At 39.1% G+C, this 144,179-nt stretch overlaps 6 protein-coding genes and 1 long non-coding RNA gene across 14 annotated transcripts; 5 read left to right on the forward strand and 2 right to left on the reverse strand.

Moving 5' to 3' along the window:
* Positions 1–742: 742 nt before the first annotated feature.
* Positions 743–6,675, reverse strand: LOC116423216. The gene is made up of 3 exons (XR_004233724.1): positions 6,396–6,675; positions 2,997–3,088; positions 743–2,210 (listed from the first exon to the last, which is right to left on the reverse strand). It is a non-coding gene; the product is annotated as an uncharacterized LOC116423216 (long non-coding RNA).
* Positions 6,676–20,787: 14,112 nt separating this feature from the next.
* POU5F1 (POU class 5 homeobox 1) lies at positions 20,788–30,451 on the forward strand. Its single transcript, XM_003770524.2, has 5 exons — positions 20,788–21,257; positions 24,916–25,036; positions 25,351–25,481; positions 26,554–26,715; positions 28,647–30,451. Exons 1-5 carry the CDS (start codon positions 20,898–20,900, stop codon positions 28,905–28,907), a joined length of 1,035 nt encoding a protein of 344 aa, XP_003770572.1. The 5' UTR covers positions 20,788–20,897; the 3' UTR covers positions 28,908–30,451.
* Positions 30,452–39,463: 9,012 nt separating this feature from the next.
* On the reverse strand, positions 39,464–46,351 carry TCF19 (transcription factor 19). Its single transcript, XM_023504013.2, is given in 5 exon segments — positions 39,464–40,961; positions 42,023–42,581; positions 44,287–44,407; positions 44,409–44,483; positions 44,486–46,351. Coding segments are annotated over 5 exon segments (1,119 nt in total). The 5' UTR covers positions 44,621–46,351; the 3' UTR covers positions 39,464–40,732.
* An 83-nt stretch (positions 46,352–46,434) lies between these two features.
* On the forward strand, positions 46,435–63,007 carry CCHCR1 (coiled-coil alpha-helical rod protein 1). Of its 8 annotated transcripts, none has more exons than XM_031965194.1 (18): positions 46,435–46,564; positions 47,697–47,763; positions 47,856–48,072; positions 49,232–49,535; positions 52,939–53,102; positions 53,206–53,341; positions 53,543–53,653; positions 53,902–54,051; positions 58,468–58,578; positions 58,652–58,758; positions 58,923–59,035; positions 59,258–59,306; positions 59,484–59,617; positions 59,784–59,972; positions 60,137–60,238; positions 62,195–62,346; positions 62,497–62,620; positions 62,758–63,007. In XM_031965194.1, the coding sequence occupies exons 2-18, from the start codon at positions 47,703–47,705 to the stop codon at positions 62,874–62,876; spliced, it is 2,343 nt and encodes a 780-aa protein (XP_031821054.1). In that variant the 5' UTR covers positions 46,435–46,564; positions 47,697–47,702; the 3' UTR covers positions 62,877–63,007. The 8 variants fall into 8 exon arrangements, 6 of the variants coding, with proteins under 6 accessions (XP_031821054.1, XP_031821049.1, XP_031821048.1 ...); XM_031965189.1 differs by lacking the exon at positions 46,435–46,564 and adding an exon at positions 46,580–47,185 and having other exon boundaries at positions 62,198–62,346; XM_031965188.1 differs by lacking the exon at positions 46,435–46,564 and adding an exon at positions 46,581–47,185.
* A 143-nt stretch (positions 63,008–63,150) lies between these two features.
* On the forward strand, positions 63,151–65,829 carry PSORS1C2 (psoriasis susceptibility 1 candidate 2). Its single transcript, XM_031965195.1, has 2 exons — positions 63,151–64,687; positions 65,114–65,829. Exons 1-2 carry the CDS (start codon positions 64,636–64,638, stop codon positions 65,464–65,466), a joined length of 405 nt encoding a protein of 134 aa, XP_031821055.1. The 5' UTR covers positions 63,151–64,635; the 3' UTR covers positions 65,467–65,829.
* A 49,096-nt stretch (positions 65,830–114,925) lies between these two features.
* Positions 114,926–119,211, forward strand: CDSN (corneodesmosin). Its single transcript, XM_031965196.1, has 2 exons — positions 114,926–115,087; positions 116,734–119,211. Exons 1-2 carry the CDS (start codon positions 114,997–114,999, stop codon positions 118,479–118,481), a joined length of 1,839 nt encoding a protein of 612 aa, XP_031821056.1. The 5' UTR covers positions 114,926–114,996; the 3' UTR covers positions 118,482–119,211.
* A 1,698-nt stretch (positions 119,212–120,909) lies between these two features.
* Positions 120,910–124,297, forward strand: C4H6orf15 (chromosome 4 C6orf15 homolog). The gene is given in 6 exon segments (XM_031965198.1): positions 120,910–120,976; positions 122,289–122,369; positions 122,372–122,614; positions 122,617–122,655; positions 122,658–122,857; positions 122,859–124,297. Coding segments are annotated over 6 exon segments (723 nt in total). The 3' UTR covers positions 122,952–124,297.
* Positions 124,298–144,179: the final 19,882 nt, after the last annotated feature.

The raw sequence follows: 144,179 nt of genomic DNA on the forward strand, positions 1-144,179 counted from the left end.
CACACACACAGCTCACCCTTCTAATATGTAAATGATTTTTATCATATTGTCTATGGAGAACTTACACATTGCTCAAAGTCAGTTAACAGACTTACACATTGTTTGTCAAGTTCACTATCAGAATTATCTCCTTCCAGCACCCTCCAGCCTCTTTTCTGGAGGATCATCACCTTAATAGCATCCTCTCGATGCAATAATTTCGATAGCGAACGTTGAACTATTCTGGTTATTAATGTAATTATACAGAGTAAACATAATGGTAACAATATAATACCACTGTTTGCAATTAGTCCATACCATAAAAGTTGTTTCCACCAGCTACCATCAAATCAGGACCACCAACTATTAGAAAAAGGGGATTTCCACTCCTGTGCAGGCACATGAACTATTCTGCAATATTTTTTTTACCACTTGCCAATTATCATCAATTTGCATGCAACAAGGGGATAAATTTAATTTTCCACAGACTCCTCCTTCATCTGCTAGCAAATAATCTAAAACTAGTCGATGCTGTAAAACAGTTTCTTGTGTTTGAGTGACTTGATCAGCTAGCAATCAAAAGCCTGAGAAGTGTGGTTAGTTGTTATCTCCAGAACTGCTTGTAATCTAATTAGCCTATTTAATATATATATATATATATATATATATATATATATATATATATTAGTGTCCTATACCCTCAGCTTCCATCCTGAGCCCATGTAGCTGGCCCATACTCTTTGATGATTCTTTCTGGGAGCCATGTATTTCCCCATCCATTAGCATCACCTGTTTGAATCAGAGAAGTATCTATACTAGTCGTATTCCTAATTGTTTGTCACCATCTTCTGGAAGGAAGAAAAACTTGGGCCTTATTGTACTTGCATAACAACTCCCAGTCCAATTTCTTGGGAGGTGAATATATGCCATCTGGCCACAAATCCAATAAATCCCTTAAAGCTGGGCTTTTCTCATGCCAGAAGATAAAAACTCCTGTTGAGGGTGGGAAATATATAATATCCCATGGGCCTAACAGTCCCCCTTTCATGGTTTTTGAATTACACTTCCAAAGTTGCTTTTCAGGCATCTAAGTGCAATTACAATCATTTTCCCCAGTAAAATCTATATTACTCCAAAAGTTACCAAACATTTTTCTAATAGTTCCATTACTATTTTCCCACTTCCATCTCATTACAGTACTAGCAGTACCTGACTTTGTACTATTTAATCTTAAACATCTCCATAAATCTCAGGGTGTTTGAAAAGTTGGTTTCTTTCTAAATTCCCTCAAGCATTCTTCACTACCTTTTACTGCATGTTGATGAGAACATTTAATCACTGACCCATCGTCACAAACAATACTTGTTTTATTCTATCTATTTTTATATTTACTACAATCTATAATAGCTACCTTCTCTGGCCGGTGGGTAAAAGTCCATTCGCATTTACTTTCTCCCATCCAAGGCCCTTGTGCCTGTTTGATTTAAACAATGTCCTCCTGGGACAGCATTAGTTAGTTTCCACTGATGTTCCTCCTGATCTGACCAAAATCCTGTACCATCATGTACAACTGATCTATTACTCAATATCCAGGCTGGAAATAAAGGGACAAGTACTCAGGGCCATCGTGTGAATTGTTTGGGTCCCCCACATATCCAGCAGTCAGTCAATTTAAAGCTAGTGGCTATTGTTTGGATGAGGGTTTGAAAGGTATTTTCATACCCCACTGCTCTTGAGGTACCAGTACAAAAGGTGTACCCGCATAAAATCATACATGCATATACAAGACACAGTCTCCAACCCCTTGGGTTTGGTTCACACCCCCATTCTTCCTAATGGTATATATAATATCCCTAATTCCTAACAATACAGTTCAGCAAAATGCAATATCTAGTACAAACAAGAAAAGTTCCAAGAGAGTTCCCCAAATGAGACAAATCAAAAAAATTTTACATGCACAATTCATCAGTCTTTGCTGTTTCCTGTAATTTCAGCTGCACTTTCAAGGTTCCTGGATCAGTCTCTACTGCCCACTTTGGCGCATCCACAGGACCTTTGACTCGAGTGTGATGTGTCCAACCTTTCTTTTTGGTGCGTATCACCGTATCTGAAGTCAACAGGATCGGGAACAGTCCTTCCCAGCTCAGGGTCAGCTTGCCCTCCTTCCACGTCTGAACCAGGACCCAGTCTCCAGGATAGAACTTATGCACTGTGAATCCTAAGGGAGGAGTCTGAGCAATAAGCCCTTTTAGTTATAAAGTTTTCAGATGTTACAGTACCCACATGACTTATTTCCTTAAAAACAAATCCTTGGTCTCAAACATTGGATCCAAGGAAGAATTTTGAATCCCTTTTGGATAAAAGTGACTATACAATACTCATAGGGTGATAATCCCACATCCCTCTGGGGTTTTGTTCTAATTCTTAATAAAGCAAGGGGAAGGCACTTAGTCCAGGGCAATTGTATCTCAGCCAATTTAGTCAGTTGCTGTTTAATTTCCTTATTCATCCTTTCCACTTTACCTGATGAGGGTGGATGCCATGGGGTATGTAAGTCCCAGGATATTTCTAGAGCTCAGGCCACAGATCAGAGGATTTTAACTGTGAAATGGGTGCCTTGTTCCGAATCTACCTGCTCCACCAACCCATACCCTGGAATGATATATGCTGAAGGAGAACTTTTACAACTGCCGAGGCAGTTGCCCAGGCAAGGGGAAGGGCTTCCACCCATGAGGTCAGATGGTCCACTACGACCAACAGATATTTGAGACGCCCCACTAATGGCAGCTTGGTAAAGTCCACCTGAATGCTTTGGAAAGGCCTGATACCAGGGGGCCTTCCTCCTTTCTGGACTTGTCATTGGGTCGCCCTATTCGTCCTCTGACAAACAGGACACCCGCTGACCAGTTGCCTGCTATTGTGTACAAGCCGGTGCCACCAACTTAGCACAACATCACACAGGTCTTGGACACCTCAATGACTGCCCTGATGTAAATGTGGGAATACATGTCTCATACCTGCTGTGGTCAGTACCTCTCGCCGTCAGGGAGGAGCCACTGCCCCTCTTTATCCTCCTGAGTGTCAAGGTTCTGGGTTTCTTGCTTCTCTTCTGGGTAAGGGAAGGTGGAAGCATTGGAGGCAGAAATACCAGAATTAGCACCATCATCTCCCCCATACTTACAGATTCTCTTTTCCAGCCCGTTTCCCCTCCTCATCTGCAAAGCAGTTTCCCCTTGTCTCAAATGAATCTCCTCTTTGATCCCCCTGCACATGAATCACTGCAACATTCTTAGATAACATAAGAGTAGTCAAAATTTCTGTGACCGATGCCCTATGTGCCAATCCCTTACCTTTACTATTTACCATTCCCCTTTCTTCTCATATTTTCCCAAATATATGAACAATTCCCCAGGCATATTTTGAATATATATATATATATATATATATATATATATATATATATATGATTCCATTCTTTCCTTCAAGCAATTTTAGTGCTTAATTTAATGCATATAATTCACAAATTTGAGCTGACCACTCTTTTGGCAAGGATCCAGCTTGAACCAGAGTCAAGCCCTCCCCATCAACAATAGCATAACCATTTTTCCTTTTCCCCACTCGTGAGGACCTGTCTATGAACCATTGAGCGCCCTCCTGCAAATCTTCCCTAATCTTAGTTTGGTAATCAATCACATTTAGACAATCATGGTCAAGGGACATGTTTGCTCCAGGGGAAACAGATAAGAACATGGCTGGATTAAGGTCATAGTCTGGTGAGAGTACCAAACCATCTCTTTCCAATAAAATGGCTTCATATTTTAAAATCCTTGAATCAGCCCCCTCCCGGCCCTTTGATTCAGAATTGATCGAACTTGGTGCCGGACACTCACTATTAAACCGCCCCCAAAGGTTAACTTCTGACTTTCTTCTACCAAAAGTGCTGTGGCTGCCACTGCTTTAATACAAATAGGTCATCCCTTTGCCACTGGGTCTAACAATTTTTGACAAAAAGGCTACTGGGTGTCTCTGCCCTCCCCTTAATTGTGCCAATACTCCTAAAGCCACCCTGTTTACCATATTTACATATAAATGAAAAGGCTTTTCTAACGATGGCAAAAGTAATACAGGGGCTGACATCAACACCTGTGTAAATTGTTCAAAACTGTTCTCCTTCTGGATCCCATTGCACTATATCTGTTTCTCTTCTAACAAATGAGTATATAAAGACTTGTTAATAATACATTTTCATCAATCCAGGTTCTACAATACCCCACCAATCCTAGAAATTTTCCGGAGGCTCTTTTTCGTCCTAGGCTTAGGAATTCCAAGAATCTCCTCCACCCGTACAGGGTCTAATCTCTTTTTCCCTTCACTTATACAATGACAAATATTTTACCTCACGTTTCACAAATTGCAATTTGTCTTAAGAAATTCTCAGTCCCTGGGTCCCTAAATAATTTAACAAACTGATAGTGACTTGGACAAGGTCACTCTTTTTCCTCCCTGCCACAAGAGGATCATCAACATATTGTAACACTTTTAACAATAAGAAATTTATCCCAGAATGCTTACACAATTCTTATATACCCAAGCAGATGGTCCATAAATTGAATATTATATCAATCATTTTGCCTTTTTTTTTAAATACCCAATACATAGAAAAATCCCAAACTACATATTATCCATAACAAAAACATTACCAAAAGGACAGAGGCAAAAACTATTATCCTTGGAGTCCCTTTTAAATAACTGGCATCAATACAGTTAATTAAATCTTCCTATTTTTACATAAAAGAATCTGAAAAGTCCTTAAAAACATCAATTAAACCTTTTTGAAATAACCCTTTCAAAGTATATATCACATTTCTGATTATATTCTTTAAACACAAAAACCATTATGTATCTATAGAAACAAATGTTCAATCAATTAACATCTTGTAAGAGCAATGTGTTCCCTTTAAATCAGTTTGCTTTCTTCAGCCAAAAGCGGCTCAAGCTTTCCACTGCTCTCTCCCCCTGCAAAAACACATCCCGTCTCACAGCTGTCTCTCAGTGACCCTTCTGACTAGATGCTCCATTTAAACTATTAATTGCTTTTGTAAATCAATCTCTCTTTTCCCTTGTCTTTAAATCACCTTTTTTTAAACTTTAAACTCTAAGATTCACAATTAATTTTGAACCAAATTTCATAAAACTTATAATATAGTTTACAAATGACCCAATACTTTTAAAAAGCAATATACCATTTAAGTAGGGAGATACAACATGACTCCCCCAAGGTAAACTACTGGCATTTTGTTTAATAACAATAATTTTGAATTTCAATTTGAAGTCCAACCAAATAATAAAAAAAGAAAAGTTTTTCTCTTCAGTTGTAAAGGCCACAATATTCAAACAATTTTTAAGATTTTTACCCAGAATAAATCTAACCTGTGCAAGGCAACAGTAAAAATTATTTCCCCCGATTTCAATTTTATTTCAATTTCAAAATTATAGTAACTCTTTAAAATATAATAAATTCCCAAAACTCTTAATCAAATGTTGCTGACAATTATCCAGTTTAGTCTTCTTAAACTCTCTGTTCTCTAATTTCATGAAAGCAAACTTACTAGTAATGATTTTTCTTTCTTCTCCTGGCACAATTTTTTACAAACACGCTTAGTTTTCCCACAGGTCCAAGAGGTCAGAGAACAACCTCCCTCCCCCCTGCCCCCCCCAGGTGTTCAGCTATTTACCTCTCTTAATCTATTTTTATCCCTCCCTTTCAATATCTGCAGTTTCTTGTTTCCAACATACTAATTTAAAATTATTTTAAAATTAACCCATACTTTAGTTCATGATATTTTCTGAAATCTACCTAGATATTCCATTCAAACTTCTTTTCTTTAGTAAACCAGGAAAGAGTTAAGCACCAAATCCTTGCTTTACCTTGAATATTTTTTTTCCTTCTCTTCCTCCTCCCCCTTCTCCCCACAAAGCTGAAGCTGTTAGCTAGAGGTAGAGGGAGAGAGAAAAAGATTTTTCAAACTTCTTTTCTTACCTAACCCACTGCCTGCAACACAGAGGCTGGATTCTTATCTCTTATGTGCTCGCTAACTTTTAACACAGAACAGAATGCAAAGCAGACAAACATACACACACAGACAGACCCAGAGCTCTATTTTTCTTGAATTTCCTAGCTAATGTCCTGACATAAATCTTTGGACTGCTTCTGTCCCATTTTACAACTTGGTCTCAAACCAAGTTGTCAGCGTAGGTCCTTCGTTACCCTCAAGTCCCCAGTCACCTGAGAGAGGCCTCCTTAGAAAGTCCTTTACCGTTGGGTCAATAGCAGTCCACTAAAGCAATTTTTAGGAGGGCTAGTCCCTCGGGTCTCCCTTGACCCAGCCAATAGATCCCAGACTTTCCAAGCTCACCTCGAGAACACATGTTTCTTTTCAGACTGCCGCCGCGGCCCGTCAGGACTCTATTTCTCCTTTTCATCTTCAATTCTGCTTTTCACTGAGTATCTCTGCCTCTGGTCGTTTGTCAGAGAGGGAGGGAGGCTACACACTCAGAGCCAGAGACGACGGAAAAACTAGCCGTGGGCGCGCCTATCCCCATTTGGGGTGGGCAGCCATCTCCCCCAAAGACTCATCCCAGACTGAGCCCCCAAAACTGTGAGGGATAGAAATCCTATCCAAAAATGATTACTCAGAGACCTCCCAAAGTAAAAAGCAGAAAAGTTGTTTATTTAGTTAATTCTCATGAGAATGAGCAATTCCACTGCAAGGGAAAGAGAGAGAGCTTATGATAGAAGAGCTAAAGAAGGGGATAAGGTATACAGTTTTTATAGGTTTTAGATACAAAGGATTACATCATGAGTTGGAGAACATTAAGAGATAGGTTCCCCCTCCCCCCCCCTTAATTGGATGTTATTCATGCCAAAAACAGCAGATTCCTAGTTCAGGGAGGAACCATACATCAGGCAACTAATTGGCCAGATGTTGGTAACTTGAACAGTGATAAATGTCATCATTCGAGGTTAAATACATATGTCTAAAATCTAAGTACATGTTGGCTACCACTCAACATACTCACACAGGTCACAGAGACCTAGAGAAACTAAAAATACAAAAGAGGAAGTTAAATGTCCTTGGAAGTTCAGCTGCTGGAAGTTCTTCAACTACACACACACACACACACACACACACACACACACAGTATGGAAACTCATGTCCCCAGAGCAGCTTTGGACTCTGGACTGTAAGTCTAGAGAATATTGGTAGATTTTTTAGCCAACAGTTTACAAAATGCATTTGCTATTACTCATCTGAGTTTTTTCTCTTTCTTACTGAATGAAGTTATTTTTCTGTTACTTTAGGACTTTTTTTCCCCCCCTTTAAGGCAATGGGGGTTAAGTGACTAAGTGACTTGCTCAGGGTTAGTAAGAATCCGAGATCAAATTTGAACTCAGGTCTTCCTGACTCTGGGGTGTTCTATCCACTGTACCACTTAATTGTCCTTCCTCTGAAGTAGTCTTTTTTTTTTTTTTTTTAAATTAAAGTAATGGGGGCAACTAGTTGTCACAGTGGATAGAACATCAGCCCTGGACTCAGGAGGACTTGAATTCAAATCCAGTCTCAGACACTTAACTCTCCCTGGATGCTTGTCCCTGGACAAGTCACTTGATTCCAATCATATCACCACAAAACAAAACATATAATTTGGATTAAAAAAAAAAACCCACCATAAAAAATAATCTAAGGTAACAGCATTATGCTCTTTAGGTAAAACAATAGCCTGGTATATATAATATAGTATAAAGTTTACCAGATCTGCTCCTGTAGCTGAACACTAAAATAGTTGTTACACTATTTCAATCTAAAGACTGATTAGGAAGTAGAAGGCAAGGCATCCCTGTTGATATTTCCTTCTCTTTAGCTATAAATAATTACTACATGGCAACAATCCCAGGAAGATCTTCACATAACAGATTTCCCACTATCAGTTCTCAGGATATCTATAGACCTTTTGCTTCTTCAGTCAGACAAGGTTCTACTCATTCTATTGAGCTTTCATTCAAGTGCAGGGTCCGCCAGCTAAAGGCAGTTATCTCAGCAGGTTCAGCCTGAACCAGCTACTGTTATTTCCTATACTTCTGGTCTCCTCTTGGGTCACACAACTATTAAGTGTCAAATGTCTGAGGTCAGATACTTCTCTCTCTAGGTGACTGCAATATTGATCTCCAACTTCTCACCTTAAAATCTGTCTCCTTCTTTGCATTCTAATATCTAAATCTAGGTCCTCCTTATGACCAGAACTTTCTCTGTAGTTGTTTGGCCTTGGTTTTCAAAGAGGAACAATGATATCATAGGTGATAGCTTGTCTTTTGAATGAATTGGATATCAGTGAGGAAGAGTTGCACAAAGTTGTCAGCCTCACTCTCTTCCAGTCATTAAAATCCAGTGGCAAGGGGCAGCTAGATGTCACAGTGGATAGAGCACTGGCCCTGAAATCAAATCTGGCCTCAGATACTTAACTAGCTGTGTAATCATGGGCAAATCACTTAACCCCAATTGCTTCACCAAAAAACAAAACAAACTAAAAAAAAATCCAGTCTCAAGACAAAGGTTAAGATGCGGTGAATAACCTTGGCATCTTGGATGACTAACTAAGCTCTAACTCACATTGAAAAAAAAATTCAAACTCCATGCTTCTATCTGATAACAGATTCACAAACAATATACAATTTTTTCATAGCTCCCAAATAGTTCTTCGATTTAGATAGTTTCTCAGCTACAACAATCATATATAAATGAACTATTGGAGAATATGTATTATTTTGCTCTTGGGATGCTTTCAAACACACGAAGTGAATAGGTTTAACTCAAAATTGTGTTAACTTGCTTTTCCCAAAGTCTTTTTTTCTTTCCCTTTTATATCTATGTTTGAAAGGGGCAGTATCTTATATACTCATTTTAAAATGCTTCATTGAGACAGTTAGATGGCACAGTGAATAGAGTCTTCACCCTGAAATCAGGAGAACCTGAATTCAAATTCAGCCTCAGACACTTAATATGTATTGGTGGTATGACCCTGGACAAGTTACTTAACCCCAAGCTTCAGGCCCTGTCCCATCAAATCAGGTTAAAATGCTTCATTGACACTTTTTAATTTCTTTTTTTTTGGGGGGGGGGGGGGGGGAAAGTATCACCACTACAAGCCCTCCCATTTCCATCCCCTCCAAAAAGAAAGACAAATGCTACCTATGTGACAAATATGTGTAGTCAAGAAAAGCAAAATCACAATTTGGCCATATCTAAAAAATGTATGTCTCAATTTGTCCATTACTTCTTTGTCAAGGGGTGGGAAGAATGCTTCACCATTGTTTTCTAGAAATTTGTGGTGTTGAAGTCCTTAAATCTTCCTAAATTTTTTTTTCCTTTAGATTATTGTAGTTACACACCCAGGGCAGCATCCCCATTGTAACACTGCTTTGCACCTAATACAGCTGTTTTCTTTCTTGCTTGGATTTTCTTCCTGTCTATCTCTTTACTATATTGCTGTATAGGTTCTATTTTATATCTGCAACTGCCTTTGGCGGTTTCCTACTAGCTGCCATGTGATCTTTCTCCATCAGATCTTTTAGGTTAATGCCTCAGTGTTCTAGCACGAATGGGTGTGGGAGGATAGGAAAGATAAATGGAGGGAAATGGATGATGGTCTAGATTGGCAAGAATGTAGAATACCTAAAGATTTTGGAATCTTCTTTATAGAGGATTTAATTAAGCCATTGATGTAATGATAAGTTCAAAATGAGTGATAAGGTCAAGAACAACACCTTGGATGACACCCACAATAAAGGAATGGGGCAAAGAAGATAAATCATCATAGGAAACTCAGAAAGACTAGTCAGAGATCAAAGAGTATAGCTCTAATTTGTGAGAACTCAGAAAGATTCAGCAAGTCCTTTCAGAAATAAAGAGCTTCTTTTCAACCATGAGGTGATTCAAAGCAATTCCAATAGATCTGTGAATGGAAAGTCATCCAGAGAGAGAACTATTTAGATTGAATGTTGATCAAAAGAGTATTGTTGCCTTTTAGTTATTTGCTTGTTTTTTTTTTCCCTTTCTAGTGTTTTTTCTCTTTTGATCTAATTTTTTTTTTCTTTGCACAATGAGTATGGAGATGTGTTGGGAGGAACTGCTTATATTTTACTTATATTGGATTGCTTGCTGACTTGGGGAGGGAGAAAGGGAGAAGAAAGTGGAAAAAATTTGGAACATAGGGTTTTGCGAAGATCACTGTTAAAAATTACCTTTGCACGTATTTGGAAAAATTAAATGCTATACAAAGTAAAAAAAAAAAAGAAAGAAAGAAAGAAAGAAAGAAAGAAAGAAAGAAAAGAAAAGAAAAGAATGAAGAGCTTTTGCAAGACCAGGGATCATGGAAATTTAATGGGCTGGCACGTTGCAGGGGTGGGCGGGGAGGAGGGGATAGTATTTTTCAATGTCCCCAGGTTTGCAGTTCCTTAGGCTTCAGTCCCGACCTTTTGGTCAGTAGCGAGATGAAGTAAGGAAAAGTTGGTTATCACAGACTCATACTTCTCTTAGGTGTGGCCAGGAGTTGGGGATGGAGGTGCTGTCCCCTGCAATAGAAAGCAGGAGAATATAACATTTGATTGAAGTTTCTTTGTGGATTTTGAATAGAGTGACACAAAAACAGATAAACCATGAAAATGGTCTGGAAATAGCCAGAGGAGGCAGAGAGGAGCCCATTCCAGGAAACTAGAACAGATTGAGTTTAAAAAGAATCTAATATCTTTTTTTCACACTTGCTTTCCAAAAATGCTGTGCTAGGGGAAATCACACCTAGGTTTTAAATCTCAGGTAAAAAAAAAAAAAAATCAACCTCTGAAACAAAGCTATTAAATTCTTTAATTGAAAACAGTATTTCATTTAACATCTATTTGCATTTTCTAAGGAATCTGCAAGTTCTAATAAATTACACAGCCATTAAGTTAATTGTTGAATACAATTAGATGGTTGAGGTTAAGAAGGACCTAAAAAAAAAAAGCTAGGGGGTGGATGGAGAGGAAGCATTGTAATTTCTGATTATACTCTAATACTAAGATAAAAGAAAAGGAAAATGATAAATGCTGAAAGTGACGTGGAAAAACAGGTACGCTAACTTGGAACTGAAAATAATGAAAAAATTATTTTCCTACATAGGGAGGTAATGTGCTATAGTAGAGAGGAAGTCTCAGAGTCAGAAAGATCTAGGTTCAACGAGATGAGACAAGAAACTTTCATTCAAAAAGACTTGAGTTTGAATCCTGCTTCAGCATTTAGTAGCTATTAAAAAAAAAAAAAAGACTTCAGGTAAGCCAATACACTTTTTGATACCTCGATTTTTTCATCTGTAAAAGTGAGATAATAATAGCACCAACCTTACAGGGTTTTTGAGAGGATATGAAAAGTGCTTTGCAAATCTTTAATCATTATATAAATTATTACCATTATTATTAATTTTTACTTTTCAGGACTAACATATAATTCTTGCTATAGCAACTTCTCTACTACCAGTACAGCCAGAGAGAGTAAGCAGCATAGGAGTCTGGAAGGGTGGCTCATTTGTTTCCATCAGAGCAGCTAATACATTTTCCAGCTCCAATATCTATCCCAGATAAACTCAGAAATTAAAAGAGATGATCTTAAAAGACAGAGCAACCAGTCAACTGGGTCATATGCTACAAAAAGGTTAAGAAATGAGAGAGAGTTGACAGTAAAAAAGAAATCAAATACCTGAGTTTAAGGAACCTCTTACTATTAAAGACAATTGTGACAGGGACCAGAAGTAATCTACATCACATCAATGTTTGATGAAAGTAGATCAGAGACCAGGGACACTTTGGGATATACCCCCTGGAGAGAAGGGGCAATGGGGAAAAACACCATCATCTCTTTTCTTCTTCCTTAGAAAGATGGTGATGGAAGACCTTGAAATGGAGTAGGCTTAAAATCTGGCTGCCTTTTGTCCCAGGTTGAGTTTAGAGGACTTTTAGAGGACAAATTTAGATTTGATGATAGTCCTTTCCATCTTGTCCAACACTGTGACTCTATTTAGGATTTTATCGGCAAAGATACTAAAGTGGTTTGCCATTTCCTTTTTTTAGCTCATTTTATAGTTGAGGAATTGAGGCAAATAGGGTGAAGTGATTTTCCCAAGGTCACAGAGCTAGTGTCTGAGGCAAGATTTGAATTCAGGAAAATGAGTCTTTCTGACTCCAGGCCTTTTATGCTATTCACTGGGCCATGTAGTTACCCCATAACAGATAATATACATCATAATAAATAATAGGATCACAAAATTGGAAGAGACCTCAGAGAGGATCTGGTTCAATTTACTGATTTCATATATGAAGAAAGGGTACCACGATGTCCTCAGATTTCCTCTCTTGGCTTTTACAGATTCTGACAATAAATATTCGTTGACTGACTGACATCTGGCCTCCATCTCTCCAGAGAATTAAAAATAATAATGCACATTATATAAATAACAACTTATATACAATACATATGTGTGGGTATACACAGGGGTAAGAAAAGTTTAGCTAGACATCCCTTCCGGTCCCACCGGCCTAGAAAGGTCTGTAAAACGCTATCTGCAGTGGCTCCTGCTAAAATTCCCTGCAGTCACGAAAGGGGGAAGCGGGGAGATAAAACACAGAAGCCTAGTTCCTCTTTCTCTACTCATATAAAATAATGCAAACCTGGGCTAGTCACTTAATCTCTCAATATGCCCAGGAAAATCTCTGGCCGTTAAGAGCGGTAGAGGGAATTAATCTATTCTGATAAAGCGTTCACACTGACACAGTTTCCCACACCAAAACAATAGCAGATCTGAAACAAGCTTTGGGCTGTATTAGTTTTAGCCAGGCCTCGCTGCCTTGAGGACAGAGTCTCTGGGAGGGCGAGATTAGCGGGACTTTAAGGTCACCCAACCCCACAATTCAAAAAAAAATTTTTTTTTTGTTAAGTGACTTGCCCAGGTTCACACAGCTAGTGTGCAGGGCTGGTGCTGTATCCATTGTGCAACCTATTTCTCCCCCGCACCCCCCCCCCTCCCGTTTAATTTTTAAAATTGCTTAAGAATGTAGTTTTTCCTGGAGGAAGTTTAAATTAAACAGGTGCTCCAGTGGGCTGCATAATCTACACTTCTCTTCCCTACATACCCCAGACCTGAAGAAAAGCTAGACTCTGACCCGTGGGATCCTAGACTTCCCTGGAACAGCTGGGAAGGTGAATGGAGGGAAATAGGAGAGGTCGGGAAGGGGTGCCGCCCTGGGGGTGGGCAGCTGTAACCCAATGAGAGATTCCCGTAGGCGGGATGAGAGCATGCTGCAGTCCCGAACCTAACACAAGCCAGCCTTTCCGGGCCTCCTGCTCCTCTGGCTCCCCGGGGTGCTAAAGTTTGCTATCACCCCGGAATCTAGGAGAAATGGGTGACCGGCTACTCAAGTTTTCTGAGTATCCAGCCGCAGCCCTGCTGCGGTTGTTACTGTTATTGTTAGAGCTGGCAGTGTAGCCCTAGCTGGTGGACACCCTCGGGCGGTGGGTGTGTCGGGACTGCTGGACTTGCCCCATGTTTGCCCGGCCTGCATTGCCCTATCCCCAATTTTTTTCTTGCTGAGGCAACTGGGGTTAAGTGACTTGCCCAGGGTCACAGAGCTAGGAAGTGTTAAGTGTCTGAGATCACAATTGAACTCAGCTTCTCCTGACTTCAGGGTTGGTGCTCTAAACACTCCAATCCCCAATTCTTAACCAAGATCATTAACTCCAGGTCATTTTCAAAGGGTCCACCCTCCACTACTCTAGTATTAGGTTCTCTCCTCCACTTTCCCCACTCACGTGTAATTTCCTTTGGTATCTGGCACCGCCTAGACTGGATGTCTATAAAGTAACCGATAGAAATTTTCCATCGTTTTCTGACTACAAATCTGATTTGCTACTGACTAGGACAGATTTATGGCCAAGATTTGTCCCACCTTTCCAACTTGAAAATTACACACATAACACATACATTCCACGTAATGGTTTGGGGCAAATTTCTGAGCCCGGATTTATCTACAAGATACCCTTCTTCTGGTTTTCAGTGGACGAATCCTTCACAGTCTCAGGCTAGGTCTTACCTCAGTGCTGTGGCACCCAGCCAGGGGCAAATCTCTTACTCGGTGCTGGGCTACTTTGTTGGCTAACCGTTTGTGTGGTGCTGCAAGGAGGGCCAGAAGGCAGAATCCCTGATCCCCACTAGTCCCAAGTACAAGGGTCTCGGGAAGTCCTGGAAGACTGATTAGAAGCCTGATCATGACCCAGCGCTTTACTATCAACCTGAAAATCATGGGAACCAGAGACGGTGAGCCGTAGAGAGATGGAAGATAAAAGCTTTCTCTAAGATTATAAGGGTAAGGTTTGGGAGCAAAAACAAACAAACAAAAGGCCATGCTAGGTTCTTTCCAGTCCCCCCCTCCCCCTTTGATCACTTCAGTCTTGTGATGTAAAGAGGAGTGGAAAAGGCTCTAGAATCTCAGAGTTAAATTCAAGCTCTATCTCTTATTATTTGTTATCTATGTTGACCTTGAATGAGTCACTTCAAATTCTCTGTACCTCAGTTTCCTCATCTGCAAAATCAGGGCTTAGATTGGGTGACTTCTGGTATGTAAAGTGATGGTGTTGGACCAACTGGTATCTGAAGGTCCTTCCAGTTCTAGATAAACTCCTAATAAACCTTTTTAGCTCTAATCTTATGAACCCTGACTCCCATTCATGTATGACATAGGGATACAGTCCCCAAGAGACAGAACTTAATGGCATATCTCCCCCATGCCCTTCAGACTTCTTTTGTTAAAATACAATGTAGAGGCTATCCAGTTCATATGAAAAATAATCTCCATATCATAGTAAACACATTGACCTTGAATAAGTACTTCCAGTATGGGCCGCTCCATACCTAAATGTTAAGAAGTTTTCCTTACATGGAGCTGAAATTACCTTCCCTGAAATTTTCAGCCATTACTTGGTACTGGAAATGGGTGGGAGTGTTGGTGGTTAAAAACAAATCTAATTCCTTCTCCTTGTGACAGTACTTTAAACACTACATTCCCCTCTGTCTTCTTGTGTTCTCTTGGCTAACCATCCACCATTTATTTAGCAGGCTCTTCTTACAGATTTTTTTTTTAATACTATTACCATGCTGCTTGACCTCCTCTGTTTATCACAGATCTTTAGGTCTTGTCTAAACTTATTTTTACAGGAAGGAAACTGAGGCCCCGTAAGGTAAAGTCAATATAAAAATTGACCATAATATCTCAGATCTGACCAGAATCTGAGCCCTGGATTTCCATTAATTCAGTTCATTTAATTATTATTTTTAGCTGTTAAGTCACATTGTTGACTAAGTAAATTTTCAGTCTACTGAAAGCCCTTTTTCTCTATAGGAGTTATTTATTAATAATTGAAGTGAAATAAGGCAGTCTTTGAAATACACCTACTTTTGTCCCAAAGTCAAAATATCAATCTAGGACTGTAAGTAAAACCCTGGGGAAATAATTACTGGGAGGTGAGGTTTTTCTGTTTTAACAGGGTGGAGTCCGGAATGGGGAGGTTCCAAAATCTCTCACATTCTCCAGGCCAAGGCAATTTGTTGAGTTCCAAGGAAACCAAAGAGCGCCTTTGTTTTCTGGTGGTATGGTTATGATGGACAGGAATTCATATCCTTGAACTTGGTGATATTCAAATGAAACAGAAGCCATGATAAAGAGAGAGGAAGAGTGCAAGGATTACCAGAGGAGAACAGGCCTAGGGCAGGACTTTTTGGAGAAAACCTGCCTTCATCCTCTTGGGAAATACTTTGAAGTTGGGGGTATTGATAGAGCAGAAAACAGGTACTAGAAATTGGGACTCCTGAATAACTGGAGGGAAGAAAATACAGCAAATGTTTTCTGTCCACTTTTTGAAATTCCCAATCTCATTAATCACCCCCCAAAATTACCAAATCTACAAGTCAAAGCTGCGCTTTACTGCTTATAGTTATCTGGATCCTGGTATTCTTTTACCAATCTTCTCAGCTCACATTTTTTTTTTTTTAATGCTTTGTTCACGTTGGTTTTTCCCCCCCTTTTGTATTGAGGTTTTATCTATCATTTTTGATGGGGAGCTCTTGAGGGTGAAGACTGTGTTTAGGAGTTCCTTAACTCAGTAGTTGTTTCTCTTTTTATTGATTCCCCCATCTTTGCTTCCTGACTTTGGGAGAATTCAGTTCAAGGTGGTAACTGATTGACTTTATTACTTCTCCAAAAAAGCAATATGTTTAGGAGTCCAGCCCCTGCTTTGAACATTGAGGTCCAGTAGCCTGTAAGACAAGGGATTTGGGGGACTGAAAATCTGATATCTAACTTGAAATCTCTTCTTCCTACAGTTCCTCCATCTGTGTGGGTGACTCACTATGGAGCCTTCAGTAAAAAAAAAAAAGTCAATCCTATAATACCAAGCATTCAATTTTTACTTCCCAGACATCACTCTGCTATGGCTTTTGAAGCCAATGAACAAAGGTACCTAGTAATCTCAACCTGTCCAACCACAAGGGGATGGAACCTATCAGAATTTTGTGAATGTTGAGATCCCCTCTGGAGAAAAACCCAGATATGCTTGTCTTGTGAAATACCAGGGAATAAATGGTACTTTCATCAGGACCTGGGGTGAGGTCACAGGGGCTCAGTCCTTGTGAGAGGATTAGTGCCCATCAAATCCCTTTTTCCTTTCAGTCACACCATCCTAAACTTCCTCCAGTCTGGATCATTTTGGTATACCTGACCTCTGTACTGGTCCTTGTGGGAATTACATGTGTCTTTATTTGGAAAAGTTGGAGAAGAGAACAGGTTTTATAATCAAGGAGAATGTTTGAAGGATGGGTGGTGGGTAAGAGTCTCTGTTTGCTATTCATCAGTCTTTGACCTGCATTTCTGCCACCCCTTCCCAGGTTTTTTCTTTCGAAGTTTCCACCTAGACTGCCCTTTCCCATTTTCTTCCTTCTCCTTCTAGGATTGACTCTAAAACTCTATGTCATTTTATGTCCTTCTTTCCTAATTTACTCCTTATCTTTCCTTTCTTCCCTATTACCTCCTATTGAAGTGGACCAAGGAGATCAATATTTGTCTCTGCCAGATGAGTGAGAGGTAGGGGAAGGAAAAAGGGAAAACCATCATTTCAGAAGCAGAGCTAGAAGAGAACTCAGATCAAGGACAAGAAGATTAAGGCCCAGAAAGGGAGATTGACTTGTTACCAAGACTCTAACACTAACACTATTCTCTTCTGTTCCATTTCCATCATGTTCTCTTTTTCTACTGATTTATATAAAACACTTTCTAAGGCACTGTGTCCATTGGGAGCTGCTTCCTCTTCCTCTTTCTTCTCTTCTTCTCTAGACAGTCAAGAGAGAGAAGAAATGGAATGGGAGAGTGGAATGATCCTTTGATCGCATTTCCTTAGCTTGTTTTAATTGTTTTTTTTTTCCACACAGCAAAATCTTATCTTTCATCTGTCATTGTGTTTTGTTTTTTTTCTTCAGTCCCTAGTCTGTTACTACAGAGCTGAATCCTCTTTTTGAGTAAGATGATTGGGAGGAGGGGAACATTTCTGGGTCAAAGGATATGTGCTGCTGGGTTGGGCCATTAAGTCATAGGGGAATAAATCTGATATGAACTGGTATGGGGAGGATCTAAGGAGTTCTTTTTAATAGATAGTGGCTGATCAGTTTCTTCTTTTCTCTTGCCTTTCAGACACACTGATGGAAGCTCAAGGGTCAGTAGAACCAGGTTTTCCCACCCGGATCCTTGACCCAGCTGTCTTGTACTGACCCCAACTTGTTTCCTTCCCATTACCCATACTGACCTGGTATTTCTTCCCCTTTGACTAGGAAGTCTGTGGGATTGAAGGGCAAAGAGTACACCAGTTTAGGCTTTCTTCTCCAGATCCTTGATTTCCATTCCTTGATCTGAGTCAGCTGCTTCTCCCCAAGAGCTGCTTGACTCCAAGGCTTGATGGAGGAAAGAATGTCCTCTCCCAAGAAGGTGCAAAATAAATCTCTCCACCGCCTTACGAAAATGGGCCAGCCAACTGACCTGTCAGTGTTTGTTTCCTAGTCTTTTTTTCTGAGGCTAATCACTTGCTCTTTCTATCAAAAAGGCTTTGTGTGAGGCTCATATGCAGGCATGCATAAAAGTGATTTTAGCACCTGTGAGATTATATAATATAGGGCAAAGAATTACTTAGTCTAGAAGTCATGGCATACTGGTACTCCCTCTCCTCTGTCTTGTTTTCTTCATTTCTAAGATTCCTTCCAAGTCTTATTATAATTACATAATCAATTATTGTGAACTTCTGGGGACAGAGAATTGAATGTTCTATAAAGGTAAGAGCCAAGACTGAGACCTGATCTCCTCACCTTGCCGAGGCCCGCAGCTCACCCCGCCCCCCTTCCTTCCCTTCTCCACTGGAAGATTGATCTGCAGACTTGCAGAACTGATGCATGACAAAGGGATTTAGATGGCTGTGGGGGAAAGGGAGGTGAAAATGGCTGGGGAGGGGCCCCAGCTCCTTCCTTTGCTTGGATTCTTCCACTAACTCCTTTCCTCCTTCATATATCCATCTTAAGACCTAGGGAAAGGAAAAAGTGAGGTGAATATGACCCCAACTTTATAACTACCCCAGTAACCTTCAGAGGCATCCTAATCTTCATTCTTAGAGTAACTAATACTTTATTAAAACAAGATTTAGGGATCAAACCACACACCCTAGTATGCATGAGTGTGTAATCAAAGGAGACAGCCAGATGTGTGTGTGTGTGTGTTTGTGTGTGTGTAAAAGAAGAGGCTGCATAGCCAGGGAAATACCTGTCAGTATAAGAAACCTATATAAATACACAGAAACAAATGTAGAGACAGAAACATGAAGACACTGACAGGAGTCTGTTACCCTGTAGGCAAGATAAATTCCCACAGGTGGACCTGTAACACCAGACAGACAGAGGAGGCACAAATACACAAGTACCGGGAGATTCATAGATTCCCAACACCCAGGGAGAAGCTGATACAAAAGTCAAGCAAGATACAATACAACCCAGAATCTGACTGACAAAACAATGTTTTAGTGGAAAAGAGGTCCTAAGTCAGCAAAATAGCAAATTCATTTTCTTTCTTTAAATAATAAACATTTTACTTGAAAATTTGAATTTTGAAGTTTATTGTTCTCAACTTGACACACACTTTGTGGTTCCCCTCCCACACATTTTTCTCTCTCTAGGCCCAAAACTCAGTCACACAAAAGTATAAATTACCCATAATAATTTAATAATGTGTGAGCTGTCTTTAGGGAGTTAACCTAGAAACCTAGGTACCAAAGGAATTACATTCTAAGAGTGGATTCTATCTAAAGAAATATTTGGGGAGGAAGAGTTACTTCCTAGTACTAAAAACCTCTACATTTCCTTTTGAGCTTCAGTAAAAGTATCACCTTCAAAGTACATCAGGAACTTTGGGTGAAATTTCATAAAAGAGGAATCTGACGTGCAGAGATGAAGAAACCCTTGAGAGGTGAGGCACCCCCCTGTTCCAGAACTTCTTAATTATCTGGCCAGATCCAGAAGTGAAAAGACCAAACAAACCCAAATCAGCTTGTCCCCTGAGTAAAACAATCTAAAACTGACCTATCCAACAGCTAACTTCTCTCTTTAGAAAAGAAAAGGGAGAAAAAACTAAATTAAAGGGAGAAGGACTCTGGACTCCTGAAATGGAACAGTTTGGGGAAAAGGCCCAAAAGAACAGCCTATAGGAAAGAACTTGGACCCTTTGGGTATCTGGGGGTGGGGAAATGTGGGGAGAAAATCCCGAGAAGTGGGGGAGAGCTGGACAATTGTGTCGGAGTCCCCGAGGTAGATGCAGGGTATGGGGGTAGTTGAAGCTGGGGGGCAGGAAGCTGGCCCCAGGGGAGCCATCAGGGCTCATTGAAGGGCTGAGCACTTGTTTAGGGTTAGGGCTGTCGCCTCAGGGGATCAGGATTGTCCAGCCAAAACCATTGTCCTCCCTTCCCCCGCCTTCCCCAGCCAGCCCCTTTGAACCTGACTCCAGAGATTCCGCCCTCCCCCCTTCTCCCCGCCTCTCCTCTGCAGCCTGGGGCTGGATATCTGAACTGGGGAGGGAAAAGAAGGCGAAACTGGGGTGGGGTGTCAGACAGCAGTTTCCCTGAGGGGTTGAGCTGACTGGGACCTGACTTTGGCTGGGTACCTGAACAGAATTGGGTGAGGATCTGAGCCCCACAGAAGCTTATGTTCTGTCCCTAAGTAGAGAATTGGGGGTGAGAGGAATGGAATGACATCTAGGGTACTGAAAGAAGGTGACGTTTGTTGAGAGAGCAGTCCCATGGCTAGTGAGTAGGTAGACCTTTAATCCATGAAGTAACTATAAGATATCTACTTGCTTAGTGCCTGAGAGGTAGAGAGGAGTCATGAAGGGAACATTTACTTGAAAGATGCGGTTAAGTGTGGCTTTTTGAGTACATCGTTGAAGAAACAACTGTGGGGCGGGAAGGGAAGAATGGACAAGATACAATTCAGATTAAGTATTGGATCGAGAAAAGAAAAACGAAGAAAACCTATTGCGGAAGACTAGTGAATAGTGTAGGAACGCAACAGAAGTGTCCAGGTTGACTTTAGGCGGAGTCTCGCTTCATGCCTCAGTTTCTCCCCCTCCCCCCTACCTGGGGCGGGGGCGAGGGCGGGGCTAGAGGTCAAGGCCGGGGTGGGTGGGATTGTGGAGGGTGGGGTCGGTTTGTCCCCTTTGCTCTCAGTCCTTAAAACCCCGGGTCGGGGTCCCCTGCATCCGAATGGCCGGACATCTGGCTCCTGAATATTTCTCGCCACCCCCGGGCGGTGGCGGGGCTGGTGGGTCCGAGCCTACGTGGAATTGGTCGGCCTTTCAAGGCCCACTCGGTGGGGTTGGAACGGGGCCGGGACCCGACGGGTGGGGCATGGCCCCATACCACCCTTTGTACGATATGTGGGGAGGGGGTGTCTACTGTGAACCTCAGCCCAATGTGGGAGTGATGGCTCAGCCTGCTCAGGAGATCGCAGTCCCCGACGGCGATGCAGGACCGGGGGTAGAGAGTCCTTCCGAGGGCAGCTCCCCAGAGTCCCGTACCACTGCTCGAGTCACCAAGATTGAGCCGGTGGAGAGTGGAGACGAGGTGAGACTGGTGATGAGGAAAGGTAGGAACTTGGCCTTCTCGGTGAGGTCGAGGCCGGATGAGGCCAGAAAGGAACCCACCTTCCTCTGCCATATCGAAAAGAAACTCCAGGCATGGATCTGGGGGTCCCGAAAAATACTAAGCCTGGGAAGTGGTAAGATAAAATTATATTAGATCTTTTTAGTAATTGGGACGAAAAGACAGGGCTTGAAAATTTGGGATAAGATGACTGAAACTAGAGGCGCGGAGGAAGGAAAAATGAGTACTGAGTTGCTGAAGGGAGCCTGATTGTCGGTGTAATATTTGATTAGACAGTTTCTCCCGTTTTTCGGGTCCATTTTGATGTTCCCTTTTTAGTCTAGTTTGTACCTAGGTAATTGCATTTGGGTTCCTAGGAGGTACTACTCTTACATCATCTTTATCCCCTTTCCAGTCTCCTGCAGACCCTGAGACTGGGTTGGGTGGTGGTGTATCCCAGTTTGTGGCCCCAGGCTTAACCACCTTATCTGCTCAGATTGATAGAACACCCATTCTCCTGAGGTATTGTTCCCTGGAAATGGTGGGTGGGACTGTCTGGTATCTTATTTTGGGTGGAGAATCCAGATGTCTGAGAATGATGTGGATGCTAATTATGAGGGGAGTCTGTTACCAAACTCTGAGGACTTTTGTTTGGTGGAGGTATAGATGGAGAACTGGCTCTGACACCATCATTGTTACTTTGCAAATTGCTTAACTTCTGGGTATCAGTTTCCTTATCTGTAAAATGAGTGCTTTGAAATAAATTCTAAGCTTCACGTCCAATTCTTAAGATTTTATAAACTATGCCATACAAGCATTCGTGGAATTACCGACTATGGGTTATATATCAAGTTGGGGGAGCTATAAACATTGAACATTTATGAGATCTTACCGAGCCAGACATTGGAAATAAGAAAATAAAGCATCTGTCTTCAAACTTACAATCACATTCTCCATTGTAGGTGAGGCCTGGATGGATATGAAATGAAAGACATAAATATTAAGGAGAAATTCAGATAAAGTGCTATGAGAAAGTTTAAAGGGAACCGGAAATGCATAATACAGAAGGTATCACTTGATAGATCTTGAAGGAAGGGAAGGATTTCTTTTAAAATGGCCAAGGAGTTTGGTTGAATTCATTTCAAATATGGGGACAGTGTGATTAAATACTTGGCAGGAAAGAATGAACCTAGTATTCCAGTTTGGCTGGAATGCGGGAGTGGAGGGAGAAATAAATTTGCTGGCTGAAGCCAGAGTGGGGGTTCTAGAGTGCCAGGATAAGAAATGTATGTTGTGTTGAATAGACACTAGGGGAATTTCTGAGGGCTTTGGAACAATGGAGAGTAACCCGATGAGAGTAGAAAAGATTATTTTGACTGGAACTGTGTGAATGATGAACTGACTTGCAGATGAAGTCAGGGAAGAATGGAGGTGTACCCATTTGGTGGGAAGGAGACCGGACATAATACAAAGGACCATGGGCCTTGTTCTTAAGGAACTTGCCCATCTAGTTGGAGAGACTAAGGCTAGTCATTTAAAACAAATATGAAGAACAATGATTTAAATCTTTTACGCTTTATTTTGTACATGCAAAGGATTTTGGAGAGAAACAAGCTGGGGGAGGGTTTTATGGTGGGGATTGAGCTAGACTTTACCAAGACTTGGATGGAGGGAAAGGGAAGGAGGAGGCTTAAGGCATACCTGCTGTGGAATAGGCTGAGCAAAAGTTGTCAAAGAAATTAAAGAGGGGGTGCTATACTACTGGAGTTGGAAATGTGGTTAGATATATGGGGAAGTAAGTAGACTTGTGAAATATCTTAAAAATGCCCAGCCAAGGACTTGGAGTAAAGGGAGTAATAAAGAATATGCTATTTTAGGAAAGTTAATCTGGCCTCAACATGCAGAATCCATTATAGTGGAATGAAAACTTGGAAGCAAGAAATCAGTTGTCATTTTATGTTATATATAATACGATATAGAATAATTATTGCAACTTGGCTATTTCATTATGGCCCCTCTTTCTTAGGTCCAACTTTTTTTTGTCATTACACTTCTTCCTATCCTAAAAGACTAGGAAGGAGATTTCTTCCCCAGGGTTGACACCCCACACAAACTTGTACCTAATTGCTAGCTATCTCACATGTTGCCATTCCCTCTGGCATTTTCAATCTCCACCTTTCTACTGGCTTCTTCCTTTCTGCCTACAAAGTTATCAGATCTTGTCTGGTTTTATAATCTGTTTAAAAAGTGATGTTCGTTGTTAAATTTCTCCAAATGGGAATGAAGTGGAAGAAGTAAATTTATACATGTTTACTATCTACACTACCACTCACCACTAATCTACTGCATGCTGGCCTTTTCACCCCCCAATAAGTTTTTTTCTGTTCATTCTATTGAAATAAGAATCTTCATATTAATCAATAATATCAATAACCTCTTAATAAAGTTTTTTTTTTTTTCTTGTATCCTTAGTTCAGAATCTCAATATTTGTTGAATTGAATTCAACCTGTCAGCTAAGTGGCAGCAGTAGAGTGTCAGACCTGGAGTAAGGAAGACCAGATAATTTCTTGTATGATTCTGAGCAAGTTACTTGGCTGCCTCAGATAAATAAATACAAAAAGAACTGTTCCACTCCCAGCTTTTCATTTGTCACCTGGGTAACTCAAAATCTAACTCCAGCCTTGTTCTCAGATCTCAATTTTGCTTTAATGTCCATTTGCTTATGGGAATTTTTTTTTTCAATGTTCCCTCTACCTGTCAAATTGAGCCTATTCTTTTTTTCCTTTCCCCAATCTAATTTTTAATATGACTTTTCAAGTTGTATTAATGGTATTGCCATCCCCTGAATTTCACTTTCCACATCCAGGCGCCCATCTACTTTGGGGATCTTTTTATTTTTGCTGCGATGGCCTCTTTAGCTTTCATTTGGACTGTAAAAATAGGCTATTACCTAATCTTCTCCTGTTCCCCTCAAGTGTATCTGACTCTAACCTACCTTTCCTTCCAGCTCAACTGTTTTTGTTTGAATTTTTTTCTTTTGCCTGGAATTTTCACCCCCATGTTGGCATGTTGAATGGATGGAGAAGAAGCAATCTGACCTGGTACAATAGAGGCAGCAATATGCTGCATTAGGAGTCAAAAGGGCCTGGCTTTAATCTAACCTGATATCAATTTTGTGAGAATCCCTCTCTGGGCCTCTAAGCCTTGTTTGTAAAATGAAGGGAGTCAGCCTCGATTATTTCTAGAATTTCCAAGGCATTCTGTTTTGTGTTATGATTATATCTCTATATTCCTGTACCTCAAGGAAGATATTGTATGTTGATTTATTTGTTAAATGGATGAATAGGAGTCGGTGACAGATTTGGTATTAATTCGGGTGCTTTTTACAAGGCATTTAATAAATGTTAAGTGAATGTGCATATAGGTGATTAAAGAAAGGGGGGGAAATTTCTTAAAGCTTGTTCATAAGGAGTTGGGGTAAGAGATACTAGGGAGTTAATTTATTTACTTGCTGAGGTTAATGATATAGAAAGGAAAAATAAATTTATCCCCATCAATTTCAGTTTTGGTATGAGTGCTACCTCTATTTGTTTCAGGCTTTTTTCTGTTTTCTGAAATTTCCTGTTCAAAATTCCACAGCAGGCACAAGAAACTCCTTCACCAGAAGAACTGGAGCAGTTTGCCAAGGAGCTAAAGCGGAAAAGGATCACTCTGGGTTATACCCAGGCTGATGTGGGCATCACCTTGGGGGCTCTCTTTGGTGGGTCCTTTTCTATACATGTCACCCAGAGGACTCCTTTCTCCATTTATGACTAGGGACAGAACTTTTTGGATCTAAGAGGTGGGGGGGAGAGCTAGATTCTGGGTGTCCTAAAGAAGGGAGAACAAGATTGTGGGTCACCTCTGAAGTTTAGAAGAAACTAAGAATTGGAAAGACAAGTTGGGGAAATGAGGATTTGGGGTCTAGAATGAGAGCAGCAGTTGGAAGGTTGGATACTAAAGTCTGTGAAGGGGATAGGTCTACCTTGATCATAGTGCCCTTACAGTACCAACTCATCCTTCTCCAAACTCCAGGCAAGGTTTTTAGCCAGACCACCATCTGTCGGTTTGAGGCACTACAACTCAGCTTCAAGAACATGTGTAAGCTCCGACCTCTGCTACAGAAGTGGCTAGAAGCAGCTGATGACAATGACCACCTTCAGGAGGTAAGGGGTAGAACTATAAGGAATGAGGGGGAGTGGGGATGAAGGTGAAATAGGCCTGGAAAATTGTGAATCATTTCTCTTTAAAGTCATGAATATAGTGCTTTTTTAAAGTCTTTACAAAGCTCCTTTCCTCACGAAACAACCTTGTGAAGTGGGTGATAGCATTATTATCCCCATTTTATAGACAAGAAAAATAATGGCTTGAAATTTGCTTATAGACACTCTATAATAGTATCCTAACTAGAATTTGAACTTAGATCTCCTGAATCCAAGTTTGCTTATCATTTTTTCTACTATACCCATGAACTTTTTTAGACTTAATGTATGCCAGTTTCCAGTTTCTTTGTCTTCATTTTTTTCTACTACATACCCCTACCACTGCATATCCAATTTCAGTCTTTCGTCTCATAAATTTGGACAATTTGTTAATTTGTTTTTTACAATTATATGTAAAAACCAATTTTTAAACATTCAGTTTTACAACATTTTGAGTTTGAAAGTTTTATCCCTCCTTTTCTTCCTTCCTCCTTCCTAAAACAGTAAGCAATTTGATGTGTGTTATTTATGTGCAGTTATATAAAACATTTTCATATTAGGATTATAAAAGTAAAGGAAAACACAAAGAGAAAATAGTATGCTTTGATTTGCATTCAGAGTATGGATGTGTATAACATTTTGCATCATGAGTCTTTAGAAATTTGGGTTTTGATCATTGTATTGCTGACAATAGCTAGTTGATCATCACACATTGTTGCTGTTACTATGTATAATATTCTTCTACTCATTTCACTTTTCATCAATTTTTCAGATTTTTCTGAAATTGGCCTATTCGTTTTATGCATAATAGTATAATTTTATTTTTTGACAAACCTTTGAGATTCGGCTTTCCTATCTGTAAAATGGGAATAAGACTTATATCTTAATGTGAACTCTTATTACTGATAATAAATGTTATTACTGCTTTTATTATGTGATAGGAGTTTGCTTCTTCAGAACATTTATTCCTTCTAGAAAAGAGGAATCTAATTTATGTTTTTTTATTTTGATGTATTTCCATCCCTTCTTACCTCAGTTGTGTAAGGCTGAGACAGTCCTTCAACAAGCCAGAAAGAGGAAGCGTACAAGCATTGAGAATGGAGTTCGGGGAAACTTGGAGACCATGTTTCTCCAGTGCCCCAAGCCCACACTTCAACAGATCAGTAATATTGCTGAGGAGCTGGGCCTTGAGAAAGATGTGAGTGCTGCTAACTTTTCCATAAGACACCTACAGATACTTCATCCCCTTCTTGGTTCTGTTCTGGACTCTTCTCTATATTCTTCCTTCACTGACTATACCATCTCTTTCCCTCATTGACTTTTTGAATCTTTTTCACCTTGACCTCCTATTACTGCTAACTTATCATTTTTCTGCCACCTGTCCTTTTTTTTTTTTTTTTTTTTTTCCTTGCTGAGGCAATTGGGATTAAGTGATTTGCCCAGAGTCACCACAGGTAGGAGATGCTAAGTGTCTGTGGCCACATTTGAACTCGGATCCTCCTGACTTCAGGGCTGGTGCTCTATCTACTGCACAACCTAGCTGCCCCCACTGGTCATTTTTAATCCGTGGATTAAGCCTCTCAATCAAATTCCATTCCTTCCTCTCTTTTGGTAGTTGGTAGCCCAAGGGTAGCTCAAGCTAGAAGTGACAAACTGATTCCACTAGGAATGTGAGAGAAAGGAGATTGAAATCTATGCCAAAGGGTCATCATATATCTCTAGCAATTAGAAAAGGATCTTAGAGTTGAGCTAGTCTGATTTCTTACCAAGGAAGAAAATGAGATGCTAGAGCAGTGAACTGACTTGTCCCAGAGTTCACACAATGGCAGAGCTAAAAACAAACCCAGTCTCCTAATATCTGGTCCAACAGTTTTATGGTAAAAACTATCAGTGTGCTTGAGGAATGAGTGGAATATAGTACATAGGAATATTAAAATAGCCGGCAGGAAAGACTCCATAGTGAAAGTAGAGATTTTAAATTGGGCTCTTCAATTTGGAACTATGCTCAAAAAGTTATCAAACTGTGTATACCCTTTGATCCAGTAGTATTACTACTGGGCTTATATCCCAAAGAGATCATAAAGAAGGGAAAGGGACCTGTATGTGCAAGAATGTTTGTGGCAGCCCTCTTTGTAGTGGCTAGAAACTGGAAACTGAGTGGATGCCCATCAGTTAGAGAATGGCTGAATAAATTGTGGTATATGAATATTATGGAATATTATTGTTCTGTAAGAAATGACTAATAGGATGATTTCAGAAAGGCCTGGAGAGACTTACACGAACTGGTGCTGAGTGAAACAAGCAGGGCCAAGAGATCATTATATACTTCAACAACAATACTATATGATGACCCATTCTGATGGACTTGGCCATCCTCAGCAATGAGATCAACCAAATCATTTCCAATGGAGCTGTAATGAACTGAACCAGCTACGCCCAGCAAAAGAACTCTGGAAGATGACTAAAAATCATTACATTGAATTCCCAATCCCTATATTTTGCCCACCTGCATTTTTGATTTCCTTCACAAGCTAATTGTACAATATTTCAGAGTCTGATTCTTTTTGTACAGCAAAATAACAGTTTGGTCATATACTTATTGGGTATCTAATTTATATTTTAATATATTTAACATCTACTGGTCATCCTGCCATCTGGGGGTGGGGGGAAAGAGGGGAAAAATTGGAACAAGAGGTTAGTAGATAAAGGACTGGATTCAGTTAGACTAATGTTCATGAGTTCAAATATAGCCTCAGCCATTTGCTAACTGTCTCTGGAGAAGTCACTTGATCCTGTTTGCCTCAGTTCCTCATCCGTAAAATGAGTTTGCCAAGAAAACCCAAATGGGGATCACTAAGAATCAGACACAAATTGATAGTTAATTCCTTCTATGATCACTGACCTAGTTCTTTTTTAAGCCCTACCCATTTTTCAAGATGCTCATTTTTGATTAAAAGAAGATATGAAGTGGGTTCACCTATAGGCTTAACCAATGTGTCCCTAAGGTATTTCATCTTTAAGTTGACTTCAAAGTTGTCCTCTTTCCCACAAACATCCATCATTCCATAAGTGTGTCTCTTATTCAATATATTTCTCTCATTTACACTTATTCTCTCTTCCTATTTTTAGGTTGTACGGGTTTGGTTCTGTAATCGTCGTCAAAAGGGCAAGCGGAGCAATAGCAACTCGCCCCGAGAAGATTTTGAGGCAGCTGGCTCCTTCGCTGGAGGACCTGTGCCTTTTCCCCTTGCTCCAGGCCCTCCATTCAGTCATCCCAGTTATGGGGGCCCTCATTTCACCACTCTCTATTCCCCAGCCCCCTTCACAGAGGGGGATGCATTTTCCCCTCTCCCTGTTAACACTCTGGGCTCAACCATGCATTCAAGCTAAAAGGTTAAGCCTATCTTTGGGCAGAGAAGGTGAGAGAATAGAGATGAGGAATCCAACAAATTCTTTTAAAGTCTGGAAGTTAGTTGGTAGGTTGAGCTCTCTTATCTTTGGAGCATTTAGGAACAGGGAAGAATGGGATTAATATTTCAGAAATTATTAACAGATTTTTGAGGGGAATGGGTAAGGGAGAAGTTGTGAATGTTTGCTTGTTTGTTAGTTCCACATCTCTTTCATCTCCCAACTCTTAAATAAAGCAATCTAAAGCAAGTCTAATAGAATCAAAACACTTCAAATATTTAAAGACCTGTCTTAGGTCTCCCCTATGTCTCCTCCAAATTAAACATTTCTAATTGCCTCAACCATTTATTTACATTATAGTGACCATTTATATTGGAGCTCAAAATCTGCAAAGAGCTTTTCTATTTGTTATCTTATTTGATCCCCACAACAATCCTATAAGGTAGTGCTGCTGTTCTATATTACAGAGAAGAAACTAAGGCAAGAGAAATTAAATGACTTGCTCTGGGTGTCTCGAGGTAAAATTTTAAACTCTAGTCTTAACAGTCCATACGTTAAACTGCTTGTGTCATATTACATGGTCATCATGTACTTCATCATCTTAGTTTTTGTACAATGGAGCACCACAAACTGAACATTATACATTCGAATGTGACCAAGACAAAGCAGCTGGATGCAGTGGATTGGGACTGGATCCAGGAAGACTCAAATCTGGGCCGGGATATTTAATGAGCTGTGTGACTTTTGCAAATCTCTTAACCTCTGCCTCAGTTTCTTCCATCTGTAAAATGAAAGGTTGCAATGAGGATCAAATAATCCTGTTTATCAATTGCTTAGTATAGTGTTAATGTACAGTTACTATTAAGATTGTATCAATAGCTTTTTCTGCTGCTTTCATATAATTTGTTTATATGGAGCTTTATGGGTTGATAAAGATCCCCAGATCCACCCTCTTTTAAAGTTAAATTTTTCTTAATATAGATGTGGCATTTATTGAGTTCAAGTTACCTAGGTTCAGAGTCTGGAGGTCAGTCTCACTTTACTATAATCATTAAATTGCCAAGTCTTGTCAGTACTATTAAGATAATGCACTATTAAAATTGGATTATGGAACTAAATCCAGAAGTACTTTTGGGCATCCAATGTAACTCCTCATTTTTTTTTTTTTTACCAAACTAGCCTTCATACACAACTGTAGTTTCAAAGCTCAGCGGAAACTTCCTATAAGACTTCATGTCAGCTGCTTTAAAAAGGAAGGAAAATTGTTGACTATAGGCTAGACATTATTAAATGCCTTACGAATATCTCCTCTGAGATATTTTCAGTACATCATGTAACAAGAAAGATGCAAAAAGATTTATTAAGAAGTCTTGACATTGTACCAGGAGAGTAAAATCATTGCACTGACTTTGAACATTCCAGGCCCAGTCTTTATTATAGTAGAGATAGAGCACTAAGGAAACAAATGAGAAACAGCTGAATTGAAAAGTATGGAGGAGACTTATGCTTCTGAATTTGTGAGGGCATGGAAGAATGCAAGGGGGGTGGAGGGGAGAAAAGGGGAACTCTATTCAAAATCTACATCCCTCTTCCAGCAACTGTAAGATAACTTGAAGGGTTATTTGTGCATGAATGAAGGCATTATTACTGAAAGGAAAATAAGGATTTTGCAAGCAATAATCAGTATATTATATCTTTACCATTTTAGATGATACCAGGAACACTGCATTACAAAAACATTATCATAGAGTAGAACAAAAACTAAAGCATCGCCTTATAAATCCCTTTCCAATAAGGGATCTCCCCACCATAGTTCAAAATTATCTCAAGATCTATGAAAAAATCCCCTAAACATAAAAGTAGGAATAAAAGACATTTATCCTCAGCAAACATTTGCTACTGTTATGGAGAGTCATTGTGAGTCTCAAAGAGGAATTCACTATGGATGTTCTTGCAGATGGTATTACTGGTATAAAGCATTGTTCTCAAACTTCAAAATGTTGCAAATTTTGGATCTAATGAAAGATTAATAGTCACGCAAAAATTTGGTTTCAGAAAAGATCAAGTGGCTATCAAAAAATCATGGTTACTATGTTTATTTGTATGGACTTTTGCAATGTAAGTAAAAACCTATTTTTTTTTAATTATGAGAGGAAATAAGGTTAAATGACATGTCCAGAATCACCAAGCTAACAAAGGGTGGTGTCTTTTAAGCAAACTTGGGTCTTTATTCTATCCACTGCACCATCTATCTGTCTTAACAGTCAAAGGATTTGAATCCAGGTTTTTGTGACTCCAAAAATAGCATTTTATTTGCTGTTCCAAAGGGCTTGCTAAAATCCAGGCACCATTATTTGCTGTTAATGATCTAGAACCTTGCTTAGGCTCACCAAGATAACATGGACAAAGACTGGGCTTTGAATTCTGGTCCTTTAATTTCAAATCCAACATTTCTATATCATTTCTAATGATATATCTAATTGCTAAATTAAGTGGATTTAACCATTTCTTGTCTTCCTCTAAATTCCAATTAGTTTTAAATTTGGCAGAACTAATTTAATTGTCAATGATAAGTTTGAGATAATTGGGAGAATAGCCAAAAGTTATTCGAAAAAAAGGGAGAGAGGCAGGATTAGAGGAATTTGGATATCTTGTGTGGAAGTTTGGAGTAAATGAGTTGCTCAGGCATGAGCAATGAGGGAAAAACCTTACTGGATTTGTTGAATTCAGGATGGTGGGTGAGTGGTAATAGTGTATTTTAGAGAGGCCTTTACCTCTACTCTGCTAAAAGACTGAATTTTAGACTGTTCATGTGCCTTGACCTACCATGTAAATAAATGAAAGTTACCTGTGTATACATAATCCAAAGCCCATATTTAGCTCTGGCTATAAAACTCTTATAAAAATAACTAAAGCCTTTTCATGCAATAAATAGCACAAGTCAGCAGAAAAGCACCAAAGAATTTACAACATTGCCCAATAAAGATTAAACACTCCTCCATAACTCAACAGATTTTTTGTTTTGTTTGGGGGGGGGTTGAGGCAACTGGGGTTAAGTGATTTGCCCAGAACTTGGGCCCTCCTGACTTCAGGGTTGATGCTCTATCCAGTGTGCCACCTAGCTGTCCCACTCCATAGGGTTTTTGAGCAATGACATTTGGATTTTGTAAACAGGAATTCTTCATTTGCAAGGTAGGTCAAGCAAGGCACATGAACCCAAAAACAAAATAAATTCAGAAAACAGCAGAGGTACAGAAATTAATTATTGATGCATGCTTTTTTTTTTTTGTTTGTTATACATGTGGTTATAAACTTTTTTTTTAGTATACATTTCTTTGAGAGTCATGTTGGGAGAGGAAAAAATCATGAGTAAAAACATGAACATCCTTTTAGTACCGATTTACATTCAATCTCCATAGTTATATTTCTGGATGCTGATGGTGTTTTCTATCCAAAGTTTATTGAGATTGCCTTGGATCACTGAACTGCTGAGAACTAAGTCTTTCATAACTGATCATGGCATAGTCTTGCTGTTACTCTGTACAATGTATTTCTGGTTCTGCTTGTTTTACTCAGCATCAGTTTGTGTAAAGAACTTTTCTAAAGTCAACCTTTTCATCATTTTTTATAAATAATAATCTATTACTTTCATATTTCATAACTTATTTAACAATTCCCCTACTGGTGAGCATTACTCATTTTCCAGTTCTTTGCCACCATAAAAAGAGCTGCTACAAACATTTTTGCACATGTGGATCCTTTTTCCTCTATAAAATGCTTGGGATACAGACCCAGTGGTGTGGCACTGCTGGGTCAAAGCATAATTTTTGAATAATCAAGAAAATCAATAAAAATGAAAACAGCAATAGTGAACTATTTCTTTGAAGAAAAAAATCCTTGTCATGGGCAGGGCAATACAAAGATTATGTTACTGAAAATTGCATAAAGATAAAATTTTTAAAATTAACGCTTTTTATTTACATGGATAATTTTTCCAACACTGACAAGGGTTTGGAATGGCTTGAACTATTATAAATTTGAGTCAATTCTCTAAATATTTTAGAAATGAGGCCTTTATCAGAACCTTTCGATCTAAAAATGTTTTCCCAATTTACTGCTTCCTTTCTAATCTTGTCTGTATTAGTTTTGTTTGTACAAAAGCTTTTCAATTTGATATAATCAAAATTATCTATTTTGTGATCAATAATGATCTCTAGTTCTTTGGTCACAAATTCCTTCCTCCCCCACAAATCTGAGAGGTAAACTATCCTATGTCCTTCTAATTTGTTTATAATATCATTCTTTTTGTCTAGATCATGAACCCATTTCAACCTTATCTTGGTATACAGTATTAGGTATGAGTCTATGCCTACTTTTTGCCATACTAGTTTATAATTTTCCCAGCAGTTTTTGTCAAATAGTGAATTCTTATCCCAAAAGCTGGGGCCTTTCGGTTTGTCAAATACTAGGTTGTTATAGTCATTGACTATCTTGTTCTGTGAAGCTAATCTATTCCACTGATCAACTGCTCTATTTCTTACCCAGTACCAAATGGTTTTGATGACTGCTGCTTTATAATATAATTTTAGATCTGGTTGCAGCTAGGCCACCTTCATTTGCTTTTTTCTTCATTAATTCCTTTGAAATTCTTGACCTTTTGTTTTTCCAGATGAATTTTGTTATTTTTCTAGGTCAGTAAAATAGTTTCTTGGGAGTCTGATTGGTTTAGCACTAAATAAATAGATTAGTTTAGGGAGTATTGTCATGTTTATTATATTGGCTCAATCTATCCATGAGCACTTGATAATTTTCCAATTGCTTAGATCTGACTTTATTTGTGTGGAAAGTATTTTGTAGTTTTCCTTATATGGTTTTTTATGACTTTCCCTTGGCAGATAGATTCCCAAATATTTTATACTATTGACAGTTAATTTTAAATGGAATTTCTCTTTGTATCTCTTACTGTTGGATTTTGTTAGTGATGTATAAGAATGCTGATGATTTGGATTTATTTTGTATCCTGCAACTTTGCTGAAGTTGTGGATTGCTTCTAATAGTTTTTGAATCTAATAGTTGATTCTCTAAGTATCTGCATCATATTTGCAAAGAGTGATAATTTGGTTTCCTCATTACCTACTTGTATTCCTTTAATCTCTTCTCTTACTGCCAAAGCTAGCATTTCTAATACAATATTGAATAGTAATGGTGATAGTGGGCAACCTTGTTTCACCCCTGATCTTATTGGGAATGCTTCCAGTTTATCCCCATTACATATGATGCTTGCTGATGGTTTTAAATAGATGCTACTGACTGTTTTAAGGAAAAATCCATTTATTCCTATACTCTCTAATGTTTTTATTAGAAATGGGTGTTGGATTTTATGAAATGCTTTTTCGGCATCTATTGAGATAATCGTATGTTTTTTGTTAATTTGGTTATTGGTGTAGTCAATTATGTTAATAGTTTTCCTAATATTGAACCAGCCCTGCATTCCTGGTATAAATCCTACTTGGCCGTGGTGTATTATCCTGGGGTTGATTTTCTGTAATCTCTTTGCTAATATTTTATTTAAGATTTTTGAATCAATATTAATTAGGGAGATTGGTCTATAATTTTCTTTCTCTGTCTTCATCCTATCTGGTTTAAGTATCAATACCACATCTGTGCCATAAAAGGAATTTGGTAGGAGTCCTTCATTCCCTATTTTTCATAAAGGTAATTTTTACTTAGGAATCACACACTTTTCAAAGGCCATACTAAAATATTTGTCAAGTAAATCCAAGTACATTCTAGATATTTTGTTAAGTTCTAGATATTTTCATCATTCTAAAGTCATTCACTAAGCATTTATTACACACTTACTATGTGGTAGGTACTGTGTTAAGGGCTGAGGATATCCTTCATTCTCAAAGAGGACCATGACATCAGGAAGGTGATGCCATGACATGCAGGTGAGTTGGATTTAATTGAAGGAGGGCAACTGGGGATACAAATATAAGCAAAAAGAAAGAAGGTGCCTTCCCTCAAGGAGCTTATATTCTCATGGAGAGAGAAGACACAAATGATAATTAAAAAGGGAAAGTACCCAATATTTGGGTTCAAATTTTGTCTCAGGCACAGGCTGGCTATGCGATTGTGAATGAGTCATTTTCTGAGGTGTCTCCCAGTCAGTTTTCAAAGACAGAATTAATTGAAGCAACTGGGAATATTTAGACTGAAATGAGATTGTTTTCAAGAACACAAAAGGGCTGCCTGTTAGTCCTAAGAAGAATCTGGAGCAATGAAAAGTAGAAGCTGCCATGGATCAGATGTACGCTTGATGCCAGGAAAAATTCCTTAAGTAATATCTAAAACCAGAATGGGCTGCTTCCATAAAAAGACAGAGCGGGGATGGTCCCTTGTCCAAAATGGTATAATGAAGATTCCTTAATTGTTCGGTTATTGGTGGTGTCTGACTTTGATCCCACAGACCAAACCACACCAAACACACTATTGTTTACTATCTCCAGAAGTCTGTCCAAGTTTATGTTCCTTGACAGTCATCTCGTTCTCTGCTGTCCCTTTGTCTTTTTCCCTTCGATCTCCCAATATTATTATTAGCTTCAGCTTCACTATTTGACCTATTCTGACCTAATCCAGAACAGTCTTGAATTAATTTCTTTAAAAGTATTAACTGATTTAATCTCCCTGATATGCAAGGAACTCCTAAAATCTTCTCTAGAACCACAATTTAAAAGCACTGATTCTGTGTGGTTCAGCTTACCTTAAAATTCAACTCTCACTGCTTCTGGAAAAACCATAGCTTTGACTAGACAAAATTTGCCATAACTTTCTTTCCAAGAAACAAGCATTTTTAAATTTCATGACTGCACTGATCACCTCTATGGTCTTTGAGCCCAAGAATATAAAATTAGACACTGTTTCCATTTCTTCTCCCTTGACTTGTCAGGAAGTAAGCGGACCAGTTGCCAAGATATTAGATATTTAAGGTTCAAGCCAATTATAATATCCTCCTCTTCTGCATCAAGAGGTTTCTTAATTTTTCTTTTTTTTTTTCTTTTGCCATCAGAATGGTTTCATATATCAACTGTGAGAGTCTTGATTGGCTCTCCTCAACAATGTGTAATTCAAGGCAATTTCAATAGACTTGTGATGAAAGGTGCCATCTACATCCAGAGAGTGAACTATGAAGACTGATTGTGGATGTGGAAGGGGGGTTAGACTTGTTTTGCTAGGAACAGTGAGTGGGAAGTCACAGAAGCAGCTTTCTATTTTATATGAAGAAAAACTTCCTAATAATCAAAGCTATATAGAAACTAGATGAGTTGACTTAAAGAGGTAATGAATTTCCTACATGAACACTTTTTCTTACAGAAGCTAGATGACTACTTGTGAGATTCTGAGAAATATATGGTTCACAAGGGAGAGTGTGGGGAATTGTAGGAATGGTTCACAACATCCCTTCCCTCTTGTGGAAAACCAACTCAGATGTTCCCACTGTTGATCAATAGGGAGTCAGAATTGACTGGAGTTGAAGAGGACCTTAGGCAAAACATAGTATTTACACCGTTTTGTTATTGTTTGTTTGCTTGTTTTTTTTTCCTTGTTTTTTCCTCCTTTGATTTTTCCTGTGCATGATGAATATGGAAATATGTTTAGAATAATTGCACATGTTTAATCTATACCGGATTGTTTGCTGTCTTGGGGAGGGGGAAAGGAAGAAAAGAGAGAAAAATTTAGAACACAAGGTTTTTCAAAGGTGATTTTTTTTTTAAACTGAGGCAATTGGGGTAAGTGACTTGCCTAGGGTCATACAGCTAGGAAGTGTTAAGTGTCTGAGAGTATATTTGAACTGAGGTCCTCCTAACTTCAGGACTAGTACTCTATCCACTGCGCCATGTAGCTGCCCCCAAAAGATGAATGTTGAAAACTTATCTTTACAAGTATTTGGAAACATAAAATACTATTACAAGAAAAAAAAGAGAATGGTATCATCTGCATATTTGAGATTGTTTATTCCAGCCTGTTATTTCATATGATGTACTCTGCATGTACATCTCCAACAAGGAGAGATAAGGTTTTCTTAAAGGACTAATGCGAAGAAATGGAAGAAAACAATAGAATGGTAAAGACAAGAGATCTCTTCAAGAAAATTCGAGCTATCAAGGAGGTGTTTCATGCAAAAATGGTAGGGATTTAACCTAAGTAGAAGAGACTAAGATGAGGTGGCAAGAATATATACAACTACCATGAGGGTGGTTATTGATTTAGAGACACACAAATTATGTTAATTTCATATGCTAGCAAGAATATGCTTAAAATTCTGCAAACTAGGCTTCAGCAATGTGATCTACTTCTGCTTCACTGATTACACTAAAAGCCTTTGACTGTAGAATACAACAAAATGTGAAATCTTCAAAGTCTCCTGAGGGACCTACATGCAAGATGGGTAGTGAACTGACTATGGGATGAAAGAGAAAGGTTTTAAACTTGAGAGAATAGAAAAATATCTTCCTGATACTAAATATCTTCTCTACTTCCTGATTAGAGGATGGAATACTAAATTCCTTCCAAAACTTTCCTATATAGAAGGCTCAGATCTGAACTTTCCAGCTAATAATCCAGCAACTGCCATGTTTGGTTTTGATTCCAAGAAATATGTCTCACCTAGTCTAAGTGGGGTCACCAGAATTCTCAGTCCCATGCTTGGCTGGCTGACTCAGTTCTTGACACTCAAAAGCTTCTCAGCTCTCTCAGTTGCCTCTTCTCTCTGACTGGAAGGTTGTAGAGAGCAACAAACTTCTCCCAAAGTCTTCCTTTATAGAAGACTCTTAATTTAGACTTTTAAGGTAACTCTTCACTCTCATTTTCCATCATCCTTTCTCAGTTTGGACTCCATCCTATCTCCCTTTGGCTCCCCTTTTTTAGCTTTCTTTTATGTGTTGTCTTCCTCATTTGAGTGAGGATGGCAAGGACTGTCTTTTATTTGAATCCTCTATACTTAGTACAATGCCTGGCCCATAGTAGATGATTAATAAATATTTACTGAATTGAATTGATTGCCCCTTCTAAAGAAATAGGGGAATTTGGAAGAGAATTGGGTTTTAAAAGAGAGATGAATACTGCTGTAGATGTGTTGGATTTGAGATATTTCTAGAACATTGCTAACTTTTGAAAAATGTTTCAAATGAATGATGAGGTTGGAAGTCAAATTTTTTCATTTCAATAATATTTTATTTTTTCAATTACAGGTAGAGATAGTTTTCAACATTAATTTTTCTAAGATTTTGAGTTCCAAATATTTCCCCCCTCCCTCTTTTTTCCCCTTCTCCGCAAAACAGCAAGCAATCTGATATAGATTATACACGTACAATCATTTTAAACACATTTCCATAGTAGTCATGTTGGGAAAGAAAAATCAAAATGGAACAAAAAACCACAAGAAAAAAATAAAGCAAAACAAAAAGATGAAAATAACGCTTTGATCTGCATTCAGTCTCTATAGTCTCCATCTCTTTGGATACGGATGGCATTTTCCATTTAGAAGTTTATTGGGATTGTTTTGGATGACTTGCTGAGAAGAGCTAAGTTTGTCATAGCTGATCATCATACAATCTTGTTACTGTATACAATATTTTCCTGGTTCTGCTCATTTACTCAGCATCAATTCAGGTACATTTTTCCAGGCTTTTTTGAAATGAGATTGTTCATCATTTCTTATAGAAAAATAGTATTTCATTACATTCATATACTATAATTTACTCAGTCATTTCCCAGTTGATGGGCTGAATAGATATTCAGTTTCCAATACCTTGCTGCCACAAAAAGCTACTATAAATATTTTTGAACATGTAGATCTTTTTCCTTCTTTTACTAGAAACCAAATTTCAAAAGATTGAGAAGTGAAAGAAAATGGAAGAAAGGAATATGTAAAACTTACCTCAGCCCAATGCTTTGCCCTATCTAAGCAAATTCTACCTATGGCATTGCCTCAGTTCCAAAGCTTATGAAAAAAAGACATGCAATTAGGCTTTCAGTGCCCTTTTTTAGATGTTCCCTATCTACTTAATGATACAGAATTTTACCAGTAATTGGAAGTAAAGGCACTGGTCTACAATTTATAGATCGCTTTCTTAAAAATGGAGACACTTTCTCTTCTAAATATTGTCAAAGGAATAATTTTTTTAGCTGTGAAGAGAACTGAACATGCCTGTAGTCAGATGGGAAAAGACCAATGGAGAGAAAGAGAGGAAAATGAGAATGAGAATTAATGCTATGGCTGTAGAAAGATATTGTCGGAAAGGGAATCTGGGATCATGGGCTATTTTAGAAAATGAAGCCTTTATCAGAAACGCTAGCTATAAATTTTTTTTTTCCATTTCTTGCTTCCCTTCTAATCTTGGTTGCATTGGTTTTGTTTGTGACAACAATATAATTTAATATAATTAAAATGATCTATTTTGCATTTCATAATATTCTCTAGTTCTTTGGCCACAAATCCCTCCCTTCTCCACAGATCTAAGTAGACTATATCTTGATCTCCTAATTTGCTTATAGTTATCACCCTTTATGTCTAAATAAAGAACCCATTTCAACCTTATCTTGGTATTGGGTTTAGATGTTGACCAATGCCTACTTTCTACCATACTATTTTCCAGTTTTCCCAGAGATTTTTGTCAAGTAGTGAGTTTTTATCCCAGAACTGGAGTCTTTGGGTTTGTCAAACACTAGTATTATCATCAATTATTGTGTCTTTTGACTTATTTCACTGATCCACTACTCTGTTTCTTAGCCAGGAAATGGTCTTATTTTTTAAAGCAAAATGAAGAAAGATTCTTAGTTGATGGGGTGATATGGAGGACTGATGAAAGTTTTCAATCACTGTGGGAAGTGGGATCATCACTTTAATAAGGGAGGTATAAAAGTACTGTCTTGACATAGCAAGGGCTATATAAATTTGTAATAGGTCCAGCAAAAATGTTTTTGCATTTTCTTCAGCAGCATGAGAAGCAAATAAAACAATGGGTGGGAGTAATCCAAGGCTGGACTGGCTTTCCTTTCTACTTGAATATGGCATTCTTTTACTTTGAAATCTATTTCATTGATTTCCTCAAGTTGGGATTAGAGGCTATGCAGATCTCTCCCCAGAGCCAAGTTTAAGTCAACTTACAGAGGGACAAATCAGTAACTGGTTCTTTATTTGGAAATAAACAGGAAGGGAAAAGAGTAGATCAGAAAAGACAAAGGATTAGAGAATTGGACATAATGGCTAGTGGAGTTTTGAGGCAGATTGTCATGCTGGAAGCAGCATGATCAGGGTCAGATTGGACCTTTTTTCCCCTGCCCTCTCACATCCAAGTCTGAAGTTTTCCAGATTCTCCCAGCAAAGAATTTATAATTTATAATGATAAATGGCCTTCTGAAATCTTTCTTATACATTTCTAGAGTTCCTGAAGCCATTCATCTGACATGGTCTTGACTTCTATAGCTGGATAATTTTCTGGTTCTAGCATACAGTATCTAGGGCAACAGGACCCTGGAATCAGTTTCATATTTAGCAGCTAGACACTCCTAGAAACAAAAGCCACAGCCAATAGGCTGTTTTTTCCATGTTACTTTAGGGACCTATAAAAACTAAGCTTAGTATCCATGGCAATAGGTAATTCCTTTCTGAAAGGTTTTCCTCCTAGGGAGGAAAGTAGAGAGTATTCTTTCCATTTCACCTCTACCATATCCAGTCCCTGGATTTTGAGTCGCAAGGAGTGGCAGCAAGTTGCCATGATTTTTCTTAACCAATTTCCATCACCTTAAGTTTGGCAACTAGAACAACGGTAATCAGCCTCTTGGGCAGCTCGGTAGCTGCAACCTGCACAGGCTATGTGGAACCATGCATCACAACCATCACATTGGACCCAGGCCACTGTTTCTTCCTGCGGTGGTTGGCAGCTGGGGGCTGCACAGGGCTCCCCTCCCCCAATAGGAGGGGGAGCTGCAGTCCCAGATGATAGGTACTTCCGGGGACGGCCACGTCGATTTCTGAAAGGAGGTTTGGTGGAAAAACACAAAAAGTCCTGAACAAGGGAAGATAGAAATATACTCCTATTCTTAAGGATGAGTTTAGGCTGCAATCTGAAATGGTATGGCAGACTTAGTACTTAGAAAATACTTGAAGGACTTTCCCCCCCATTTCTGAGTTAGGAGAGTGTGGTACACTAGAGTTGAAAAGGTCTGGGTTCATATTCTGACAGTGATACTTAAGAGTTGTATGACCTGTATACTTATTGTGTATCTAATTTATACTTTAATATATTTAACATCTACTGGTTATCCTGCTATCTGGGGGAAGGGGAGAAGGAGGGGAAAAATTGGAACAAGAGGTTTGGCAATTGTCAATGCTGTAAAGTTACCCATAACATATAACTTGTAAATAAAAGGCTATTAAAATAAAAAAAAAAAAAAAAAAAAGAGAGTTGTATGACCAAGGACAAATCATTACATCATAGACTTTTGAGCTTGTAAAGATTACCTAACTTCAAATTCTCTCATTCTTTATAGGAGGAAAATGATGCCCACAGAAGTTGACTTGCCCAGACACAGCAAGTGGCAATGGCAGGATTTGAACCTAGGTTGTCTAGAGTCCAAAGTCAATGCTCTTTCCACTATCTCCATATGAAAAAGGCCATGTATATGTACATGTATGATCAAATTTAACCTGAGATTTAGTTTTTCATCTGTAAAACATGGATATCACCTCTCTAGTAACAACCTCACAGTGACCTCATAGTCCCTACCAAGCTCCTGTTTCTTCTTTTGTCATTATCTCATGAGACAGAAGATATTAGATAATTTGCAGAGTCAAAGGGTGAATTCTTATCTGAGCTGGAGTTTTCCCAGAGCATTCTCTCCCCTTCCTCTCTTGGGAGGCAGAGCTCCCTACAGCTTAGGTCCTCTCAGAGCAAAGGGGTGTGTGTGTGTGTGTGTGTGATGAAGAGGAAGAGGTAGGGGTGACATAATGGCAGATTTCAGACAACAAAGATAGTGGTGAGGATGGGGACAGCCCTAAATTCCCTATGTCTCTTTGAAGTCACCTCACTTACCCACTAGGAGTGACTGTAGTCTTCATTCCTCGAGGCTTCTTCCTGGTTTCAGCCTGATTTCTGGAAGGGCTCTCCTTAATTCCTTTCTCATCCTCTAGCTCAGCCAGCACCTTGTGTGCTGACTTCCGACGATTCCGAGGGGCTGGAAGTGGGGTGGGAAGGGTAGTTCCTGACTCCCTAAGAGTCACAGGAAAGGTCAGGTTCTGTCTTCCACCCCTGGAGAATGTAAGAGGCTGAGGCTGGAGTTTGCTAAGGCTGCCAACAGAGCTGAGGATCAGGGTAGCCTTGGGAGAAGGGGAGAAGGTATTGAGGGGATACTGTGGGGCCCCCTGAGGGGGCAGCATCGGCCAAAAACCACCTCCACCTCCTGATTCCCCCCCAGCTCTGGGGATAGTGAAAGCAGCAAAGTCTTGGGGTCGGACACGGACACGTTGGAACATGAAGTAGAACTCAGGAGGGCTGGCCCCCACAGGCCCCTTAGGGCCAGAAGTTAGAAGGTCACTGTCACTCAGTTCCAGTTGGTGACCTCTAGGAAGTCTGATATTGCTGACTAAGGTACCTGTAAGAAGGAGAAAGTGGGGAGGGGGGAGGGAGAAGAAACATTCAAAGAAGAAAAGGCAGAGAAAGAGAAGGCAAGACGAAGATCAGTCCAAAAGTCATGGAGAACAGCCAGATTTCCTAAGGTGATATCAAGAGGGTTAAGGAACTGGTTAACATCTTCTTTCCCATGGACCTCTTTTGTAAACTGTTAATGCTAAAAGTGACTATCATTCATTTAGTGCACAACACAAGCTGGAATTTGAATCTGGATCTTGACTATCAAGAAATGAGTTCACAGGTCTATGGGATTAGCTTTTCCCTAGTTTCCTACCCTTTCTGGATCCTGATGAACTGGAGGAATTGGCTTCCCCAATTATCTCTGTTTACCCTCTTGGAGGTAGGTTCTTAACAGCTGGCACAGAATGGAAGTAGTTAGAATCCTTCCCTTATTTTTTAAAAAATCATATTCTGTAAAAACTTAGTCTTTGTTAATAAAAGAAGTTAGAGGCCCATAAAGACCCTAGGATTACTCTGAGGAAGTATGTACTTTTTTGGGGGAGATCAAGAAGAATCTTTCCTGAAATCTATGGGCAGTTAGGTATTTCAGTGGGCCTGAAGTCAGGAAAACCTTAGTTCAAATCCATCCTCGGATATTTACTGTGTGACCCTGGACAAATTACTTAACCTCTATTTGCCTAAATTCACTAGATAAAGAAGCAAACACTCCAATGGCCAAGAAAACCCCATGGACAAAAAGTCCATGGGGCACCTAGAGTCAGACACAGTTGAATGACTGGATGGTCTGGCCAAAATAAAGAAAAATATTAAAGCTTTGGGAACTTGGACTACTGATGAACAGCTAATGGGAGTAATGTCCACCTTAGAGAGGTCATTTAAAAAAGTCTCTGTATTTATTTAATTTCACTGCCAACTCCTTGAAAATCTGTATTTCATGTACACCCCTTTTTTTTCTTACTCTACAATAAAAATCTTTATCTTGTGTCCAGTGCACTTTTCCGCTTTCCAAGATGAGAGAGCTTGTTATTGCTAATCTGCTAAAGCAGAAGCAATATGTATATAGAGCTCACTCTAAAGAGTGAGCTCTACTTTCCCTTTGACTTTACTATATGACTTTGAGGGCAAAGCATAAGTAGGGGAATAACTATATCATTATCTAGTAAGCCTTCCCCATAACAAAGGTAATATATTATATACTTCACAGGATTGCAGAAAGGAAAATGACCAATAAATCTTAACATTAATTAACTTAACCTGAACCTCAGGAAAACAAAAAATGAGGATAATACCTGCTTGTACTTCCCATCTCACATAATTATTCTAGAGATTAAATAACATAGGATAAATGAAATAATTTTGTAAAAACAGATTATAAATAAGGAAGTAATCATTTTATTAATAATTTGTGAGTAACTCATTTGTGGAACTAATCTACTCTGATAGGCTTTCATCCTTTTCAGGTAGGCCTCACACAATACATCGTAAATATAACACATTACTCCAACAGATAGCAGGTAACTTTTGGAGACAATCAAAGTCTTTTGGTCTTTGCTGTCTAAATCAAAGGAAGAGGAATTCTAAAGGCAGCGACAAACAGGAGAGGTTCTATTTTTAGTCAGGTCAAGGTCCTGTGGTACTTCTCAAATCATATCACACCTATTTAAATATATTCTGTGTAAAAACAGGGCCAGCATGTCCAGGTTCACCATAGCTATTGCAATCCTCCAGGATGACTCTCCAATGTTCACCTTGGCCTTCAGCATGCAAATTAGCATTAATGGAGATGAAGACAGGCTCATACTGGGGCCAAAGTGCCACATCACACAGACGTAGTGCTGAGGTCCAAGTGGTAGGTACAGCCAGTCCCAGTTGAGAGATGAAAAGTATAGAGGTCTCTCTATCTTTCCCAACCCCTATGTAATGCAATTGGAAGCAGGGCAACACGGGAGGGAGGGGCTTTCTCCTACAACCCTCTACAAAAACCAGGGAATACAAAACTCTTTCTGCCCTTGGGTACTTAAAAATTGAGAGACATTCCATGCAAACTAGAAGTATAATTCGTGCACAATTTAAATCTAGAGATGCATTCTCAGCACAGTATAAATTTAGAAGACACTTAGCTAGTTTAGAGAACTATGCAAACCGAGGGGGACAATTACTTGTCCTTAAAAGAAAAAAAAAAAACCAAGGAGTCATCCCCTGTGCAATGCAAAACTAGGGAATGTGCCTCATGCTAAATCCAGGATGGGCTCATAACCTGTACAACTACTACAAAGAGTACGCTCAGCTAGTGCAATGCAACATAAGGGGGTAGTTAGCTGAGGGCGTAATGGGGTCAGTTTCCACCACCATTCAATATTAACTTCCTCACTGAAAGATATAGGTATAAAGATAGGATTCTGTAGGCCTCCACCTGCAGTTTCCCTCCCGTCTATGGGATAATGACAGTACAATGAATTATTATTCACCCCTGTTTTGCAGCTGCTGAATAATCCTGGGAACAAATATAGTTTAAAAAACACAGTCCTAGGTGGATTCTGGCCAAATCCACTAAGGACGCATTATCCGGGAACTAGCCACTCCAGGAATAAAGCTTCATTTTCGACAGAAAAATGAAACTTTTTGGCAGAACTGGCCCCACTTCTGGATTCACTCAAGACAGTGAAGTCAGTATAGCTGTCGTTTAGCCACTTTTGTTCTCTAGGCTGTTTAAGTCATGATCGATCAATACTTAAATCGGACTCCGGCCCAGGGAGAGGACGCTCTAGTGGTCTGGAGCCCTCGGAAGGGATTTAGTAGGCTGTAATCTCGGATCTGCAAAGTTGGCGCTTCCCCAATCGGTGATGTGTCCTTTTTCCTCTCCTCCTTTAGTCTATGCATCTCTTTGTACTGTACTAGTACATTAATCATAGGATGCATCATGCGCTTCTGTTGTAAGAAATGCACCGTCAAATCTTATTTCCCTTTTTCATGATTCATTGATATTAAACATTTTCATACCCCGGTATCTTAGGTCTTCTTGTGGAAGCGAGCCCTTCTGTAGGAGCAAATCATGAACCTGAACCCAACAGCCGTGCAGTGACGTCGGGGGCCAGGCGGCCTTTTCTTTCCAAGAGCCATTTCCTGGCCAAACGCCTCCTTCGTCATAGGGGCATTCAGGGGTACGACTGCAACCCCGAACGGGGGCTGGGGCTCCCTATTTCCGGAGTAAAGCGAAGCCAGGTCTCTTACCTTCCTTCCTCTTGGAGGGCAGCGCAAACCTGGGGTGCTACAGCTTCCGCAGCAAGGCAAACGCGGGCGCCCCCAGCAGGGGTGGGCTAATTTCGGATCAGTGTCCGTCCCCTTCCCTCAGGCAATACAAACCTGGGTAGAGAAGGTGAGGACTCCAAACCGCCACTGAGGGGCGCTCACCCACCCTGCACAGGCGCGCGCGCGCTACGGCAACTGTTTGACAGGGTGGGCAGAAGTAAAGGGCTCGAGCAGAAGCTGGGCCTGGATGGGAGAGGGGAGGGGCTTCAGAGGTCAGGCGCGCGTCTAATGCCTTCTTAGTTAATCCCCAGGGCCCGAATTCCGCGCGCCTCAGAGGCCCCGCCCTCTCCGATGCGTTTCCCCAGTGAGTCCTCTTCATTTCGTCGCCCAAACCCCACCGAGCGGCGGTCCGTGAGGGCGCAAAGGGGACTCGGCGTGACCACCTTCCTTTCTCGATTAGTCATCGAATTTTCCCGGGTTTCTGAGAGAGGCGGCGCAGAGGAGGGACTTGTAAGGGAGGGTGGGTCGGGCGAGCCCGGATTGGTCCGCCACCCGGATGCTACGGCGCTTGCGTGCCGCGGTTCCCTCTCCCCCCCCCCCCCCCCCCCGGAGGAAGCGCGCGGGTCCGGGAGTCCGCCAGCTAGCCCTCTCTGCGCAAGCGCTGTCGGGCCGCGAAGGGTGTGGAGGAGGGCGGAAGAGGCGGAGCTACGGAGGGAAGGAAGGGTCTCGCGCCGAGTAAGGGAGCGCGAGCCGGAGTCAGTTGAGGGCGGGAAGGGGTTGAGAGGGATTGGGCAACGTGGGCGCTAGGCAGCTGAGGGGACTGGGCGGGACAAAGAAAGTGCTGGAGGGCAGGGGCCTTGGGGCGAAGGAGCCGCAGGGAGACTAGGGTCGGGGACTCAAAGATTCCGGGGAAGGGGGATCGGGAGGAAGGCGTCAGTCGGTTTGACTGGGGAAGGCGAGGGGGGGGGAGGGGGTGAGGTGGGGGAAGCTGAGCAACTGAGCCGGGGCAGAAGCTGCAGTTGTGACCAGCCCCGGGCAGAGTGAATTAAGGGGAGGCAGGCAGGGAGGGGGGGAGGAGCCAAAGACAGGGAGCAAAGTGGGAGACTGGGGTGGAGGGGAGAGGGGAGAAGAAGATCTGGAATGGATAGAAAGGGTGACGGAGAGAGAAAGTGGCAGTATTAGGGTGGGATGAAAGGCAAACATCCATCGGAGGGCCTGGAGATGAGCAAAAGACTAAAAATAAGCAAAGGACTGTTAGACTTCCTGCTTACCCAGGAAGATGGTTCTGAAAGTTGCTATGCTGTTAAGGGTAACTCGGGATCTCTGCATCTTACAGACTTCATCTGGTGCCAAGCTGTATGCCTACTCTTTAAAGGGGAGGGAGAATCCGTGATGGGAATAATGGTGTGAGGAGGGAATTTGCCCAGGTGCACTGAGCAGACAATCCAGTAGAGCTGCTTCCCCAACCCTTTAATTCCATCTGTGCTCACTTTCCTGAAAATCACAGAATCAAGTAGGGGAATTACGCCCATAAGGGAAAGGAAGGGCACTGCCCCAAGTGCCGTGAATGCCATATAGACTTGTGGAGGTCTTAATCTCAGATCCTGCTTTCCCTTTAAAAAAAAAAAAAAGGGAATTTTTTTACCCTATGGTTTTATGTCATGGGTGATGTTTTACATAGATGATACAGTTTATCACTTTCAGAAGTGGGAGTGATAGGCTTAGAGAAATGAAGGAAAGAAATGTCAGCTGGATGAACCCGTTAAATTGTCTAAGGAATTGGGTGGGTTATTATAGATCTTTCCTAGGGATTGATTGGAAACTTGGAAAATGAATTGGAACTTGAGGTGTTTCTCTTGCTCCACAGGAAAGAATGGATGGCGGGAGAAGGAACCTAGAACCCCCATCCACTTTAGGGATGCTCCAGTCTTCAGGTAAAAGGGACAGGACTGGGCTATGGAATTGGAGATTGTACACCCTATTCCTATACTTGCAGTACTGATCCTTCTATTCTCTTCTTACTCAGGTCTCAGTGGGCTCATGCCTCCATCTCATTTCCAAACACGGCCCCCTCCAGGCATGTCCAGGATCACATCTGTCCAGTCCCCACCCTTACCCCAAGTCCTGCCTTCATCCCATCTTGGTCATTATAAGAGTGACCATAGATGGGAGCAGAATAGACTACAGATTTTGAGAGAACAAGATGGGGCAGGTGATAGTGATGATCCCAAAAGAAGGACCAGGTAGGGACCTAGTTATCCTAGTGTCTGCCTGTAATTCTTCTCCCCCCTTATATGATTCCTTAAAAAAAAAAAAGGATTATTTAAAAAAAGGCTTTATTGATGCCTTTTTCTTTGACATTCTGTTAATTTCCAAATAGAACCTTCTCTCCTAACTTATCCAGAAAATCTTTCCTTGCAACAAAGATAGGAAAACAAAACAAAACAATTCAGTCCCAATTGTTTTTTGATTCTATGTGCTTTCTGCTTTTGTATGTGAAATTTGAACCATATTATTTGATTTTTGGTGGGGTATTTTTCCTTGTGTGTGTGTGTGCCTCTTCTAAACAGTACCTTAATGTTGTAATAAACTTGTTGACTTTATATATAGGTCAGTCTTAGATCACTAGGATTTTGCTCCTGAGTTGCCAAAAGACTTTATTATAAGATGTCATAATTCTGAAAGACATCATGATGAAATTGGAGTGAATTCTCAAGAATTGGGACCATGGCTTTTATTTGTAAATGCCTTTCTTCAGAGGGCTTACAACAATTTGTACAATAAATATTCAATAAATCATCTGCTTGCCCCTGTTCTTTTCACATTAGAACAAGAGGATCCATTTCCTCATCTCTACCTCTAGATGGAGCTTAGGCTCCCCCTTCTCTCAGGCTAAAACAAAATTTGAGTATGCCTTCCCTTTTCCACCTCAAGCAGAACTCTTAGATTCAAAATGTCTTCATTTGCTTGTGAACCAGATATCCTATTACTCATTGTTTGTTGCCATTAGTGGACCATATTTAATAGATGTATAGGTATTTGTATTGCTTTCCTTCCTCAACTAGATTAAGGCTCTTGATGACATAGATTATGGCATATACCATTTTGCATCCCTAATTTAGTGCTTTACACATAAAAGGTGCTAAATAAATTTTTGTTGAGGATTATCTCTTCAGAGTAAAATCCTTAGAATCCACAGAATCCTTATTGTTTCTAGGTTTTGCATCCTCTTGTGTGTCTGACTTTTATTTTACCCAGAAGCTCCCTTGTCCCTTCCTCATTCCTACATATCAGAGCAGAGAAGTCCTTATAACCACCCAGATGGGAACAGAGGCCCACTTGTTCATCCCTTTCTAACATGAGAGCAAAGAGGACATATCTCACCTATAACTTTCCCCAAAGGTCCCTGGACCATGTGGGGCCACAGAGCTTGAATTCCCAGACTGAGTTGGTCTCTCAGCAACTGGAAGAGATTTGGAGACTTGAGAAGGAGAGCCAGGCCTTGCGGTTGGCTTCAGTCCATCAGAAGACTCGACTGGCAACTCAAGCTGAGGAGCTTGAAGTTTTGGGACAGGCAGAGCAAGCTATGCAGGTTGAAATAGAGGAACTTCGTGCTGCCTTGGCTGGGGCAGAGCTCATTCGGCAGAAATTGGAAGAAGGAAACAAAAGAGAGATGGAAGAGATTCAAAAGCTGCACAAGGAACAGGTAAATTAGAATAAGAAAATATTAGGGATTGGTTGGGATTTGTCTCAGTTCCACTTTGTAGGCAATTAATCTGAGATAATCACACTTTAGCAAAGATCCTTTGGTATGAGATTAGATACTAATCTACCTGATCAGGAAGATGTTGAGAATCCAGAGTAAGGAAGAATCTGAAGGACACAAGCTGATACAGTTGAGATAGGGCATTCTGCATTCATTGTTCTTATTCTCTCTTCCCACTTCTCAGGATTCATATACCTTGTTTCCCTCCCAAAACTTTAATTTACTTCTTGGGACTCAAGTATTCTATTTTTCTTTTGGAACCCCAAAGTAGGTTCTAAACATTATCTGCCTATATTTTCATGATAGGCTCCTAATAAGTCATCCAAATACTACTCTCTGCCCATTCCAATTCATTTTTCACATTGTTGCCTTGCTTTGGTACACATTTGGTTGAATCATCCTTCTGTTCAAAATCCTTCAGTAGCTTCCTATTGCCCAAATAAAGTTAAAACTCCTTAGTCTGACTTTCAGGACTGTCTAAAAATTGATCCTATTCAAACTGTATGTTTCAGCTAATTAGATTGTTCATACATATCCTGTTCTTTCTCACCTCCATATCTTTGTTTAAATTCTGCCCCGTACCTACATGGAGTGTTTTGCCTGTTAAATACCTACCCATTCTCTAAATGATATAATAGAACTGTGTCCCCTGATTTTTTGTGGAGGGTGGATCACCTGATGGACCGCCTGACCTGGGGAAATTCCTAACATTGATCCCCATCCACCTGACTCTCCCTTGGTAAAGCTACCTGGTTTCCCATGGAATCGCCCACCTCCAATTAATCATGAATCATTTTGGTCTGGAAATAATTGCAACCCTTATTGATTTGAAAATTAGCCCTTAATTGCTCCCTAGCCCCAAACTATAATAAAAACAACTCTGTACCCCAAACCTTTGCTAATTCCTATCAGGATTTGGCCCACTGAGGAAATAGTTTTTCAATGAATAAATCCTTTTTTTACCAAAAGCCTTGCCTGGAGATTGAGACTGAATTCTTTCACAAAAACTTGCAACACCAGCCTGGGGACCCCATCACTGTTAGGGTGTCTGTCATCCCTCATTTCTCACACCTCAACATTTGGTGGCCTGCTATGGGAATTCCTGATATTTTACATCCTGGTCAAGGTAAACCTCCCCTTGTCTCTGTTGTGTCTGTTCAATAGCAAAGGATACCCATACATCCGAGAAAGTTTGGGTAGTCAGGAAATCTATGCTCAGCAGCCTTCCTTGATTGGAATTCCTATGTCTTTTAGCAGAAGTGCCCTTAACCAAGAGACTTCTGTCACTTGTCTCCCTCTCAGGGATACCTATTATAGAATCTGGAAAATCTAAAACTTGTAGCAAAAAAAAAAAAAAAAAAAAAAAAAATGGGACAATCCACCTCTGACTCTATTCTTAAGGATTCTCCCTTAGGTTGTCTCTTCCTAAAAGATCTCACAACTAAAAAACTTAAAACAGCACTACAGGATGCCGCTAAAATTTGCTGAAGGGAAGTTAAAATTAGATACTAACCTTTGAAATAACTCCTTCCTACTCCTTTAGGGAAACAGGATCCCTCCTCTGCCATGCCCATGCAGCCCTTATCAGGAGGCTTGTAAATCCTTTTTAGAACCGCCTCCTTGTCAAAGACAGGACCTAATGTCAGACAATCTGCTCCAGATATAGGGAGGAAGCTGCAGAAGCCAGCTTTGGGCCCTCAAACTTCTCCAACTCAGCTGTTAGAAACAGCTTTTGGAGTTTTCAATAATAGGGACCAAACTACAGTAGAGGAGGAAGATTGCAGAATTAAAGCGAAAAATGGAGAACAGCCCCAAATTTTAGCTGTTGCTATATCTGGGAACCATAGGAGTTTGTGCTTCAGGTGTAATGGACAGGGCCATCAGGCCAGAACTGTCCTCAGAGGAAATTCCCCAGGTGTAATCAGGAGGGGCACTGAAAGAGAGTGCACAGGGTACAAGCTGCTTCACCAATGTCCTGCCCTCAGCAGGATTTTGGAGCTTGGTCAAGCTCCCCCTTGTTCCACCATGACAGCTGAACACCGGGATGTGGCAGGTAAGACTATTGAATTTCTTTTTGATTTGGGGTCTCCCCAGTGTATTCCCCCACAAATGCCAATATCCAATAAAGCCAGAGGCTAGGGAGGGATTGCAACCCCGAATGAGAAATTTCTTAAGCACAAACTTTTAGTATTGGCTAAAGATTTAAGGGATTTGGAGCTGCTTAATAGCAATATCATCCAGTATGTGGATGGTATCTTGATCTGCAGCCCCATCCGAGAGGCCTTCTCAGATGGGAACCATAAAAATTCAATTTTCTGGTCTCTAAGGGCTACAGGATCAGCCCAGGTCACCTGTCAGTCTGTCAAATATTTGGGTCATGAAGTAATTCCCCACCTCCTGTTCTCTCACAGAGGAGAGAAAGCAGACAATCTAATCTTTCTCTGAATCTACTTGAAAGAAACAGAAATGAGGGGTGAGAGATACACTAACAATGAGGGGGTCCCCAGGCTGGTTTTTGTGAAAGAATTCACAGTCCTGATCTCCAGGCGAGGTTTTTGGCAAAAAATGGGTTTATTTACTGATCCTCAGTGAGCCAAATCCTGATGGGAATTAGCAAAGGTTTGGGGTAAGAGTCAGTTTTTTTTATTAGCCTTCTATAGTTTGGGGCTAGGAAACAATTAAGAGCTAATTTTCAAATCAATAAGGGTTGTGATTGTTTCCCAGACCAAAGTGATTCAAAGATTAATTGGAGGTGAGCCATTCCCTTGGGAAACCAGGTAGCTTTCCCAAGGGAGATTCCGGTGGGTGGGGATCATTTTTAGGAATTTTCCCAAGGCCAGGTTGCCCATCCTCCACAAAGATCTGGGGACACAATTTTATTACATCATAAACACTAGATTAAATCCTTGTTTAAATAAAGCCCTTCAAACCCACAATTTCCCTGATTCTCCTCATATACATAGCACTTAATTTACACTTCTCTGATTCCCTTATACACACACACACACACACACACACACACAAAATCAACAGTTACATGTGTGTCTTCTCTCTTGAACCTTAAGCTTAATGAGTTCAGGGGACAATCTCTTTAATCTAAATTTTATATCTGCCCCAATGCCTAGCAAAGTGCTTTAAATACAGTAGACATTTAATAGATGTCAGATATTGTATTGATTAAAGTAAGAGAGTGAATGAGATAGAAGTAGAGACTAAGGAAGAGAAGGTAGATTGAAAGAGAAGAGAAATAGGTTCCAGAGGAGTTTGAAGAATTTATAGAGCAAAGGTATAAGAGAAGCTCCTTCCTGTTCAACCTCTGCTCTGTTGTTTTTTTCCTATTGAGATCTCCCACATGACCACAGCTCATCAGGAAGCTCTTGCTGCCCTGGCCAACAAGACCCATGAGTTGGAGGAGAAAGTGAAGACTATGGAATCTAAGAGGGAAGAAGAGACCAAGGAGTTGGCTGTTGTACAGAGGGAGGCTAGGATGTTAAGGGAGGAACTAAGGTGAGGAGAAATACAGATTCAATAAAAGGAGTCAGCAATTGAAGGAAGAGCAGGTTCTTTCACTCAAAGCCTTTATTTTCTTACTTTTATCCATCAATCTTAGTAAGACTCATGCAGAACTCAATACCCAGGTGGCTCTTGTTGACCAGCTTAGGAAGTATGTAGGGGATCAAATATCACCAGAGAGCAAGAACCAGATGTGGGAACAGGAGCGGAAGCAGCTACTAGAAACTGTGCAGGTGAGAGATTAGAGGAGTGACTTTATCTTTGGGGTGGAAGTGAATACAGAGATTTTTTTGGATCTTCTGGAGAAGTTCATTAACAGAGGAGGGGACTTTACCTAGTGGTACACCAAAACCTGAGGGGTGGGAGAAGCAGGCATATTCTAGGAGTAAGTACTAAGATATTACTGTAGTTAAGAATCTCCTTCCCCTGGCCAGCATTTGCAGGAAGATCGGGATGCCTTGTGTGCCACTTTGGAGTTGCTACAAGTTCGAGTGCAGAGCCTCCAGGACATCCTTGTCCTTCAGGAAGAAGAACTGGGTTGGAAGGTAAACATGGTTCTCTTCACAGAATTTAAGTATTATTGCTCCAAGAATCCCTACTGAGACATAGATGTCCTCTACTAGCCAATTTCCTCTTGAATTCTTCCTTTCCTTACTCTTACTTTTATTCCTTCTTACTTTGTGGATCTTCATTCTTACTTTGATTTTTTTGTTGCTTAAGATAAGGTAGGAGCAGTAAGGAATATTCATCTTCCATGGAAGTTGTGACCTCATATTTCTTCTTTACTTTGAAGGTCCAGCCTACAGACCCCCTAAAGTCTGAGTCAGCCAAGAAGGCTCAGGCCCTGCTGAACCGTTGGAGGGAAAAAGTGTTTGCCTTGATGGTGCAGCTGAAAGCCCAGGAGTTGGAACATACTCATCATACTCAAAAGCTTAAAGGAAAGGTAACATCTCTTTCCAACACATATATATACACACATTCATTTTTTTATATTTCTGTTATCCCATGTGTTTGCACTTCAAAGTGTCTACACAGTTCTGGTCTTTTCGTCAAGAATGGTTATAGGTATATAGACCATGGAGATATGAAATGCCTCGGGGAGAAAGGGATGGGGTGAAACAACAAAGATTCTACACTGCAGGCAGAATAAAGATGAAGAAATAGAAGGAAGCAGTACAGTTGAGCTCTCTGCCATAAAACTTCAAATAGATTTAGCAAATGTATTAGATTAATTCCTAATGGAGATGTTCAGAGTAAGTCACCATGTAGTCATTTGATCTGCTCAGATTATAATAGGGAAACAAAAGAGATCTGCTGACCCTAGGAATGGAATTGGGCTAGGAATATGCTTTGTGTGGAACACTCCAAAGCAGAGAAAGAAACTGAACAAGAGGAGGTCCTGGATCCATACCAGGGTACTAGCACAGAGATGGAGAAACTGATAGCTTTGTTACCTTTGTCACAGTCCTGTGTCTTAGATCCAGAGTGTACTGAGAAGGGACCTGTATCCTAAATAGTGTTCCTAAGTAAGGAAATACTGGGTAGAAAGGAAGTAGTTTAGAAACAAAGTAGTAAAGATATGGCTTAGTCCCTAGAAGAGCTAATTCTTACTTCTAGCATCTAGCCTTGACTGCAGAGAAATAACCAGGGTGAGAACTGCAAATCTAAGCTTCCCTACAATTCTGTCACTAAATCAATAAAACTTTCAAGGTGGCTTATAAAAACTGAGTCCAGCAGCTGTCTATTGTTGTTCAGACCCAGTCCTCAGCTCAAGAATTTGCACAGCTCAGACAAGGGAACGCTGAAAGCATGCCAGGTCCTCAGTTTGTCCCTGAATACCCCAATACTGGAATAACACCCAGGAATACCCCAAGAAAGTAACAGCAGGATCTGCCCATGCCTTCCCACTAGAAGTGCCATAGCCCAGCTTTACTCAAGTCTGAAGTTAGGAAGTAAGTTGGAAGAATGAGCCAAAAAAAAAAAAAAAAAAGAATCATATCTTAAAAAGCTTAATATTATGGTAGGAAGTCTTAAGATTCAAAAAAAGAGAATGACTTAAAAAGAATTATAAACAAAGCCTCAGAAGAAAACACAGCTTGGGCACAGACTCATTTGTAATTCCTAGAAGATATGAAGCAAAAGGTTTTTTTTTTTTTTAAATTTAAAAACTTTATAAGTAAAATGAAAATGCTTGAGGAAAAAATCGAATTTTTTCCTCATTGAATTGGATTTTCCTCAGAAAGTACTTCAAGGAAAAATGGATCTTTCTTGAAATAGAGGATATCTAACCATTCTTGGTGAAAACTCCAAAACTGTGTAGAAATTTTAAAGTTCAAACCCATGGGTTAAGGAAATATTTTTTAAAAAAAATGAAAATGAGCAAGCAAATGTAAAAGATTACATAAACTAACATTCAAATATGAGGAAATGTTACATGTGTCTCTTCTGATTCCTGTTATTAGGAGGAATCATAGGACGGTAATTAGCATGTGAGTAGCTTTGCTATGTCTTGATATGACTAAAAGAATAAAGGGGGCCAGCTAGGTGTTGCAGTGGGTAAAGCACCATCTCTGAAGTATGAGTTCAAATTGGGTCTCAGACGTTTAACATTTCCTAGCTATGTAACCCTGGGCAATTCACTTAACTCCCCATTGCCTCAGAAAAAAAAAAAGAATAAAGGAAAGCGGAATATAAGGTGGGAATATAAGGTGATTGTGGTGGGATAATGGGAATAAAGATGCAAATGAAGAGGAATTGGAGGAGCAGTTTACCACTTCAATTCTCATCTGAATTGATTGAAGGAAGAATACACACACAGGTTGGGTTCAGAAATGTATTTCACTCAACATGGAAACTGGGAGACAGGGGAAGGAAAGAGGGTGAATTAAAAGAGAGAATTAAAAGAGAAATTCTGTAACAATGTTCAAAAAAATGCAGCTCTTTTTTGACATGACAATGGGAATCTGGTGGGGGAGTGCTTATAAATTGTTGATTGGGTAAATAAATTATGGTCTATATGATGAAAATAATAAAGAGAAAGTTTCAGAGAAAGCTGTGGATGTTTGTGTGAACTAATGTGGAATGAAGTAAACAACCAGGAAAGTAATTAATGCAATGACAGTTATGTGGTAAAGGTAAACAATTTTGAAAATTTAGGAACTCGGCATAATAACTCATTCCAGAGGACTGATGATAAAATATACTATCCAGCTCCTGATAGGTGAAACACTGTAGAATGAAGACAATTTGGGAAGGGTTATATCACCACTGTGGGTGTTTGTTTTGATTATACATTTTTGTAATGGATTTTATTTTTATTTAAGTTCTTAATTATTGGGGTGAGAGAATGAGGAAACAGATTTTTGTTGGTTGAAAAAAATTAAAATTATTAAAAGATTTTAGGGGGCTTTAGGATATATTCTGACTTGTGTGATTTCCCCAGGAGGAGTCAGATGACCACTACTAAAGATATTCTCAGTGGAATTTGCTTAGGGTAAAAGATAATCTAGTTCAGCAGTTCTCAAATTTTTTAGTCTTAAGACACCTTTACATTTAAAAATTTTTGAGGACTCCAGAGAATTTAGTTTGCTTATATATTTAGCACTATTTAACTTATTAGAATAATACCTTAGTAGTATTATTAAAATAGTTTTGACCTTGAGCACCCCTTGAAAGAATTGTGAGGACACAGAGAGATTAAAATATTAATTTAATATTATAATGTTATTAATATTAGTTATTTAATGAACAGTAATTGTTAATACTTCACTAATAATTAATTTACTTAATAAATTAATATTAAAATAGTTTTGACCTTGAGCACCCCTGGAAAGAATTGACAATCCACTATGAAAACAGCTGGATTAGATAAGTCATTGTTATCAACAATTCATAGTTATATAGTACTTCAAGGTCTGCAAAGTGCTTTCTGAGATGACCTTTGAAGTTCCTTTTAACTTTTGAGTTCTGTGCTAGCTTCTGAACATAACAGAAGGAGCTAGCTTGGACTAGTTGGCAGAAGCCTATTGTTAAATTTTTAATGTAAGCACTTTACACATTAGGACTTCATTTATTGTTTTGTTAATTGTCTTGACTTAAGAAAGTGATAGGGAAAATGTTAATAATGTAGGTTAAACTTAAAAGTGTGTCATGACAAAAAAAAAAACTATACAAACATTATACACAATATACATATTGGCTTGCTTTCTGTATATGAAGACACAACATATCTTTGTCTTTTCACTTACTATCCCATGTACATGGAATAGTTTCCCTTTTCATTTTTCATCTATGTCTCTAGGCTTCCTCTAAGACTTGATTCAAATTCTACCTTCTGTAGAAGGTCTACCTTTTATCTCCCATTCACTGCATCCCTAATACTTAGTACGGTGCTGGATAAAAAGTAAGTGCTTAATATTGTGCTTCTTAGGGATCAAAAGAACAAGTCCTTCAATTCCAATAGACTTGGGGTAGGAAATACCATGTGTGTGCAGAGAAAGAACTGTGGATACTGAAGAAAGATTAAAGCATACTATTTTCACCTTTTTTTTTCTTGTGATTTTTCCTTTTTGTTCTGATTATTCTTTCACAGTATGACTAATATAGAATATATTTTAAAATGATTGTACATATATAACCCATATCAGATTGCTTACTGTCTTGGAAAAGGGAAAAATAAGGGAGGGAAGGAAAAATGTCTGGAACTCAAAATCTTACAAAAATGAATGTTGAAACTATATATGTAATGGGAAAAATAAAATATTATTAAGTTAAAAAAAAAAAAAAAGGACATCCTTGAGTAAGAGCTGGAATCACATCTCAAATTTTATAGTCTTTCCAAGTTCCAACACTGTATTCAGTACACAGACACTGAATTATTTATGTAAATAGAATTTTCACATAATGTAGACTCCCAAATATAGGTTATATTCCTCAAATGAATTCTTTTAAAAGAAAAAAAAATACTTAAACATTGAGAATTAATACTATCAGCCATATTCAGATTTTGTACAGAGCTAACTCTTGGGAGGATTAGAGTGGGAGTAGGGAGGGGATTGTGGCCTATATTTGGACCATTAAGATATATTTTAAAGAAAGTAATCCCTGAAATCAGAAGGATCTGAGTTCAAATGTGGCCTCAGATACTTAACACTTTCTAGATATGTGGAGTTTGGGCAAGTCAACCCCAATTGCCTCAGCAACAAAACAAAAAGAAAGTAATCCTAAATTGGTCCCCACTTCCTTCAAGAACCTAGGCATTCTTCTGCCAAGGGACCAAGGGCACCCTGTTTCTGTGTCTTCCCTTGTCATTTTCCTTATGAATCCAGGAACTTGGCATTCAATTTCTTCTTTATCCTAGGTGGCAGAACTTGAAGGTGAGGTAGCATCCTGGGGTCAAGAATCAACTATTTTGCATCGATCTCTCCAGGACAAAGCTGCTGAAGTGGAAGTAGAAAGAGTTAACAGCAAGGTGGGTACATGGAAAAAGAGAAGGAAGCATGAGCTGAGGCATCAGAACCCCTGGTCATTTATATCATTTCCAGGTCCTTCAGGGGGAGCTGAGTCGAGCCCAGGATGCCAGACTGTGGCAGCAGCAACAGACAGAGACAGCTGAGGAGCATATGAAGCTTGTGGCTAATGCTGTGAGCAGGTATTTTAGATGAGGAGGAGGTGAATAGGAGCTTTTTTTTTTTTTTTTTTTTTTTTTTTTTGGTCTTCTCTATAAAGAAATCCTGGATAAGAAGGGAATAGAGATTTTGGAAGGGAGGAAAGATGATTATTCGTGAAGTAGTTGATGTTCTCTTGTCCCTTCAGTTCCCATAACTGGCTACAGGATCGGGTAGCTAAGGTGGCAGAAGCTGTAGCTCAGCTTCCTAGCCTCAACAACCGACTTGGCTATGCTTCCCGACAAGTCCGTACTATTCAAGGTAGGAAGGCTATTCCATTCAGGGGCCCTATTTTCTGTTTTAATTATTTTCCCCCTTGATTCATGTTTATCTAATGCATTTTAGATTCCATAATCTTCCTTTCATTTATCCCCTCGCAAATCGAGCCTATTATCTCTTCCTATTTTTCCCTGTTTTCGTCTTTTTTCTTTTTTTTTTTTTCAGTAACCCAGCTATGTTCTTCCTCTTCCCCTCTTTTTTAAGGCCTTGTGGCTCGGAAAATAGCACTTGCACAGCTGCATCAGGAACAGAGGTAAAATTAGAAGACAAAGATCATTGGTCCTGGGAGGTAAACCAAGGGGAGAAAGAGGAGACTTCAGGGGCTAGATGCTTATGAACCTGAAGGGTAGTAGAGGGGAAAGATGTGTTTTTGAGGTTCATTGTCTAGTTTCTCTCTATTTGGTCTAATTTCTCTGTTCATTCCCTATAGCCCTCCACCCCCACCGTCTGAAGAAATGGGACTTGAGTTACAGCAGCTAAGAGAAGAAAGGAATCGCTTAGATGAAGAGCTACAGCTGAGTGCCCGCCTTATCCAACAGGAAGTGGGCCGGGCCCGGGAACAAGGTAACACATGGCTTTGGAATGCTTGGGTTCCTTCTGAAGGTATAGAGAACTACAAATAGATACTTATGTCCTATGGAAGGAAAATTGGGGCTAGTGATGGTGGGGAAAAACCAAGGATCTAGGTTCCGCTATGATAGTATAATAATATTGATTATCTGATTCTCAGGAGAGGCAGAGCGGATTCGGTTGAATGAGGAGGCCCGGCAGTTGGAGCAGGAACTGCAAAAAACCCAGGAATCTTTGGTTGAGGTCGGGATTCAGTTGAAAGCAGCTCGACTGAGCCAGAAGGAGAGCACAGAAGAGGCTGCCTGCCTTCGGCGGGAACTAACTCAGCAGCAAGAGACCTATGGGAAAGGTACAGAAAGGTACAGGGGAAAATGAGGAATTGTGAATGGAGTGGAGGTGAGGAATTCCTTCTGCACTGCCATACCTAGTTCATGGGTCCTGATTCTGAGGCAAGGATTTCCCAGGGAAGGCACTAATGTAGAATGGGACTCAGATCTCTACTTCTGTCCCTAGACTTACAAGAGAAGGTAGCTGAAGTGGAGTCAAGGCTGCGGGAACAGCTTTTAGAGATGGAGAGAAGACTGAATGAAGCTCGGAGGGAACATGCTAAAGCTGGTGAGCTTGGGGATATGAACACGGGAAAGGAGAATACCATTACACAGTATTTTTGTTCCTCTCAGGTCACAGATTTGTAGATGAATAGAATTTTAATAGTAGAAGCAGCCTTTATAAAGATTACTGAATTTAAAGATTAGCATACCTCATTTTATAAAACCTAGATAAGTTAAAGTGACTTCTCCAGAGTTACATAGCTTGACTTTGCTATTCTCAGTAGTATAAGACTACTTATATACTTATATACTTTTATATATATATATATATATATACACACTATATATGTGTATATATATATGTGTATATATATATATACACACTACTTATATACTTATATAGTAGTACCACGACTACTCTGAAGGACTTAAAACGAAAATCCTATACATACCCAGAGAAGGAACTGATTGTGTCTTAATACAGATTAAAGCATCCTTTCTCTCTCTCTCTCTCTCTCTCTCTCTCTCTCTCTCTCTCTCTCTCTCTCTCTCTTTCTCTCTCTCTTTTTCTTTGCTGAGGCAATTGGGGTTAAGTGACTTGTCCAGGGTCACATAGCCAGGATGTGTGATAAGTGTCTGAGACCAGATTTGAACTCAAGTCCTCTTAACTTCAGGGCTGGTGCTCTATCCACTATGCCACCTAGCTGCCCCTTTATCTCTCTCTTTTTTAAACTTAATTTTTCTTGAGAGTTTTTAATTTTCATTAGAGTAGGAGATCTATATTTTCTTTCACAACTTGACTTTTATGGAAATATTTTGCATAGCTTCACATGTAGTTTCTTAATTGTAGGGGAGAGGCAGATTGGCTGGGATGACAGAAAAAGATAATGCTGAATATTGGAGGGGATGTGGGAAAACTGGGACACTGATACATTGTTGGTGGAATCGTGAATACATCCAGCCATTCTGGAGAGCAATTTGGAACTATGCTCAAAAAGTTAACAAAATGTGCATACCCTTTGATCCAGCAGTGTTACTGCTGGTCTTATGTCCCAGGGAGATCTTAAAAGAAGGGAAAGGAACATGTATGTGCAAAAATGTTTGTGGCAGCCCTTTTTGTAGTGGCTAGAAACTGGAAATTGAATGAATGCCCATCAGTTGGGGAATGGCTAAGTAAATCGTGGTATATGAATGTTATAGAGTATTATTGTTCTGGGGGAAATGACCAGCGGGGTAATTTCAGAAAGGCCTGGAGAGACTTACAAGAACTAGTGCTGAGTGAAATGAGTAGGACCAGGAGATCATTATATACGTCAACAACAATACTATATCATGGTCAGTTCTGATGTTCGTGGCTCTCTTCAGCAATGAGATGAACCATATCAGTTCCATTTGTTCAATAATGAAGAGAACCAGCTACACCCAGTGAAAGAACTCTGAGAAATGAGTGTGAACCACAACATAGCATTTCCACTCCTCCTGCTTTTGTCCACTTGCATTTTTGATTTCCTTCTCAGGTTAATTTTACCTTATTTCTAAGTCCCATTTTTCTTGTGCAGCAAAATAACTGTATGGCTATGTATACATATATTGTATTTAACATATACTTTAACATACTTAACATGTATTGGCCTACCTGCCATATAGGGGAGGGGATGGGGAGGAAGGAGGGGAAAAGTTGGAATAGAAGGTTTTGCAAGGGTCAGTGCTGAAAAATTACCCATGCATATAGCTTGGAAATGAAAAGCTATAATTTAAAAAAAAATTGTAGGGGAGAGGGAGAAGGGGGAAAAAGGAGAGAACCTAGAACTCAAAAAATTTAAAAGCAAATGTAAAAAAAATTTGTTTTCAATGTAACTAGGGGAAAATATTAAATAATCAAAATATATCAAAGTTACATAACTGTTGGCTAGAAATCAGCAAATAGAACCCTGATCTTCCAATTTCTTATCTTGGAAATAACTTGACCAAATAATGCCATTGGATCATTCTTTACATATCTTCCTTCCATCCCTTCCAGTAGTTTCCTTGCACCAGGCCCAATGCCAAGCTGCCCGAGACAAAGAACGTAGCCAGGAACTGGGACGTCTACAAGAGGAAGTTCAGAGGGAAGAAGGATTCCGGTTGAGGCAGAGGCTTCAGGAGCTGGAACGAGACAAAAACTTAATGTTGGTATGATTTACTCTTGGCCATGAGCTATAATTTTTTTTTTTTTTCTCATAATCAGAGGACAAAGGAAATTGGAACCCTATCCTGGGAGGAATTGAAGGAAAAGTACCTACTACTAGGGATGGAGAAAAATCTTAATTCTTTTCTTCCTAGGCCACTCTAAAGCAGGAGGGTCTCCTTTCCCAATATAAACAACAGCGATTGTTTGCAATTCTTCCTCCCCTATCACTGGAACCTGGTTCTGAAATTCTGCATCCCACCAAGCAACTTTTGAAAGGTAGAATTCAGAGGGTGGGACTCCTACAATATTTCTTTAGATTTTTTTTCTTCTTTAGTATCCACTCCCTCTCATTTCTCACCAAATATAAGAACTTTATCTTATGTAATTCCCCTTTTATATACATTCTTTCTCAGGATCCTATCTCTCTGCATTGCTGGAAAATCTGCAAGAAATGAGTGAGGTTATCACTCGGGAAGAGGAGGGAGACAATGGGAAGTGCTCAATTGTAGGATCCTCCTCTTACCAGTTGTAAGCTGTAAAAGGGAACTTAACAGGTGGAGAAGGTAGCAAGTGTGGCCACCTGCTGGCTGGCTCTAATCCTTGAGCTACATCTGCCTTGGTGACTGAATTTTCTTACATCAAATAAAGGAGGCTTTAATAGGATCTATTAGTTTGGAAATATTGTCTCTAAAGATTTAAGGATGTCTTTCCATAAACTCTCTTTGATGCAAATGCCTCTTTCCCCCTCTCCTATGAAATGTAATTTTTTTTCCTTTGTAACTTGCTTTCAAGAATAAAATTCTTTTCCATATCCTCCTTTCCCCTAGTTGGATCTCGATATTTTGAGAAGCAATAATTTTTTACAAATTAAAGATTTTTTCAATTAAAATAAATCTTTAAAACAATTAAAATTAACCTCCTATCCCTCCCTACCTTGGGGGACTAAACAAACTCCTTGTAAAAAGTGAGTATGTCAAACAAAACAAATTCTTGAATTGTCCATTATTTAAAAATATGTATGCCTCAATCTGCACACTCTGGCCATCACCTCTCTGTATTGGGTGTCATGAGTCCTTGTAAGCTCTTAGTTGTTGATCTTTACAATTTTGTTATTGTATAAATTGTTCTCTTAGCTCTGTTCCCATGATTCTACATCAGTTCATACAATTGAGAAACAATACCTTAAAAAGTAATAATTTGGAAAGGAAAAAAGAAGAGGCCATTGAATATGAAACAAAGATTTCTAGGCATTAAAGGAAGATGAACTTAGAAATGGAAATGAGGCCCAAGGAGAAGGATGTCTGAAGGCAAAAGAGGGTAGAGGAGAAGAATGAGTGCTGGAGAATAAAAAGAACAAAAAAGGGCTGAGGAAGGAAAAGGAGTAGGGACAAGAGAGACAGGAAAAAAGGAAGATGAGCAAAGCAGATGACTATAATTAGGTGCTTCTGCTGAAAAGTCTGCTTGGCCACAAAAGGGGGAGTTAGGTATTAGGTTTTCCTATTTCCTTGTTTTGAGTCATTCTAAATCTACTCCAGGTTCTTATTTTGTTTCATGCAGGGTGAAATTTATACTCGTAGCTAGAAGGCTGAGCACATGGATCCCTGAGAAAGCGTAGGAATGATTCTTGAGAAAAACAGGGACTTTGGGGAGATGTTTTTATTCTGGGGAAAGAGTTGAGAGATGGTATATTAGTATAATGTCCCAGCTGTGCCCCTTGTGTTCAAAGGGCATATGACATTCTTTTCTCCTCTCCTTCAATTCTCACCCCCCTTAAAATCCAGGCGTCATATATATATATATATATATATATATTTGCTTCACTGCCTCTGTAATTAGATTGTTTCATTACATGATTTGTATACGCCCTTTACTCCTGACTGAGGTAAGACAACAAAAATGGAGATCTCAGTATGAATCTTGAGGGGGAGGAGTGTGTATTGACTTGGAAGCTAAGTGAGTAAGAGAAGTCAGGGACAAAGAATTTAGGTGCTTAGATTGCTGAAGTGGAAATCCAGGAAAGCAGGCAACTTGGACAGCTGGGCCCTGAGACTGCAAGCTTAACTTGAGTGGTTGTTGCACAGATAGAAACACCTTGACTTCTTCCCTCTCTCCTTCCCAAACAAGTCTGTCCAGTTATGTCCTTCCACCTTTTCTAGTAACAGTTGAGTCATTGGGATTTTTCCTTCTCAGAGTTTGGGCTCCTCCTCTTTTCTCCCCTATAAAGTCAGTTCCTGGGCACTACAGACTCATTCTGCCCTTCCTCGGGGCCCAGAAGGGAGAGCTTCAGAATCATGCTAAATTGGAAGCTACTGGAAATTCTGGTTCTTTGTCTCCTTTCAGGAGGTGAGAAGGGGAAAGATAATGGAATGGAGGAGGGAGAACAATTTGGTGATCTGAGAGGGAGGGAAGGAAAATGATGAAAGTAGGGGGTAACATGAGGGGCAGGTTGGGAAAGTTTTTGAGGGGGAAATTAGAGGGTTTTGTAGATTTAAAAAAATGGAATTTTGGGGTATTATGTTTTAGGGTATGAATTTGGGACCAGATCATCTTTGGGATACAAGTCATAACTTGTGAACTTGAGGGATTTCTTCTCTTTAGGGATCTGGTTTGGTGTGGAGGTTAATGGATCAGAATTGTGGTGGAAATTAATATTACAGTCAATATTCTCAGTGTTCAGGATTAATGTCCATTTCAGGATTTACACAAATTCTGTCATAGCATTTGTGGGAAAGGCATCATCCATTCCATTATATTTTCTCTCTTTTACAGGCATCAGAGGCAACAATGACCACCCTTTGCCACCAGCCTTGGAGGCTCCTGAAGAAAACGGTGGGCCTACATGGCCACAAGGTCCCCCAATCCCCGGTGACCCCTGGCCAGGTATACCTCCTGTATTTGAAGAACCTCCATCTTCAGGCCCAGGTCATACCTGGGGAGATCTGGATGAAAGTGAAGTCTGGCCCCCTGAACCTCCTACAACAACTACTTCCCAACCTCCACTGCCCGATGACCCCTGGCCTGCTGGATCCCAGCCCCCTGAGAATCCATGGCCTCCTGGCCGTGAGATAGATGCTGTCTCTCATGAGTCAGACCTTGATCCACCTATGGAGGAATACAGATAATTGAGTGTTCTCAATCCCCCTCTCTCATACATATAAGACCTTGTTCACTTAACATATTTTCCTCATTCCTGTGGATCAGTAATTTTTCTGTTCCTCTTTTATTTTTGTTCTGATAACACTATCCTCCCAAAGATTTACCTTTTCTCTCCATCTTTACCTTAATTCTTGTTGGTCACCCCCAGAGCATATTCTTACCTCATATTCTATCCCGTTTTTCCTGTATCAGTTCTTCCAGAATCTCCACAACTAGGATAACTAGTTTTTTGTGTTTTCTGCCATCATTTGGTGGCCATGACAGGAAGTTGAAGATGGACAATACCAGAACTTCCATGAAATGGAAGAATAAAATCACACTTAATAATCCTTGTGTATCCATATTCTTTTATTTTTACTGGTCCTTGGATGAGGTTGCTAAATATTTCTGTTAGCTTCCTAATCACCCAGAGTAGAAAGAAAGAATGGGGAAAGAAACCTTAGCCATAGTTTTTAAATCCTTTGATCCTTGATCCTCTTTTCATCTTCATAGTCCCTACTGTCTTCAGGGATCTGGATATCTGGTTCCTTAGCTTCCCATTTCTGGAGCTCAAGAAAGGTAACTTGGACTAATTGGAGACCAAGAGAACTATAGTATCCAGCTTTGATGGCTATTGCATTGAGAGAATAAAAGACTAAAGTCCTCGAAATGTTTCATGGGACTGAGGGAAGTTGATGGGCTTAAAAGTTTTTTATATATATTTATGTTTATATATGTATAAATATAAAAGTTTTATATATATATATATTTATTTAAAATTTACAGTTGCTTATCTCAAATCCTGGGAGGAGGTAATATATTTTATATGTGAGAAAACGGGGCCAGTAATATATCCTGTACCCTAGTAACCCCCAAGGACTAAGGCTTGATCCCAAATTGTCCATTTCTCTGGCTTGTTGCCCTCAATTTAACCCAGTAAAGTCTCTAAGAGAAAATCTCAAATACAATTTGGGACTAGGGTGTCTTGAAATCCTGCTCAAGTACTCAACGTTATGATATGGTTATTCATTCGTGGTATGTATTTTACCCCACCAAAAAGGCACGGAATACTAAAAACTCATAAAGCACTTTTCCCAGAAAGGACATAGTATTGGGGTTCAACACATTACAGTAGAAAGAGCACTAAACTCAAAGGGATCCAAGTTCAAAATTAGACTTAAAAAACCTATGAAGCTTTAGTCGAGTCACTTAACCTCTAGGTCTCAATTTCTTCAGCTGTAAAAGGGAAGTTTGGATTAGGTGGCCTTTAAGATCTGTCTTCTGGATCTAAATCTGTAATTTTAGGAGCCTTTGATGTACATAGCTAGTAAATATCAGAGCAGGGATTTAAATTTGTTCTCAACTTGAAAACAATGCTTTCCTAGTAGAATGCAGAGCCTGAAGTGGAAAATCCATAGTATGCTTTTGAGCTGGTCTGAATTCATTTAGCATTCCCATTATTAGCATATAGATTATAAACAACTTTCTGCTACAGTGGTTATAGGGGAGATTGAAAAAAAAAAAAAAAGTAATTTCCTGTCTTGGTCAGTCCCAGCTTTCCTAGCTATTGTTTGTGTTACCTTAGTACCAGGGGGCCTCAAACTATGCCCGCGGGCCAGATGCAGCATCTGAGGACGTTTATCCCTTTCACCCAAGGCTATGAAGTTTATTTAAAGGCCCACAAAACACAGTTTTGTTTTTACTATAGTCCGGCCCTCCAACAATCTGAGGGACAGTAAACTGGCCCCCTATTTAAAAAGTTTAAGGACCCCTGCAAGCCATCTGAGCTTTAGTTTCCACATAAATGAGAGGATTGGACTATGAGGTCTCTAAAACTCTTAACATTATGATCCGACTTGAAGTGACATGCTTACATGCAAAAATATTCACTGATTTTAACAGGTTTCAACTGTTAGGACAGAGTAGAAACCAAGCATTCTGAATTAAAGCCTATTCCTATCAGTTTACTGTTACAGAGGGTCTGAAAATATGGATTCCATTCTTACTAATACATGACTTAATTGTTTGCCCTTCATTCTCAAAGAGAACCACGGCATCAGAGAGTTGATGCTATGACATGCAAATGAATTGGTATCCAGGGAGGACTGTGCAAAGTCACTAGCCTCACTTTTTCTCTTCCAAAGCCATTTTGGACCAGTTCCCACAAATTATAGCTAGTTTTTACATAGTACTTTAAGGTTTACAAAAGTGCTTTACAAATATTTTCCACATTTGACACTACAATAATCCTGAGAAGTAGGTGGTATTATCCTCATTTTACAGGTGAGACTGTGATAGAGGTTAAGTGACTTGCCCAGGATCACATTAGCTATTGCATGGTTGTAACTGGATTTGAACTCATCTTCCTGCTTACAGGGCTAGCACTCTATTGTCCACTTAGCTGCTCCCCTAAAATGGAAATAATAGAAATGAAAACAATAGAATAGAATAAAGTCTATGGCATGAGAAAAAGGAAAATGGAAGGAGGAGATATAAACTGATCAGAAAGGGACAAGGAAAACTAGATTAATGTCCCTGCAATCAAATAGGGAAAGAAGAGTGTTAAACGGGACAACAAGAAAGGTCCAAAGACAGAATAGAGAAGAACTAATAAATTTTGCCAGGAGGTCACCCTCAGCTAACAATGAAAGCCATGTATGGATGAAGACAGAATCCAGATTTTAGCACTTGGGTGGTTGCAATGACTTTTAATTCTATTTCCAATTTCTAGATGTAGTACTGACAGTTGACTTGTAGTAAATTGTTTCCTTCCTCTAGTCCTCAATTTCTGTGCAACAGTGGATTTTATACAGAATATTTGCTAACTTTTCACTATTTGCCTCATATGGAAACTCTGGATGTTGACACAGAGCTGGGCATAACTCAGGTGTGTGTAGTGAGGGATAATGAAGTGTCTTAATTGCTGCTAAGCAGGAAGAGCTGACTTAAATAAAAGTCATTAGTCTTTTTTTTTTTTTTTTGAAGCAATTGGGGCTAAGTGACTTGCCCAGGATCACACAGCTAGGAAGTATTAAGTGTCTGAGGTCAGATTTGAACTCAAGTCCTCCTGACTTCAGGGCTGGTGCTCTGTCTCCACTGTGCCACCTAGCTGACCTCCCTCTTCTTTCAAGCTATGAAATATGATGGATCATTTCTAGCTACATTTAGACAATCTAGTGAAAGAAGAGATGATTGCTCTGTCCCAACTCTGCCTTCAAGAGGACTCCAGAGGCCATGACTACCTTGGTCTGTTTTATGTTTGCTGTTTCCAGATAAAAAGCAAATGAATATCCAGGGAATGTATCTTAGTCTAGTGGTAAACTTGAGAATTCTGAAAAAAGGTGGGAGATCCATGGTTGGGAAACTTTGTCCACTTTTTTTTAAATTCAATTTTGTCCATTTTTTTCCAATTCATTGCAATTTAATTCATCCAACAAATATTAATAAATACCTATGTGTCAGGCATAGTGCTAAAGTTGTGGGGAATACAAATAAGAGAAATAATCTCTGTTCTCAAGGCGTTTACAATCCACAAAGGAGAGGCAGGGAGACTAGGGGTATGATTTCCCAGGAAGGCAGATCCAGACCTTTTAAGATTTTGGGAGAAGTTGTGTTTTACTCTTCAACCTTCCAATCAGAGGTGAAAAGCAAATGAAGGAATTGACGTTTTGAGAATCATGAGATTTCAAGTGATCAGCTTATCTTGGGTAAAGCGTGATGTTCCAGATAGTGGAAACCAAGCAGAACTGCTGATGAAAAATGGTGAGAATATCTTCCTTGAGAGATGTATACTCATTAGGAAAGTTCTGATGACTGTGGATCAAATTGAAAGACAGAATTTTATTACAGATTTAGATTCCTGGGATACTTACTTGGTTTTTGTAACCTTTCAGGCCCACTTAGCATCATTCTGGGACAATTTAGGATAGATAAGGAAAGCATTTCACCAGGGATAGAGAAAAAGATCAGGCAAGGGAGAAATGGAGAGTATTTAGAATGGCAGCATTCATTACCAGAATAAGAAAAAATGCTTTAGTAAAGGATGAGAAGAGGGGAAGAATAGCAAGTATTTGTTACAACAGTGAATGATATCTGCTTTACTGTAATTAAAAATTTTCTCATTATTTTCAACTATTAATTAGCCCACTAGCTGGTTGAGAGATTTGTATGTTGTCAGTCCATCAAGGAGAAGATCCAAGTATAAATGTGGCCTTGAATACTTGAACAGCCTTGAACAGGGTAACAGATATGTTACTCTGAGGAAGTTATTTAATCTTATGTCCCTCAGATGGAATTATGAAAAGTTGGCTATGACTGAAATGACTGAAGAAGTTCATGAAGATATTACAAAATAATTGTGATTACTATTTCACATAACATTTCTTTTTTTTTTTCTTTTTTATGTTTTTTTTTAATTTTTATTTTTATTTAATAGCCTTTTATTTACAGGATATATATATGGGTAACTTTACAGCATTAACAATTGCCAAACCTCTTGTTCCAATTTTTCACCTCTTATCCCCACCCCACCCCCTCCCCTAGATGGCAGGATGACCAGTAGATGTTAAATATATTAAAATATAACTTAGATACACAATAAGTATACATGACCAAAACATTATTTTGCTGTACAAAAAGAATCAGACTCTGAATTATTGTGCAATTAGCTTGTGAAGGAAATCAAAAATGCATCACATAACATTTCTACAGGTCAGATTTTTTTTCTAGTTTTCCTGCCCCCGATCCTGACACCAAAAAACTATTCTGTTGCTGACTTCTGTCTGTTCTCTGTTAAATATAACATCTCCTACTGGGTGTCATACTCCATTTCAAGATGCCATTGTAAATAGGGGTGAGTAGGATAGAGAGAGGTCCCTTGCTCTTCTTCCCAGCCCCCCAACCTTTTTCCTGTAGACTTCAGCTCTGGCCAAGCTGGGGGCTGCAGAAAAAGTTAGCTAATATTTGAAAGCAATGATTGGGGAGTTTGGCAATTGGTCATTTTAAGACCAAAAAAGGTGATTTTAAATACAAGGGACAAGAAAGATTGATTTGCAAAAGCAATTGATAGTTTAAATGGAATATCTAGTTAGAAAATCACAAGGTAAAGTATTGATTTTTTAAAAGTAACTTTTTAATTGATGTATACATTAAAATGGGAAATGACTATAAATTAGATGAGATTCCTATCCATTTTTGTGATAGCCTATGTTATGTTATTTGGCTATCACTTATAAAAATTGTAAAGTTGCTAATTAAATTATTTGGGGTTATTGTCATAATATTGAAACCTAAAAATTATTAGGTATTATATGATATATGTAGACATCAGATGATAGGCACCAAAGTTGGGGTTTGGTCATGTGTGGAATTTGCATTGGCCATTATCTTTGGTAAAAGGTAGATTTATTATGGAAAAGGCAAACTCCTAGTGAGGGGGTATGAGGGAAGGAGGGAGAGGGTGAATTAAATCTTCACCTTTCCAAGCAGAAAGAGCTTTCCCTTTCCTGTTCCCCTACTTCATGTGGTGTCTCTCCCAATTCCACCATGCTTCCCTACCCCACTTCTCCTTATAGCTACTCTTTTAGGGTGCCAAGTCCCCTCAGGACCCAGCCCTCCAGCCAAGGACAAGGGCAATTAACTCACTGGAGTTTACCACCTTCCCTTGCTGTTTAAATGAAATTGCTTTAATATTAATTGCTTTTATTGTTTAAAGGAATAGCTGATATTTACATGATGTTAATAACTGAATGTTTGTCTTTATTTTTCAAGTTTATTATTTCTTTAAGGCAAGGTCATTTTTGATGCTTTTTCAGATTCCACTGCTTAGCAATGCAAAAAACTTTTAAGAGGGTTGTTAGAACTGCAAGTTCTCTGAAAGTGATTGTTTCTACCAAGGTCTCCATCTGTCTTCAGCAAATTATTTAATATTTATTTAAGTGCATAATGATCTCCTTGTTTAATGAATATGATAACAAATATGGTCTATAGCTTTCTTGAAATACCTAGAGCAGAATTTTAACCTTCTATCCTTGCACTATTTTTGACTGCTTTGCAGTTGCATTTGATGGTTTATGCACAATGGTTTGTAAGTTTTTTTGTTTTTATATAGACCTGAAGCCGGATTGATGAAACTTGCTAATGAGATGACATCTCTTGGGACTGTAACTAATATTGTTTTGAGTTTCAAATTTGGATATGAATTGGAGAGCAAACTGGAATTATGCCCCAAAAGTTATCAAACTGTGCACACTCCTTGATCCAGCAGTGTTACTACTGGGCTTATACCCCAAAGAGATACTAAAGAAGGGAAAGGGACCTGTATGTGCCAAAATGTTTGTGGCAGCCCTGTTTGTAGTGGTCAGAAACTGGAAAATGAGTGGATGCCCATCAGTTGGAGAATGGTTAGGTAAATTGTGGTATATGAATGTTATGGAATATTATTATTCTGTAAGAAATGACCAGCAGGATGAATACAGAGAAGCTTGGAGAGACTTACATGAACTGATGCTGAGTGAAATGAGCAGAACCAGAAGATCATTCTATACCTCAACAACAATACTGTATGAGGATGTATTCTGATGAAAGTGGATTTCTTTGACAAAGAGAAGATCTAATTCAGTCCCAATTGATCAAGGATGGACAGAAGCAGCTACACCCAAAGAAAGAACACTGGGAAATGAATGTAAACTGTTTGCATTTTTGTTTTTCTTCCTGGATTATTTTTACCTTCTGAATCCAATTCTTCCTGTGCAACAAGAGAAATGTTCAGTTCTGCACACATATATTGTATCTAGGATATACTGTGTCTGAAAGACCACTTTGCCTAAGTATTTGGGCCCTCTTCCACCTTCCCTTTTGCTTACTGGAAGAAGAAGCAGACAATCTTAGCATGCCTTATCAGGCCAAGGTTTTTAGGACCCTGAAAGCTAACCTAATCTCGTGTCTGGGCCTTAACCCTGCCTAAAGACTTCTACATGTACATTGATGGAAGGTGGGTCCAGGTCCTGGAATAGTTTTTGAAACTCTATCCTAGACCCCTTGCTTGCTTCTCAAAGAAACTTGATGTTTTGTTTAACATGTATGAGACTGTCTCCCATCTAGGGGAGGGGATGGAGGGAGGGAAGGGAAAAGTTGGAACAGAAGTGAATGGCAAGGGACAATGTAAAAATTACCCATGCATAGGTCAATGAAAAGTTATAATAAAAAATAATAATAATTTTTAAAAAAAGAAACTTCATGTTTTGGGGGTGACCTTTCTGCCTTAGAGCTAGTGTCACAGACCTCATTGCAGAAGCTTCTAAATTCATCTTGGGTCGGTCATTAGAGATTCTGGCTCCCCACCAGGTATGGAGCATTTTTGACTATATCAGAGCTCTATAATTAGGGGAAAGAAATGAGAATGAATATCTATACTGATTTCAAATACGTTTTTCTTGTTTTGCATGATCATGGAGGCTATCTGGAAAGAAAGGGAGTTTTTTTTTTTTTTTTTTAATAGCTTTTTATTTACAAGTTATATGTATGGGTAATTTTACAGCATTGACAATTGCCAAACCTTTTGTTCCAATTTTTCCCCTCCTTTCCCCCCCCCTCCCTAGATGGCAGGATGACCAGTAGATGTTAAATATATTAAAGTATAAATTAGATACACAATAAGTATACATGACCAAACCATTATTTTGCTGTACAAAAAGAATCGGACTCTGAAATATTGTACAATTAGCCTGTGAAGAAAATCCAAAATACAGGTGGGCAAAAATATAGGAATTGGGAATTCAGTGTAATGGTTCTTAGTCATCTCCCAGAGTTCTTTCACTGGGTGTAGCTGGTTCAGTTCATTACTGCTCCACTGGAACTGATTTGGTTCATCTCATTGCTGGAGAGGGCCACGTCCATCAGAATTGATCATCATATAGTATTGTTGTTGAAGTATATAATGATCTCCTGGCCCTGCTCATTTCACTCAGCATGTAAGTCTCTCCAGGCCTTTCTGAAATCATCCTGCTGGGCATTTCTTACAGATCAATGATATTCCATAATATTCATATACCATAATTTATTCAGCCATTCTCCAATTGATAGGCATCCACTCAGTTTCCAGTTTCTGGCCACTACAAACAGGGCTGCCACAAACATTCTTGCACATACAAGTCCCTTTCCCTTCGTTAAGATCTCTTTGGGATATAAGCCCAGTAGTAACACTTCTAGATCAAAGGGTATGCACAGTTTGATAACTTTTTGAGTATAGTTCCAAATTGCTCTCCAGAATGGTTGTATGTATTCACAATTCCACCAACAATGTATTAGTGTCCCTGTTTTCCCACATCCCCTCCAACATTCCACATTATCTTTCCGAAAGGAAGTTTTTGACAGCCAAACAATCTCCCATTAAGTATGCAGGAGAATAATTACTGCAAGTTGTCTATGGACTTAGAGAGGTTTCTATTATGTCTTGTAAAGGACATCAGAAGGGGGATTCACTTCAGGTCAAAGGACACAATCTATCAGATTCAACTGCCCATGCTGTTGTCTGTTTGCCCCTGATCATGGCATCTTTACTTCCCCAGTTCCTGACTCTTGCATTCCCTAATGTAACTCCCAGGCAAGTAAATTCCGAAAGGACCGCACATACCCCCTTGCAGGGGCTTCAAACTGCTTTCAGTTTTGTTAAAACCTGTACTAATTGGGTAAAAATCTTCCCTTATAAGACTAAGGGCTCTAGAGTTTTTGCTAAAGGAGATCATTTTTAAAGCCACAATGTTACCCCCATTACCCCTGCTCTTTTAGGAAACAAAAGCAGGAATTTGGGGAAAACATTCTTTGGTATTTATTCTAGGAAAAGCTGTTTGGATGAGAGGCATTCATGATCGCCTTATCTCTACTTTCCCCTACCCTCCAAGTCTTCCTCTGGGTGGGGTTCCTGTCACACAAGTGACTAGGTTCTAGTCACACAACTTTAAGTGCCTGAGTTTTGGAAATTATGTCTTTCTAATATGTACAGCACTACAATATCTAGTCATCCATATGAGATGATGATCTATACCTAATTTCAGCTAGACTTCTGCCCAGTTCTCCTCAAGTAGTTTTTGTTCGTTTGTTTTTTGAAAGGCAATTTAAATTAAATGACTTGCCTAGAGTCACACAGCTAAGGGTTAAACGTCTGAGGCTGAATTTGAATTCAGGTCCTGCCACAGTACCTGCTGAATTATTAGTGTTAGATAAATGTTAGCTGTTTCTTTTAAACACTCTCCTCATCTTTGGTGCTTGGGTTTCCTGGTTTCCCTCAAAGATTCAACTCAAGAAGGATATTCTATATTGATCTACAAGTCTGAAAGTGTCATCTAGAAATTGTTGCATGCTTACATCATTTTAGTGTTGTCTCATCTCAGTGGCATAAAGATTATTAGTGATTTAGCTAGATGGTCCTATTTTGTATCTCATCATTAGTGAAGAAGTGTCTCTTTGCAGATATGATGGTATAACAACTAGAAAATCAACTAGAAACAATGAACAACTTTTGCAAAGTTGTAGTAACGAGGAGAGCCCTGAAACTCTTTCTCTTTCTCTCTCTCTGACTTTGGGGGGAACACTAAGCTCTCCCCTGAGAGACCCCTCCAAGGGAATCAAGATAGAGTGGTTCCATTCTGTTATCTGGGTGGGACTAATTGAGTCCAGGACCACTTCTACTTAGCCTGAGCTGGAGATGAAATTTCTATCCAACTCTATTGAGTTGGAGATTAGCCCAGAGACACTCATTCAATTCCAAGATTCTCTATTCTGATTCCAGCTCAAACTGCTCCCTGCCCCCACTAAGAGCTGTCCAAAAAACAAGCTTTCCTCAGCTCAATCCCTTGCAGAGGACCTAACATGCCATGTCAAGGAACCTCTTTCTCCCCTTGGCATAGCTTCAACCCTCTGCCTGCTGAAAGACAGTCTCTTTTAGTGTTACTCCCTCTTTATCTTTCTCACTTATTTCCCTAACAGGACCTCATTCACCTCTCTGTCAGGATTTCTCTGCTAGAAACCTTCTCTGCTAGAGGATTTCTCTGCTACCCTGCTAATAAGGAAGTCAGCCTCCTAGCAAAAATTGCCCTTTCAGTTCTAATAATAAGCTTCTTTTGTCAATTTAACTTTTTGGGTTTGTAAATTCATTTATGAAGGACCTGCACCACCAGAAGGGGGCTCCCACAATTCTCTGCCCTGTGCCAAACCTCATTATTTGGTTCCCTAACCAGGAATCGAAGGGAGCCAAACCTCATCAGTAGCATATAAAATAAATCCACATGAATCATAGGCATTTCTATAGATTATCAACAAATTCCAGCAGCAATTCCATTTAAAATAACTAGATGATATAAAATATACACAATTACAAAATATTTTTCACACAAATAAAGTTAGATCTAAACAAATGGAAGAATATCAAGTACTCATGGCTAGGCAGAACTAATGTAATAAAAATGACAATTGTACCTAAATAAATGTACTTATTCAGTGGCATACCAAACTGTCAAGAAATTATAGAATTAGAAAAATAAAAATTCATTTGGGAGAACAAAAGGTCAAGAATTTCACAGAAATTAATGAAGAAAATAAATGTTCTTTTGGAGTTTATTTGGAGTTTATATTGGAGAATATAAATTCTTTACAAATTCTGCTCATCTGGATTCCCAATTAGAGTTGAAAATGTGCCAGTTAAAAAAATGATTCAACTCAAAGAGAGGATTTGGGAAAGATGGCAGAGTAGTTCAGAAACTTTTAGCTCTCCAAATTTCTTTCACAGGAAAAGACAGAACATTGCCTCAGAGTTCCCTTTGAGTTTTCCTGCTGCAGAGCAGCAGAAATAAACAAAAGTCAGGATAAAGCAGTTGTTCTTCTAAGACAACTTAAGAAGACCCCAGGAAAAACCTGACCTCCTGGGACAGAGGTTTAGCCTGACTGAAGTGCAAACACTTCCAGGCTAGCTCCGTGGAATCAACAAACCCCCAGTGACTTCTGGGGTTAAGAGGCAGCCTAAACATTCATCTCCAGGACAGTGAAGGGACCTGCCAGCTGAACAGAAGGACTGAAAGATTCTTCCACTGTTGGAATGCCAAGTGTAGCTGTGTTTACCCCATTCATCCCAGTCTGGGCTATCTTTGCCAGGGAAAAGGAGCTAGCAAACATTTGGTGATCATTCTTATAACATAATGACCATGATGTGAACTCCAATCTTGACTTAAGAGGAGAGAGGAGAGACTAATATTGGGCCCCTAGACAGAAATCAGAAAATAACAGCAGTATCTGAGGCCTGGGGCATTATTCCCCAGATCTAGGGACCAGAACTTGGTCATAGTAAAAAACAAAATAAATTAAAAAAAATAAAAATGAATAAGCAAAGGAAACTGCTTTATCCTGACTTTTGTTTATTTCTGCTGCTCTGCAGCAGGAAAACTCAAAGGGAACTCTGAGGCAATGTTCTGTCTTTTCCTGTGAAAGAAATTTGGAGAGCTAAAAGTTTCTGAACTACTCTGCCATCTTTCCCAAATCCTCTCTTTGAGTTGAATCTTATCCATAGATCACTACTATGGAGATATAGAAAAGATGTGGGTTCATATTCAGAGGAAGATAATGAAGCTAAAAAAGTCACTCCTTTTACAGTAAGAAACATCAATCCTATACTAAGATAAGATTGAAATGGCTCCATGATTTAGACTTACAGGGTTATACTATAAACAAATTAGGAGAACAAGGAATAGTCTACTTTTCAGATCAGTTATGGTATCTGAATGTAATGGAATATTATTTTTCTATAAGAAATGATCAGCAGGAGTGAAATGAGCAGGACCAGGAGATCATTATATACTTCAACAACAATACTATATGATGACCAGTTCTGATGGACCTGGCCATCCTCAGCAACGAGATCAACCAAATCATTTCCAATGGAGCAGTAATGAACTGAACCAGCTATGCCCAGAGAAAGAACTCTGGGTGATGACTAAAACCATTACATTGAATTCCCAATCCCTATATTTATGCACACCTGCATTTTTGATTTCCTTCACAAGCTAATTGTACAATATTTCAGAGTCTGATTCTTTTTATACAGCAAAATAACGTTTTGGTCATGTATGCTTATTGTGTATCTAATTTATATTTTAATATATTTAACATCTACTGGTCATCCTGCCATCTGGGGGAGGGGGTGGGGGATAAGAGGTGAAAAATTGGAACAAGAGGTTTGGCAATTGTTAATGCTGTAAAGTTACCCATGCATATAACCTGTAAATAAAAGGCTATTAAATAAAAAAAAAAAAAAAAAAAGAAATGATCAGCAGGATGATTTCAGAAAGGCCTAGAGAAACTTATATGAATCGATGCTATGAAGTGAGTAGAACCAAGAGAAATTGTACATAGTAACAGGATTATGTGATGGTCAACTGTAATTGGACTTGGTTCTTTTCAACAATGAGGTGATTCAGGCCAATTCCAATAGACTTGTGATGGAAAGAGCCATCTGAATCCATGGGGACTGAATGTGGATCACAACACAGTTTTTCCCCCTTTTTTGGTTATTGTTTGCTTCCTTGTTTTTTTTTTTTTTTCTGAATTTTTTCTCATTTTGATCTGATTTTTCTTGTGTAGAATGGGAAATGTGGAAATATGTTTAGAAGAATTGCACATATTTAACCTATATTGAATTACTTGTTATCTAGGAGTAGGGTAGATAGGAGAGAGAGAGAAAAATTTGGTACACAGGGTTTTGCAAGGGTGAATGTTGAAAATTATCTTTGTATGTATTTTTAAAAATAAAAAGCTATTATAAAAAAATAAAATAAAATCAACCTGTGTCCAGGTATTTTATGATATCTATGCTTATTTTAAGTGGGGTATTCCATTTTAAAAAATAGAATAGTAGTATTCTATGACAATCTCATAATACAACTTGTTTAGTCATTCCATAGTTAATAGGCATCCCTTCAATTTCCAGTTTCTTGCCACCACAAAGAGAACTGTTATAAATATTTTAGAAGATAAATAGGTTCTTTCCTGTTTTCTTTGATCATCTTGGGAAACAGACCTAATAGTATTACTGGGTCAAAAGGTATACACAGTTTTATAACTCCTTGAGCATAATTCCAGATTACTCTCCAAAATGGTTGGATCAATTCACAGTATGTTAGTGTCCCAATTTTTCCATGTTTTCTCCAACATTTGTAATTTTCTTCTATTTTAGCTACTGATAAGTGTGAAATGATAGCTTAAAATTGTTTTAATTTGCACTTCTCTTCTCTAATCAATAAAATGAGAGCATTTTTTTTATATGACTATACATAGTTTCAATTTCTTCATCTAAAAACTACCTATTCATCTCCATTGACTATTTATCAGTTGGGGAATGACTTATATTCTTAAATTTTGACAAAGTTCTCTCTATATTTAAGATAGGAGAACCAAGAAACTGTCTATAAAAATTTCCCCCAAATTTTTTTACTTTTTTTCTAATCCTGGCTACATTGGTTTTATTTGTACAAGCCCTTTTTAATTTAAGACATTCAAAATCATCTATTTTACATCTCACAATGTTTTCTATCTCTTGTTTATTCATAAATTCTCTTCCTTACCACACGATAACATATTTTAGAATTGGGTACTGCTAAATCTTCCTTTACATTTGATTTCTTTTTTTTTTTTTTTTAAATTTAATAGCCTTTTATTTACAGGATATATGCATGGGTAACTTTACAGCATTAACAATTGCCAAACCTCTTGTTCCAATTTTTCACCTCTTACCCCCTCACCCCCTCCCCTAGATGGCAGGATGACCAGTAGATGTTAAATATATTAAAATATAACTTAGATACACAATAAGTATACATGACCAAAACGTTATTTTGCTGTACAAAAAGAATCGGACTCTGAAATATTGTACAATTAGCTTGTGAAGGAAATCAAAAATGCAGGTGTGCATAAATATAGGGATTGGGAATTCAATGTAATGGTTTTTAGTCATCACCCAGAGTTCTTTTTCTGGGCATAGCTAGTTCAGTTCATTACTGCTCCATTGGAAATGATTTGGTTGATCTCGTTGCTGAGGATGGCCAGGTCCATCAGAACTGGTCATCATATAGTATTGTTGTTGAAGTATATAATGATCTCCTGGTCCTGCTCATTTCACTCAGCATCAGTTCGTCTTTACATTTGATTTCATTAAATTCCTATGATATTTTTGACCTTTTGTTCTAAATGAATTTTATTTTTTCTATTTCAATAAATTTTTTTTGTAAGTTAATTGGAATAACACTGAATAAATAGAGTTAGAATTGTCATTTTTATTATACTGGCTCTGCCTACCCATGAACAATTATTTAAATTTTTTATTTGCATAAAATGTTTTATAATTATGTTCATATAGTTATTAGGTTTGTCTTGGTACATAAAATACTCTCAGGTATTTTATGATATATATCCTTATTTTAAATGGGGTATCTCTTACTATCTCTTATAGAGTTTTATTGGTGATATATAGAAATGACGATAATTTATTTCATAGCCTGACACTTTGCTAAAATGATTGTTTCAAATAGCTTTCTAATTGAATCTCTAGAATTTTTCAAGTATATAATTGACTATACAGGTAATAGATTTCATTTTTCTTGTCTTCTTGATAGGAGAGAGGTAGGGAGAAAATTTGGAATGGAAAATAAAATAAATAGCATTTTTTTAAAAGGTAGGAAATAGTCTTCAACTCAAAGAGTTTTCATAATTTTCATCCATCTACCATTCTCTAAAAATCCCAGATATGAACTCCTATACATAAAAGGCTATATACCCATAAACAAGGGTCACTTTTTTGGAGTAGGGATAGAGGAAAGGATGGATGGCACAGATTTAATAACTCCTTGGGGTGCTATATCGAGAAAAACCACCAGGTGGCACTAGGAGCTCTGAACTATATGTGTGAATCATTATGCTTGGAAAATCCAATATTTATTGACCTTTCTAAGTTTGAGCAACTTGGTTTGTTGAGAGAACAGATGCCTCTAGTTGCCTTTCTCCTGTTTTTCTATCACAGGGTACAACTAATCAGAGTAATAATTCATGATTTATCAAATAGTTCTGAAATGGTATTCTTATTCCTGCTCTCACTTCCCAGTTTCAAAGGAGCCTAATTTCTTTCTTCTGTTAGTGTAACCCCAAAAGGATTACTTATTCACATGCGGATTAAATGGTTTTAACTAAATATAAACACAAAAATAAAAAAATACAGTAGGAGAATTAAAATGCAATGAAAAACCAGTACCATTCTAGACAGGATCTGATATCACAACTTTATCCTATCTCCCAGAGAAAATTTCATTTTCTCTGATTTTTCATTATAGCCTTGACTTCTTCTTTTTTTTTTTTTTTTTTTTTTAAGTTAGGAATAAATACATTTCAGTATCCTGGTTTTAAGGACATGTGAGAAATTGAGAAAAATCATTTTGTGAGCTCCAGGTTTGGTTGAATGACTGTAATGAATAATCTGTACCTCCTAGCTGGCAATTTAGAACTATTTTCAAACTCCTATTGGACAGCATAGCACAGACATGCCTTTAACCTCTAACCTTCTCCTAGTGGTATGACTAAGCACATCTCTAACTTCCTTTCTTGCTGGCTGATTGTGTCTTACACGAAACTCGATAAACAATCTTATCAAATATACCACTCTTAGGATACTAGAACAACCCCAGAGAATTCCAGAATGCTTGGAAATCACTCCAGTCCTGTCTTTCTTGTTCATTCTAGCACCTGAGATATCCAGAAAATTGCAAGGAGGAAGCTGCTTCTGTCAAAGGATTATTTTTATTATCTTTTATCTTTATTTTTTAAATTATTTTTTCCAATGAACAAAAATCAATTTTCTTCTTCCCCATTGAGAAAAGGAAATATTAATTTAAAAACCTCCTTTGTGATAGATAGATAGATATAGTGAAGCAAAACAAATTCCTTCAGTGTCTCTGTCCAAATAGCTGACATATTTGTTGGACTTGGAGAATAAATGCTTAAGACTTTTTCACTTCTTTGAATCATGATGGGTTTCTATGGGGATTAGAGTTCTTAAATCTTTCAAAAATGTTTGTTTTTACAGTGTTGTTATTGTATAAATTGTTCTTGTTCTGCTCACTTTACTCTGCATCAGCTCCTACAAGTTTTCCCAGGTTTCATTGAAACTATTCCTTTCATAATTTCTTATTGCACAATAGTATTCTATTACATTGTATAGCTATTTCATAATTGAAGGACTCCCTCTTAGGTGCCAGGTCTTTGCTTCTACCAAGAGAGCTGCTATAAATTTTTAAATTTGTATTAGTCCTTTTCCTCTCTGATCTCAGTGAGGTATAGGATTACTATTGCTATTACTAGGTTAAAAGGTTATACAGTTTGGTAGCTTTTGAAGCATAATTTCAAATTGTTTCCAAAATGACTTTGCCAATTTGTTAGTTTTACTCCACCAAAAGTATATCAATATACCTGGGGTGTTTTGCCACTTGTCCAATATTTATAATTTTCTTTTCTTTCCTTTTTTTTTTAGTTAATCTTACCAGTCCGATGGATGTGAGGTAGAGCTTCAGAGCTGTTTTAATTTCAATTTCTCTAGTAATTAGTGACTTGAAATATTTTTTCACATGGTTATTGGCAATTTGGATTTTTTCTTTTGAAAGCTGCCTTGACCATTTAACCATTGAAGAGCTCCTATCTTTGTGTATTTGAATAAATAATTTTTAAAAATGAAATCTTTATCAGAAAGAAACTTGTTGCAAAGATTTCCCCAATAACCTGCTTTTCCCTTTGATTCTTAGCTTCATTGGTATTATTTATACAAAAGACTTTTAATTTCATGTATTCAAAATTGTCTATTTTATTTTCCATGATATCCAAGGGATACATTATAAAATCCTCTGATAATTCTAATCCATTGATCTTCTTAAAAGAAATTGTATTCAGGAAAACTAGTTAAGAGCAGAGAATTAATACCCTGGTGATTTCTGTTCCTTGCTATCATCTGCATCCAACTAATCCTTATATGACAATCTTTTGAAAGAATTAGGAATGTTTAGTTTGAAGAATTAAAGATATTGACTTCAAGTTTTTGAAGTTCTACCATGATAAAGAGATCTGTTTCTTGTATCCCCATAGTTATCCTTTCTATTTCCTATTTGAAAGAATATTACTGATTGCGAGATATAGACCTAAATGAATACTATTTATTTATTTGCTGAGGCAATTGGGGTTAAGTGACTTGCCCAGAATTAGAACAGCTAGGAAGTATTAAGTGTCTGAGGCCTGGATTTGAACTCCTGTTCTCCTGTCTTCAGGACCAGTACTTTATTCACTGCACCATGAGTATAATTTATTACAAGGGAAATGGGTGGCAAAGAGGGTGAAGTTAAGGAGAGAAAGATCTATCACTCAGGTTCTCTACTTCCTCAAGCTCTGAGCTCACAAGCCTGGGTTCAATCATGAAAACCTTGCCCAAAAGGCCTTATTCTATTGTTTCCATCTTAATTTTATTCTGGGAACTTGCAAAGTCTATTTACTTTCTGAAAACAAATGTATTTTAGGTAGAAGGTCGCCTTTATTTGACCATACTCCCAAAATATAAAAGGCTCAAAAGCAAAGCCTATTAAAAAATATAGAAAATATATAAATTTCTCGTAGTAGTTTGTAAACTGTCAATAATCTGAAAAAAGTGGGGTGGGGGCAAGAATCCTTTGAAGGGATAGCTTCTCCTGAGATCTTAGATCTGAGGCAAAGCAGTCATATTGGAGGTAACTGAGAGGCAGGTGAAGCTTTCTCAAGAAGCCTATGAGACGAGGCCTAAGTCATGTGATCCTTATTCCCAGAGGTCTACAAGAGACAGAAGATCAGGTCTTAGACCCAGGTTGCAGAAAGTCACATGATCTCTAGGCCTAGAGACCTAGACCCTAGGTCAGTGATTAGGAAGTGATGTGACCCACAGGAAGCAGACAACATTGGTGACCATTGGTCAATGATGGTTACTTCCTTTTAGTCTATCCAAAAAATGCTTGGGTCTTTTGCTTTTAAACAGCTTAATGCATCTCGAACATGTTGAAAGCTGAGTTGTCACCCAGGTATTCTTGGTCCTCTACCTGCAGGGACCAAATAAATGCTTTCTCTTTGTACCTGAAGATGTCTCTGATTAGTTATTTTGGGGAAGTGGGTCTAGCACCTGTCCCACACAGAGGCAGCCCTAGTCACTGAATCTTTATCTGGGATTATCTTCATGGGAAATATTCTATAGGAAGAAAGGTATGGTCAAGCAAAGGATGTAAATAAAGGCTCACTCCAGGTAAATTCATCAAGATGATTGGGGAAATCCCCTGATCAACCTTTTATTAGGGAGGAGGGAAGAGAAAAGGAGAGTGAAAGGAATGGGGATTTAAATAGCTATAAATAGTCAAAATCTGTGTACAAATGTACATTATTTTATTAAGAAGTTTTTATTTGTATTTATTAGGGAGTAATATATTTATTAAGAATTGAGTGTCCTGATGGAAATATTATGGATTGGAGTCTTATAAACAAGCCTATTATTCAAGGTCTTTAATTCAGATCATATGATGTCAATTCCTGGCAAACAAGACTGAGACTGGCCGAGCTGAGATAATATCACATTTTAGGAGATATCAGTAAACACAAAGAACAGAAACATAAGGTAGTCTATACTTGCACATAGTAGGTTTTTAATGTGTTTTTTTCAAGGAGAGAATGAAAAACAATAAACATTTATTAAGAGCCTACAATGTGTCAGTCACAAAGAGCTGGAGATACAAAAAGGGACAATCCTTGTCTTCAAGGAGTTTACAATTTGTGTGGGACAGTATTGACCATAAAAACAGACACTCAGAATAAAAAAAAAAGCAAAAAAGGTATTTTATCAAGATTTTGTGAGAAAGGGCATCTCATATCTGACAAGATGTTTGTCAGTAAAAGGAGTGCAAAGCATAAATTGCAAAACACCAGGTTAAATAGAACAGAAGTCGCCTCCCCACCTTTTCTCTCATTGTTTGGGGGAATCCAGACTTGCACCCCAAACAACAAAAGAATACAATTTAAATCCCCCTAGAGAACAACTATACAAGCAGAAATCCTTTGATAAGTGAATTCAAAACCACCATCACCTTTAAAAGAAGTACTTAAATGCTAATAAAGAGGTGGTGAGAAACTAGAGGGGAATGTTTATTTAAAACAATAGTATACCTGTGGCTTTTTAGCTATAACCCTCCTTGTTATTATTAAGTCTCAAGTCACAAGTAAGATATAGTTTAAGGCTATATTCCCACCAAGAGATAATATTGAGTAAATTCCACACAAATCTAATGGGGGACAGACACAGCATTCAAACAAATGTATAAAACAAACTATATACAAGATAAAACAGAAGTAATTAAGAGAATGAAAACATTAGAATTTAAGAGAAGTTAGAAAAGACTTTCTCTAGGAAATAGAATTTTAGCTGGTAGTTAAAGGAAGCCAGAAAAGGCAAGAGTCTGAGCAGAGGACAGAAGAGAAAATATCCTTTAGAGGCAGCTAGATAGTGCAGTGGATAGAGCACACCAGCTCTGAAGTCAAAAGGACCTGAATACATATCTGGCCTCAGACACTTAACACTTCCTAGCTGTGTGACTCTGGGCATGTCGCTTAACCCCAATTACCTCAGCAAAAAAAAAGAAAAGAAAATATCCTTTAGCCAAGAGAGGAAGAAATATCCTAGCCAAGAGAGGCCAGTGTCACTGAATCAAAGAGTATGTGTTAAAGAGTTAGGTTTAAGTAAGAAGATGGAAAAGGGAGGGGTAGGGAGGAACATGATGAAGAGCTTTGAATGCAAAAGAGAGCATTGCCTATTTACTCCTGGAAGCAGTAAGAAATTGGTTATTGGGGGTTAGGGAGAGAGGACATAATCAGATCTGTGCTTTAGGAAAATCATTTTAGTGATTGAATAGAGAATGGATTGGAGTGGGGAGAGTTACAGTAATTCAGGTGTGAGATGATGAGTTTCTGCCTTAGTGACTTAATGACAGTGTCAGAGGAAAAGAAGTAGGATACAGTTGCAAGAAGTTGAAATTAATAGACCTTGGCACAGATTGGGCTGAAAAATAGAGAAATTCAGGATGACTTCTAGGTTTGCAGACTGAGAGAATCTAAGGATAGTGAAGCCCTCTATTGTAATGGTAAAGGTAGGAGGTAGGGAAGGTTTAGGAGAAAAGATAATGAATTTCAGCCTAGTCTCACAGTAGTAGATATTGTAATACCTCACTTTCCCTGAATTAAATTATTATGGTCACTCCCACCCTCCTTTTCTTACCCTCTTAAGCTCTGGTCACTCTCACATTCCAGTGAGTCATAAAACTCCAGATAGCTTATCTCATATCTGAAATGCCTGGGTATTGCTCACTATCTCTTGCCTTAAACTCTGTCTTTTGCTCCCAACCCTCTTGATCGCCAATCTGTCAGGATTAAATTATGATCCTTTCTTGAAATTATGGCTCTCATCCAGTGTTCTCACCTCCCTTGCCTTTGTTTGCCTGATAGCTGGAGCCCTATAAAAGTCTCTGGAATTAATTGTTCACTGTTGGATGCTTTGAGATAAGAGTTCCATTCAGCCAGCTAGTTTTGGCTAGTCCAAATTCTCCACTAGTAAAATATTAAAAACCTAATCTCTGTCTTGCCTCAGTTTTTCCAGCATTATAATATAATTGAATGAATTCTTGAAAGATCATCTGATCTAGTCTTCTCCCTTCAGACAGATGGAGGTCTAAAGGGTAGATAATTGTCCATCTGCCCGTAGATTTTCAGGGATAAAATCAATGTAACCCATTAAATATATAGTGGAGCAGCTAGGTGGTATAATGGTTAGAGTTTAGTACTTGGAGTCAATAAGATTTGAGTTCAAATTTCACCTCAGACAAGCTATATGACCCTGGAAAAGTCTATTAACCCCTTGCTATTTCCTCATTTATAAAACAAGGCTAATAATAGTACCAACTTATCTATGTTGGCTTGATTATTTCCTATTTATCCGGTATATAACTTGTTAGTATATAGTTGTATATAGTATATAGTTGTAGTTAGTATATAGCATGTTGTCACTCCCATTAGTGAGCTTCTTATGGACAGAGACTGTTTTCTGCCTATTTTTGTAAAACGAGTGCTTGGCACAGTGCCTGACACAATAGTTGATTAAAAATATTTACGAATTGTGGATGCACATTGCCTCATTCCAAGACCCAAGAGGGTACACTTTATTTTTTTCAATTACATGTAAAAACCATCTTTAACATTCATTTTCTAAAATTTCTTTTCCAAATTCTTTTCTTCTCACCCTTTTTCCACCCCCTTTCTGAGACAGTAGGCAATTTTATACGTTATATATGTGCGATCATATAAAACCTTTTCCCACATTAATCATTTTATGAAAGAAAACAGATAAAAAACAAACCACTAAAAAAAAGTGAAAAATAGCATGCTTCAATCTGCATTCAGATTCCATCAATTCATTTCCTGAAGAGGGATAGCAGTTTTCAGCATGAGTCTTTTCTGCAAGAAGTCTTTCCTGATCATATCAACTGCTTATGTTCTTCTTCCCCTTTTCTTGCCTTCCTAGAAACCCAGTTTTTTTTTTTAATTGTACTTTATTTTTTCAAATACATGTAAAGATAGTTTTCAACATTCACTTTGGTAAAACTTCATGTTTCAAATGTTTCTCTCTCTACTTCCATCTCCCCCATCCCCAATACAGGTAGCAATCTAATATAGGCTAAATATGTGTCATTCTTCTGTTTTTTATTTAACCTCCCCACATCCAATGGATCTCTTCCTTATCTTCTTCCCTCATCCATTGCTTCCCCATCTGCCCATTTCCTTCCTGATCTCTTTATTGATTTTGAGGGTGCTGTCATATACCTTTCATAATATATATGTAATGTATGATGCAAAACTTTTAAGTAAAACATTAGCAAAGAGATTACAGCAACTTATCAGCAGGATAAGAAATTATGACCAAGTAGGATTTATATCAGGAATGTCGGGTGGTTCAATATCAGGAAAACTATTATCATAATTGACCATTAATAAAAAAAACAGAAATCATAAATTCTTTTTTTTTAAATTTAATAGTTTTATTTAAGGAAATATGGGTAACTTTTAAGCATTAAAATTGCCAAACCTCTTGTTCCATTTTTACCTTTATCCCCACCCTCCCTAGATGGAGGATGACCAGTAGATGAAATATATTAAAATATAAATTAGATACACAAAAGTACATGACCAAAACGTTATTTTGCTGTCAAAAGAACGACTTAAATATTGTACAATTAGCTTTTGAAGGAAATCAAAAGGGTGTGAAAATATAGGGGATTGGGAATTAATGTAAAAGGTTTTAGTCTCCCCCAGAATTTTTTCTGGGCATAGTGGTTCAGTTATTACGTCCATTGAAATGATTTGGTTGATCTGTTGGGAGGATGGCCTGGTCCATCAGAACTGGTCATATATAGTTTATTGTTGAAGTTATAATGATCTCCTGGTCCTGCTCATTTCCCAGATCAGTTCGGTAAGTCTCTCCAGGCCTTTCTGAAATCATCCTGTTGGTCATTTCACAGAAAGTAATATTCCATAATATTCATATACCACAATTTATTCAGCCATTCTCCAACTGATGGACATCCTTCGTTTCCAGTTTTAACTACAAAAGGGCTACAAAATTCGTGCACATACAGGTACCTTTCCCTTCTTTATAATCTCTTTGGGATATAATCCCAGTAGTAACACTGCTGGATCAAAGGGTATGCACAGTTTGATAACTTTTTGAGCATAGTCTCAATAAATGCTGAAAAAGCTTTTGACAAAATATATCACCCATTCTTATTAAAAAACTTCAGAGAAAAAGGGATAAAGGGAGTTTTTAAAATAAAGGTGTTTTGGAATGCTTGAGCTGGAGCCATCAGAGATTGTTTTTTTTTATCTTTTAATGTGGAGAGTTTAAGAAGGTGGCTGACTGATGGGACTATCTTCCAAAGCATTTGGTATAGAGTGACTAAGGCACAGCATTTATATAGGATTGTAACTAGCAAAGCAAGTAGGTGATACAGAAGCAAAAAGAATGCAATTAGATCATCAAACATTATATTTCTCACAGCCTAAAGCAATAACTGGATGCATATAATGATGGGAATGGGCTTGGGATATATGCAATGATGAGAATAACAGGATGCATACAATGATGGACTTAAGGGGACTTTCCAGGGTCAGTATTTTCAGAGAGAAATAACTGATTTTATCTGTAGAAAAATCTCAGAGGTGTGATGCCCAAGTAAGCAGAAGAACAGAAATAGGCAAGGTCATTCTATGGTCATGCTTGTCACTTTGATCTAATGTTGAGGCTAAGTTCAGGTTCTCATGGGAAATTTACAAAGTCCTTTTTGGGGGGCAGTTAGGTGGCACAGTGGATAGAGCAGACCTAAGTTAGGAGGACCTGTATTCAAATCTGGTCTCAGGCACTTAACACTTCCTAGCTATGTGACCTGGGCTTAACTTAACCCCAACTGCCTCAGCCCCTCCAAAAAAAAAAAAAAAACCAAAACAAAAAACAAGGTCCTTTTTGGTTCAGCAGTATCTATCTAACTTTTAGATAACAGGGGTCCTCAAACTTTTTAAACAGGGGGCCAGTTCACTGTCCCTCAGACTGTTGGAGGGCTGGACTATAGTAAAAACAAAACTATGAACAAATTCCTATGCATGCTGCATATATCTTATTTTGAAGTGAAGAAACAAAATGGAAACAAATACAATATTTAAAATGAAGTAAAGTTAAATCAACAAGCTTACCAGTATTTCAATGGGAACTATGGGCCTGCTTTTGGCTAATGAGATGGTCAATGTCTGGTTCCATATTTGTCACTGCTAGTCGTAACAAGTGATACAAGTGTGCATCCGTTAGTCTTGATCTGGTTGGAGATTTCAAATGTTTCATTCTAGAAAAAGTCTGTTCACAGACATAAGTGCTGCCAAAGATGGTTGCCCTTTTGAGTGCATGGTTCCTGAGATGAGGATATGTCTCAGAGGGGAGAGATGCATAGAAATTATGAAGGCTGCTTGACTTGAGTCACAATTCTGCAGTTCAGCCAGTTCCATTTGGTATATTGTATCCACATTTTCAATGTCAATAGAAAATGGATTATGGAAAAGCTATATGTCCTGTTCATGGAGATGAAGCTCTTTAAATCTAAATTGGAACTCCTTTTGCAATTTTTCCAGTGAATCCACACATGTTTTGTTTGGGAACGAAATCAGAGGTTTTTCTGCTAACAGATTTTGAGTTGCGGGAAGATGGCAGAAGTTTTCCTCCTTCACTTATTTGATGAGGAGGCCTAATGTTACTTCAAATGCTTTGACATGTGATTGCATATCACAGATGAGCTTCCCCTTTCCTTGAAGTTGCATATTGAAATTGTTGAGTAGCTCTGTTACATCTGTCAGAAAGACAAGGTGCTATTTCCATTCTGCATCATTGAGCTCTGGTACTTCTTTGTTTTTTGAAAGCAGAAAAGTTGTAATCTGTGGAAGTCATAGAAACATTTCAAAACTCTCCCTTGACTCAGCCAATGGACTTCTGTGTGATATAGAACATCTTCATACTCAACATTTAGCTCAGACAGAAATTCCTGAAATTGTCTGTGATTTAGTGCATTAGCTCTAATGAAAACACAAGATACCAAGATTTTCATAATAGAGTCCCACTTCAGTGATTTACTACACAGAGCTTGTTGATGGATGAGGCAGTGTATGGCTATTGGATGAGAATGGTTATGTTTGTCTATCTCTTGGTTAATGCGAGCAATTACTCCTTTCTTAGACCCCACCATGCTAGGAGCACCATCAGTTGTCACGCTGGCTAGTTTAGCCCAATCCAGCTCCAAATCATTCATAGTTTGGCAAACCTTTTCATAGATATCCTCTCCTATAGTTGTTCCTTTGATGCTTTGCAATGCAGCAAGCTTTTCTATGACTTTAAAATAATCATTTGTCCCACAAATAAAAATTAGAAGTTGTGCAGAATCATGAACATCATTGCTTTCATCGAGTGCCAAGGAAAAATATGAAATTTTTTTTTATGGAGTTTTGCAAATGCTGATGCAGATTGCCTCCTATTTCTTCAATCTTCCGTGTAATTGTAGGTCCTGAAAGACTCACTGTACTAAATAAATTGGCCTTCTCTGGACACATCTCTTTGGCAACAGAAAGAAGGCATTCTTTAACAAATTCTCCCTCCACAAATGGTCTGCCAGTGCGCGCTATTAGCTTGGCAACTTGAAAACTTGTTTGCAGTGATGACATATTTAGCTGCTTCTGCTTCACAAAAGTATTTTGCTGAGTTGCCGATGTATTTTTCAGTTTTAATATTTTATCTTTTCTCACTTCTCCAACCAAACAATCATATTTATCTTTACATTAAATTTCATAGTGTTGATGCAAATTATATTCTTTGAACACAGAATATAATGTCTGGCATATCAGACATACAGCTCTTTCCTTGTACTGCATGAAAAAGTAATCATAAGTCCACTGTTCTTTGAATATCCTACACTCTGAGTCAATTTTTCTTTTTCTTGACATCATTATTTCCTAGGGATTCCAAATTGCTATTAGTAAAATACCAATATATATATATATATATATACAGGGCTACAAAAACAATATACCAGCAATAACTTTGCCCACACAGAGACATACAGACTGCAATGCCCAATTTCCTCCAAGCTGCCTCTGCTCTGTGATGCTTCTGCACTCTCTCTCCCGCTCTTCACCATCCCACTTCTGGCCTTGACTGCTCCAGTGAATTCACCCTGCAGCGGCAGTGACATGCGCATCATGCACTGTACATCCACCCCACCCCCACCCCCACCCCCCACCCCCGCGCCTGTCTGTTGTAGTGGAATCTAACTTGCTAGGGAGATATTGCTGGCTCACCTGAATTCTTCTGGGTTTGTACTGGAGTCCCAACATCTTTGATATGGGTTCCCTTCCCAGCATTTCTGGCATAGAGGGTGAGATAGTCACTGGGCCATAGACCTGTAGTCCAAATTTCTCAGACCTTCCCCAGCGTCTTAGAATCTGTGGTCCGACTTAAAAGGGCAGTTTTCCGCTATCTTAAGTTTTGGGGCTGTGTGTGTTTAAAATGGAATTCTGATTCTGAAATTGTATGGGATAATTATTATTAACTTGTACATGCTAAAATTGTGAACTTCTTTATTCTGGTATAAGAATTTAGAAATGTGTGTATTGATACTGAAGTATTGTTACTAGAAATTTAAATCTGCATTTGATTTGATTTTAAGTTTAAAAAATGTTGGTTCTCTGATAACTTACCTAAAGAAGTCACATGTTTGTATCTCCTAGTATAGTCTAGTAAATTGCCTTGGACCAAATGTTTGCCCACCTGAACATCTTTTAGTATAGATTGGTTATCCTTGAGAGCTCAATTTACCTGAAGCTTTGATTAATGATAGCAAGCTATTTAAGATAAAATCTCTTGGGACTATAGCTGATATTATTTGGAGTTTTAAGTTCAGGTATGATTGTCTTAGTATCATTGTATTAGTATCATCAAGCCAGTGATCCACCATTTGAAAGGAATATGCTATAAACTACTCAGAAGAATGTGATCCTGAATTGTTATAGCTGGAAGTTAGCATCTGGGCAAGAGTTGTGAGTATAACCTTGGCCTCTGCCTAAAGTGGGATCCTCTGGACTCAGTTTCCCAGGGGTATTTTTTTTGAACAAGAACCCACCTGATTATTAAAGTGGAATTTTTACTACATGATTAGTTGAAAACTGTGACAATTACTTGAGGTAAAACTGAGTTAAGGATGCTTCATGCTGTATCATGCATGTGTTCTCAGGCCAAAGCCTGAAGGACCAGTTTTTGATGCTATTTAAATCAGGTCCCTGCCTCTTTTTTTTTTTTTTTTTTCTCCAATGGCAAGTTTTTATAAGCAGAGCAAATGATCAGTAGAAGCCATGAGCACAATTCAAATAATCTGAAAAAAAAATGTGGTCATTATATCCTAAAGTAGGTAAGTGACTATTTGGCCTAATCATCTAACTGTTGCTAGGTGCATATATTATTCTATTTATTTTAATTTATGTTGTTGTTGACTTTTGTAGGCATCTTTATTGTGAAAGGTTATCTACTCCAATTATGGGGACATAACTGGTTGGGATGATAGGTGGCCCTGCTACCTGAGCCCAAGAAGAGAGCTAAGATTATACAAATCTAATCAATAAGAAAGAGATGTCTATGAAAGACTATGCTCATAGAACTTAGTGAAGTCCTTCTATTCCCAATCTGTATTATCCAAGATGATTAGAATAAAGGGCAAGGAAGGGAGCAAACTATCTGGGTGATTTCATGGGAAATAATGTGCCAATTCCTTTTCCAGCCTATGTTGAAGAAGATGTCTTCTGGGATTAGTTGTCCTGGAGGTAGAGCTAGAAGACAGGGAGGGAGAAGCCTGGAGTCATAAAATGTCTAGGCTGGAAAGGCACTAGGGGACTTTTCTACTTTAGGGGTTCTTGATCCTTTTTATGTGTCATGGTTCCCTTTGGCAGTCTGCTGAAGCTTCTGGAACCCTTATTAGAAGAATATTTTTACCTACATTTTTTTGTGTGTGCTGAGGCAATTGGGGTTAACTGACTTGCCCAGGATCACACGCCTGAGCAATATTAAGTGTCTGAGGCCAGATTTTAATTCAGATCCTCCTGACTTCAGGATTGGTGCTCTACCTACTGTGCCATCTACCTCCCTTTACCTATATTCTTAATTGAAGGTAATGCTAAATAGATACTAGTAAAGATAAAGATACACTTTTTTGCTGGTCCAAAATTCATGAAATCAAGTTAAGATCGCCTGATTTAGTCCAACTTCCTCATTTTACAAATGAAGAAACTAGGCTCAGACTTGTTCAAGGTTACAGTTAACTGGTGTGAGAAACAAGATCCCTCTACATCCCTTTTAGAAATAGGTGTAACAAGGAATTTTTTTCACCTGGACCAAAAACCCCACCCTAAGCCAAACAACTACTAAAAAATGAAAGAGAAAGCAGCAGTTAAGGAGAACAGGATTCAGATTAGGAAATTAACTGAAGGAACAAAGAATCAGAAAGCTGTCAATTCACCATCTTCATTCCTTCTAGAGCCCTCTCTCAACACCTTTCCCTTTCAGGATTGGTATCTATTCCATTCTCCAGGGGCCTTCACTCCTATCCTTACCCTAGGAGACAAGGGAAGGGGAAGTGCTCCCCCTCCCCCACCCCAGACTTCCTGATTATCCCTGCCACAGTCTTGTTCTAATTATGTTCTCAGAAATATAACTTTATGGTTTTTTGGGCATACAGTCTTTTAAATGTATTCCAATATAATATTGTGTCTATATCAGAGGACCTCAGTGAGGAGTGGGGTGGGGAGAGAGGGAGACTTTGTTTAGAGATCGAGTATGGGGACAATCAAGGTCAAAGTAGATTGACTCTGTCTGTAAAGATTTCTGTACTTGTACCCCACTTCCATTGATGAGCGTTGAGGGAGTGCTGCAGTAGCAAGGGAAGGCAGTGAGCAAGTCCTGAGGAAAGCCACTGGTCTGTCAGCTCCTGCAGAGTAGTGGTGCTTTGTAAACAGCATCTCAAGAGTGTTCTGACTGAGCCCTGTCTCTGTTCAGCTCATTGGAGGAGGCCCGCCCAATTTACCTAACATCCCACGGATCAGAGAGTGGGAAAATATTATTCTTAACTACAAAGCTAATCATAGTTTCTGTATTTATTTTCTCATGAGGAATGATGGAGAGCCTGGATCAGTCATCACAACAATGGAGTAACAATGGGGAAAGATCACTGACACTCAATTAACTTCTGGAACCCTGGGTTCCAGCCTAGTTCCACACACCAATGCCCCATCTCTCCCAAAGCAACTGAAATAAAATTCTGACCCGAGTCCTTAATAATTATGACTTTAAGCAAAAGTTTACCTCTATAATCTCAGTTTCTTCATCTGGAAAAGGGAACATAATACTTGCATGTCCATCTCACAACAGTGAGGAAAACTTAGTAGAAAACTGAGCTATTATTCTCAGCCCCTGGGAGAAGGAAATAAAAACAGTATCCCTAGTTGAAGAAGGAACCTTGTAATTACACAAAGCCCTTGAGTTCAAATCTTGCATTAGATACCAAGCCTCAGTTTCGTCATCTGTAAAGTAAGGAAATGACCTACCTTTAAAATCCCTTATAGTTCTAAAGCTAAGATTCCTTGATTCCCTTTGTTGTTATTGTTGTTCAGTCATATCCAATCCATTGGAGTTTTCTTGGCAAAGATACTAGAGTAGTTTATCTATTGTCCCCATTTTACAGAGAAGAAACTGAGGCAAATGAGGTTAAGTGACCTCACAGGTCCTTGGGCCACACAGAAAGCAAGTATTTGAGAACAGATTTGAACTCAGTTCTTCCTGACTGCAGGCCCAGCATCACTAACTCAATTTTCTCTCTCTCTCTCTCTCTCTCTCTCTCTCTCTCTCTCTCCATTTTAAAAAATTTTATTAAAGCTTTTTATTTACAAAACATGCATGGGTAATTTTTCAGCACCGACCCTTGCAAAACCTTCTGTTCTAAAATTTCCCCTTCTTCCCCCCACCCCCTCCCTTAGATGGCAGGTAGTCCAATACATGTTAAATATATTAAAATATATGTTAAATCCAACATATGTATACATATTTATCCAGTTGCTATATAAGAAAAATTGATTCAAGAAGGGGAAAAAATACTGAGAAAGAAAAGTGCAAGTAAACAACAACAGAAAGAGTGAAAATGCTTTGTTGTGGTTCACACTCAGTTCCCACAGTTCTCTCTCTGGGTGTAGATGGCTTTCTTCATCACTGAAAAATTGGAACTTGTCTGAATCATCTCATTGTGGAAGAGAGCCATGTCCATCAGAATTGATCATCATATAATCTTGCTGTTGCCATGTACAATAATCTCCTGGTTCTGCTCATTTCACTTAGCATCAGTTCATGTAAGTCTCTCCAAGCTTCTCTGAAATCATCCTGCTAACTCGATTCTCTTAGCAGAAGTCAATTAAGGCCCTACAAAAGGGCTAAGTAAATGGCCCAATGAGCATGGCCAATGAGAACAGAAGGGTGGCATGGAGAAGCTCAATTTGTTACAATATCTGGACTAATGAGGTTAACATTAAAACTAAGCTCAAACTTAGAAAATGCATATGGCAAAAGGGTAATTCATAGTTTCTGGAAAGACTTTTGGTGGAATCCTTAAGATGTCCCCTTTAGGTTTGATATAGCTTTTATACCAGGATTTTTAGAGTCTATAGCACTGAAGATACCTGTTGGTACAAAAAAGAGCCTCTAGATTCAGACGACTAAGCTCATTCAGAGGACTACCTTCACCATGAGATTGTCTGGTTACAGCTCTGAACTTCTTCCAGACAGGAACATTGGCTCTGCACTCCATCTTTTTTTTTTCATTTTTAAAAAATTTAATTTAATTTTTTTTAGTTTTATACATGTATATTCATTTTTTAAAACATTTTCATATGAGCTAGGTAGAGAGGGAGAAAATCATAACAAAAGGGAAAAACTATGAGAAAGGGGGAAAAAAAAAAAGATGAAAATAGTGTGTATTGATCCACATTCAGTCTTTATAGGTCTCTCTGGATGCAGATTGCATTTTCCATCCAAAGTTTATTGGGATTACCTTGGATCACTGAATTCCTGAGAAGAACCAAGAAGACCAAGGGCTAATGTACCTCCTCAAAGGAAAACTTTCAGCCCTGGCTAGTCACCTCACTGGGAAAACTAGTTGTATGACTCAATAAGTTGTCTCCACTACCAGAAAAACAACTCAGAGCAGAATGCAAAGTAGTTGGGGTGGATCAGAGCATCATCTTTCTGTGTGAAGTACAACATGTTTTTTCTCTTATTAAAAATATAAAATATACAAGGACAGGAGGTAGAACAGGGAGTTCTCCATAGCACTCCATATGGTGGTGGTGGATGGAGGGTGGATAGACTTTGAAATCATAAAGACTTGAGTCCAAATCTTGTCTCTGTCATGTCAGACTTTGAAACTGACAAAAATTTAAGTTTTTGTCATATCTTTTTCTCTCTTAGGGACGCCTACAGAGAATGAAAAAGCTATAGAATTGGGAAAGCTTGGGGCTTGGGGCCTGTGCTTCTATCCCTAAAAACTTACCTTTCGGCTGTCTCTTAAAAAGAGAGACTTTTGGCTAGAGAAAAACTTCAACACTTGAAGATGAGCTGAAAGGAAATCAGTCTCCCTCCACCCACCAGCATCTCAATGTACTCTTAAAGTGCTTTTTTTCTTTCAAATCCTGGGACTGATCTCTGCCCCCTAGGGCAGAGACACTCCCAGAGAAAGTGTCTCTCTCAAAGTCAGAACCCTCCCAACCTAAGGAGAAACCTGGCTACTAAAAAACTGAAGGAGCCAATTTTGAGCCCTCATGTTTCTCTCACTCTGCTGTTACAAACAGCTGTGGCTCTTTAACTCCGTCTCTCATCTGAACTAAAACCTGAGACTCTCAGCTTTTTTTCTTCTCCTGAGGGCAATTTCTGCCTCCTGGGAAAGACACTCAGAGCAGAGGTGCCTTTTTAATGCAAATCCCTCCCAGACTTAGGCTGGGAACCCCAGAAAACTGTCTGAGGAGACTCCCCAGTCCCTGTCTTGAGTACGAGCAGGAGGAGCACTGGAGGAACTGCCTTTCCAGCAGGACAGTCAACACCTGGTGGATGGCACAGAGGTCGAGCCGCCCCCACCAACGCCCTGCCCTCTGGCAGGAATTTGGGGCTTGGTGAAGGTCCCCCTTGCTCCACCAGAACAGCGGAACACTTGGTGGCCGGTAAGATGGGTGGGGCTTCTACTTTGCTCTCGATCTGGCCCTCTGGTCTCTCTCAACCCCTTCCTCATAAGAGTAGGGATAACAGGGGTCAGGGGAGGCTCAGGACCTCTGCCTAAGCCAGCTTTGTGATTTTATTGTGAGACCCAACTCTTTTTCTCAGACTTTCAAAGGAATTTTTTTTTTTAAAGAATATAAATCTTTAGACAGTTAAGAAATTTGGAGAAGCTAAACTGCATTCTTATCTTGATTTGCAGCCCTAAGGGCTACGCCCATCCTCTAGACCCTGCCCATCTAGGGGTGCTCAAACTATGGTCCAAAGGCCAGATGAGGCAGCTGAGGACGGTTATCCCCCTCACCCAGGGCTATGAAGTTTCTTTATTTAAAGGCCCACAAAACAAAGTTTTTGTTTTTACTGTAGTCCGGCCCTCCAACAGTCTGAGGGACAGTGAACTGGCCCCCTATTTAAAAAGTTTGAGGATCCCTGCACCCTGCCTCACAACAAAGAGCAGTGGTAGCTTTTAATTGAAAAAGCCCTAAATTAACCCTGGGATAGTCATTAACCCCTGGGGTTCAGAGCATTAAAAAAAAAAAAAAAAAAAAAAAAAAGCCAATGGACATCAGTGGCTTAGTAAATCTAATAAGATATCAAGGCCTCCTACCTGGCCTGACTCTCGGTCACATCTTTACTCCCTGCCATCCTGACCCTACCCCAGGAGAAATTAGTTTTCCTAGAAATCTGAGTGAAAGGGCAGTTTACACCCTAGACTAGGCTACTTAACACTTTTACTATGGACTAGAACTTTTTGCTCCTAGCATTTTCTCTACTACCTTCTTGATTGGCATTCTATACCCCTGCCAGCAATTAACTCCTTCACTACCTTCAGCTGGCGAGCTCTGTGGGCAGTGGGGACATTCGGTATTGTTAGGTGGGCTATCAGCATTCTTAAAGGCAGTCCACAGACGAGATCTGATGCATTCCCTGCAAAAGGCCCCATTCGCAAATATCACTATCTCAACCCCACTTTTAATCTGCTCCTGAGATCTGTTTTCTCTAGGCTTCAAGCTTTGAATTTTCAACTGCCCTTCAACCTGAAGAACATGGGACAACTGACTGGGACAAACACCCCTTAGAAGCCCTGCTGCCATTTTCAGACCTCACACCTCACCTCCTGGCATGAACCCTCCAATGAACTAGGGACATTTCTATGACCCTTGCCAGCTCAAAACAGCTATGGAAGAAAAGACCTCCACCCTTTATCCCAAATGAATTTGGGGGTGATTGCTTGATGGGGGAAAGAAGGGACCCCAAAACTCTAAAACTCCTTGAAGGACAAATTCTCCTTGCCCAAGGAAAAGAAGCTTCATTCTATTGCCTGGGTGGATCTGATTGAGTTCGGAGCTGGAGATGTTATGCCAAAGTTCCCTTTTAATGTCGTGACCCAGTTGTCCTATTTAGTTATTCTGCCTTAGATTATACCCTTTCCCTCTTAATGTTTGAGATAAAGGTTTTATAGACATTCCTTAATGTTTGACAAGATAAAGGTTTATCCATTTGAGATGTCATTAGAATATCAGTAACCTCCCTCCATTAGGTTATCCCCACCTAGGTACCTCCATTATGTCATTGTTCTTGTTATTCTATAAAAAGCTTGCTGTCCCAGTACTCAAGGCTGGACTCTTTGAGATGACAGTCTCGTCCAGCCCAGGGACCAAGATTCATCTGGTCCCAGTATCTCTCTCTCCATTTAATAAACTATTTGAATTGGTCTCTAACCTCTGTCTTGCTCAGTTTCTTTGGCATTACAGAGATCCCAATCCTATCGAATTGGAGAAACAACCTATTCAATTGCAGATTTTCTGTTCAATTCCAACTCAAACTGAAAACCCAGCCCCCATGGAACAAAAGAGCCAAGCTTAAACCCTCTCTTTGCAGAGGAGCTAATATGCCATTCCTGGTATAGAAAACTCTATCCCCTGGGATGATATTCTCTTCCCTCTCTTTATCCCCACCTATTTCCCTAATGATGCTTTTCATCTTTCTGTCTGGATTTTGCCATTAAGGAATTCAGCCTTTCTATTCATGCATAGCAAAAGCTAACTTCCCAAAGCCTATAATAAACTTCTTTTTATCAGTCTAGCTTTTCAGGTTTATAAATTCCTTTACAAAGGACCTGTGCACCACCAGAGTCCCAAGGGGACTTAGGGGAGCCAAACCTCTTCATTTGGTTCCCTGAACTGTGAACCTGCCACTAACCTCATCATTTAATTCCCTGACCACAAGAAACCCTAATCTCATCTTGGTTCCCTGAATCTAATCTCATCGGTTCCCTGACACCAAAAATCTAGATCTCATCAAGACCATAGACAAATGGAGTATTTGAAGGGGTGTGACATGACATAAGAGGTTTGCCATTTTCTTTTCCAGTTCATTTTACAGATAAGGCATACTAAGGCAAAGGTTTAGATGACTTACCCAGAATCACACAGCTAGTAACTGTCTGAGGCAAGATTTAACTCAGGGAAAATTAGTCTTCCAAACTCCAGGCCTGGCACTCCATATACTGTACCACTTTGTTTACTCAGTAGCCAATGAAGCATTTTGAACAGAGGCATAGCATGATCCATTCCATGCACAAAGAAAATATATCTGGCAGCAGGATGAAAGAGGGACCAGAGTGGATGAGAATGTAAAAAGCAGGAACTTGTAGAAGATTACTGCAGAAGCCCAAGTAGATGGTGATAAGGGCTACCTGTACTGGGTGATGGCCATGGAAAAAGAACGTGGCTTATTTGCTACTTTCTCACACCTCATCTTTTTTCTCTCCCCTTTCTCTGTTGGTCCACTGAGGATCAAGTCAGCTACTAAGCCACCACTACTGTGGCTTTTCCTAGATCACATAGAAAGTACAGGAAGATGTGAAAAGAACATTGAATTGAAAGAGAGCAAGATTCAATTGAGAGTGGAATCTCTTTGAGACAGAATGCAGGGAACTGATGCTGAGCACTCATCTTCCCCAAATACCATTTTCCTCATATTATTCCCCTGCTCAAAAATCTTTTTCTTTTCTCTACAGTTTATAATGCTTCATTGATGTGCTTTTCTCTTCCTCCTTCCCTTCTTCCCTTCCTCCTGTCCTTCCTTTCTTCCTCCCTCTCTTCCTTCCTCCTTTCCTCCCTCCCTTCCTCTCTTCCTCCTTTCCAGAATGCATGAACCAGTTCGTTTCTCCACCAAGAGTGCATTAGTATATCTATTTTCCTATATCCAACAATAGCAATTTTGGGATTTTATCTTTGACAGTTTGATGAATATGACATAGAAGTTAGGGTTATTTTGATTTTTTTCTCTCATTTTTTAGTGCTTTGGAGCATTTTCCCCATATGACTAATGATACCTTTTTGAAAACTGCCTATTCATCTCTGTTGGAGTATAACTCTTATTCTTCTATATTCAAATTCATTCCCTATAAATTTTAGATATTGAACTTTTTTTATCAGAGATTTTTTTCATAATTAACTGCTTTCTTTTGTTTTTAAGAGTTGATGGTCTTGTTTGCACAAATCTTTTTAATTTTACATAATCAGTTTTATTATATTTTACTTTATCTCTTGTGATTCTCTTTATCTCTTATTAGGTTAGTAATTATTCCTCAATTCATAATTGTAAAAGCTATCTCCTTTCTTGCTCCTATAACTTGTTTATGATGTAACATTTTCTGTCTAGATCATTTAGCAATTATTGTGGCATATGGCAAGAAATGTAGGTCTAATTTTTGGAAAGGCTGGTGATTTGTGTGGGTTTATTTTATATTTTGTTACTTTGATAAATATTTTAATTTTAGTTGAATCTATTGTAAGTAAACCCTCATTTCTTTTTTTTTTTTTTTAATTAACTTTTTATTGACAGAACATATGCCTGGGTAATTTTTTACAACATTATCCCTTGCACTCACTTCTGTTCCGACTTTTCCCCTCCCTCCCTCCACCCCCTCCCCTAGATGGAAACAGTCTTATACATGTTACAGTGTATCCTAGATACAATATATGTGTGCAGAACCAAACAGTTCTCTTGTTGCACAGGGAGAATTGGATTCAGAAGGTAAAAATAACCTGGGAAGAAAAACAAAAATGCAAATAGTTTACACTTATTTCCCAGTGTTCCTTCTCTGGATGCAGCTGTTTCTGTCCATCATTGATCAATTGGAACTGGGTTAGATCTTCTCTTTGTCAAACATATCCACTTCCATCAGAATACATCCTCATATAGTATCGTTGTTGAAGTATATAATGATCTCCTAGTTCTGCTCATTTCACTTAGCATCAGTTCATGTAAGTCTCTCCACGTCTCTGTATTCATCCTGCTGAGTAAACCCTCATTTCATAAGCAAATAGTATTAATTTTTCCCTCTTTGCCTATACTTAATCTCTCAATTTATTTTCCCTTTTTTTTTGTTTGTTTGTTTTCTACATGTAGAATTTCTAGTACATTATCTGGTAATAATTGTGAAAATGGACATCCTTGAATTTTTTCAAAGTTCTCTAGTACCTTCATATATATATAAAATGCTAGCACTTGACTTTAGATGCTATTTATCACATTAATGAATAATCAATACTTTATTTTTAGGTTTTAAAATTATTTTAACAGAATTTTTTCTTTCTGTTAACATATATAATCTCATGATTTATTGTTGTTTTGTTATTAATATAGTCTTATATTTATAACTTTCCTAACATCATATTGAACCAACCTGCATTCTTGCTATAAATCCAACCTGGTCATAGTATATACTCTTTTTAATATATTGTTTCAGTTTCTTTGCTCCATTTAATATTTTATTTTTATATTCATTAGGAATAACAGTGTATAGTTTTCTTTCTCAGCTTTATCTCTCCCTGATTTAGGTATCAAAACTGTATTTATATCATAGTAGCTAGCATTTAGCTGTGTAGTGCAATGGATAGAGTGCCAGGCCTGGAATTAGGAAGACTCATCTTCCTGAGTTCAAATCTGGCCCCAGACATTTTCTAGGTGTGTGACCCTGGGCAAGTCACTTAATCCTATTTTCCTCAGTTTCCTTGTCTGTTAATGTGAGCTAGAGAGGGAAATGATAAGCCATTCCAGTATAAGGTCACAAAGAGTTGAATATGACTGAAAAAAACTGAATAATAACAAAAGCTAGCTTTTATATAGCATTTTAAAGTTTGTAAAGTGCCTTACAAATATGATTTCATTTTATCCTTACAACAACCCTGGGAAATCACTGCTATTGTTATCCCCAGGTTACAGATAAGGAAACTGAGCCAGAGATTGCAACTTGCCTAATGTCCTACAAGTTGCGTTCAGAATGAATTTCATAGTATCACTTTTTCTTTCTATATATTTACAAATAATTTATGTAATAATGAAATTAGCTATTCTTTGAATATTTAATATAATTCATTTGTAATTCTATCTGGTCTTGTTTTTTTCCCCTTTGGGAATTATTCATGATTTGATTTGGTATGTTATCTTATTTTCCTTTTCTTTGATGAATTTTTTTTTTCCTGAGGATATATTAAATTATCTGTTTCTTTTTGTTAACCTAGATATTTTATAGTTTTGGAAATATTCATCCATTGCATCTAAGTCATCAGTTTTGTTAACATATAAGTGATCAAAATAAATTCTAATAATTTCCATTATTTGAATGAATTATTTTTATTTTTAATATTTGGTTTTTCTTTCATAGAAAAATTAGCTACCTAATTTATTTAGTTTTTCCTTCCTGGAGAGCCTACTTTTATTTATAGTTCAGTCACATTTTTGCTTTCAATTGTGATAATCTTTTCATGATTTTTATAATTTCTGTTTTTGTGTTTAATTGTATTTTTTGATTTGTTGCTTTTCTAGTTTGTTTTTATATACTCGATTCATTGATTTCCTCTACTCCTCATCCCCTTTTGTTGATGAATGTGTTTAGTGATACAAATTTTCCCCAAGGGCTGCTTTGGCTGTATCCCAAAAGTTTTGGCATATTGTCTCATAGTGTCATTTTCTTTAATGAAACTATTATGTATATGATTTATTATTACTCATCAATTTTTTAGGATTCAGTCAGTATCCATTTAAATTTTAATCTTTTCATGAAAGAATTCTTCCCTCAGTAAAGAATGTTTACTATTACTGCTTCTCTGCATTGTGGATCTGGTTTTTATACTTAACATATTATTCCTCCTTTGTGTTTTATTGCTTCAGCTAGACTTTAAGGGTCTTGAAGTCAAGGATTATATCATTTATCTCTGCATCCTTTAGTCTTGAGGAGCTATAGCTCTTACCAAAGAGGTTCCCTAGTATTCTAGAGATTAATATTATCAGCACAAATTCTTTTCCTTTTAGATTCTGCACAGAATATCCTCCATGACAATGATTTACACTTTTGTCAAGCATATATTTCTCTATTAAATGTCTCATTGGTGCAGAGAATCAAAGAATTGGTGAGCAAAAATATCTCTCTGGCTCTATCTATTGGAGAGATTCTTGATGCTCAAATGAGGTCTGCCTACAATTCATATAATTAAAACCAAGTAGATAAAGAATGTACCTTTCCCAGAGTATGATATGCCATTGGACATAGACTTTCAATGCTCCCACACTATTCTCTGCTTCCAAAACTCATGTTTTTTTTTTGTTTAACACCAATACCTTCCCAGTAATACATTGTAGCTGTGACCCATCATTATTTCTTTAAAAGCAAAAAAGAAGAAAGAAAAAAAAGCCCAAATCCCAAATAACAATAACAAATTCTCCTACAATTCCATCCCCCAAAACTGGATGGTCTAAAGGATAAAAAAGAGAGAGAGAAGGAGAGGAAGGGAAGGGAGGGACAGATTTAGATAGACTCCAAGAGATTAACACAAGGATTATAAAAGATATTATCTAAGAAATATAGGTTTGGAAAAGTTATTGGGCTAGTCATGAAAGAGAAGGATAATGGATGACTTTGAGTCCATGTGGCAATGATGGTGTAAGACTGGATTGGGATGAGCCCATTGAAGTTGTAAAAGCACTATAGGGAAAGGTGCATCCTGAGTGAGCTTCATAATTCTGAGCCTTGTAACACTTCTGGAAGTGTTGGTCACTTACCATGAGCAGATTCCCATTGAACAATGGGAAATTAGAGAGTAAACTGTCATTGGACAAACAACAACTACAGACAGATGTGAATGTGGGCTGGATCTTTCAAAAACTAGGCCCCAGATATGCTAAATGCTGTAAATTGTCCTTGATTAAATTTGCAAATTTTTTGCATGACCGGGGCAGAGTGAGAGCTTCTGGGTCCCTCAGTGGAGATGATTGATAATAGAAGAAATTTCCTGTATCAAAGATGATGTCCACGGGTAAGAGAAGCACTGAAAGTTTCCTAAGTCAATCCTAAATAATTGCACTTGACCTCATCCAAATGGTGGCCCAGTCAGGGGAAATGATATGGCCTATACCAATAATTTTCCGGAATATGAGGTCAGAGTTCAGGCTCCAGCAGTGACAACATCTGGACAGTGGTAGCACCTATAGTAACCCTCAGTATACCTGGGCTAGTAGAATAGAATAATTTCACTATTCTGTTCAGGACCCAGAATACAGGGGCATCATCAGGCCCTAGAAGAGAGGAGCATCTCCATGGGAGCAAGTTGCAGCAGACAGGCTGGGCAGTGGTTCAAACCTTGGCAGTAGTAAAGCACCTGTATAAACATGGGGTATCAGATCCATGGGTGGCACAGTGAGCAATGACTATAGGCCTCAGGAGCAGAAGGCAATGGCACAAGTCTCAGTAGCAAATAGTAGCGTAGGTCCCAGTGGACTGGGCATAGGCAGAGGCAATGGTAGGGGCAGGTCTAGTATAGTTTTTTGCTTATTGTAAACAGAAATTGAAGGTCTCTTCAACTGGGGGTCTTTGGTTATATGACAATTAATTTATTGGCTCCCAGCTAGTCTAACTAATAAATTGATTATTAATTACCCAGAAAAAAGAAAAGAAAAGAAGACTGGAATTGATGAAGACCATTCCACATTGCAGCCCTTATAGTACCCAATGGTCATTGGACAGCTCTCTCTCTCTCTCTCTCTCTCTCTCTCTCTCAGGGATGATTTTAAGGACCAAGAAATGGTTGTTGAGAGATAGTTTGCTTTGTGACAGGTGGGAGATGAAATTTTCTACTTAGTCCCTGTGGAAAAGAGGGGAAATTATTTAGCAGAGGTCTCAAAGAAGGCAAAAGATTTTATATTCCCCTTCCTCTTACTCAGGGCATCTCCAGATTGCCAGCTGCCACAAGATCCTCAAAGAAGGATCTTGAACAGTCTAATTTTCTGATCTCTGTCCCATCACAGATATTCTCCACAGACTCAGTTCTGTGTTTAGCATGCTACTATACCTTACACAGTCCTCATTCCAATGACTCTAAACTGTGCCCTTTCCCCACTCCTCAAACCCCTGATGAGTGAACTGAAGAATACTCAGTGGGTGCTGGTAAAGTGAGGATTCTTACTGCTGATCAAGGACCAGGCTGTATACAAGAAGGTAATGAACTATATTATACTATACTATAGTATATAGTATATAGAACTATACGATAAATGATTTTGACCCATGATATGGATCAGTGACTACAGGCAGCTTTGATGTTACTGCTGTTGCTCTTGCTTAATTGTCATTAACACTTTATATTAGTGTAAACTGCAAATATTTATCATCCATCACAAATCAGATTGTTAAACTCCTATACTGGGTCCTTCCAAAATGGGGAGGCAAAGTTTTGGATTTCTAATCTTTGTTTTCCATATTGTTCACTCTTTCTGGGAGGCATTAGATTGCTTGTTTTTTGCTTTTGTAATACAGGCGTATTACCATGAAGCATCTGTATAATGGGATTTCATGTGGCAAGGTAACCTATATGATAAAAATGAATAGGGAAAGAAGAGTAACAAGCCCCTATATTCTTTCACCTTTTCCAGGTTTCTGACTTGCCAATAAGAATAACCTGGGTGAAAATTTAGCCTTCAGTTTACAGATCTTTCTTTTTCTTTCCCTCTTAGTACCTTGGGCTGCTTTGGAGACTTCTGATGGTTATTTGTTTAGATTTGTGAGCTCCCAGGAAAAGCTCATGGTGTTTCCTCATATGGAGAAGAAGAAAGGAATAGGCCTTAGCACAAATAAACCATAGCACAAAATCTGTCATGATTTCAGATTCACATCAACCACATTTATTAGTCAACTCAGATCCTAGTGGCTATCACTATTGAGCCCTAGGATCTTCTTTCCTCAATGAATTCAGTGCCTGGTTTTTCTCTCTGCCCCAAATCCTGTTCTCATACTAGGGGACTTCAATAGATAACTACTTTCCCAGTTTCTCATTTTACTCAATTCCCATAATCTGCTCCTCTTCAGATGCTCATACCCTTGATTTATCCAATTCTATGTTCTCTGTCTCTGAGATTCTTTTATCTAATTATAATGTCCTGTGATTCCATGTTTCCCTATGCTTTACAATCCTTAATTTTGTTCTTTGTACTCACTATTGTTATGACCAGCACAACACAAATAGGCTAGTGGTGGTTGAAAATAAGGAGAAAGTTGCTAATAATTCAACAGAGCCATTTATTGAGAGAAATCATGTTTCTTATATATCTTAAAATCTTGTTACTATGAAAGACATTGTTCTGGAACCAACCCTGATTTCTGTTTTCTATGATCTAACTCTCTGAAGCATATTATTAGTTTCTAGGGACTCAATCTTATTTAAAGTTAACAGTGTTCCAGTAATTGTGCCAGGCCCTTATGTTTCCCCATGATTTCAAGCTTATATGCATCCTTGATTAATCTTAGGCGGAAAGGAACATCCCAGTTACCAAAGTTTTTAGCTTCCTGGGAGTTCTCTACAACTATGACCTCCATTCTTCTATTCCTCAGTTCTTTCCCAGGTCATCATCATTCCCAGTACTGGCTTCACTTTTTTTCCTTCTCCATCTCCACTCCTTGATGAGCTAATTCAGTCTTCTACTATCTTTTACTTTGAAACCTGTGGGCTCCTTTCCTATTGCTAATCAAGCCTTGACTAACCCAACCCAAGATCGCTCCTATCATAGACTTCCTTTGTTTCTGTCCTGACTAGACAGAGTTGGAGGAAATCATGAAACCCTGCTGATTTGAGTGCTACATATTTATGTTATTTAATCTCAATTGACATTGTACGGATGGAAGACTCATAATCTTATTTCTCCAAAGGAGATGTTTTAAACTTTCTCATCTCTCTTCAAGCCTTCCATGACACCTTTTCCCCCATCTATCTTGACTAAGGACTTTCATACATAGTTCACTGGAAAAAAAAAAAAATTGAGCTCATTTATTGAGAGCTCCCTGTTCTTCCCTGCTTCTTATTTTACCTCATTCACTTATGTTCTTTCACTTCTATCTCACATGGATATGGCTCTTCTTCTCAAAGCTATCCCCTCGATGTGTACCCTAGATCCTAACCCTTTCAACTTTTCCAGCAGATTTCACCACTCTCATCCCCAATTTCTCTCCTTTTCTCATCTCTTGCTAATTACTAGCTCTTTCCCAACTACTTAAAAACATGGTCATGAGTCCACCATTCCTAAAAAAAGAAGTCCTTACTTGCTTCTTCTGTTCCTATTATCTATATTATTTGTATTTATCCTATCCAACTTTGCTAAATTTCTTAAGAAAACTGTTTATACTGGTCACTCTATTTCCTCTTTCATTTTTCTATACTTTCTGCAATTTGGCTTCTAATTTCATTATTCATATTTGAAATAACTCTTTTCCAAAATTACCAATGATCTCTTTAATGACAAACATAAAGACCTTTCCTCATACTTACCCTTTCTGACAGCAGACTTTGGTATAGTTAATTAACTTTTCCCTCCTTTCTGGTTTTGTGATATTCCCAGTTTTCTTCCTATTTGTCTGACTTTCTCATTCTCCTTTGCTAGATGTTCATTTTGATCACATATTAACTACAAATGTGGTTCCTCAAGTCTCTGTCCTGGGTTCTCTTTTCCCACCATATTATTTCACTTGGTGATTTCATCAGTTCTCATGAATTCAATGATAATTTCTGTGTACATGATTCCCATGTGTACATACTAACCCTGTTCTCCTGAATTACAAGTTCACTTTAATCAACTGTCTTTTTGACATCTTGAACTGGATGTTTCGAAGTTAAAATGTCTCAAACAGAACTCATTGTCTTTCTCCTTAAATCTTCCCTTCTTTCAAACTTTTCTATTATTGTCAAGGATGATACCATTTTCCCAATCATTCCCAATCTTGGCATCATCATTTTGATTTGAGTTCACTACAGATTTATATCATCTAATTTCAATTGAATCTGTCCTGAAAGAAGGCAGTCCCTATTAGATTCACATTCTATACTGGATCAGTGACTGTGGCCAAGTTGTATCTTTTTTACCTTAACAACATTTTTAACACCTTTCTCTCCTTTCACAACACCACTATCTTAAGTCATGCCCTCATCATCTCTTGCCTGGACTATTACAAGGACCTTCCAATTAGCCTTTGCTTCATTTTACCTTGCTCCAATCTATCCTCATTCACTTGTCAAAGTGATCTTCCTAAAGTACATATCAAACCCTTCCACCATCCAATAAACTGGAGTAGTTTCCTTCTTTTTCATTCCCTCCAGGATAAAATATAAACTCCTCTTGCATTTATGCCCTTCATAAAATGGTCTCTTCCTATCTTTCCAGTCTTCTTATATATACTTCGCTCCCCTCACCTAATCTGGTCTATTTTTGTTCCTTGAACTCCATATCACATCTCTGTGGTTTAACATCTGCTATCTCCCCTTCCTGGAATGATCTCCCTCCACGTTTCTTTTTAGCTTCCTGACTTCTTTCACATTTCAGTTTAATTCTTATCTTTATTTATTGATTCCCTCCCCACCTATCCTCATCTAATGTCTATCACATTTAGATGAGATTATTTTTGAATCTCTTCTTTATATATCTTGTATGTATCTATTTAGAATGTGAGCTTTTGAAGGCAGAGACCATTTTTGCTTTTCTTTGTCTCCCTGGAGCTTTGTTCATTTCCTGGCCCAAGATAAGTACTCAATAAATGAATATTTTTGTATTTAAATCAATAAATGATTTTTAAAAAACTGGTTATTTCTAACCCACACTAGATAGACAACATATAATATGTTCCAGACATCGTTGCTTCTCTATATTTCATTTCCTCAGTTTCCACATCTTAGGCAATTCCCACTCATGAGCCCTTTCCTTCAAGGTCAAAGTCATTGGTTTTAAGTTTGCCTTTAGGTCAATCCAAGATCTTCCTTGGTTAGAGAAAGTTGTATCTCAATAGATAATCTTAACCCCATTCTTGCTTTCACATCCAAGATTTTTGGTGGAATTCTAAAAGGTTGACAATATCTGTCTTCAATTCTTAGTATCACAAAATCTCAGGGTTGAACCTTAGGGACTATCCAGTTCAACCTATACCCACATTTGTACCTTTTCTACAATATCCACAGTGAGTAGTCATCCAGTCTTTTCTGGCAATGGGGAATACATTATCCCAGAAGTAGCCATTCTACTTTTGTAAAATCTTCATTGTTAGGAAGTAACATTTATTAATCCTATAGGATTATAATTTCTTGATAATTTCTTGATAATTTAGGAGGATTTAGGAGCCAGGAAGTCTGAACTCCCCCTTATCTTGAATTTACACATTGACAATTTATAACTTTAGAGTTAGTAGCCCTGAGTTATCAGTCTTAATGAACCAGAGGGGGATTTGCAATTAAGGGGATTGAGGCAGAACAATTAGGGAAACTGAGGCAGAACAATTTAGAGAAACTGAGTCAGGGCAATAAAAGGAAACTGGCACAAGTTTCCTCCCACATTTGGTGAAAGGTAATTCGGCCTTCCTCCAGTATAGTAAAGGAATATGGAGGGCAAGTGTGAGAGTAGGAGAGTAACAAAATAATAAAATCAGATTAAAATAGTGGTAGTGGCTTATATTAGGAAGAAGTAGTATAGAGTAAATTGGAGTAGAAAAAAGTAATACAGAATTCATTGGAATGGAGATAGTAATGTCAAGTGGAAGTGAGACAAGTGGAACAGATTACAATCCATTCTACCGAGTTCTGTGGGTAGATCTTTGGGCCCTAAAGGGGAAGCCAGGCAAGGAATAAGTCTTTTTTGTTTCTATTCCAGCCTACACTTCTAGGTTCTGACCTCAACACTCAGGAATGCTTCTTAGAAACTATACAACATCTGGAGAATAGAGTGAGGAGGCTGGTGAAGAATAATCCACAAAGCTACGCAACTCCACCCAGTCCTAGAGAGGAACTGGGTGCAGACACCCTCTTTTTTTCTGTGACATCTGAAGGATACCCTGCCCATACTCTCCTTACTGTCCCTTGTCTCTTCCTTTTTAGTTCTAACTCCTTACTTCCAACTACCTTACTACCTCCTCCTTACATTTGCCTGAGGTTACCTTCCCACTTAGCTCCTCCACCTCATCAAGTATATATCGTGGAAGAGTCAGAGAGACATTCACCCTCAAATCCTAGGAGTGGGGGAGGGACTAGTAAAAATTGGGGAGTGGGGTAGGAAAGAGACAAATCAGGAAGCAGACAGGATCCAAGTTTAAGTGGAGAGAGCATCCCTAATAATAATAGTAACAGAGCTAAATAGTGCTTTACAATTATATGGAAAGCTTTTTTTTATAGAGGAACTTGTTTAAGGTGTTTTTATACAGGTATTTTTTATCCCCATTTTATGGATAAGCCTCAGAGAGGTTAAGCAAGTTGCCCAAAGTTCCCTAATGTTTGTTTCTTTTTCTGGGAGAGTGAGCTGTGAGTCCAGAGCTTGAGTTATCTTGGGGATAAAGACATTCCTTATGTGAGGATGAGGGGGAGAAGATGGAGGAGGTCAGAGAAGCAATAGACACCTGGATTTGTGCCCTCCTCCATACACTCGGGTCCTTTGTTTAGCTTTTTAGGCCTTAAGAGACAGGCACAGATAACAGACTAAGGACAAAAAGAGAAAGGAGCACAGAATGACAGGCAAAGAAAGAAATTATTAAAGGGCAGAAAGATAAGAATTTGAGAGAGAATATTTGAGACCGAAAGTGTGCGTGGGTAGAGAGAGAAAGAATGTGATAGATGGAGAAAGGCCAGTTAGTCTCCTGGGGGCAAAAGCAAGCAGTGTTGCTATAAATTTTGATTTCGGACTTAACAAAGCAATGTAAATGAGAGACTGAGATGGGGTGGGGTTAGAGGACTAGAAAGGGCCTCTTCTCTGCAGTCTGGGTTTGGGCTTTCCATGATTAAAAAGGAGCATACTGACTTGGTTCCCAGAAACTACCCTCCCACTGCCAGACTGACACTGCCGGACAGCTCCAGTAAGCAAAAATGTGTCAGGGGAGGGAGTGGGGTGACTCGTTTTGTAGGGAGAGAATGGACCTACCAGCCCAGAAGAGGAACCTAAGCATCTCTTCCTTTGCTCTCTCCATTTCTGATGCCTAGTTCTTCTTCAAAACTATCTGATTCTTTCAAGGACTCAAGAAATTTCTCAATGTATTGTTTAGTAGTGCTGACATTTTTTTTCCCTCTCTGAAAAATAAAAGGCAACAAAATACAACCAATATGGGATGGCTCTGGGGAAACCATGGTGATATTGATGTGGTTTGAATGATCTCGGCTAATGGCAATAAGAGGATTCCCTTCCAGCAAAATCTAAGCATCTTAATAAGAGAGTTGTTAAGAATCCCCTTTAAATCTTCCCCAGGTTTAGAGTGAAAGAATTCACTCATTTCCGAATTATTAGCTTCAAAATGTAAGTTTATTGTTGGATAGAAATCAGTTTACCAAGAGACTGACTTCTATAGTGACAGATCTATTGGAAAATGGAGTTTTGGCACTGAGAATGCTTTCTCAGCAGGCAGAAGAGTCCTGGCAAATTGCTTAGTCCATCTGTAAAGACCTTAGTTGAGAGAAGGTGTTATATTGGGTATCTTAAGTGGGGGCTGGAAAATAATGTTTTGGTCATGTATACTTATTGTGTATCTAATTTATATTTTAATGTATTTAACATCTACTGGTCATCCTGCCATCTAGGGGAGGGGTGGGGGGGGTAAGAGGTGAAAAATTGGAACAAGAGGTTTGGCAATTGTTAATGCTGTTAAATTACCCATGCATATATCCTGTAAATAAAAGGCTATTAAATAAAATTAAAAAAAAAAAAGTGGGGGCTGGGACAGCCCAAACTGATCAGACCAGGTGGGGGCTGAGACATCTCAGATCAGGATTCCTCAATTGAAAGAAAATTTAGAATTTCTATGGGAGGTGATTCTCTTATTCTGAAAGGTTTGGGCTCTATCACGACTCCTTGGAGCCTGGGAGATCCTGATCAAAGGGGACACAATCTCAGAGTGATAATCTGAAAGGGAACAGTTCCCTTCCCTCTTCATCATAAGAACAGAAAGCATCATTATCAAGGACCCAGAAATCTGGTTACCTCTCCCTCACCAGACGGAGGTTTCCTGCTCACTCATCAGGGAGGGAACACGTTAAATGGCCACTCCCTTCGTTAGTACGGGGCCACCACCTCCCCTAATTAGCCTTATTAGCCTCTTGTTCACTCCTGGTCAGGGCCACCCTTGGTGGGGAGTAAGAGAAGAGTGAGTAACTGAATCCTGTTTTCATGGAGTTCACCAGCCCAGTTTCTTCCCAGTAGTCAGGACCAGTCAGAGTTTACTCCTTCTAGGCAAATCCTGGCACTCCTTCACACTCATTTCCTTTCAGGGACCCAGGCCTCTTACATGCCTTTACGCTCTATGTCTCAGTTGTCCCCAGAAATTAAACCCTATCCTTTCCAACTACCTTCACCACAAGGCAAGACTTTTAATCTCCTTTCCACTGCTTTTTCCAAATTTTTCCTTTCCTAAGGGGTCCAAACATCTGTCACTGATGAGGGGAGCTTGAAACTGAAGAGAGACTCTGAAACTCTCTTAAGGAGAAAGCCTCCTTGAACCCAGCCTCTGTAAAGGACCCTGCCGAGGCAAACCGTACCACCGGCTTCATTCTGTTATCGTGAGAGACGGGCACCACCCCCATTGATAACACTCACTACTGATTAAGTTCTCTATAGAGGTAAAGCTAAGTCTACACACACACCCATTCAATTCTAAAATTCTCCATTCGAATAGTTGATTCCGGCTCAGCCCCAAGCTCTAGGATCTGCCCATAAAACTAATACCACCAACAAACCTCTTTACAAAATTTCCTCATTGTACTAGGGGACTAAGAGTTTCTTTCTTAGTGATATTCAGAAATAAACTATCCTATTCTTTGTCACAGATTTCTTGTTACTAGGACTCCTCTGTCTTTCTTTTCCTTCTTCTCCAAGCTCAGGTTCCGACCTCATCATCACTACTTACCTCCCCTTTTGCTTCCTAATTCTACACTCCCCTCAAGAATTTTGTCATCCAAGCATAGTTGTGGGGAAAATATCTTATAAGCCATTAAATAAGCAATATATAAATACAAATATCACTATTCTCCTCAGATACCCAAGCAGCTAACCTACAGCCATTTCTCTTGGTGATTCAATAGATTGAATGCCAAACCTGGAATCAGAAAGACCAACTTAAAATTTGGCCTAAGATATTTTTTTGCTAGCTGTGGGACCCTGGGCAAATCACTTAACCTTTGTTTGCCTCAATTTCCTTAACTGAAAAAACAAACCAATTTTTTTTTCTCATCTGTAAAATGGAGATAATAATAACACCTCCCAAGGTTGTTGTGTGGAGCAAATGAGATAAATATTTGTAAAGTGCCTAGCACAGTTCTTGGCATAATAAGCACTATATGGATGTTAGCTATTATCATTACTCTCTGCCCTCCCTTTTCTCACCCACAGCATCCAGGTTTCTGGGTCCCTAGCTCTGTTCCTGGAATCCTCCAGAAAGAAGAAAAGCTGAATTCTCATTTTTCAGATGCCTGATTCTCAAGAGACAAAGGGGAATTAATTGGCAACCATGTGTTCTATGAGATAAGGGGTGAAGAGGTCAAATACCTGGGTTCTAGAAGGAGGCTTTAGGGGTTTGGGGTGGAAGCCTGAAAGGGGTAAGTGAAAGCCTGGAGTTACACTTGGATCACATGTTAAGAGTGGAAGTCTAGGAGTTTACAGAGAATGTCACCAATCAGGTCAGGGTTCTCGGTTCCAAGTTAAGCAATTAAGGTAGCAGATGCAGCCAAGTCAGGTGAGAGAAATTGTTATGAGCCCTATGCCCATATGAATGTCCATAGCCTGTGTTACCTGATTCCCAACACCTCTGCTGAACTAGCAGATGCTGCAGACTGATTAGTCTACCAACTCTTGGCCACACCAACCCACTCGAGGGCAACTTCCCGCCCCCTGCCTTTCCTTTCTTCTCCTCCCCTCTCTGTTGGGTGACTCCTGCCTGGGGAATGTACAGCCCTGCCATAAAGGACCCAGTGTCCAGAGCTAACATCAGTCAGAAAGCAAGATGGGCATGACTTGGGCAGCCCAGATGGGGCGAGGGAAGGGTTGCCCACTCACGCTGATGGTGTTCTTGGTGGTTGCCCTCCTCCTGCCAGGTAGGAGACAAGGGAACTTAAATGTGTGGGATCTTTCTGAAAGCAGAAGGTATTGCTGCTTGGGAATGAATGGAAATCGGGATACTTGGGTCCTTTGTACTTGAGAATTAGAAAGAGACTGAACTCTACTATTTGGGGAAAGAGGCTTAATCCCTGGGAATTATGGAATGTGGCACTGGAAGAGAAGGAAACTAGTGATAGAAAGAAGAGAAAGAGATAGGAAAATGAGAATTAAGATTATATTGTTTGGCAGGATTGTGTGTGGAGGAAAATTAGGGACATTCAATTTCAGGAGATAATCCGGGGGCTGGGGGGGAGAGGAATTGTCAGAACTAGATCCCACAGAGTTGAGAATTTAGGAATGGACAGGATGGGCCTTGGCAATTGAGAAAGGGAATGGGTTCCTTAGGGAAGGATTAAATGGGTCTGAAGAATGGAGACAGATAACAATGGAAGAAAAGAGGCTGGATATTTTACAGAACAGGAATATCAGAAACCTGTATGAGAATATGATTTTGGGGTAGAAGTTGAAGAAGTCTTTAAAGTATGAGAGAAACAAAAATATCCCATAGGACATCAAGGGATAATGGAGATTTGGAGAGATAGAGGAAAACAGTGAATGGAAATGCTGATACTCCTCCTCACAATAATCTATTTTAGACTTCATAAAGCATTTTCATATGCATTATTGTTAGCGTAATATATAAGTAAATAAATAGAAATTTGTTCTTCATGACAGGGTTATGAGGAGGTATGATTTATCAGATGAAGAAATTAGATACTAAGATGTGAAGCGTTCAAATGAACTGGGGACAAAATGCAAAACTTGAATGAGGTCAGATTCTGATTCCCCAAGGGTCATGGAAGCTTCAGAATGTTTATTTCCTGAATGGGGAGAATAGGGATGCAAATGATGGAGGAGTGGTATTTTTGAGGGCCTTAATCTCAATAGAGGGAGAAGTTTCAGGGCATCCCTGTGGGGGTGTCTTTGGGTGTGGTGTCTTGTCCAGCTGGTAACTACAGGTTCTGAAGCAACAGGCCTAGAAGCTCCTAGGTCCTAGCCCATCCTAACTTTACAAACATTAGAAGCAGAATGTCAGAAACCTATCGTTAAGCCAAAGGTTTATTCACTTGTATCAATTTTATTTTATCTGTCCCTCAGTTTTCCCTTTTTCCCTCTCTCCCCCATCTTCTCCTCACTGCTGTGGCTTCTTTCTCTTCTCTATCTTAGTTCTCTCACATGTTAGTACCCCTTCTACCTTATCTCTCCCTGGGTCTCCTTTGCTGCCTCTCTGTGCCCCAGTGTCTCTGATCTTTCTGTCACTCTTCTCTCATACCTTAATCTTTCCTCTACCCCTCTTGCACCTATCCCTTCTTCTCTGTCTTTCTGTTCCATAATATCAAAGTTGAATCTCTCTGCAGTTTTATCCATCTCTCCCTTATTCTGCCTACTTCAAAACTTCTGAAGCCTTGTCACTTCTCAGCAAACAAGAGATCAAGACCTCTTAGTAATGTTAGTGAACTTTTGGAGTGTGAGGTTGGGAGGCGTGATTGGGGAGAAAAGGGGAAGATTCAGGGAGTTGAGTAATTGATTGAAACAGTATTGAACTAGAGCTTTTATGACTCTACTGAACTTTCTTTTCCAGGAACTCTGGCTAAGAGCATTCGGGCCTTCTCTGATCCCTGTAAGGACCCCACCAGAATCATTTCTCCCAATGACCCCTGTATCACAGGGAGTAGAGGCTTCAGTGGCTCCAGTGGTTCCAGCCGTTTTGGTGGCTCCAGTGGTTCCAGTAGTTTTGGTGGCTCCAGTGGTTCCAGCAGCCCCAGTGGTTCCAGTGGCTTTGGTGGTTCTAGTGGTTCCAGTGGGAGTTTCGGTGGGAGTTCCAGTGGCTCCAGTAGCTTTGGTGGTTCTAGTGGTTCCGGTGGAAGTTCCAGTGGCTCCAGTGGCTTTGGTGGTTCTAGTGCTTCCGGTGGGAGTTCCAGTGGCTCCAGTGGCTTTGGTGGTTCTAGTGGTTCCGGTGGGAGTTCCAGTGGTTTCAGTACTTTCCACAGTTCCAGCAGTGGTTCTAACAGTGCCAGTGTTGATTCCAGCAGCCCCAGTGGTTCCAGTGGGAGTTCCAGTGGCTCCAGTGGCTCCAGTGGTTCCAGTGGGAGTTCCAGTGGCTTCAGTACTTTCCACAGTTCCAGCAGTGGTTCTAACAGTGCCAGTGTTGGTTCCAGCAGCCCCAGTGGTTCCGTGGGATCAGGGTCCTTGCAGTATAGTTCCTTTCAGTCTAGTTCTAACCCTATGGTATCATCTAGCTGGTCATCCCAATCTGGATCTGGCTCCTCTAAATCTGGCTCTGTCATTTCTCAGTCTTCTTGGATGTCCTCTAGCGGCACTGGTGGCAGCCCTGTTTCTGTCTCTGGTCTGGCACCCTGTGGTCCAGACAATCCTTATTCACACTGTAGTGGAGGCCCTCCTCCATCCTCCAGCTCCCAGTCTATATCAGGGGGCCATAAGCCTGTGGTAGTGGTGGTGGAACAGCATGGTTCTGGGGGCAACCAGATTGTAGGGGGATCTCTGTGCAGCAATGGAGGGCCTCCTGGCAAACCTTGTCCTCCCATCACCTCATCCAATTCCTATGGTAGCTATGAAGTGGTAGGTGGGTCCGCTAACAGTTATTTGATCCCAGGTATGACCTATAATAAGGGTAAAATTTACCCTGTTGGCTACTTCTCCAAGGAGAACCCCCCCAAGGGTTCTGTAGGTGTCCCCAACTTTGCTGCTGGGCCTCCCATCTCTGAGGGGAAATACTTCTCCAGCAACCCCTTTATCTCCAGCCATAGTTCTCACCAGTCAGGAAACTCTTCTCCGCTAATTATTTACCGGCCAGTGGGTACTGGTGGTGTCCAGACTGGGAGCTCTGGTAACTCTGTGCTTCAGCCTTGTGGGCCTGGTTCCAAAATTTCGATAGGGCCCTGTTCTTCCTCCTCTTCTTCCTCAAGCTCTGTGGTTCACAGTAGCTCTAGCATGTCCAGCAGTTCCATTTCTTCCCACCCTTGTGGGAGTGGTTACCAAGGCTCCAAAGGGCCTTGCTCCTCTTCTGGCTCCAGTTCCCTCAGTAGCTCCAATGTGATTTTCCAGCCTTGTGGGAGTGACTCTACCTCTTCTGGCAAATCTTGTGGGTCTCTGGACTCTTCTTCCTTTGGATCCAAAGTGAGTCAGAGTTTTGAGGGCTCTCCTCAAGTAGATCCTTCAGCAGGGGCCAAGCCCTGTGGTTCTAGCAACTCTGGCAGCATTCCCTGCCGTTCCATTCGTGATCTCCTGGCCCAAGTGAAGCCATTGGGTCCACAGTTGGCTGACCCTGAGGTTTTCTTGCCCCAAGGAGGGCCCCTTGAGAGTTCCTGAGTGCATATACAAGCACACACACACACACACACTCACACACACTCTCTCTCTCTCTCTCTTCCATCACCTTGGGAGTATAAAGATCCCAACATGATACTGGCTCTACTTTCTATGCCAATATGGAAAAAAATTTCTGCATCACCTTGGTGATGCCCCTTGCTGCCCCCAACCCCACTCCCTTCATTTGTCATAGTCAGTGAATTTCACCCTCCAATACTCTTCCAACCAAAAGGGTCTGTTAGAAAAGTAATTAAGCTTCTATTTAGACAATTATTCATCTATTCCCTCCCTCCTGTCAAAGATACAGTTTATTCCTCCAAAGTGGTGGCATCTATGATCTTGGCTATAAGTCAAGCATCCCTTCTATCAATCTCTCTTTCTACTCCCACTTTCCAAACTCTTTTCAAGTCCAGTTGGGTCAAGTTCAGTTTGTTACTTGTATATCTCATTCTACTGCTTTGGTTCTTAAAGTAGTAGAATTATTTTCTCACCTTGACGGTGAACTAAATAGTCCTTCATGTACCTGGGATAGATGCTGGAGACCAAATGCATCAACTATATCTATTCCTATCCCTTGTTTTCCAGCCAACTCACTACCTAACAACTCTTTCCTCAGACTTCAGAACTGTTCTGGAGAGGAGCGAGTATCCTTAGAGAATGGAGACAGTTCCCCACTGTCTCTGGAGCCTGGAGCTGATGAAAGATCAATAAAACATATACCAAATTCCTACTTTGTGACTTTGTGATCCTCCTAATGTAGCTATGGCTCTCTTTTGAGTCCCCTCCCCCACTCCTTCTGAGGTTACCTGTCCTCCATTCCTCTCCAAAAAGTCTCAAATTCTTTCCATTTCCTCAAAAGCTTATTAGTCCCTGTAGAGACTCTCTTGTCTCTCATTCCCCTAAAGAGGTAAAAAAAAATGTCCTGTTTTCTTTAGAGTGTCTCCTGTCTCCCTATAAAGATTTTCTGGAGATTGCTTTAACTTCCCACCATGAAGTCACCCTACCTCTATAGACTTCATCTTTATCTGGGGCCAAGAATGAGATTACCTGTGTTCCAGGGACAGCTGAACCCATGGGAAAAATCCATAGGGGGATGAAAATAATCACAGAAGCCCATTCCTAGCCAATGAACAGGAGACCCAGGGTGCTGACATATCCTAATCGTTAGGAGTGGAAGACAAGAAAGGGTAATGGTGGTTGAGTAGGAAACCTAGATTCCAGGTCTAGATAAGAAAGGTCCCAACCAGGTGATGCAGATTGTATCTTGTTCCTTCACCTGGCCTGGTTTGACCCATTCTCCTCACTCTCTCAGTTCTAGAATAATCTCCCTCTCAAAAGGAAACATTTTTTATGTCTCAAGAAAAGGAAAGAAAATTGTTTCCTTGAAGAGGGGATGGAAAAGAGTGATTATTCTGCAGGAAAAGAACGTTTTGGGGAAGAAAGAAGGATGGTGGGAGAAGAAAGAATAAGAGTGTCATATTCTAGGAAGAAAGGACTAAGAGTAGGAAGTATATGGGAGAGCCTAAGTGACCTGTGAGAGGTACAGAAGAGGGATAGGATATGTGTATGTGAGAAACACATACATACAACTCCTCCCTCACTTTCTTGTGCTCAATAGAGAAGAGGGAAGGGGTGACAAAAATTGAAGTGTCTTCATATCCAGGGTAGTAGGAACAGGAGAAAGAGAGGGTGATCTGGGGGTGAATTGGGGAAAGGTTCTTCTATTCTTGGTGTATCTCCATGCCAAGCTGAGAACTGAAGGGTAGAGAGAAAGCTCAGAGCTGGGTCAGATTGTGGGGAAACGCCCTATTCTTCCTGGAGATCCAAGTGACAAGTGCTTACTGTGACTTGGATTAAGAATCTGAGAGGAATGTACAATTTATAGTCTCCAAAATCACTGACCTAGCCTGTTCCTACACTGCCATCTCCCTTTCCAAAAGGAAGATAAAAAGCCACGTTTGGGACAAAGAGACCTACCCAAATTGACTACTCAGAGATCACTCATAAAAAGCAGAATTATTTATTAGAATTTCGAGAAGCGGGCCATCCAATTCTGTGAGCCGAAGTTCACAGCAGGAGGGCCACTCACTTGAGAGTGCTCACAGTTTTTATACTTTTCAGACAAAGAACCCCCCAAATCCCACCCTCTATATGGTGTGATTGGTCAGATAAGTCTCTATTCCCTTATTTGGTCAGTGGAACGCAGTAGATAAGGTGATGTATAATGTCCTCACCAGTATCCTTCTTTGGATAATGGCCTTATCTAAAATCACATGCTTTGGAGAAGTCAAAACTGGGGCTTTTAAGGCTTCGATTAATTTAGTTAACAGTCTCTGATCAAGATGTGCTTGATCTGTAAGTTCTTCACCTTTTCCACACAGCCAGCAGTTCTTGGAGTTATAGGAGAAAAATACAAGGTACGAAAGAAATGTAACACCATAGCACTCAGAGTTCAGCTTTCCTGGGTCTGTTTATAATCAGTTTTCATTTCCCAGGTATGGGATCCTCAGGCAGGTACTGAGTCCTGATGATGAGGATTGGATGCCCTCAATTCCTGATGGTCAGGAGGTTAATGGCAATAAGAAAGTTGTTAAAAATCTCCTTTAATCAGCCACAGTTTTTAAAGTGAATGAATTCCTTATTCCTGAATTATTAATTGAAAAATGAAAGTTTATTGTTGGATAGAAATCAGTTTGCTAAGAGACTGACTTCTATAGTGGCAGAGTCCTATTGGGAAATGGAGTTTTGGCATTGAGAGAATACTCAGTGGGCAGGGTCCTAGCAAATTGCTCGGGCCATCTGCAAAGAGTTTAGTGAGGGAAGCTGTTATAAGTGCATCTTGGTGGGGGCTGGGACAGACTGAGCTGATAAAACCTGGATTCCTCAACTGAATGAGAATTTAGAATTTCTATGGGAGTTCATTTGCCTCTGAATAGTGTTACTTCTCTCATCCTGGGAGAATGGGCCCTGTTTCTAGACTTCTTGGAGCCTAGGAGATCCTGATCTCTGAGATCAGAAAAGGGGGTATAATCTCACAGTGATAATCTTAAAGGGAACTCAGCTTCAGTAAAGGAAACAGTTTCCCTAGCAGAGATTGTAGAGAAAGAATCCAGGTCTGGGCTTATTCCTGAGTTTCTGGAGACAAGTAAAATGGGAAGGGAGGGCAGAGTGAAAAAAGACAGTGAGAAGTGGGGGGTGAAGATCTAAACTAGGATGCTAGATGCCCAGGTCCCTATAGGAAACAGGAATTAGGGGTGTTGTGCCACAATTCTCTTTTATTAACCTGACTCAGTTTCCCTGAATTGTTCTGCCTCAATTGTTCTGCTCAATCCTGCAAAACCACCTCTCCCTCTTAATCATCAGAATATTTGATAAGGATAAAAGATCTTATATTTTAGAATATCAGAATACCTCTTCCCATCCCAATCTATCAGAATATCAGATACTATCTTATCAAGATGCCTCCTCTCATCCTGTCAGAACCAGATTGATAGTCCCTTCCCGCTCTCAGTATTCTGACTCCTCCTGCCTCTGCCTGAGTCTGAGCCTCGGGTATAAAAGAACTCACACTGTTTGCTGGATTGTTGGAGACAATAGTCTCATTCAGCCCTGGAACCAAACCATGGATCCATTTGGTCCCAGTAAATCTCTCCCTTTCAAATAAAATATTAAATACTGTCTAATCTCTATCTTGCCTCAGTTTCTCCGGCATTACAGGGGGAAAGCTCTGAGACCAGAAACCTTTACTGTTTTTTTTTAATCTACCTTGTCTCCCTCTTCTTTACTTTTCCCCATTGCAGTCTCCAGCTTTCTTTGCCAGGAACGTTAGCTAGACTGAGGAAACAACCTTGCAGGACTTGGAATCTAACTTCCTTCTTTCTGAACACTTTCATTGGGACCCTCTCTTCCTAATCATCCTTGGCTCAGACCAGATCCTCTGTCGGGTAGTTTAGGGACTATTGTTCTTTTGGGGCCCAATAACTCTCTCTATGATCACTCTTGATAGTCTGAGAATTCTGGGCTCCAGGCATCTTTCCTGGATGAGAGTGCATCAGCCCAGGGATCCTTGGCTCCTGATGATACTTGGCAAACAGTGGCTTACTCATATGATGAATTACTCCCTCACAATTCTTCCTTCTAGAGCCACGTGCAGAAATCCCTACCCAGCAACCTCCTTCATCAACTGAATTTTTCAGAAGCTTTTGCCTAGTCATCCATGGGGAATTTAGGACATCAATTCAGGGGTGTCTTGAAAGAGTGAGAGTCTTGGGACTGCTTGGGGAGGTAGACTAATTAAACTTCCTGAGGGAAGCTGGGGAATTAGCAGTCAATATCTAGATACTAGCTGGGGGAACCATAATCAGTATCCAGGAACTGGCTGGGGGATGGGGTAATAATAATAAGTACCCAGGTACTATCTGGGAAGGGGTATCAATCAATATCCAGATACTCTCTTTTTTTCTAGACTGAGCTCCTGGAAATAAATGAGCTAAACACTTAGTGCTGATAAACTTTTGAGGGGATATAGAAGAGTCAGTCCCTCTGTAGAGGGTAGAATATTTCTAATTTGATTCTTGTCTCATAGACTCCTCCCCTAGCATCCAGAAATCCTTCCATTATAACTCTTTTCTTCACTTATTTTTCTGGATCAGTTCTTTCTCACTAGTGGCATAAGTTAGTCCAATACACATTTTTCAGGAGAAAAAAATTGAGACCCAGTATGGGGTTTGCCTAGGGCTACAAAGTGATTAAATGGAAGACTGAGGACTAGAATCAAGGCTGTATTAGGCCCAGTTTTCCACGGTGAATTTTTATTTACCCTTCAGGGAATCAGAGCTACAAATAAGTCTTGATTTATTGTTTTCTTCATTGTCTCATTTAGGGAAGTGAGGGGGAAATTTTTAATATAGCAGATGAAACTTCAAATTCTTTTTTTTTTTCCGTCATTCTCTGTTCAATACTTTTCTCTCTCTCCTTATTTAATAGATATTTATTAAGCGCTCATTCTGTGTAAGGAACAGTGATGAAAGAAGGATACAAAGACAAAAATGAAACCTTTTCTGCTTGCCCAGACCCTTCTCCAGTGCCTTCTCTTTAAGATCGTCTTTCATTTACATCATGTATATCTATCTATTGTTATTATATACACAGTTTATTTGGGCAATTCAGTGGTGCCATAGTGCACAGAATGCTGGGCCTGGCATCAGGAAGATTCATCTTGAATTCAAATCCAGCCTCAGACATATCCAACCTGTGACCTAGTAAGTACTTAATAAATGCTTGGTGACTGACAGACTGAAATTGTCCCTGCCCTCTGCCAGTTCTTATGACTAAGCCTGTTTAAAAACACAAAGTAAATATGAAGTAATTTCTAGAGTGGGAGTTAGGCTGTAATGACTGAAGGCTTTGTTAGAAGAAAGGGTTACATCTTCATTTTTTAGTCAACAATGGTCTCTCTCTCTTTTTTTTTTCACCTTTTAGTCTAGGTTCTGCAGCCTTCTAAATTAGATTCACAATCACTCAAAAGGGTTCAGTCAAATAATCTACACAGGAAAAATGAAAATAGATAAAGAAAGCCAATTTTAGAGCAGGGATTCTTAACCTAGAGTCCAGGAACTTAATTGGTGACTTCATTTCAATATAATTGATTTCCTTTATGATCCTATGCATTATATGAAACAAAATTCTTTTTGTTAAACACAGCATTTTTCAATGATATTCTTTGAGTTTTTTCTTCAAGTGATGCTATTTAGTTCTGAATCAATCATGGAATATTATCAAGTCTGGAGAATCAAAATTATGTCACCCAAAGGTCATTGGAAAGATGTGAAGTATATATATATATATATTTTTTTTTTTTTGTACTATACCACAATCACTACTTTCTCTCTGCCCCGTCTTTCCATCTCATTGATTCATATTCTTTAGGTCTACGATTTCCCCCTACATCCCCCGCAAAATTTCTTGATGGGATGACAACCATTCTGATAAAAGTTAAGAAATTAATTATAATCTTAAAATTGTGAATGCCAAACTTAATGAAATAAGAGAACCTGGGACAGGTGCAAAGAACACAAGATAGTCAATTCACATGAACACAATGACAAAAGGCTCAGGTTTTAAGAAGGCAGGAAAAAGGCAGTTAAGGCTGTCAAGTTCCTACTCCTGTAAGAGGACTGAAACTGACTTGGAGCAGTTAAGCTAGTGTTTTTTGGCAGTTTACATTATTAGTAGTTATCTTGCCCACATACCTGCATTACCACTTCCAGCATTTATATAAGGCAGATATGCCTGTAGGGAAATTCACAAACTATTAATGGGAATAAAGGCAGGAAGAAGCTATGTAAGATTTTTGAGCATGGGACTGAATCGTTCTTGCAGAGGTGTCAGTCAATAAACATTTATTAAGAACCTACTATGTTCCAGTGGTGAGAGCTGGAGGTAAAGAATAAATGAGAGTGTGAAGACTGAAAGCCAGGAGTTCAGATAATAGTCTAGGGAAGAGATAGAGAGGGCCTGAATTAACTTGATGATAGAAAGGGAGTAATGGATTTCAGAAATGTTATGGAAATGAATCAACATGACTTGGCAAGCTCAAACATAATGATCACTGGATCAGTTAAATTAAGTTAAATATAATTATACAAGCATTGATAATTAGCAATATTGATAAAATTGATGATAAAAAAATGTGCCAAATTTTTGGACAAAAAAGAATTAGTTCTTAACCTCAAGACACTGATGTTCTATTGAGGGAAACTGACATTAATTATAGTGCTTTTTGGAGGACTTTACACACATTATGTCATTTGAACGTCACAACAACTCTTCGAGCTAGATATTAAACCCAAATTATAGACAAAGAATTGAGGGACTAGGTGATGTTAGAATTCTTACAAGGTGCTAAGTCACTGGAATTGATAGAGACAATAATTACCCAATTTCACATGGTACTTAACAGTTCTCTAGTTCACTAATGAACTTAGTACTTATTAGAGTTCACCCCTTTCATACCTTTAAGATTCACACCTTTAAGAGAGTATATATAAACTAGGAGCCTCAACCAGTATTGAGTCCAGGAGATTCACAAGTCTAAGAGATAAGCCCACTCTTGGAGGAGGAGGCAGATTCATTCCATTTTCCATCTTTGTGCTGGCTGGAGACTCGAAGGGAGCTAGAGGCTGAAGCTGGCAGAGGCAAAGACTAGTGGCAAGTGCTCTCGGAACCAAGGAGAGAGATAGGCCTCTAAGAAAGCTAATCAGGCCCAAGGAAGGAGACAAGACTTAAAAGGAAACAATAAAGGATTTGGACTTTAATCCCTGGCTGCATTTGAGGTGATTACTCTGAACTGAAACAAAGGTTTCCTCCAGAAGCCCCCCAAGAAATCTGCTCACAGAGAACATTATATTTTAGAGAAGAGAACACTACAAGGTGATGTGACCATGTTCAGGATGTGAACCCTGTGATTCCAGACTCTAAATCCAGAACAAGTCCAATGTAGCAACATGGTCCTTGCCAGTCAGTCAATCTATCAATAAGCATTAATGAACTATGATTAACTACTATGTATGTGACATAGTGCTTAATTGCTGTGGCTTAATAGCAATGATGTCTTCTAACAATAAGATAATTTATTTTTGTTTAGTCATTTTTCAACTCTTTGTGGGTTTTCTTGGCAAAGATATTGGAATGGTTTGCCATTTTCTTTTCCAGCTCATTTACAGATGAGGAAATGAGGCAAATAGGGTTAAGTGACTTGCTTAGGGTCACACAGCTAGTAAGTGCTGATAATATATAATACTATTTTATGCATTTATTAGTTTGTCTGTGTCATCTGCTGGCCTTCACATGTCATCTGTGGTTTTCACAAAATTTCCCCCAAATTCCCATTTAATTTTTTTGTAGACCCACAATATATCAAAACTGTAGTGGGAAAAATAACGATATGGAAGGGATAACTGTACTTGTGTTATATATGCTGTGTGTGTGCTGTATTTCTTCCCACCTTCATAGATTGTAACATACTTAAGGATAAGAACAACTGAATTCCTGTCTTTTAACCCTGGTGGTTAATACAGTGATGATGACATTTATTAAGTACTTATTTAATGTGTCAGGCACTGCTTCAGATATTCTTTTTTTCTTTGCTGAGGCAATTGGGGTTAAATAACTTGCCCAGGGTCACACAGCTAGGAAGTGTCAAGTGTCTGAGGCCAGATTTGAACTCAGGTCCTCCTGATTTTAGGGCTCATGCTCTAACCACTGTACCACCTAGCTGTCCCCTGCATCAGATATTCTTATTTAATCTTCCCAACAATCCTGGCAACTCAGTATTATTTATGTCTTCCAATTTATGGTTGAGAAAACTGTCAGAAGTAAAGTGATTTCAATGGCGGAACCCTGAAGCTATCCTCTGACTTTGGGGGGAACTATTGGGAAACTCTCCTTGAACTCTGAGAAACTTTCCTCTGGGACAGGCCCGCCTCAGGGAATCAAGATAAAGTGGTTTCATTCTGTTCTCTTGGTGGGACAGCTACATCCTCTATTGAGTTCAGTCCAGGACCACTCCTACTTAGCCAGAACTTAAGTGGTCTCCTTTAGCTGGAGATCTAGACTTGATATTTCTACTGAGCTGAGAATTGGCTCAGGATCACTCCCAGTAAGTGGTCTCATTCAACCAGAACTCTAGGCCTGAGAGCAATGACAACATTGAAGGAATCTCATTCAATTGAAACTTCAGTCTCACATCTCTTTAAAAGGGCAATTTGGGGCTCATTTCTTTGCAGCAGCTGGAAGTAGGAATCATGCCATGCCAAGGGACCTCTCTCCCTTTGGTATAGCTGCCTGCCAGTACCCCTGCCTGCTATGAAGAGACATTCTCTTCTCAGTGTTAACCCCTCTCTCTCTGCCAGGACTCCTCTGCTAGACCTTTACTTCTCTGTCAGGACCTTGCCACTGAGGAAATCAGCCTCCTAGCAAAAGCTGACTTCTTTTTGCCAGTTTAACTTTTCAGGTACGTGAATTCCTTCACGTTGGACTTGCAGAGGGGTTGCCACAACTCTTTGCTTTGTGCCAAACCTCATCAATTTAACTATTTGACAGGGAGCATTGGAAATCAGTACCTGACAAGGAGTAAGTTCAGCAGAAAGCATTAAAATGAGTTAAATAAAAGAAATTAGAAGAGTCAGATAGCTAGTTAGTGACTGAAGTAGGATTTGAACAATTAGTGCTTAATAAATGCTCATTGCATTGAATTCAATTAATAAAAATATGAGATGTAAGGGATAGTTTGTTTTACAAAGAGATATAGTTACTTTCTTTTACAAAATAGGAAACTGATATGTTAATGGTTTACCCAAGTTCATACATGATAATTATTGCTGGTATACTGGTCCTTGGGTGCAAGGATATGGGGTTCTGCTGAGAGGGAGTACCAAGGCCACTTCAATCTTTGATGCACAATAAGTTTTCTGCAGCATGGCAGAAGCGCCCTTTTTGAGCAAGGAGCAATGATTTGTGATCATGGGAACGGGTGTAAGCTGAGGGTCACAGCCATTGGCTACATAAACAGGGATGCTTTGAGGGTCTCTTGCCTATGAGCAAGCTGCTGAATTGCTGGAACGGCTGGCCTCCCATTGGCAGATACCATGCATATGCAAATACCATGATCTGCTTCTCTGAATGGTGATTGGGGATTGTCTACTGTTCACACGCTGATCACACTTGCAAAAATGTATAAACTGGAGCTCTTTTCAGGCTCTATGAGTCTCCCACCTCATTCATCTTGCCTCTGAGATCAAAGGGCTCATATGCCATGAACTCTTAAAAAAACGGTTGCAACACCTGGGGTTTGACATAGTAGATAAGACATGTATTTTTTGCCCTACGTAGTAGTCACGGCCAGAGCTAGATCTAGCTTTATGGAATAGGCAGCTACCTAAGGTGCTGGTACCTCAGGAGGATGTAATGAAGGATACATTTAACTATTAGTTAAGCAAGGAGGTATAGTGGATAACTCAGAGTCTGGATTCAGGCCTCAAGTTATTTAATAAGTGTGTGCTATTATCATCATTATTACTCTTTATAAATGTAAAGTTTTAATAATTAAAATAATTTAATAAATGTAAAGTTTTTAATAATGCCAGAAAATACTACTATTTGGAGAACTTAAATTATTTTTGTAATATCAGGTTACATGCATTACAATTGTAGTCTTTATAAATTTTGGGTCCTTATCTCAATTCCTAATTAGCTATAGCAATGGCTATAATTTCTCTTCAAGTTTCTAGGGGCATTCCTGAAGAATTGGGATATTTTTCTATTGCTACGGGTTCAAGCTCCCATTTCAGTGTGCTGATTCCAATAATTCATGGTGAGTACTTTCCATATATCATTGATTGATCCACTGATAAGTGTCTCAGTTACTAATGAGGACCAACATGATCTCATTGATGTAGACACCAGATGATGGTAGGCCCCCCAAACTGGGGTTCAGTTATGTGAAGAATTCTCATGGCCATTCTCTCTGGCAAAAGAAGATTATTCAGATTACAGACAAAATTAAGGGCTACAATAGACACTGGGAAGGGTAAATCTGAAATAGAGTGGGAGAGCCCATAAAAGACAAATTCCTCAATAGAACTCACAATTACCCAGTAGAAAGGAAGCACCCCATGAAGTTGGGGCATGTCCTCCCTTAGTTAATAGACTAAATCCTGAAAGGGACTTAGCACCCTCAAAGAGTTAGTTAGTGGTAAGGAGGAGAAGTGGGACTGGGAAGCATACTGGAGTTAGGAGAAATACCACGTGTGGGGAGGGGGTGGTAAGGAGAAAGATACCACTATGCAGAGTGCCATGGTAGATTGACCCAAAGGAAGGCAACAGCCAAGGGACGGCCCACAGGTAAATTTTATAAGGAAAATTTAATCTCAGGGACATGATTGGGATTTCTGACAGGGCATGGCAAGGTGAGACTGCTCAAGACCTCTACAGAGGATGGGTCTCAGGGGTTTGACATAACTTGGATTTCAGACTGGACAAAAGTGGGACCCTGGAGCTAAACTGATTTCTATCAGCGTCTTCTCCCTTCCTGCCTCAGGAAGAAATTCTTTAGTTTCTTTTTATTCAACACACCATTCAGGACCTAATCAGTTATCATTTAACAAATTAACATCAATTAGCCTTGGCAAAGGGATATTTACTGAGACTATTTAGCAAGAACAGAAGTACAAAATATTCCCTGAAATTGGGGGCACATTCTCTCCTTTATAGCTTTAGTCCCTTGAGAGTTTGGGCTCAACTAAATGCGCTGCTGGGAAGCTTTTATCTCAGCAAGTTCTCACCTGAATGCAGCACAGCCAATCCCTTGCTCATAGAAATCATACTCTTAATGCTGATGCACACTTCTGAGCTGGGTCAAGCAGATGCACTGGGGGTTCACTCCTGACTGGTCTGCTTACCTACAAACTCTGAAATGGAGTCCAATCTCTCAATCCTTTTGAAGCTTATAAGGTCCATTATGTTTCCAATACTCTTTCACCAAAGGCAGAAATAATAGACAATGTTCTTCCCATCAGAAGGCTTATAGCATTTATTGTTTCCTCACTAGAATGCTGCCAGACAGGAAAGAAAATATGCTCTGACTCAGAAGACAATTATCAAGGCTATCCTCATCACATGGTAAATGTATTCAAAACAGACATATAATACCTGTGCTAGCTCTAAAGCAGGGCTTAATTTTTTTTCCATTTGGGATTCCTTTTCACCTAATAAGTCACTTTGAATCGGAACCGAGATGTTTCTGGCAGCCTTTATGCATATACAGTGTAAAGTGCACATATTGTGTTTTCAGAACCAAGGCTTCAGTGAAGTTGCTAGATGCACCATTGGCAAGCACTGCCAGAAACACCTCAGATTTATTTTGGATTTGATTTTGAATTAATTTTTGGCTGTTGTGTTCAGAAACCTTTTACTATTGCTAAACTTTTCTCTGTCTCCACATTCAGTTATATGACCCCACATGACGTTTCAACCCACAGTTTAAGAAGCTTTGCTCTAAAAAAATAAAAAATAAAAAAGAAGCTTTGCTCTAAAGTAAAGGGCAGATCTTCTCTTCTACATGACTAGAAGCAGTTTTACTAAATATCCAGAGTTATCATTGGACAGTACTCCATTTCACAAGGAAGGCTCAAAATCCTTGTTGTAAGTAAAATTCAACAAAGGTAGAATGGAGTAAGTTTCTCTGAACAAGATAGCATTTTATTAGTAGGACATGGCCCTATTAACAGAATGTTCTTTGACTCAATTTCTAGACTAAAGGCTATGAACTGAAAACTTAAATTTTTTGTGAAGTTACAATAAAGAACAAAATAGATGTGTATCATCATGGGGTGGAAGACCACACATGGTTGAGGCATGGGGAACAATATGATTGGTTGGAATTTGAGAATTAATGTGCTATCCTCCTTCCTTCCTGTGACTAAGAAGTGTTTATTATGGAATATTATTGTTCTATAAGAAATGAGAAACAGGCTGATTTCAAAAAAGCCTGATACATGAACTAATGCTGAGTGAAGCAAGCAGAACTAGGAAAACAATATACACAGCAACAAGATTGTGTGATGATCAACTGTAATAGACTCAACTCTTCTCAGCAATTCAATGATCTAAGACAATTCCAATAAATTTTGATTGGAAAATGCCCTCTGCATTCAGAGAGAGAACTATAGAAACTGAATGCAGATTGAAGCATACTATTTTCACCTTTTTTTTCCTCCTTTCTTGTGATTTTTCCCTTTTGTTCTTATTTTTCTCTCCTAACATGACTTATATGGAAGTATGTAAAATATGGAAATGTGTTTAAAAAAATGGATATACATGTTTAATCTAAAAAAGTTAAAAATAAAAATAAAAAGAAGTGTTCATTGTTTGAGTTTACCTGCAAGGTAAAAAATAGTGGGTTAGAGTTCTTTTGGATCTTTGATGGATAGTGTGTTGATGTGGAAATACAAGATCAGAATCCCTGATATCTACCAGCACCTCCCTAAGTAGAGCAAAAAACAAACAAACAAAAACAAAAAAAAAACACCTTATTAAAGCTTTTTATTTTCGAAACATATTCATGGATATTTTTTCACCAATGACCCTTGTAAAACCTTGTGTTCCAAATTTCCCCCTTTCTTTCATCACCCCCTTCCCTAGATGGCAAGTAATTCAATGTATGTTAAACATGTTAAAATATATGTTAAATTCAATATATGTATACATATTTATACAATTATCTTGCTGCACAAGAAAAAATCATATCAAAAAGGAAAAAAATGAGAAAGAAAACAAAATGCAAGCAAACAACAACAAAAAGAGTGAAAATACTATGTTGTGAACCACACTCGGCTCCCACAGTCCTCTCTCTGGATGTAGTTGGCTCTCTTCCTCACAAGACAGCACTTGCTATAATACATGGGAGCCACCTGACAGTGGCTGCTGGAGATCCAATCCAGACCTGCAGAATGAAGCTTCTCATGTGAGAGGATGATGCAAGGAGACTGAGAGGCAGTTGCTGTTCTCTGACTGAGAGACTGTTGCATTTTCTGACTTCTCTCCTCTTCCCTCTGCCTCCACTTTATCTCATTCCCAGTCCACAAGCAATACCTGTGCCAGCAAAGGCTCCTTCAGATGCTATGATCCACAGCTGTGGAGGCTCTCGGAGAGTTGACCTGTCCTTTAACAGGAACTGGCGTCATTGTTGCTCTCAGACAACACTGTTAGAGTCTGCAGTTCCAGGAGATTGGGTGCTTACTAAGTCCTGGAAGAAGCAGAGTAAGAAGCCTCATTGGATGTTACTGATCTCTGAAACTGCAGGCTGCAGGCTGAGAAGGGTAGTGGGTCGGAGCTTGGAGAGGGTGTGCTTGAATCTAAGGCAGCAGGGTGCTTGGAGTTGGCGGTTCTCTAAGCACATAGGTGATGTAATGTCATGATGTGGCCGGTCTAGTGGGCATATACTTAGGGTAATGTGATGCTCTTCAGCTGCACATGCCCAGTGTGGTGTCGAGTGTAGTCGGGAGCCCCTGGGACAGAGCATTCTCTTGGCCACAGAGAAGACTTCAGGCTTCTGAGTCCAGACTCAATCTTTGACCAGCCATGTGGTGACTGTTCTCTTGCCTCCTTTACTTCAATTCCCCACTAAGCCCAAGGCCTCAGGCTGATCCCGAGGCCCACCAGAGAGCTAGCCCGGAAGGGATGGACTCATTACACCAGGGATGTGGAAAAACTTCAAGATTAGACTGTTAAGGACAATTTATAACCTCTAAAATTGACTTTGCACCAGGGCATTTAAGAATGTTTTAGTGAGAGAGGAGATTAATTGTGTTTAAGGGAATTTTAACAATATTAGTGTTGTACCTGTTATTTATATTTCCAGAAATTTTTCTCCTTGATTGGAGAAAGTTGAATTAATATTTTTTTAGGATGAAGAAATTATTAATGTTAATTCTGATAGGGTTCTTTTATGCAAAATTAGGATAGTCCCACCCATTTGTATATTATATATATTCTATAATAAATACATTCATGCAGTTGGCTGAGGTAGTGATTGGTGCTGGCATTTAGTAACTGGTCAGATGTAAGAGATGGTACTGGATTTTGGATTGGGGTTGAAAGGCATAGTTGGCCCTTTGATAAACAAACACAAGGTATATTAAAGAGCACATTCCACTGAAAAATCCCAAGGGTAGTTGGGGTGAACAGGGAGGAACAATAAGCTTAGCTCTGGGATCCCTGTTGATTCCCCATAATTTGAAAGCTTGCTATGTTTCTTGAAACTATCTTGTCAGCCCTGGGAAAAGAACTTATTTGGGTCTTAGTGTTTCCAACAAGAAATGGGTTTATTTGGAATCTACAAGTTTGTTAGATATTAAGTGAAATCTCTTAGGTATGTGAATTTTAATTGGTTGCATTGAGCCATCTCAAAACTGTTCCCATTGTTTAGGGAGTCTATATCTTTATCCCTTTGAACATGGTTAATACATCAACATGTTTTGAAAATGATTTGTGTAATGTTGAATTTAAAACCCATCTACTTAGATATGAAGATAAGCTGTGAAATTCTAGGATGAATCTTACTGTCATCAGTGTAAGATTATAATCATTACTTATTTAGGATATGTGATCCTTGAGAGCTAAATTCATTTGAAGCTTTGATTAATGAGACTTGCTATTTGAGATAAAATCCTCTTGGGACTGTAATTGATATTATTTGGAGTTTTGAATTCAGATATGACTATCTGATGGATCATCAAGTCAATAACTCACATGCCACAAGTTAGCCAGAAGAATGTGATCCTGAATTATTATGGGTGGTGGTTAGTATCTGGGCAAGATTTTGGAGGACAACCTTGGCCTCTGCTTAAGGTAGGATCCTTCTGACTCAGTTTCCCAGTGGTATTTCTTTGAATAAGAACCCAACTGATTATTCCTGAGTCTGACTATAAGGTGTAATTATTACTGCATCATTGAGCAAAAACTGTGATAATTACCTAAAATCAAACTGAGCAAAGGATACTTTATCTTGCATGTATATGCAAGGATTGTAGGTTCACAGTCCTTCAGGCCTCAACAGTTTTGATGTTATGATAATCATATCTCTGCTTTTTCTTCTTATAGCAAATTTCTATAATCAGAGCAAGTAGTCAGTAGAAGTCATGAGCACAATTCAAGTATGTAAGATCTTGCAGTTTTCAACCCGAAAATATATCCTAAATGAATAGGTATTTGGCTTAGTCATCTGTTGCTAGATACAGGTCTGTTTCTTTTAGCATTTCTATTGTTTCTGACTTTCATGAGAGGCATCTTTATTTGTGAAAGATGATCTATTCCAGTTACTGGGGATGCATATGATTGGGGTGATGGCCCCAGATGGAAGTTGAGATGGAATTGGAAATCTCCAATTTATATGTTGAATAGACTCTAGACTGTGATCAAAATAATTGAATTATTTTTGAACAATTGTTCATCTGTCAAATAAGTTGACGAAGGAAATGGCTGACCACTCTAGTATCTTTACCAAGAAAACCCTAAATGGAGGTTATAAAGAATTGGCTATAACTGAACAATGATTGGACTGTTTTCCTACTGCATTCAAAGGAAAGCACTCTCTTCTATTATTCAGAAGAGATTTTAAGAAATATTGATTCTTGGAAGTGTCAACCTAAATTCAAGAGAAGACAGCCAATATAACAAGATTAAGGTGTTGGAAAACTGACTTATAGCTTGCAGTGCCACACAGCAAGTGCTAGGGGAGCTGAGGAGGGAGCTGGAAATAGGGTTTTAGAGGGTACTTAGACAGACAGAAGAACCAAGTTGGGCTAGAAGGGTGAGGCAGAGGTTGCAAATAACAATGTCTGATTAGCCCCAGGCAATTCATTGGCCTGAAATTAGACTAGGTTAGTAGCAGTAAGTTAGTAGTCAAGTGAGGTTGTCAGCAGGAGTTCCTTTTCAGTTCTTGAGAGTAGTAATTATAAAGAATAGAATAGTTTACTACAGGTTAAGTGAGAATTCTGAAATATTAAAAACAATCTGTAATTTTACATATTGGGATTTTCTATAAATGCCTATATTTCATATAGCTGTCTATAAAGTTAAATCAAATTGTCTTAGGTCAGAGACAACTCATTCTAGAGCACAGGGAGACATGCCAGTTGGGGGGGGGGGGCTCTCTATTTCTGTCTTTTCAACTCTCATTAGATGAATAGTTGAGTGTCAAATTAAATAAAAATAATTTCTGGCCAACTTGTGCCTAAAACATGGTACAAGTATTAATTCATTTTTCTTTTCTTCAACAGCTAAATGGTTAAATACTTTTTATTCCAACACCTAATGGAAACCTGAATGATCCAGGTCCATTTATCTCTACATGACTTTAGTGCAAATGAAGAGATAAGACACTTTTGAAATCTCAAAAAGATTTTTCAGAATAGAGCCACCTTGGTCATTTTTGCTTACTCTTGATTAGTTTTACAGAAAGTGACTTTTTAAAAGAAAAGGTCAGATGTTCCAAACACAAATTTAGGGAATAATTAACTATTGTAACTCATTGTTATTATATTGTTATTATAGGCAATTTTTTAAATCACTTATTGCCATAATATTATTGCAATAATATCTGGGCAGATAAGAATCAGTTTTTACCTTTACCTGCACTATTGCCCAATGAGTTTAGGGGAAAACTAATGGAAAGGATAAGGTAGCCAAAGATTGATCCTAGTTAAGATCAGAATCTCAAGACCTATAGGAAATATTGAATTTAACTTCAGTAGTTTATAAAGTCCTTTACAAAGACTGTCTTGTGATTTTCACAATCTTAGGAGGTAGGTATTATTATTATTTTCACTTTATAGATAAAATCATTTTACCTAGAAGGTAAATGATTTACTCAGGATCATGGGAATAATAAGTGCTTAAAGACAGATTTGAATTCTGGCCTTCCAGACTCCAAGTTTTTTCCTCTTCATTGGGCAACTTTGCTGTCCTAAGAAAATAGACTGGTGAAAGATTAATAACAGAATAAAGAGAATAAGGATGAGAGTCCCAAAGATTAGATAATTTAAGGGAAAATTTTGAAAGATACTCAACATTGATGACTCAGTCAACAATGGCAGGGGAGCCCCCAAATCTTCCCCATTAGGACAGCCTGAAAGAGAGTAACTTCATCATTGCCAACTTAACACAGGATCAGACTGGGCCCAATGTTGAACCCACTGACCTTGTTTTACAATTATGTGATTCTCACAACAACTCTGGGAAGTAGGTGCTATTATTATTATTTCCATTTTATGGTTGAGAAAGCTGAGGCAAACAGAGGTCAAGTGATGTGCCTGGGGTTACACAGCTAGTAAATGTATGAGGTACATAAGATCCTGAAGATACTGTATTTGAAGGTATCTGTCTTAATTCATTGTGTAGAGAACCTCCTCCTAGATTCCCTTCCTTGGAGACTTGCAAGGCTGATTCTTTGCAGACAATTCATGTACCCTAGAAGGAAAAATTCTATCTGTATATGCTAAGGTTGGTTCCTTAGGCCAGAGAGAATAGCACCACTCTTGCTTCTGAAGAGAGAGCCTCTTGAAGGTTCTTACATGGGTACCTTTTGGGGATTGACTAATTACTACAAACAATGGGCTCTAGGTTATTTCTCAAACATTAAGCCTCTGCAGGAATTAATTAAACTTAGTACCCCAGCCCCTCTTGGTGCCATGAGAGGGAGGTAGTTTGTTGTTTTTTAAAGAAGCCTTAGAGCTTCCTGATAATGTTAAACTTTTTACTTTGTACTACTCTTAGAGCTGTGGTTCTCATCCTGTGAGCCAGGAACTTATGTTCTGTAATCAATCCACAAGGGTACTGTGTGGGACAGAGACCACTAACCTAAAATAATTCAAATAGCTATTTCTCAGGGCCAAGCAGAAAGCAGTTTATTCAGTTCCTGCAGGAAAAGGGCATCACCTTCACCAAGATCTAGTGAAGTGGGTCAAAGGGCAAGCCACAGAGAAAGGTTTTTATACCTTAAAACAATTTTTACCTCATCTTGGGCCCCAGCTGTTCCTGATTTTGTCTGTTACAGGAATCCACTCCACCCTCAGGGTACAAATACAGGGGGACTATAGATTTCAAAACAGTTTCTGCAACATTAAGTAAAGGTACAAGCAAAGGAACTTTTTTCCCCAAACTAGGGCAGGGATCAGTTCTCTAAGAAGGTCTCACATCCATCTCACATAATCTCTCTTCTTTTTTTGACCATTTGAGGACTTCTCACATCAATCTCAATACACTTTTTTACCTTCTATATTTATCTTACCTTTAGGATTTCCCCTATCTTCCTGATTTATGGGCTCCCAGTCCTAATTCCCCCATTAATTGTGTTATGCCACAGTTTCCTTGAATTTTTCTGTCTCAGTCCCCCTGGTTGCAGCCCCTCCCTCCCCCCTCCGCCCCCCCCCCCCCCCCCCAGCCTTTTCTGACTATTAGGACTGATATAAATTAGGGCTGGGAGGCCTGACCACAGCATTCCATAGAGCCATAAACTTCAGTTGGTTAATCTCAGATGGGCAGGGGTGGGGAGGGGGGGAGAGACATCTCTTATCTCAGATTGAGTGGCTGGCTCCATGCCCTCCCAATTTATCTTTATCATCCCTCCTTACCCCCCAACCTGTCAAAACCGAATTATGGTCTGTTCCTGGAAGTTCCTGCTCACCAGAGCTCTAACCCCACCCTGCTTTACTCCCCTGATCACTGGAGCCCTATAAGAATCCATCACCCATTACTGGATGCTTTGAGACAAGAGTCCAATTCAGCTGCTGGGAGTAACATGGATCCTGTTTTGTCCCCAGCCCAATCTCTCCCTCTCAAATAAAATATTAAAAACTCTCTAATCTCTATCTTGCCATATTTTTTCCAGCATTACAATTGGATATAACAGAAAATAGAGGCCATGAATCTTCACCTTTTACTACACAGCCAGTCCCTATTCCAAGGAGCTTACATTCTTTTTGGAAAAAATAAACTCTTGATTATTCCTTGATGTCCTTGTGAGTTTCAGTTTTTCAATTTAAGTTTCATTTCTCCAATTTAATTTCCATAACTGTGGAAAACAAAACAACAACAACAAAAAATCCAAATTGCCTATCCATTCCTCATAGTGCTGAAAGATAATTTATACTTCTGAGGGAACTACAGCAATATTTGACATCTATTAGATAACATCTTGAATGTTTGAGACATTCTTGTTTACTTGTACTTTGGGCTATGTAAATAACTTCTAAAGCTTTCTTGTTTGTGACAGAAAATGTTTGGCATTAACAGTTCTGACATCTTATTATTTATAGCATCATATCATTGTGATATCAAAATTTATATATATGCATATATATAAATTTATATATATAAGTTTATTGCTAAATTACATATATATATATATATATATATATATATATATATATACTTACACACACATATATATATATGTAATTTAGCAATAAACTGCTACTGAAGTGTTAGGACATGAATACTGTTTTTTATATCTAACTACTTAATAAATGCAATTGTTTGGGTATTCCTTTTGGCCTTAGGAACATGATGAATTCAAAAAAGTTGGGAGCTTCTGCCTTAGAGAGAAGCTGTTCTAATGGTCTTCATTCAGATCCCTGTTTTACCCCAACTCTCGACTCACTGGCTGCTACACTTTTACTTTGTCTCCAGGCAGTGATTTTGTCACTTTTGGTTTTTCTTCAATTTCTGATCCCTGTTGGCTATTCTATAGCAGCTATCCTTTTGGAAATTAAAATGTCTTACTTTTCAAGAGTCTGAATCTTTCTATCAGTAGGACATAAATACTTGATTAGTCTTCAACCCTGTTTCCCTACTTCAGATAGGAGACTAGTGACTCTCTCTCTTCTGAGTACATAACTAAGCCTTAAATTTGATCTTAAGGACACTTCTTTGTTATGCTCAGTTTTTGTTGTTAATAAGTTCTCTCAAAGGGATATATGTACTCCCTCTGTGAGGAGTATGTATATACATACATACACATACACACATATATGTGTATGTATGCATATATATTCTCAATATGTCTTTGGAATAGTGCCACGATTATGGTCATTTGTGAATTTTCATCTGTGGCTACCTCACTTTTATGGGGAGTCCAGATTAAATAGGACTGTTTTGGAAATAATCAATATGGTGAGTCCTGAAATGGGTAGTACAAGGTTACCTAGTGAATTGGCCCAAGTTAGAAATGGAACAAGTAGGTCAACATTCTCCTGATTAGGGAATCTTCATCTTTTAGAAAAAAAGATATAAAGTGTTGTATATGTCAATGAATTTAATTATTTTATTCTTTCCCAGTTAAGTGCACACTAAACACATTGTCATTTTTAGTTTAACTGAAGATAATTAAAGCTCTTTCAGACTTGCCCTTATCCTCATCCACCTCTTTAGAGGTGAGTAATACCTTAAAGATAAAAAAATCTATTTTTTTTTTTAAATAAATGGACTAAGAATAGAAACTAAAATTTGAATTAAGAGGATCTGTGGTTAACCACACATCTTTGTCTTATCTTGAGAGTGATTGACTTGCAACATTTCTGTAATAGCCCTCTTTTCTCATCTGACATTGTCACTACCTTTCCAGTGCAAGCCCTGATCACTTCACACCTTGATTAGGGCAATAGACTTTATCTGCCTATATTAATTCTATCTCCATTCCAATCCATTTTCCATTCAGCCAGTTTTTCCTAAAATGCGGCTCTGATCAAGTTACTACCCCCCTTCTCCACTCAATATTCCTATTGCTTCCAGCTACAAATACAAAATGCTCTGGAATTCAAAGACTTTTACCTTTTGGGTATTTTTACACTTCATTTCCTGACTTTTCAACCCAGCAATAGTGAGTTCCTAGCCATTTTATGAAAAAGGCACTCCATCTCTCAGCTCTGGACATTTTCTCTGTTGTCTCCCATGTCTGGAAAGCTCTCCCTCCTCCACTTTGTCTTGTGATTTCACTAGCTTACTTTAAATGCCAATTTTAAAATCCCTTCTTTTTACTGGAAGTCTTCCCAACTCCTTATTTTTAATGTTCTTCCTCTTTTAATTACTTCTATGTGCTTGTTTGTACATAGCTTGTTTTGAATATATTTGATTGCATGTTGTCTCCCCCATTAGATTGTTATTCATCCTTCATTTTTGATGCTGTTATTGTTGAAGTAATCAGCATTAAGTGACTTACCCAGGTTCACACAGCTTGGCTGGATTTGAATTCAGGTACTTCTTACTTTTGGACCGATGCTTTATCTACTGCAACACCTAGACGCCTCCATCCTTCATTTTTGAAGAGGACCAGTGACACTGTGGGATCATGTCTTTGGTGAACTGGTTTTAAGTGAGGTAGTTGGGCAAAGTTATCAGATCTGATTTTTCTTCCAGAATCATCAGAGTTCAGCAGTAAGACAAAAGTCAAGATGATGGCCTGGGATGCAGATGACCCTGGAGTCTTGAATGTTGAGCAAGCTCTGAGAAATCCCTAGCAACTGTTTCAGTCATTTTAATGGCCTTTGGAACAAATTGTTCTCCTTTGCCCCTTGAAAAAAGGGAAGTGAGGGATGAGGTGGGTGGGTGAGGGAGGGAGAAGTCTTCACATGGTTGGGGTAAACTTTCCTCTAACTCACCATGGATTTGAGGCCTGTTGGTTACCTTCAATATGTTTTTGTTAGGGGTGAACTCTGAAACTGTGTCCTCTTTAATCTGTAAAATAATCACTCTGAAACTGTGTCCCCTTTGATCTAAAAGAAGGGAAATTCAGAGTCCAGAGAGTCTTGGAGGAGGCACACTTTCCAAATGGACCTTCTAATTATTTTCTTCACCTCTTCACTCTTAAAAATCCCATTCTGTCACATAATCGGATCCATGACTTCTTGTTGTAACCTGTAGATGGCACTATCTGGCAAGGAATGGAGTAGAAGATGTACTAGAATGTCTGCTGTTTCTGCTTTTCACTTTTGGAATTTTGAACATGGCCAATCTTCCCAGACATGTCTTTTTCCTCCCACTGAGGGATTTCTCAGACCTTGAGCATGCTCGTGGAGGAAGATCATATGACTCAAATGCCTATTTCCCCTTATTAGACCATCCTGGCTACTCAGCTTTTAGCCTGAGGAACATAAGACAAATCTGAGACCTAATTTAGAATCTGCATTGCATTGACAAAAATTATTAATAATCAAAAAAATAAAATTCTCTATAACAGCTATCAAACAAATAGGCTCCCTACACTCCTGAGGGTGACCTGGACCAGATTAAAATGTAATTGGGAAACATCTAACAAAATAAAAATATGATATAACAAATAATATTAACGTGTGCTTTTCTAAATCAAACTTTGGTCCAAAGGGATCTTGGTTTAGGGATCTCTATTCTATCTCAAAGCCCCCAAGATGGGATAAAAACTCTCCTATTGTTATGCCACAGTTCTCTTTAACTGTCCTGACTCAGTTTCCCTGCACTAGTTTCCCTTGTCTCAGTTTCCTTAACTGTTCTGTCTCAATCCCCTAAACTGTAAAATTCCCCCTCTGGCCCATTAAGATTGAGGACTATTTGCTCTAAGGTTGTAAATTGTTAATGCAAGCAAGATAAACAAGAGAGTAAATCTCCTAACTCTTTTCTGTCCTCAAGAATTTACACTATCCCTCTAAAATATTCCAAGATACCTCACTGATATCTTTATTTCTGTGTATTCAGACATCCTGTCTCTGGTTTTTAGGATTTATACCGCACCTCCCCCCCCCCATCCTGACAGAAGTTTTCCCACGCTTCTTACCCCTTCCTTTGTTTAGAGAAAAGGTATTTAAGAAGTTGGGGATCTCCCCTTCATCGATGGAGGCTGGAGCCTGGATGCTAGATGCTGGACTCTGGATTCTTTGAGATGACAGTCTCCTCCAGCCCTGGGACCAACATGGATTCCTTGGGCCCAGTATATCTTTATCTCTGTCTGACTAGATAATTTGAGACGAGAGTCCTGTCCAGTCAATTATACTCTCCAATTAATAAAATATTAAAAACTCTCTAATCTCTCTCCTGCCTCAGTTTCTCTGGCATTACACTATGTACTACAAGCCATTAGCTAAACTCCTCTGATAATGCCCTCTTTGCAATTAAGAATAAATAGAGATCACATAACCAACATAGACTTGTATTTTTAAAAAACAGAAATTAAATATAGCTTAAAAGAATTAAATGGCATAGTATTAGGCTAGGAATCAGGAAGACATCTCCCTAAGTCTAATTTCAGACACTTTTTAGCTGTGTGATCCTGGTTGGTTGAGTCCCTTAACTATTTGCACCAGTTTCCTCATTTGTAAAATGAGCTAGAGAAAGAAATGGCAAATCACTTTAATATATCTGCCACAAAAGGGATAAAGAGATTTGGAAGTAAAATGTCTGCTACTTATTGGACAAAGGATGGGAGTAGGGGCATGAAATGAGTTGGGTATTAAACCTTTACTATCCTTTAACTGATCTCTGATCCAGATAATATTCTAGGCAGACCAGAAGCTTAAATAGGCAGAATGTATAGCCACATGAACACCCAATTTTAGTTTCCATTCAAAGCTTAACTGATACAGTCCACAGCATATTGCTCTGCCATTTGGGGTTCTGTTCTTTCCCTCCACTCCAGTCTCTGGGCCCTCCCTACTCTATTATTCCATTAAAATTTCCCTATCCCTAGTTTCATGGGATAATGAATGGTAATAGGCCCCTATAAATGAGTTAGCCAATTACTGTTATCTCTTCTAGGAAAAGTCCTAATTACATTAAGAGCCATTAAATTCAACAAGCTGAGGTAAGTCCTGGGGATACAAAGATGAGATAAGACAATTTCTGCCCCAGTCTAGTAAAGGGGTTTATAATCAAGGATTGAAATACTCCCTATGTAAACCTCTACTTGATTTGGTGTCATTTAAAAATTAAATGATGGAAAATTAAAAAAAAAAATTAAATGATGTAGCTTTGATGTAATCTCTAGTACTGCTACCGTTTTAATGTGTAAACAGGTTTTAAGAGCTTCTTGCGACTTCCATTGAAGGGAACCCTGAAATTCTAAAACTCCTTGAAGGGCAGATTCTCTTAGAATCCTGGTCTCTGTAAAAGATCCTGAGAGACAGTACCACTTCACATTGATAACACTCACTACTGATTAAGCTTCCTATTGAATTAAAGAGACTCATTCAATTCTATTCAAATTCAGCTTAAGCTGTACCCAGCCCCATTAAGAGCAACCCCCAGTTTGTAGCCAAGGCTTATAAAAAGAGCCAATCTTAAACCCTCTCTTTGCAGAGGAGCTAACATGCCATCCTTGGCATAGCAAGCCTCTGATATTCTCTTCCAGCGCTACCCTCTTTTTATCCTCACCTATTTCCCTAACAAGACTTTATATCTCTGTCAGGATTTCTCTACTAGAAACTTTACTTCTCTGCCAGGACTCCTACTCTACTGTACTCTCCTGTTGCAACCTTGCTACTAAGGAATTCAGCTTTTCTATTCATGCATAAAAAAGGCTGACTTCCCAATTCCTATAATAAACTTCTTTTTATCAGTCTAGCTTTTCAGATTCGTAAATTCCTTTACGGAGGATCTCTGTGCCGCCAGAAGGGGGGGTTCCCAAAACTCCCTACCTATGTGCTGAATCCTAAGGGGGTATAGGGGAACCAAACCTCTCCGTTTGGTTCCCTGAACCCCGAATTTGCCACTAGACCTTATCATTTAACTCCCTGACCACCAGAAACCCTAATCTCATTTTGGTTCCCTGAATCTAATCTCATCACCATCACCTATTAGGCATATCCTGTATCCTATGGGAAAATTATAAGGGACTAGGTCAGGCATCTTCTATCTTCCTGAGGCTACCTTCAGATGAGAAGACCTAGGGTTAGGAATGCCTTCTGCTTTTCATCATGTACCTGCCACTCAACCAAAATCCCATTTAGTAGATCCCCATTAGTGGAAGGATGGGGTAGAAGGAATGGTTATACAGACATTCAAATCCCTCTTTTTCTTTCCTCACTGAGTTCAGTATCTGGCTCACAAGTTTTCTCATCCCCTCAACTCCTGCCTTTATACTTGTTGTAGCTGTTTAGTCATTTTAGTAGTGTCTAA

Source organism: Sarcophilus harrisii, chromosome 4 (genome assembly GCF_902635505.1).
Source record: "Sarcophilus harrisii chromosome 4, mSarHar1.11, whole genome shotgun sequence".
Taxonomy (NCBI): Eukaryota; Metazoa; Chordata; class Mammalia; order Dasyuromorphia; family Dasyuridae; genus Sarcophilus; species Sarcophilus harrisii.

What these genes read in the sequence shown, in the direction of transcription:
- POU5F1 (XM_003770524.2), top strand. Translation starts at nt 20,898, where the DNA reads ATGGCCGGACATCTGGCTCCTGAATATTTCTCGCCACCCCCGGGCGGT. An exon ending in CACCTTGGGGGCTCTCTTTG is followed by an intron (nt 25,037 to 25,350) that starts GTGGGTCCTTTT and finishes TCCAAACTCCAG; the next exon opens with GCAAGGTTTTTAGCCAGACC. An exon ending in AGCTGGGCCTTGAGAAAGAT is followed by an intron (nt 26,716 to 28,646) that starts GTGAGTGCTGCT and finishes TCCTATTTTTAG; the next exon opens with GTTGTACGGGTTTGGTTCTG.
- CCHCR1 (XM_031965188.1), top strand. Translation starts at nt 47,018, where the DNA reads ATGAAAGGCAAACATCCATCGGAGGGCCTGGAGATGAGCAAAAGACTA. An exon ending in AAGAAGAACTGGGTTGGAAG is followed by an intron (nt 53,654 to 53,901) that starts GTAAACATGGTT and finishes TTTACTTTGAAG; the next exon opens with GTCCAGCCTACAGACCCCCT. An exon ending in ACAAGTCCGTACTATTCAAG is followed by an intron (nt 59,036 to 59,257) that starts GTAGGAAGGCTA and finishes CTCTTTTTTAAG; the next exon opens with GCCTTGTGGCTCGGAAAATA.
- PSORS1C2 (XM_031965195.1), top strand. Translation starts at nt 64,636, where the DNA reads ATGCTAAATTGGAAGCTACTGGAAATTCTGGTTCTTTGTCTCCTTTCA. An exon ending in TCTTTGTCTCCTTTCAGGAG is followed by an intron (nt 64,688 to 65,113) that starts GTGAGAAGGGGA and finishes TCTCTTTTACAG; the next exon opens with GCATCAGAGGCAACAATGAC.
- CDSN (XM_031965196.1), top strand. Translation starts at nt 114,997, where the DNA reads ATGGGCATGACTTGGGCAGCCCAGATGGGGCGAGGGAAGGGTTGCCCA. An exon ending in GGTTGCCCTCCTCCTGCCAG is followed by an intron (nt 115,088 to 116,733) that starts GTAGGAGACAAG and finishes TTTCTTTTCCAG; the next exon opens with GAACTCTGGCTAAGAGCATT.